The 143694-nt window shown below is 34.7% G+C and overlaps 4 protein-coding genes, 1 long non-coding RNA gene and 8 other non-coding genes across 17 annotated transcripts; 7 read left to right on the top strand and 6 right to left on the bottom strand.

Annotated features, from left to right (window-relative positions):
* Positions 1-14234: 14234 nt before the first annotated feature.
* slc3a2a (solute carrier family 3 member 2a) lies at positions 14235-19543 on the bottom strand. 2 transcript variants are annotated; one of them, XM_030162426.1, is made up of 11 exons: positions 19423-19543; positions 18158-18372; positions 17868-18052; positions 16943-17116; positions 16704-16798; positions 16431-16567; positions 15889-15995; positions 15526-15728; positions 15364-15438; positions 15050-15269; positions 14235-14956 (listed from the first exon to the last, which is right to left on the bottom strand). In XM_030162426.1, exons 2-11 carry the CDS (start codon positions 18352-18354, stop codon positions 14814-14816), a joined length of 1536 nt encoding a protein of 511 aa, XP_030018286.1. In that variant the 5' UTR covers positions 18355-18372; positions 19423-19543; the 3' UTR covers positions 14235-14813. The 2 variants fall into 2 exon arrangements, with proteins under 2 accessions (XP_030018286.1, XP_030018288.1); XM_030162428.1 differs by having other exon boundaries at positions 18158-18378; positions 19429-19535.
* A 24218-nt stretch (positions 19544-43761) lies between these two features.
* Positions 43762-59814, top strand: snx15 (sorting nexin 15). The gene is made up of 7 exons (XM_030162875.1): positions 43762-43991; positions 45736-45892; positions 48534-48649; positions 49744-50023; positions 50104-50271; positions 51411-51608; positions 59246-59814. Exons 1-7 carry the CDS (start codon positions 43893-43895, stop codon positions 59383-59385), a joined length of 1158 nt encoding a protein of 385 aa, XP_030018735.1. The 5' UTR covers positions 43762-43892; the 3' UTR covers positions 59386-59814.
* trnal-aag (transfer RNA leucine (anticodon AAG)) lies at positions 50357-50438 on the top strand. The gene has a single exon. It is a non-coding gene; the product is annotated as a tRNA-Leu (tRNA).
* On the top strand, positions 54908-54989 carry trnal-aag (transfer RNA leucine (anticodon AAG)). Its single transcript has one exon. It is a non-coding gene; the product is annotated as a tRNA-Leu (tRNA).
* Positions 58310-58391, top strand: trnal-aag (transfer RNA leucine (anticodon AAG)). Its single transcript has one exon. It is a non-coding gene; the product is annotated as a tRNA-Leu (tRNA).
* An 18160-nt stretch (positions 59815-77974) lies between the features above and the next one.
* LOC115438749 (uncharacterized) lies at positions 77975-109519 on the top strand. Of its 2 annotated transcripts, XR_003938146.1 has the most exons (4): positions 77975-78011; positions 79811-79816; positions 106743-107894; positions 108936-109519. It is a non-coding gene; the product is annotated as an uncharacterized LOC115438749 (long non-coding RNA). The 2 variants fall into 2 exon arrangements; XR_003938145.1 differs by lacking the exons at positions 77975-78011; positions 79811-79816 and having other exon boundaries at positions 106679-107894.
* prox3 (prospero homeobox 3) lies at positions 81467-103513 on the top strand. Of its 2 annotated transcripts, none has more exons than XM_030162538.1 (7): positions 81467-81818; positions 85911-86005; positions 88049-89949; positions 90031-90144; positions 97631-97743; positions 98077-98182; positions 103042-103513. In XM_030162538.1, the coding sequence occupies exons 3-7, from the start codon at positions 88108-88110 to the stop codon at positions 103213-103215; spliced, it is 2349 nt and encodes a 782-aa protein (XP_030018398.1). In that variant the 5' UTR covers positions 81467-81818; positions 85911-86005; positions 88049-88107; the 3' UTR covers positions 103216-103513. The 2 variants fall into 2 exon arrangements, with proteins under 2 accessions (XP_030018398.1, XP_030018399.1); XM_030162539.1 differs by having other exon boundaries at positions 81469-81818; positions 90037-90144.
* trnai-aau (transfer RNA isoleucine (anticodon AAU)) lies at positions 97372-97445 on the bottom strand. Its single transcript has one exon. It is a non-coding gene; the product is annotated as a tRNA-Ile (tRNA).
* Positions 98776-98849, bottom strand: trnai-aau (transfer RNA isoleucine (anticodon AAU)). Its single transcript has one exon. It is a non-coding gene; the product is annotated as a tRNA-Ile (tRNA).
* trnai-aau (transfer RNA isoleucine (anticodon AAU)) lies at positions 99868-99941 on the bottom strand. The gene has a single exon. It is a non-coding gene; the product is annotated as a tRNA-Ile (tRNA).
* trnai-aau (transfer RNA isoleucine (anticodon AAU)) lies at positions 100962-101035 on the bottom strand. The gene has a single exon. It is a non-coding gene; the product is annotated as a tRNA-Ile (tRNA).
* A 7853-nt stretch (positions 109520-117372) lies between the features above and the next one.
* Positions 117373-142841, top strand: tmem179ba (transmembrane protein 179Ba). Of its 2 annotated transcripts, XR_003938170.1 has the most exons (7): positions 117373-117610; positions 117878-118010; positions 124613-124809; positions 128427-128564; positions 133052-133130; positions 134801-135124; positions 142785-142841. XR_003938170.1 is itself a non-coding variant. In XM_030162757.1 (6 exons), the coding sequence occupies exons 2-6, from the start codon at positions 117912-117914 to the stop codon at positions 134981-134983; spliced, it is 696 nt and encodes a 231-aa protein (XP_030018617.1). In that variant the 5' UTR covers positions 117373-117610; positions 117878-117911; the 3' UTR covers positions 134984-135297. The 2 variants fall into 2 exon arrangements, 1 of the variants encoding a protein (XP_030018617.1); XM_030162757.1 differs by lacking the exon at positions 142785-142841 and having other exon boundaries at positions 134801-135297.
* On the bottom strand, positions 135732-135813 carry trnas-gcu (transfer RNA serine (anticodon GCU)). Its single transcript has one exon. It is a non-coding gene; the product is annotated as a tRNA-Ser (tRNA).
* Positions 142842-143694: the final 853 nt, after the last annotated feature.

Below are 143694 nucleotides of genomic sequence, written 5' to 3'. Positions count from 1 at the left end.
GTTATTGTTTTAGATCCACAATACTAACATTTATGAATAAGAGGAGAATTAGCAATAGTAAGTATATAAGTTTATTACTAATAAAGTACTGGTACTGACCAGAGCATCATGGGTAATGTCACGTCCGTCCACCAACAAAAGTTTTCACATACACGTGCTATTCAAAATCCAATATTTCTGAAAATATAGCTTCCACTGTCAATAATATCAGTAGTCTGTGCCACAAATGTATTAGCATTATTTCAACACAGTTCTATGCATTTCTTACTTTTTTTTTTTTTTTTGACAAAAATGGCCACTCATTTGCCCCCCTAAGTGAATTTTAGCCATTAGCTAATTTAGTTTAGCTTACCTTAGGTTATCTTAATTTAGTTTAGCTCAGTTTAATTTACCTTAGGTTAGGTTAGCTTAACTTAACTTACCTTAGCTTAGGTTAGCTTAATTTAATTTAATTTATCTTAGCTTAGCTTAGTTTAGTCATATTGTTTTACTTAACAGTGGCTATGCATAACTCATCTGTTTAGCCACTGTTAGCTGTAGGCTAACAGGCTAGGAGAGGATACAATAAAACACACTTAGAACAGGACACAATAAAGATAATGAAAAACAGCACATTCTAAAACGCATCATATCAACACGTTACAGACTAATTCATTTACAAAACACAATAAAAACGTCCTTACCCCATAAAGACCTAAACAGCCACCGGGGACCAGAAGCATCTCCTGATCTAAACTGTTGAAAAACTTCTGAACCATTACATTTGAAATAACTGGTGTAAAATGCACAACACACATTGACTCACCAGTAAAACCAGTAGAGTCGGATCAATAACAGTGAATGCATAAAACACTGAGTTTATGTTCAGTTCTTGATATCTTTGCTGAAAAAGTCACTTTTTCTTCAGTTTTCTCTATTTTTTGATATAATAACCCTCAACTTAATCTGAGCTTTTATGAACAGCTACAGATCCAGTGAATTAAATATAGAAAGACACATGATTTTGATTGAAAAAAAAAAAAAAACCCACAAAATACAGAGAATAATATTATGATAAATCATTGAATAAAATCCAAATATAAAGGGGAAAAAAATGAAATGGCCTCAAAAATAGCACTGGGTCTTTATGGGTTCAAATTATTAGAATCAAGCAGCCAGGTAGTGACAGTTTTGGTGTGCTTTTAACCACATTTTCTTTTTAAAGATACTCAGGCTGGAAGAGTCTCTGATGTTCCTCTTCTTTATAGACTCAAGTTTCTGAAGCTCCCAGAGTGCATCAGTCTATGCTTGAATCATGTAAAATGTAGGATATAAACCAAATTTCAGACTTTGCCATCTCATTCCACTGACCTCTCCATCTCATGAAAATAACACTAAAAGAAAACTATTATTAAGAGGGAAAAAACATAACCTCTGGAGTGACATTGAAAATTCTGTTTAAAAAATCACCTTGTCTTAATATATTTAAAAAGTGTTTTAAGCAAAAATTGTTGCTGCTTTATGCTTAGTGTAACCCCATACATATAACCCTGCATGGTTGATCTAAAAACGATATAAACTATTTACTTATGTTAGTAAAGCCCCATGTCTTACTATTAAAATATCTGAGAATATTGGAATATGCTAATTAAAATGGGACGTAGGAAATCGTTATTTTAAAATACGTTTGCGTAGTTATTTAGAACATTCGATGTCTTAAAGATTATAATGTAAAATGTGTTTCTTATTCCATGTTAAGATGTTTTGTGATCAATTGTTGATTTTAATAGCTGTTTGTAATAATTTTGTAATAATTTGTACAATAAAATAAATAAATGTTTAAAGGGAGGGAGTTCCACTTCTCTTTGCTCTGACAGATCGACTGTAACATGTTCTTCTGAAAAGAATCCGGCAGATTCCTCTTGATGACACCCTCTCACAGTCTCTGCAGAGTAACACACACTGTTTCAGAACTGGAGGTACCATGTCATGAATTCATCTGAAGCAGTGAAGCAAAGACAAGAAATAACACTGAATCATTTGTATTTCTGGATTATATTACAATGATGATAGCTCCTGGGTTTTTTGTCAAGAATTTTGAGTGTGTGTTTATAGTGTGTGCAGAGGTTTAAGGGCTGTCACATCTACTTGAGACCGAGTAGTGACGTACACTGTAAAAAATGACTGTAGAATTACCACCAAAAAGTTGTAAAATTGCAACTTAAAAAAAACTGGAAGTGACAATACAATGCAAAGTTGATATTTGAAAAGATTTTTGTGTTAATTAAATCAAATATAGCTGTAGTTCTGACTGGAAGAGTATGTGAACAAAACCAGATTTGTATGTAGAAATGATGTATTTCTATTGTTTTTAGAAAATAAAACTGTAAATTGAAAAACAATGCGGTGCCATTTAAATTGCAAGACCATAATGTTGAAATAACGGCCTATTTGCTTTTTTTTTTTTTTTTTTTAACCCCTTTAGCCCTATCAGCCAGCCACGGCCAAAAAAATTATATTAATATTCATCTACTATAAAAAATATAATAAATCAGGACAATGAATGTTTTTTCAACTTTTGCTCAAAGTTTAGACCCTAATGTTAATAAAGTACATCAAAAGTGTATTTTAGTGCCAACTTTATGTTCAAACATGATTTTTAATCTTTGTGGGGTGAAATATACACCATTAAAAAATCTCCAACGCGAACAATTAATTTATGCGTATCGTCAATCCAGCTGAAAATAAAACAGGCGAGGATAAAAAATTCTAATTTCTCTTTTAGTTTATTACAGTTTACTCAGGCATAGTAATAGATACAATATTTTAGACAATGGGAATAGATTCTGTGAGGTCTCTAAATGTCCATAGACACCAAGAACATCCATATGAACCTTATTAATGTGAAGTAATTCTTCATTTACTTTGGGTATGTCTTTTTAGGCATTTTTCCCCTGAAAATATGGTCAAGGTTTTTAATAAAAAAGTTATAAGAAAGTAAACATTTAACAATTTAAACTTGTAAATTAATGGGTTGGTAGAGTGGCTCGTCCAATAACCAAAAGGTTGGTGGTTTGAATCCTGGCTCTGACTGTCCGTATGTCCATGGAAGACACGGAACCCTAAATTGCTCCCAGTCAGGCCTGGTGGTTTTGGAAAGTGGACGCCATGAAGGTGAATAAAATGCACTAAATGAATGCAGCCCATTTAAATCCAATATTATACATACACATTTTTAAAATATTAAATCTACAAGTTATTCCGTAAATATGCTTACAGTTAGATGTGTTTTTTTTACATTATTCTGGTAACCACAGCTGCCAGTTTTTTTCTGTTTTTTTGCAGTGTAGTAAAATAGATGTGAAAAGAACATTGAATGCATGTGTAAATGCACGTCACATGTTTTTGTTAAGTTAGCATCCAGTATTGGGCCCAGGTACTTAAAATGGTCACCAATTTTGTTTATTTTTACCCTTTAATTACCTCCGCCAAGGAGGTTATGTTTTTGCCAGGGTTTGTTTGTCTGTCTGTCCGTTAGTGTCCAACATAACTCAAAAAGTTATGGACAGATTTTGATGAAATTTTCAGGGTTTGTGGAAATAGGATAAGGAAGAAATTGATTAAATTTTTTTGGTGATCAGGGGTGGGGGGGCCCACGGGGGGGCCCCATTTCCAACAAACCCTGAAAATTTCATCAAAATCTGTCCATACTTTTTGAGTTATGTTGCCATTAACAGACAGACAGACAAACAAACAACCCTGGCCAAAACATAACCTCCTTGGCGTGGGGGGGGGCCCACAGTGGGGGGCCACTGATCAGCCTTGGCGGAGGTCTGCGCTCTCCGAGTGCTTTTCTAGTTAGCCTATTTTACACTTTATTTGCATTCCTGATGGAAAATTGCATGCCAACGTTTTATTTAAGGTTTAAAGCTATACGGTACGGATGAAAGCTAATGACAATTTCTCTTGTTTTGCGTGGATATCATGAAAAATAAAAATGCTAAATCCTGGATTAGTCCTCTGTGTAACAGGCGTAGTACAGAGGCTGACCCAAATGCAAAACCAGTCGACTGACTAGAAGTCAAGAGTGTTTATTAAACACAATCACAAAGTGAAAAATCTGTGAGGACGCGGGTTCTGGGCTAGTCTTCTGGACCATGAGCAGGTCAGCAGGCGGCCAGCGTGGCCGAGCCGGAAGAATCCCAACGGGCAACCCGACTAGGGAAAAACAGAGGGATGTCAAAAACAGACCAGGTCATACACGGGTAAGCTACACGGAAGGCAACAGGACATGAAGAACAGGCTTAACTCACAGTCAGTCATCTAGGCGAAGGGTCGAACACACAGGTAAACGTCGGAGGCTGAGGTAATACTGGGAAAAGGCAGAATCGGAAGTCGGGTAACGAACCAGGTCACAACAGACGAAGCAGGCAGAACAGGAACAGGCAGAATCGGTGGTCGGTAGACAAAACCGGTCACAACGGGCAGACTGACAGACAGGATCCAAGAAACGCTGGTAAGTAAGCACACAAACAGAGCAAACAAACTGGCAAAGAAACAGGGGAAGACACAGGGTTGTTACGCCCCGGCCTAGGGGTTCACCCGGGCGAACATAATAGGCTCAACTTTGTCCCCTCCCAGCTCCCAAGCACACACGTCAGTCAAAACTAAGATTCACAATATTTATTATTACTACTTTTGTTTTAACAACTAAGGAAGGGTTAGGGGAGGGAGCGGCTAACAACAACAACAATATCTTCTTTTACAATTTACTACCTTACCTAACCAAAATAAATGCAGGAAATAAATACGAAAACTTACCTAACTATCTAACCAAAAACAGGAGAAAAATGGGGAAAACAAAAGAGCCGACCTCCCCTACCAGAAAAAGGTTCGATTTAACAAAAACTATTTACAAATACAAACAATCGGAGTTTCCACGAGCACGAAGATGACGGTCACACACACGAACACAGGGTTTGGGAGCTGACAGGAGGCAAGAGCGAGCAAGGATGGAGCTCCAGGCCATCTTTAAAGGGCCGGGCAATCATGCTCCACCAATCAGAAACCTGCAACAAACGGAAACAAAAAGGCACAGCACACCTACAGGACGGGGGAGAACACACACCTAAACAGAAAACACATACATTACATATAAATAGATAAATTATGACCCAGGGTCATAACACAGGGTTTAAATACACAGAGGGCGGGAACACAATTAGACACAGGTGGACACATCAGGGCGGAGACAGGTAATCAGACACAGGTGAAACAATCAAGGAAGGGAAGTAAAGACACCAGACATGACACATGAGGGAAACTTAACAAAATAAAACAGGAAATGACAGACAACATAAAAGACAGACAAGACGGACAAAAATCCAGACAGTCTGGGAACCGACATGACACTCTGCAAGTTTTTTTCGCTCAAAAACTGAAAATGCAGCCCTTGCTTCTTGTAATATAAGATTTAAGAATATAACTTTTATCAGTTTGTGTAGCCAGAAAACACGTGATTAAAAGCGTAAAAAAAAATAAATAAATAAAAAATTTGAGTTTAAATGTTGGCCATATTGCTCTAGTGGGTTGAAATGAACTCAAGTAAAATGTACAGAAGTAAAAACTCCACATTTAGTTGTTTTTTTTTTTTTTAACAAGCTTTAAATATATTAGACACTTTATATTATTCTTCTTTTCAAGTTATGTGGGTTTAATTGAGAAAAAAGACTAAAATTTTGGGTTTAGTTTTAATTTTTATGCATCAAACACATGAAATAAAATGCGCTTCAAGTTTTATTGTTGTATTTTTGTAATTCTTTTTTGTTCCCAGCTTACGAATGCAATTTAGGATTTTAGCTATAATCTGTTATATTTACATCTGCTGTTCTCTCAATACAGATTTTCATTAACCCTTTCATGCATGAATTATGAGAACCTTAATCAAGATTTTTTTCCTGAGTGTTTTTATTCATCTTTAGGCATGAAAAAAACAATGTGACTGAAAATTTTCTCATGAACCAATTTTTTTTTTTTTCTGAGTTCCACTCAGTTGGACACCATGCGTTTAATTTTTGAAGCAAAGAAATATACATTTACTGATATACTGTGTGAAAACTATGAAATAAAAACATTGTTAATGCTGCTAATCTGAGGTTTTCTCACATTTTAACGTACTCTAATACTAGTCAGTACTCACTTCATGGAGATATGTAAAAAAAAAAAAAAACTTTTAGTTTAAAAAAAATATATTAATTGCAGTCTAATAACAATAACAATCAACCAATTTACACTCAAACATGTTAGTGCAGATCAGGTTTATCAAGAACAGCAAAGTTACAGTAACGGTATGAATTGTAGTGTATTATGGGATGGTGCATAAGCGTCCACTGTTTTGGCTGATATGGAACTAAAACAACAAAACCCATGAATATGCAACAGAACAGCTGTAGAATAGCTGTCCACTTTTTTATTATTATTTTTTTAAATAGAAAATAAATAAATAAATAAAAAATAAATAAATAAATAAATAAATAAAATTTAAAAAATTAAATTAAATTAAAAAAAAAAAAAAGGTGTCCACTGCAATGACCACTATGTATGAAAATAATGTACACTGTCCCCGTCAAATAAACTAATAAATATAGAATTAATAAAATCCGATTATACAGTCACTCCCTTTTGACATTTTAAGACGACATCACCCTTTAATCTCAGTCTACAACGTTTTTTTCACTTGAACATTTTAATTTGGTACAAACATGAAGGAAAACTTGTGAAATTTCAAGGCTTAAAGAGGCTTCGATTGGACAAAAACTTGCAACAAGTCATCACCACATTTATGTTAGGATTGTGAACTCATTAAGTGTTTTTTTTTATTGTGCTTTTACCTTAATAACCATCTGATTGAATGTTTTATAATATCTTTTACATTCTTATATCATGTACTTAAATTTTATGTGTATGTGTGTGTGTGTTTAATGTCAAAGTAAATGTTTAAATCCAGAAATAAACTTGACATTGGGATTAAGGTGCAGTATTAATTGACCTGATCAGGATCATGAACTGGATTCTGCATTGTAGCTGTGTTTTATGACTTTGTTCATTCAAAGCTTTGTCATCAAGTTACTTAAAAATAAGCGATTGTTATGTAGAGAGAACAGGATAACGCTTCAGATAGAAAATGTAGAGTATGACATAAAATATGGTGCTAAATGCTACATACCCCCCCCCTTTTACAACAAAATAAGGTCTGATACACAAACCATAAAGACTGTAAGTAAATATAAATTAAACCTGTGTATCCAGTATGTCACATGTATTAGCTTGAGTAACACATGAGACCACAGGTGTCAAACATGCGGCCCGGGGGCCAAATCCGGCCCGCTAAAGGGTCCAATCTGGCCCTTGGGATGAATTTGTGAAATGCAAAAATAGATATTAAGAAATTAACAATTATGTTAGTTCCACATGCAGACCAATTCAATCTCCAGTGGGTCAAACCAGTAAAATTCTATCATAATAATCTATAAATACTCCCAACTCCAAATTTTTCTCTTTGTAAATGTAAATATTCTCATGTATTTACATTAAAACAAAGTATAATTTCACAAAAAATGTGAATAATCTGAACAAATGTGAAGAACCTGAAATGTCTTAAGTGCAATTTTAACAATGTTCTGCCTGATACTAAATGTTTTGTGTATTTGTTGATCCATTGTGATCTGTACATTATAATGTACATGCGTAAATGATAAACTGAGGCAGAATATTGTTAAAATTACACTTTTTCTTTCAGTTTGTTCAAGTTATTCACATTGTTCGAAAGGACAGTTTGTAGATGTAAACATTTTCATTGTTTAATTTGACTTTTTTCACTGTAAAATATAGAGAAAAGTTTGGAGTTGATATTATTTATATATTATTATGTTATTATTTTACTGGTTCGGCCCGCTTCAGATCAAATTTAGCTGAAAGTGGCCCCTGAACTAAAATGAGTTTGACACCCCTGCATTAGACTGTAAAATCCATTATACACAACCTGGCGTACTCTTCAAATGCAAACATTTCGCTGCCTTTAGCATATATTCACTCCAGACTCATTTCACTAAGCTTATGCAATGTTACTGCCGGTATTTTTTGGATGTACAGAAAAAAATTATTAAATCACCTTTATTTTCTTCAATTTCTTGTTAATTTTAATGCCTGGTACAACTAAAGGTACATTTGTTTGGACAAATATAATGATAACAACAAAAATAGCTCAGAGGAGTTTCATTTCAGAGCTGATATCTAGACATTTTCCATGGTTTTCTTGATAATAACCAAAATCACTTCAGTTCTTACATCAATAGCTATGGCATTGTGCTATTCATTGTACTATACGTCACATGAGCCACACAATAGTATAGTTTATCATCATACTAAAGAGTAAATAACAATATAGAATTGTTATTTCTGTATAAAAATGCTTTTTACTAGAAAAACTGTTGATTTAAAAAGTGACGTGTGACATTCTTAATGTATGTATTGGCATAACATAAGCAGGATGGATCAGCACCATACTCCATATTGAACCTGTCAAAATAAAACATGATATGTAGGATAGAATCTTGTAAGAAAAATTGGGGAATCTAAAAGAATAGAATATTTGTTTTTCAGGTAAATTCAGTTCAAATATAACTTGGCCATTTGTGACATGAAAATATAGCATTAATTGTGATGAAATTGGACATTTTTGAGCTGAAAACATAGTTCATATGACCATCAACATGTTGCAACAGAACTGAAATCCTGTAAATTTGCAGAACTTGCATTTACCAACACAAAGTTCCTTTGGGGATTCACTTATATTGATTTCTTATGCACAAAGACAGAAATAAGACCTCTAAACAAAATTTTAGCCGTTTTACAATTCTAGTTTTCGTCATTTCGTGAGTTTTCCTTAACGATAATAACCTTGACTAGAACACAGGGATAAGAGATAGTACAATGCAACATGATGCACTGTAAAGACAAGTCAGAAGCAGAGCTGGGACATTCAGAACAGCTGTGTAGAAACTCTAAATGCCTCAACAGAACTAGTGTCAGTGTGACAGTTGGCAAGGTGTTAATAAAGTGACATATTGGTGATATTATCCTAATCAGTCTGGTTCAACGACATAACACATCTATGAAGAACATGTGGAAAACAAAGCGTTTGTCACTATATTGGATTGTCTCACTTCATTCATATTTGGAGTATCTGTAATCATGGTTTCACTCTGACATTTCAGGTATTTTTGAGTGTTTCCATCCATGCCAAAAGTTCCGTGGATGACACCATACACTGTTAAAAAAAAAAAAAAAACATCCTGTTGTTTTTACGGAAAAAAACTGGCAGCTGTGGTTTCCAGAATAATACTATAGAAAACATCCAACTGTCAACATATTTACGGAGTAACATGTAGATTTAACATTTTTAAACCCCTTTAGCCTGATCAGCCCGCCTGCAGGCTGAAAAAATTATATTAATATTCATCTACTATAACAATATAATAAATCAGGACAATGAATGTTTTTTTCAACTTTTGCTCAAAGTTTAGACCCTAATTTTAATAAAAGTACATCAAAAGTGTATTTTAGTGCAAACTTTAATGTTCAAACATGATTTTTAATCTTTGTGGGGTGAAATATACGCTATTAAAAATCTCTGACACGAACAATTAATTTATGCATATCATCATCAATCGTGCTGAAAAAAAAAAAAAAAACAGGCGAGGATAAAAAATTCCAATTTCTCTTTTAGTTTGTTACAGTTTACTCAGGCATAGTAATAGATACAATATTTTAGACAATGGGAATAGATTCTGTGAGATTTCTAAATGTCCATAGACACCAAGAACATCCATACGAACCTTATTAATGTGAAGTAATTCTTCATTTTCTTTGGGTATGTCTTTTTAGGCGTTTTTCCCCTGAAAATATGGTCAGGGTTAAACAGGTTAAACATGTAGATTTAAATGGTAAATGGACTGCACTTATTTAGCACATTTTCTCCACCTTCATGGTGTCCAAAGCACTTTCCAAAACCACCAGGTCCAACTGGAAACAATTTAGGGTTCAGTGTCTTCCATGGACACTTTGACATATGGACAGTCAGAACCAGGATTCAAACCACCAACCCTTTGGTTATTGGACGAGCCACTCTACCAATGCTACCAACCCATTCATTTACAAATTTAAAATGTTACATTGTTAAATGTTTACTTTTTTATAACTTTTTATAAGCAGGTACACCGTTATTTCAACATTATGGTCTTGCAATTTAAACGGCACCACATTGTATTCAATTACAGTTTATTTTTAAAAACAATAGAAATACATCATTTCTACATACAAATCTGGTTTTGTTCACATACTCTTCCTGTAAAAACTACAGCTATATTTGATTTAATTGTTAACACAAAAATCTTTTTCAATAAACAACTTTGCATTGTAGTGTCACTTACAGTTTTTTTAAGTTGCAATTTTACAACTTTTTGGTGTTAATTCTACAGTCATTTTTTACAGTGTACTATTCCCAAAATGTTATGACATCCTTTCTGGGTCACTGGCAATGTATAAAGTGAATTTGGTATGAATTCAATGAATAGTTTTGCTGCTATGGACATTTGAAATTTCACCCATTATAAGTAAATGGGGGAAAAAAAGCTTTTAAAAATTCATTAAAAATGTAAACTTTGACCTGCTTTTCCCAAAATGTAATGACATCTATTCTGGGTCACTGACAATCTATAAACCAAATTTGGTATGAATTCAACCAATACGTTTGCCGCTAGATCTGTTAACGAACAAACAAAGAAACAAACCAAACCAAAAATAATACCCCTTGCCTCCTCATTGTATTTCAATTTACAGTTTTATTTTCTAAAAACAATAGAAATACATCACTTCTACACACAAATCTGGTTTTGTTAACATACTTACCCTGTAAGAACTACAGCTATATTTGATTTAATCGTAAACACAAAAATCTTTTCAAATAATCAACTTTGCATTGTATTGTCACTTATTTTTTATTTGTTGTAATTTTACAACTCTTTGGTGTTAATTCTACAGTCATTTTTTACAGTGTATTTCAGCGCAGACCATCATACATGTCCCTGCAGTTCTCCAAGAAAGCTAATGAAAGGTCACACAGCCTCATGTCACTGTGATGTCAACGGTGTGTCACACTCAGACTGAGAGTCAGTCATGAGTGTGCACGGCGGTGGGTGAGATGGTGGTTGGGTTTCGTAGCAGCGTGGGGTGAGCACTCAAAGATGCCGAGACGGGCTCTGATTCCCGGTATTGTGAACTTCAAACCTCCCCTGTGATACCGCAGCAACACGACGGCCCCGAATTGTACCAGGACCCTGAAACTCTGCTCAGAAATCAGCTAGTTTCAACTGTTAAAGGGACTGTTTGACATATTTAACCCAAGGGCAAACATCCAGGGGTTTTGCTGACAGATTAAAAAAAAAAAAAAAAGCACTCACACACATTAACTATAGTAAGAAATCAACAAATAAGACTTTTGAGGATGCAGCCATGATTGATTATCAGCTAATGAGCGGTCAGTTTATAATCCACAAACACAGTAAGAAACAGGAAAAGGATTGTAATCTGTAAGTGGGAAAAGTACACCATGACACAGCTGCATGTAATAAAAAAAGATGTATATAATATATATATATATATTTTTTTTTTTTTTTTTTTTTTTTAAATGCTTTAACCTCCTGGGACCCAGGAATATCAGCAAAGTACAAGTTTTTTTTTTTTTTTTTTTTTTTTTTAAATAAGTGTCTATATTGGAAACATCATGATGCAACATTTTTTTTCAGATGTAGTTTTTAAAATTTTTATGGAATGTCCTTTGTGGTGGACAGTTTTCTTTTCTTTTTTTTTCGTATAAAGCTGGGTGTCAGGAGGTTAACAGGAAAATACTCATGATTCTTTTGTGTTTTACTGCTTTAAAATGAGATGATTAAAAGAAATAACGGATACAGAAAACAGCACTGAAAGTAGAAGTGCTATTCGGTAGAAAAAATTTTTAAAAATCTATTTTTAAAAGAATTTTTGAATAAGAAAAACTCAACATAATGCAAATATATAGAGCCCATATTATACACAATTCACTGGATTATTCAAAATTCAACTAATATTATATGTAAATACAGGGTGTCCCATAAGTCTCCATACATAGGAGAGATAATACATATGGTTCTAACATGTATTTCTTTATATTTCTTCTTTATAGTTCTTCAGCAGTGGAGGACATGCATTGAAATGTGTTCCCGACAAAATGACAGTCATATAGAGCATATTATATAAATAAAAATGGTTTATGTCAAGAAATGTTTATTTTTCCTATGTATGGAGACTTATGGGACACCCTGTATAATGACATTTAGGCACACTGTAACAAATTTTACCGTTAAATAACAATAAAATACTGGCTGCTAGAGTTGCCAGCATGCTACTGTTATTCTACAGTATCTCTACTGTAATCTACAACTACAGTGTTTTTTACTGAAAAAAGTAATACAGTACTGGGCTATATAATGTACCTTTTACAGTAAAATACTGTTAGCCACTATTGCTGGATTTTACAGCAACTACCGTATTCCAAGAAACGATATATTACTGTAAAACGTATTTCATGTAATATTTACAGTATAACACAGCAAAAAGCTAGGATTTTAACCTTTCAAATTACATTTTAAAACACAAAATCATGAACATTGCTAGAAAAAGCTCAAACAAGAGATGACCTTATAACATTGAGCTTTTATTAAATTCGCTGTCACTCACATTCTGTGATTTGGCTCAAAGTGCATAGCTTAGTGCATGTGCCGTGAATTCAGTCTCCTTTTTTTTCTTGAACTTTTACAAAAGATCATACATTACATTACATTAATTGAAACTACCACACCAAATACATTCAGCAGGTAATTTTCAGCTAAGGTGCAAAGTTAAACACTCAGATAAAATATAAACACACTAAGAGAATATGTACATTGTATACATTTATATATAAAAATATAATCTGGAGGCATTAACATAGAAGTGTAGCTGTGTAATTAAACTGTATAATGAACTACAGTGTGTTTTGTCATTCATCACTGATTTAAGTGAGTTCCATTAATATAATAATGACGTCAGCAGGTGAATAGATTTAGTGGTGTGAAAACTAAAAAGTCCCTCAGACGTTTATTGGCATGAACTGGAAATACCTGAGTAAATCGGGCACAGTATTACTGAAGTATTGTAGTTACTGTCTACCGGTGACTGAACCAAGATTCTTTAATTCTGACACAGATGATGAAATGCAGATAGTAGACTGGAATTCAAGTCTTTCAGCGTTTAACAGTTTAGTTGATGAAACTTCCCTTTCACGCATAAAATCATGAATAAAACTGCCAGCAACAATGGGTGCATAATCACAAATTAATAATTAAAAAAAAAATAGCAGTAAGTGATTTTATACAAACTACTGATAGTATATGAATACTTTTAAAAAGCCAAATCAATAAGACAGGTAATAAAACGGTGCTAAAGTTTTGTCAGGACTCACTGTGGCTGCAGTATCTTAACCTGTTCCTCTTGCAGCTGCAGTTGTTTCAGTCTGTAGCTCACTAAAGACGCAACATACGGCAAAAAAAGCGACAAATAAAAGCACCTTTATGGAGTTTTTTTCTGTTTTTGGGTGAAGATAAATGAGTGACAATGTACTTTTCCCCTCTCAAACCATTCTCGCTCATTACAGATTTCTTTCAGGAAATTTTACCAACCACAAAATCACTTTAAAAGTCAGAAAGTACATTGACAGAGACCACTGACAAAGAAAGGGCAATTTGTCCTCCTATACAGGCATAGTACACGTTTATAAATGGGGTAAACTAGAATTACAAATAAGGATTTTACGTAGTTTGCCACTGTCTGTATGGATTTTAATTTAAAAAGTATAAGCCTGTATAAGTACTACATTTTAGAGATGAATATAATGTATTTCTAAAGTCTACTGTATCTGCGGATGGTGATCAGAATCAGTCGTGCTTCCTCTGTTAACATCTGTGACACACTTACAACACCTGTACACACTCAAAACAATGAGCGTCTACCGGCGTCAGATATTATCTACAGCATACAAGAAAGAAAACTGCCCGTCTAGTGTCACAACGACTAAACATGAACACATATTAAGGTTTACATACACGCACAGTACACAGGAATCAGTACAGAACTTGTTTATTAATTTCATTTCAATTAAGTAACCAGACGGCGCGTCACTCACAACAGTTGTTCGCTGCACTGAAACACTTCTAAACCACACATGTTCAAAGATAACATGGTTTTCCTGTGATACAGGTTTTTCTCCATTAAAAAAAAAAGCCAATGAAACCCAGTAAAAACGGCAAATAAAATAGAATTTCTTAAAATTCATAGTTTAAAAAAACAAAACGCAACAAATGCCCAGAGAACAAGAATGGAATGTCTTTGTTTTACAATCAACAATAAAAAGTAACATGTAATGAATGGGTGTATGTGAGCAGACTGGATCTTTACCTAGAACAAAATAAAATAAAAAAAAAACCCAAAGTAAGCTAGACAAATTGTTAGCCGTATCAAAAGTACTAAATCCATGTACTAGCCCACATCAAGCATTTTGTAGACTTGTCTTTGACCCAATTCTGTTCTGACTGAATTAACTGAAAAAGTCCTATCGCTTTTTGTGGTAAAAAGTTCTGTCTTATCTTATTCTTATGAATTAGGACTGACTAAAAACCCATCACAATAGTTTGGTGCCATCTCTAGCCCATGTAAGGGAAGTGCAGGAGGACGCCTTGTGCGGGTGCAAGGGTGATTTTATCCAGGTTCACTGTGGCATCCACCTCCAGGTCTGGATCTGTCGACAGCTTCACTTTGGCCGTCTTTGGTAGCTCGCCTACTTCCTCTGCAGGAACAGAGACCAAAGTGTTACAACGCACCTACAGTGTCTTATTATTGCTAGAGTGTGACATCTTGTGGCTCTACGAAGATGACTTACCTGTTTGTGGGAAACGGAAGTTGATGGTGGCAGCCTCTGTGCCCCAGTTTACAACAGTTATGTATCTGTCGCTCTGGTCCCACAGACGCAGGAAAGCCAGCGCTGTACGGGTGGAATCTAAGGGGTAGAAGTCCCCGTGGAGGAGAGAGCGCTCCTTTACTCGCAGGTCGCTGAGGTCCTTGAACCACTTCCTTATTGCAAGACGTGTTTTACGCTCAGCCTGGGAAGAAAAGTAAAAGGGATGTTAAAAAAAAAGAGAAGTTTGGGCAAAAGATCCTTTTCTGGCCCGATGCTGAATATGAACACAGCCTTACCTCCACGGTCTCATTGGCAGTACCTTCTGCAGGTTCCGTCTCTATGTCCCAAACCATTTTTGGAGAGCTTCCACCCTAATGAGAGGGACAAAACAAAGATTACACTCTGTACCAGCAGTAAAAGTACCAACATTTGAGTAAGAGATCCATTTCATTGCTTACCTGCACTGCCTGAAGGCCAATTTCATCTCCATAGGTAAACACTGGGGTCCCAGGCATGGTGAACAGCAGGAGTTGGTAAAGACGGATCAAGTCTGGAGTTTTCACCAGTTTGGAGAGCTGAGACCGCTGAGCTGCACCCATACCCCAACCCAAACTCCTCTGCAGAGACTGGAGCATCTCTATGGCTGGCATTCGATCCACACCTGCAAACATGTCAGAGGGACTGGTAAGGTTTGGTTCTTCATTTTGACTTGGATGCAGAGAAACACCTAGATATTACAGAGCAAGACAATGAGAGAAAATGGGAAAACTGACTAATCCTACTAATCGGGACCAACAAACTGGATAATTCAGTCTGCCTACCTTGTTGGGTGCTAAGCAGGTCAGACAGGAGGAGGTCAACACTTGAGGTATTGACAAGTTGAGCAACCTGTGGAGCTGGAATTCCTTCTGCAACACCCATCAACATCCTGTAAGAAAAAATATTTAGTCAGGCAGAGCAAATTACAGACGCCACACAAGTAGGTTTATATTAAACCACAGTTCCAGCTGATAAAGCAGTGTATCTGGAAATACTAATCCTATTGTAGTCAGTCCTCACACTGTCCACAAGGTGGTGCTATAACACCAGAGTATATTGTTCCTCTATCCTGTTTATGTCCTTCCATGTTGACCTAACTCTTCCTGACCACCACCCACAGTCCCCTGCAGCGCTGGAATGCTTTTAATCAACACAATGCAGTCAGCTGCCTTTTTACTGACTTCTAAAAAACTCACTGTTAGAGTTTCAAAAGAAAAATCGGTCCTTATAAAACTCGGCTCTTTCTCTGAAATCAGGCACAGATTTTTTTAATCCCCATGCAAAGTAAAAAAAAAAAAAAAAAAGAAGCAGAGGCCATATTTACTTCTTCTTTGTGTCATCAGTACGGTTGGCCTTTAAAGCAACCACCAGGTTGGACCACTCCACAGAGGAGGAGACAGTAGTAACATCAGACACCTTGATGCCGTCAACACCCAAATTCGTCCAGTACTCTGCTGCAGCCTGCAGAAAACATAAAGCAGCTTCAGTGTAACAGCAACACAAACAAGTCAACATGTCAATGAAATGGTCTTTATTTTGTATTCATTAAGACTTAAAATAGTTAACTAACTAAAACATATACCACATTTTGTCTTACCTTGACATCCTCGATCACACTACTCGGATCAGCAGAATTAAACCATAAAGAGCTTCCTCTATAGTTTGGAGTCAGGTCAAGCACCACAGAAATGCCTAACAGAAAAAGACAACAAAGTTTGCTCACAATATGTGGTTTTGAGGCACTTGAATTCCTACATAATTGAGCAAACATGTAATAACACTGAAAATGTTTGTTTGACAAGTGAATCAATGCATCGCAGGTGTAGGAGCGCCTACCCTTCTTGTGGGCCTTTTCCAGCAGAGACACAAGGTCCGCCTCACTTCCCTGTGATGCGTCAATCATTTTCAATTTCAGGGCGTTGAGTTGGTCAGTCTGGACAGTGTGAAGAGGGCCAAGAACCAGACCTTTCACCTTCAACTGGTTGATGTTATCTAACTTTTTCTCCACACCTAGAGAAAAAAAAAAAAAAGGTGAATGAAGTAGTGCAAGTGAGAATTCCTCACTGAGGAAAGAGCACAGAATTCATGTGTGAAGGGCAGCAAGGTCAGTAGGTTAAGAAGAGAGAGCAGGAAGGTGGAACAAACTGAAAATTTTCCAAATTTCTCAATTCAACTTCAAGAAAAATGCCTTTTTATTGTTAAGTGTTGACTTAAGGCAGGAGCATGTGAATGCCTCCCTGCACACCCTCTGCTGGCCATGTGAAGTCTGAGTACAAGGAGATCCCTTATGTGAAACAACACCAAGTCACATGTGTTCGCTGGAGCTCAGCCAAGGGCCAGCTGGAAATCTGAGCGCTCCTTAGTAATTCAGCTGAAGAACAGCAGCCAAAGCGGTTCACCCTGAACTGTGCTCATAAAAGAAAGCCTGTTGTTCAAATACTTCATCCTCACTTTGAAAGGTGAGGAATTCAAGTTATGGATTACTCAACCACAACCTCAAATATACAGGAAGATATGAAAGAAATGACACGTGTTCTTTAGACCCTGAGTCACTCTGTGTCAGCCTTGTCAGCAGTTTAGTAGGAGTCAAGCTGAACTAGGCCATGCAGAACTAAAGAAAACCCACACCCTGTCACAAGACGTGACCGTCATAGATTAGTGGGTTACCACAAAAACGACAGAGGACTTTGTGAAAAATAATCCCTAAAGCCTGTTTTTCTGCCATTTTTGGAATACAATACATGACTTAAGGACACTGTACCTGCCAGTCCGTCAGAGAAGGCTTCAACATCAGAGACCTGATACAAGGGTCCTTCGTTCCACCAGTTCATCTCAGGGATTGGTTTGCAGCGAGGGGCCTGGACAATGATTACAATAGCGCCGGCCAGCATGCCAACCCAGCCAAGCCAAAAGAGGACAAGCAGCACCCATCGAGTTCTCACCCATCTGAAAAACACACAAGAAAGATTGTAAGGGAAAAGCCACAATAGTCACCGCTTATCATTTCTTAAAACTGTGTGTTTAATAGTTTTTATGTCGTGTAGCTCTTACCCTGGAGTGCCAGCAACCTTCATGAGCTCATCCTTGGACAGGCCTGTGAATGTCACTTCATCATCAGGAACCTTTAGCTTGACACTACCATTTTTCTCTCCTCCTGCTGCCTGGCCATCACCAGTCATGGGCTGCTTTTCAGGGTCCACCTCATTAAGCTCCACTTCCTTCATATCAATTTCAGTGTCCTTATTCATGGTTCAACGTAGAAATATCTGTAGACAGTGATGGAGGGATGGGATAACAGAGACAGTGAAGAAAAAGTTATGAATTAGTTTAACCTGACTTTTGCACTCAGGACCAAAGTGTGTGGGCTGTTTACACTTGTTCTACTGGAACCCACGCACATGAACAAACATGTGCTTAAAGAGAATAAAAACGAAGTGAGACTTTATTTTGCAAGAATGAATATCTAAGCACTTTTTAGTTACAAGTAATTACACGTTCATTTCATGACGTAGAAACTGGCGGTATGATCATGTTAAACTAGCTAAGCTACTCCTAATACAAAACGTACCGGTAACTTTAGCTTGTCAACGTTAGCTTAGCATAATTTATAGTATCGCAGGAAAATGTTGAAGCTGCTCTTAGTGTACCTTTATAATATTAGCTTTAGCGACTAACATTAAACACTACATATAGTTAATAACATTTCCTGAAAGTCGTATTCAACAGTTGTCTGATGTAATCTTAGCCATCAGTTACACACAATTAACAAACAAGATATAACAACGGAAATACCGTGACCTTCACAATAAGACTGCTTTGTTATATGGATTAAAGAAATACGATGTACAGTAAAATTTGGAGTGGTTCTTTACACTAAACAGACTATTAAAAAGATGTTGCTCAATAAAAAATAAAGCTACACTTCGACTTTTACAACTTTTGGAAACACTCACTAGAAAGACTATATTTTTAATTTGTTACACCGGAAGTTGCTTCCTACTCCATTCGTTCTACCTCATTAAACATTTAAATAAAAATAATAAACTAATAAAAAAAAATAAAAATTACAGTTACCACAGCTATCGGACTCGTGAAAAATAAGAAGTAAATAAAAAATAATCATTGAAAGTTTGCTGTCCTTGATATATATCTTTTTTTTTTTTTCCATAGATGATGAAATTCATCCCATCACTACGTCATTCATGTACAGTAACACGCGGCTCTCAACCTGTTTCTCCAGTCTTCAGCTTGGAATAAAAGTTTTTGACAAGTTTTGATGAGGTAAAGTGAAGTAAACAAAATAATGTGAACAGTACCTGGAATAAAAACAACGTAAAGTCCGACTTGTCGGTAGGTTTATCCACTGGTCGTTTATCCCTTGTTCTCTTCTAATCCGTTTCCACAGACGCCGGTATTTGTAGCTGCTCAGTTTTCCCCGCCCACCGACACCAGGCCCCTCCCCCTCTGTGTTCTCTGTCTCTCCTTGTCCCTCCCTAAACTAAGATGGCCGTTTGGGAACACAGAAAAACATCACCTGGAAAACATGGAGAGTTGTTTTTTTTTATTTTATTATTATTATTTTTTTTAAACAAATACACACTCAGCTTATTTCACAGTGATGAAGGGTGTAGAGAGCTTTTCGGTTTACTATTACAAAATTTTCCACAGTTAAAGTTTACGTTTTTTTTGTTTTTGTTCTTTTTAGTTTTTATTAATTTCTGATATTAATATCTGGTAGGAAAAGTTGTAAATGGGTATTATCATATTAGTGTATATAGATAAAAGGATATGTGATATTGTTATACTATTATTATATTATTATTATTATTATTATTATTATTATTATTATTATTATATAAATAATAATAATTGCTATATAATGATCAGAAGGAATAGTAATTGGGGGTAGGAGTACATAAGTTTTTACTTCTTCCTACTCCTTTTCAAGCATGTATAATTTTCATTTCTTTTGTTTTATTATATTATTATTATATTATTATTATTATTATATTAATTATTATTATTTATTTATGATTATTTATTTATTTTTGTTGTTGTTTACTTATCAATCATTTATGTACCAGTACTTATATTTTGTTGGCTGATTTTTGTTTGATTTTACTGTCTCATGTTCGAAATAAAGATTTATTCATTCATTCATTCTTCATTCATCATTAATGCAACTTCTTCTAAAGTGGGCCTACTGTTTAACCTTTCATGATACTGGTCACTACAGTGGACATTTATTCTACAGCTGTTCTCTTGTTATTTATGGATTTTATTGTTTTAGTTCCATATCAGCCAACACAGTGGACACTTAAATGCATCATCCCTATACACTACAATTCATACCCATGCTGTAACTTTGCTATGTCTTGATAAACAGGATCTGCAGGAACATGTTTGAGTGTCAATCAATTCCTTGTTATTGTTATGAGACTGGAATTAACAGGTTTTTTTTTGTTTTTTTTTTAACAAAAAGTGTTTTTTTTTGCATATCATCTCTATAAAGTGAGTAATAACTAATATTAGAGTATGTTAAAATGTGACAAAACATCAGATTAGCAGCATTTTAAAACATTTTTTTCATAGTTTTCACATAATACGTCAGTAAATACATGTTTATTTGCTTTAAAAAATTAAACGCAAGGTGTCCAGCTGAGTGGATATTTTTGCAATTCCATGAAAAATCGGTACATAAAAAAATTAAATTGCAGTGTTTTTTTCATGCCTTAGGAGGAATAAAAACACTCAGGAAAAAATTCTTGATTTATGCATGGAAGGGTTAATTTTAATTTCTATTCAAGATAAATTGCATGAAAGTTTCAGGAAGCAATGTTTCCAAGCATCAAAATACAGCAACAACAATGATAATAATAATGTAATGTAAATGTAAAATGAGAGTAAGTAAGTAAAATAAGACAAAAAAAAATCTAAATATACAAAATAATATTAATAGATGGAGATTAATCAATTTAGCCAGTCAATCTGTACCATAAATTATCAATATCTGCAGAAATTACCCTCTAGGTGTGGCTGATAACTAGTATCACGCTTTTCCAGTATAATTGCTGACTTAAACGGAACATAATATCTACAAAGGGGATAAAAATCACTCCTAAAATTTTCCACATTTTCAGGTTTATTCATATGAGTCAAAATTTTAAATTCACATCAGTGTTGAATGTTTTAGCTATCATGGTTATATCATTGTCTACTCTCAAACAAACAGCAAGAAAGTAACACATTTTAGTTGTCCCAGACTAATAGGCCTAGCATTTTCAGTCTTCTTAGTGTTTTTATTTATCTAGCCCCTCTCTGATAGCTTCATACATTGTCTTACACTGTTTTTCTTCATAAAACTCTCACCTTTGACCCAGTTTATACAAAAGATAGACAATAGAGACCACTGTTATTTTTGCCTGGGGCTCCAATGTGTCGACCTACATGTGAGGCAGATGTGAGTTTGTGGAATGTACGCTGTATTACTAGGATTAAACTCATGGAGGAAAGTTTAAAGCAACAAAAGTTAACATAATAACTTTGCATTTTACTTTTCTCAGGAAGAAAAGTATCATCAGTTGCAACGATCACTCTGATATCAGCCCATTCAGAGATGATTGGATTGTATCTATGTTTGATGGCAGAGATTCTTCCTCTGTTCTCCACTAATCCAATTTCAATCCTCATTTGTCTCATTTACATACCATCAGCAGTAAACAAACAGTGTAATCTAATCAGTCTGAGGTGGAGCACAGTCATGACTACTACAGTAAACAGAATAGAAAGTGTTGAAAACATTGTGTCCTTTGTTAAAATAAGTTCTATATGTGCCAAAACCAAGTCATTTATTACACTGGTCAACAACAAATTTATTGATTAAGTTTTTTGAGCTGATTTAGGATAATTTTGGTGTGCTGAATCCAAAAATCACATTAATTTTGCTCAATCTGGTCAACTTTCTGAACTATGCTACATATTGGCTTTTTAACATTTTTGCTTACATTTATGGGTAGTTTCACATCATATGATACAAAATTCTTTCATATTTCTTGCAATAAACGAGTTCTGAAGATTTTACTTTTGCCAATTTATGATTAATGTTTTTTTTAATATTACAGGTGAATGAAATGGCTTCGACTAGAAGATCTTGCAAAAATAAGCCTGAGGTATTGTGCTACATCTGCGGTGAATACACCATTTTACCTAACAGGAATCAAGTCACAAGTTTCATAAAGTGTGCTTACCAATCTTATTTTGGTATCAAACTTGGTGACCAAGATAAAGTTTACAAAAATGTAATCAATTTTGTGAGAAGATCAAATTTTTCAAAATCAAATTAGCAAAAAAAAACTGACCTGATTGAGAAAAACAGATGTCATTTTTGGATTTAGCGGTGCAAAATGGTTCTAATTCAGTTGAAAAAACCAAGACAACTTGCAAAAAATATTTTTTTGTTACCCAGTGTTATTATATTAACCTTTCATGCATGAAATTATGAGAACCTTAATCAAGATTTTTTTTACCTGAGTGTTTTCATTTCTCCTTAAACATGAAAAATAAAACAATGTAATTGAAAAATGTCTAATAAAACAATAAATAAATAGATAAAACAAATTTAAAAAACATTAAAAAATAAAAAAGTAACACAATAATAATAATAATAATATAATAATAATAATAATAATATAATATAAGAGAAGAAGAAGAAGAAGAAGAGAAGAAGAAGAAGAAGAAACATGCATTTACTGATAAATTACGTGAAAACTGGGGGGGGGGGGGGGGGGGGGGGGGCTTGTCATTCTGGGGCTTTATGCTCAGGGGAGATCTACACAAGGTTACCAATTCATGTCAGAAAGATATGTAGTGTATTAAAACTTTAATAAAGATATGTGTAAAAAAAAAAAAAAAAAAACCCACAAAAAACAACAAATCCATGAATACTACAAGAGAACAGCTGTAGAATAGCTGTCCACTGTAGTGACCAGTATCCACTGAAAGGGTTAATATGCAGTAAGTCTCTAAAATGTCCTGTTGCTGATAATAGTGCCGTTCATTCGGACTCACAACATTATATATGTTTTTTTGATGTCATTAAGTCAGCGTCACGGTTGTGTTTATACCCCTATAAGGCCCACAGTGGTTCACGTTTGAGTGAAGAGGCTAGTTATTACCTCAGTAATATAATACATGTTTCAGACTGATGACTCCTCTCTCTGCTTGCAACCGTCAGTATTCAGCTGTTGTTGACCTTCACACAGTTACGTACTGGAGCACATAAGGTACTGTGCTATAGTTATTATGGGCTCGCTCTTGTTTATTGCTGCTACTGATAAGCAATAAATGTCGTTTGGTTGAGGCTTGAGGAACCAGCTTTTAGTTAAAATGTGCAAATGTTACTAAAATAATCACATCTGCATATCTGAGTTCCATCCCAGTTTTCAAAGTGTGAATAAACAAACACAGAGTACATTGATTAGATTAGTTGACTGGCTAATAATCACTGATGAAACAGATAAAAAGCCTATATATCCTCCTTGTTTGTTACTTTTAGAAGCTGCCTACATGTACTCACACTCTCACGTGTTAAAGATATTTATGCATTAATTAAAAAACACGCTCCACCACTACATGTGTGCACTTGTTTTGTGCACCTGTGAGTTTGTTTTCAGATTTTATACGAGTTTCAGTGTCGCAAAATGGGGTTACTAGGTTAGTAAAATTATAGGCGTTTCAATATTTGGGTCTGAGATGACGCTTGGAAAATGGGGGTGGTGGTGGTGGTGGGGGGGGGGTTGTGCCAGAATTTCTCTCGTCTCAGTTCAAATCAAAACTAGCAAAGCAAATTTAAATATAGACGAACCTGAACCATCACACAACACTGGAGAAAAAAGAAGAAACGTTTCCAAGTGTCCACATGCTTCTGTAATTTCAGTTGATAATCGCATATTTACCCCCATACCTGCATGAAAACACCTACAATCAACTAAATTTACCTTGTCACGGGTTTACTATGACCTACAAAAAAAGCCAGAGAAGGGATTCAGTGACACCAAAAACCATCAACCATTGCGGCTTTGACCTCATTATGATGCCAGTTTTTAGATAGTGTGTCAATGGAAAATGACCGGCCTCAAGTGGCACATTTCCTTGGCTGCTTTAATAATGATGAGTTTCTAAAGCTTGTGAAGAGTTAAAACATATGTTTTTAACCCTTTCATGCATGAATTATGAGAACCTTAGTCAATATTTTTTTCTTGCGGGATTTTATTCCTCTTTAGGCATGAAAAAAACAATGCAATTAAAAAAATTTATGACCCTATTTGTCATGGAGTTACAAAAACGTCCACTCAGCTGAACACCATGCATTTAAATTTTTGAAGTAAAATAACATGTATTTAACCCTTTCATGCATAGTGGTCACTACAGTGGACAGTTACTCTACAGCTTTACTCTTGTATATTCATGGGTTTTGTTGTTTTAGTTCCATATCAACCAACACAGTTGACACTTATGCATCATCTCATAAACTGCAATTCATACCATTATTGTAACTTTGCTGTTCTTGATTGGTTCTTGAGTGGAAATCAAATGTTAATATTTATTTTTTGCATATTATCTCCATGAAGTGAGTAATAACTAGTATTAGAATATGTTAAAATGTGAGAAAACATCAGATTAGCTGCATTAAACATGGTTTCATTTCATTGTTTTCATATCACTTTATGATATTGGGTTTTAAATACATGTTTCTTTGCTTCAAGAATAAAATTCATGGTGTAGCTGAGTGGACATTTTTATAACTCCATGAAAAATAGGTTGATTTAAAAAAAAAATTCAATCACATTATTTTTTTTTCATGCCTAAAGAGGAATAAAAACACTCAGGAAAAAAAAAATCTTGATTAAGGTTCTCATAATTCGTGCATGAAAGGGTTAAAACCCATCATCAGAAAGTGATATACTGTGTGAAAACTATGAAATAAAAAGATTTTTAATGCTGCTTATGCTCACGTTTTAACATACTTTAGTAGTAGTTGTTACTCAATTCATGGAGATAATATGCAAAAAAAAAAACACTTTTTTTTTTTTTTTTTTAAAGAAAACTGTTAATTACAGTCTAATAACAATTACCAATTGATTTACACTCACACATCTTAGTGCAGATCAGGTTTATCAAGAACAGTAAAGTTACAGTAAATAGTATCCAACTAACACAATGAAACCCATGAATATGTAACTGTTCACTGTAGTGACCACTATGCATGAAAGGGTTAAACCAGCTTTTTAATGCTGAATATGGCTTATTGTTCAGTCCATACTGTTAGCATTATAATAATGATTATCAGACACTGTAAGCCTGGAATTTGTATTTACTAAAATGCTTTAATTACAATGCACTTAAATATTTAAGTTTTATGATGTTACTATAAAATGTTAAGTATATTCTACTAATTTGTAGACGTAGTTGAAAGTACGAAAAAGTTTAAGTTGAATGGATTTACATCACTAAGTTTTAGTCATGACCACAGCTTTTTATCTTCGCTTTGCATTGTGGGTATTGGGCATGTTGTTGAAAATGTGTTATTTTTCTGTGCAGGGGTTCAGCGGGGTTGTGGTGTTAGTGTTAATTTGGATTTAATGTGTGTATGGCAGTGTTTATTGGCCTTTTTGTGTTTGTTTTTGTATTTTTGTAGAGCTGCACCATGAGTCAGAGCCATAGGAAGAACAATCGCTTTCCTGTTTATCTACAAGACAGGTGTCAAACATACGGCCCGGGGGCCAAAACCGGCCCGCCAAAGGGTCCAATCCGGCCCATTGGATGAATTTGTGAAATGCAAAAATTACATTCAAGATATTAAGTCAATTTTTTTACTTTAGGGGTCATATAAAGCCCTACTTCAGTCTTTAGTGGGTCAGATCAGTAAAATACTATCATAAAAACCTACAAATAATGACAATTCCAAATTTTTCTTTCTGTTTTAGTGTAAAAAAGTGAAATTCCATGAAAATGTGGAAATTTACAAACCCGCCTTTCACAAAAAATATGAAAAACTAGAAATGTCCTAAAAGAAGTTGGTGCAATTTTACTAATATTCTGCCATTTACTAAAATATTTTGTGTATTTGCAGATCCATTGTGATCTGTAAATTGTAATACACATTTACGAATTAAAAGCAGAGGCATAATATAGTTAAAACTGTAGTTATTTTTCTTAATAAATTTCAGTTTTTTCATGGTTGCTCATGTTATTCACAATTTTAAAAGGACAGTTTATAGCTAGATGTAAACATTTCCATAATGCAATTTTACTTTTATCACTATGAAACACATTGAAATGTTTGGAGTTGGCATTATTTATATATTTTTATGTTATTAATTTACTGCTCTGGCCCATGTCAGATCATATTGGGAGGATATGGCCCCTGAACTAGAATGAGTTTGACACCCCTGATCTAAGACTTTTACTGAACAATAAAAATTTAATGTCTTGTCATGTTAAAAGCACTGCCTGTACTGGCAAATGACATCAAACTAACTTCCGTTCATGCGACAATATATTAAGTTCAAGAATTTCATGACTGTTTTGGTCAGGAATAGGATTTTGAGTTTGATTATCTTAAAAAAAGTTGTTTAATCAATGATAAATTAATCTGGCTGCAATTGAGAAAATTAGTCAGTGTAACCTAAATGCTGAGTTGAATGGTTGGATAGTGGGGTTGATTTTACAACAGATTTAAAGTACAAATAACTTGTCTTTTAGTGTTTTCTACTTAATAGTTTAAGTTCAATACTTTTAGCATTAAAGTTAAACCAACTGATTAGTCGATCATTACTCAAATCATTGAAGTGCAATCACTTGCCTCAAATTTTTTGAGTAAACTCTACTTATCCAGGTTTACAGTGTACAATGGAAAATACCCTTTTTCCCATAAAGTTGGAATAAAAATGACTTCCTCTTCTCATGAAAAGGATTGTAACAATGAGGTTTATTCTTTATAGATATAGTTTAATTAGGACTCAGTGTGTAATCATTGCACCTGGTCAAAGGTCTTTACCGACGTATTTAAATAGGAATAAAAAGAGGAACTGTAAAACAAAATTATTCCAATTTTATGGACAACAGTAGAAAAGAAGGATATGTGAACTTCAGTTTTACATTGAGGAAGATCATTAGATTATACTGAAGATATTTTAGTTTTTGTAAACTGGTGGAACCTCTTGCTGTTTCTTTTTCGAAACATTTACTTTTCCAGCCTTTTTGTTGCAACCGCTAAACATTTTAGAGACTAATCACTGCCATCAAATTCCAAATTACCTATTTTTCTCTAAAAAATAATGCATTCCCTCCGTTTAAACATGTCCTATGTTGGAATAGAGGTTGTACTAAGTGGGACACACACCATCTGTTTCTGTATTTAACTGCCCGTGACCGTCACACGAGTGATTTTGGCAGCGTCATACTGTAACAGAGCTCTCGAATGCTAATCTTTTTGAAAGCGCTGTGCTGTTAATAGGCACAGAACAACTAAAAATACAGAGAAGAGCGAGGAGAATTAGTAGAGATTATAGACAAATATGAAAAAAAAACAGAAGAGTCAGAAATATGAATGAGGAGGCGTGGCTTTAAAAGAGGAGGAGTCAAAAGAAACGGGGGAAAGGGCAGACGTTGAGAGGAGGAGGCAGGGATGTGTAAACATGTTTATGAGCTGAGGGTGTAAGAAAAAATTGGAACAGGACATAACCAGTGGTATAAATGGAAACAGCAGTGAGACTGTTTATGTGAGATCCTCTTTCCACATATGCTATGTCAGACCAGAGCAATCAACGTCACGTTTTGGACCAGCTATCACCAGAATACGAAGACTACATCAACAAAAAATAGACCCCCCAGTTCTCCTGAAAAGTACAGCCCTTTGTTTCTTGGAAGTAGAGGCGGAGACAAGACCATGAATCTATCTGCAAATCTGTTCCCACACCTACAACAGACTGTACGGAAAGAAGGAAAAACAGCCGAGCTATTGCCTGGAGGGGAAACGGATTGGATAGGTTACAGTAAACACGGGTAATCTGACATGTTTAAGGGAGATTTAAATGAGAGGAGCATATGAGAACATGACTTTTTGGGTTAACTGCAACTTTTACTTCATTCTCATTAATGTTTTCCTCAAGGTAAAGTCATAAAGCAGTTAAATTTTTATACTTGAAACATTACTTTTTATGTTAACTGCACCTTGTACTTCATTCTCATTAACATGTTTTCCTCAAGGTAAAGTCATAAAGCAGTTAAAACTTTTAGACTTTAAACATGACTTTTTAGATTAACCCATAAAGACCCAGTGTGACTTTTGCGGCAGTTCCAGAAAGAATTTTGTTCTCTATTTAACCTTTCTTAAGTGATTTATCACCATTTATTATAATATTATCCTCTGTACTTTGCGTTTGTACAATAAAAATCAGATATCTTTCCATGTTTAATTTAGTGATCATATAGATGTTCATAAAAGCACATATTAAATTAAATTGTCCTAATATCAGAAACGGAGAAAAATGAAGAAAATGTGACTTTTTCAACAAAATCTATCATTAACTGAACATAAACCCAGTGTGTCCATCCACTGTCATTGATCCAACTCCATGGGTTTTACTGGTCAATCAATGTTGTAGAAGATGACAGTGTTTCCATGGTAACTACAGAGCCTCTGAATGTCCAAATGGGTCATATCTGATGACCATGAAAAGATGACAAATTGTATTTTACACCAACTATTTACATATATTGATAGGATTAGAGGATCAGAAGGTATTAAACATTTTATAATGGTAGATGATTTTGGTCGCCAGTGGTTTTTTGGGTCTTTATGGGTTAACTTTTACTTTTAGATTACGATCCATCCACTCATTCTACAAAAAAAAGCAGTAAGGATCATTCATAAGGCAGGTTACACAGATCACACAAATGCATTATTTTTTTTTTTACAGTCAAAGTTACTAAAACTCAAAGACATCATAGAACTACAAACAACACAAATCATATTCAAAGCCAAAAATAATCTACTACCTGGAAACGTACAGAAATTATTCACTGAAAGGGAAGGGAGTTATAATTTAAGGGGTAGATTTAATTTCAAAATTCAGAAGGTGCGCACTACTGGGTCATTCTACCTCAATTCAACAAGTACCTCCTGCTCGACCATCTTAGATTTGCTTGAAATTTTTACCGTATAAAGTTCAACACTAAAAAACACCTCAGCCAAAATTTCAGATTGATATATCAAATATATTTGAAGAAAAAAATTCATGAACAGGGTACCCCTCTTGCCGTTTTTGGTGCATTTCACGATCGTCTTTAAATGTAGCAAATTTTAAAATGCAATATCTCAGTAAGTTTTCTAGCTAAATGCATGAAATTTTCAGTAAAGAATGACTACCACATATAGATTGCATATGTCTATTCTCAATAACATTGTCTTTATTGGGACTGTGGTATGACCTTGTGAAATCTGGAAAATAAACTTGAAATTTTTACGAACCCCTATATTTATTGACCAGTTAAACACAAACCAAATAGGATATATTGCAAATAATTACACATCCTTTTACATAAGTATATAGAGTAATCAGATCAGCATTTATTAATGGGTATGATCCTTTTTTGTTGTTGTTTTTGTCAAAATAAAATCGCAAAATAACATTTTTCATTCATTTTCACTTTCAAATACCACAGGTATGACAAGGAGTACTAACCAAAAGAACTTATTTTCTGAAAGACCATCACATATGCTTACAAAATGTCAAATTTCATGATGGTTCTAGGACTCATGAAAAAAAAAAAAAATTCATGATGGTTCTAGAACTCACAGTGGTTCTAGGTTGGAGTCCTAGAACCATCATGAAATTTGACATTTTGTAAGCATATGTGATGGTCTTTCAGAAAATAAGTTCTTTTGGTTGGTACTCCTTGTCATACCTGTGGTATTTGAAAGTGAAAATGAATGAAAAATGTTATTTTGCGATTTTATTATGACAAAAACAACAACAAAAAGGATCATACCCATTAATAAATGCTGATCTGATTACTCTATATACTTATGTAAAAGGATGTGTAATTATTTGCAATATATCATATTTGGTTTGTGTTTAATTGGTCAATAAATATAGGGGTTCGTAAAAGTTTCAAGTTTATTTTCCAGATTTCACAAGGTCATACCACAGTCCCAATAAAGACAAGGTTATTGAGAATAGACATATGCAATCTATATGTGGTAGTCTTCCTTTACTGAAAATTTCACGCATTTAGCTAGAAAACTTACTGAGATATTGCATTTTAAAGTGTGCTGCATTTTAAGACGATCACAAACTGCACCAAAAACGTCAAGGTGGGGGGGTACCTTCAAGAATTTTTTTCTTTGGATGCATTTGATATATCGGTCTGAAATTTTGGCTGGGCTAGTTTTCATGGTTGAACTTCACATGGTAAAAATTTGAAGCAAATCCAAGATGGTCGAGCAGGAATTTTTTTCTAAACCCGTTGAATTGAGGTGGAATGACCCTACTAGGAAAAGTTTGAGCGTATCTGTGTGCGGTGTTAAAGTCTGGAATAGATTGAGGGAGGAGCACAAGGAATGTTCAAACATAAGACAATTCAAAAACACTTCTAAGAACATGTTTTTCACAAGATATAGGGATGAGGGTTATTAATTGTCACCATATGTTAACTGTTGTTTACGTATATATTTCCTTCCTTGAGTTAGTTATTGTTTGTTTATTTATTTATTCGCTAGCACAACTAAGAAAGGCATTGGTAAAAGATTGTATGTGTGTATATGTATAAACGTATATATGTGTATATGGATGAATGAGTGTGTGTGTGAATAGATATATAAATATAGAAGAGTAATGTAAAAGGAAGAGGGACATATATTATTAATAATATTGTAGGGAGAGGGGGTGGGATTAAATAAGTTATACTTCTTCCCACCCCTTTTCGGGCATGTAAATGGAATTATTGTGCTTTTCTTCTGACTAAGATTGTTATGATTCTTGGTATTTGTATTATTATGTATGTTTTGCAAGTGCATATATGTTAAATTTCATTGCATGTCCGGAATAAATCACTAAATCACCTTTTACTTCATTCTCATTAACATGTTTTCTTCAAGGTGAAGTCATAAAGCGATTAAACTTTTATACTTGAAACATTACTTTTTAGATTAATTGCACCTTTTACTTCATTCTCATTAAGATGTTTTCCTCAAGGTAAAGTCATAAAGCAGTTAAACTTTTATACTTGAATCCTAACATTTGGAAAACTGGACAAAATGTTCTGATACGTCTTATAAGGAGGTACTTGTTTGGGGACATTGTAACTAAAATTGTAATGAAAACCAATGTGTCATAAAGAACAAATTCAATCTGGGAAATCTTGTGTACGTTGTGTGCTACATGTAATGTGTCCTTTGCTTGCAAACCAAGATGAACTGTCTGTGCTTTGTTTCCCACACACTGATAAACTGATCCTTGAGTATTGAGCGAGGAAGATGTGTTGTTGCAAAATGCTGAACAATTCAAGGCTTTTTTTTTTTTTTTTTTTTTTCAGCAATACAGCAGACTTTTTTTTTTTTCCTGCAAAACATGCTTTCATTCCATAATGTTCATGAGACATAAACATGGTTGCTCTAAGCACAACAAATATCAAATGAAGTGAATCTAATTATTTTTATTCACTTTTAACCCACAACAAGTTCAAGTAATACAATTACTGGGAGTTATGTTTATGTTATGTTAGATAATAAATTGTCTTGGACTAAACAGATTGATAATATGACGACCAAGATGGGAAATGCTGTTTCTGTGATAAAAAAAAAAAAGGTGTGTAGCTTTTATGTCACCTAGTTTAACCCTTTCATGCATGAATTATGAGAACCTTAATCAGCATTTATTTCCTGAGTGTTTTTATTCGTCTTTAGGCATGAAAAAAACAATGCAACTGAAAATTTTCTCATGAACCTATCTTTTATGGAGTTGCAAAAATATCAACTTGACACCATGCGTTTAATTTTTGAAGCAAAAAAAAATGGATTTACTGATATATCATGTGAAAACTATGAAATAAAAACCTTTTTAATGCTGCTAATTTGCTGTTTTCTTATATTTTAACATACTCTAATACTAGTCGTTACTCACTTCATGGAGATAATATGCAAAAAAAAAAAAAAAACTTTTATTGTTAATTACTGTCTAATAACAATAACAAGGAATTGATTTACACTCGAACATGTTAGATCAGGTTTATCAAGAACAGCAAAGTTACAATAATGTTATCAATTGCAGTGTATGGGATGGTGCATAAGCGTCCACTGTGTTAGCTGATATGAAACTAAAACAACAAAATCCATGAATATATAAGAGAACAGCTGGAGAATAACTGTCCACTGTAGTGACCACTATGCATGAAAGGGTTAAAAAATAAAGAAATACAAAAAAAAGTAAACTGTGTATGTTAAATGACTGCAAATGAACCATGTGCTGCAAACCAAACTTATAAAAAATGATAAGACATAAAACTAATATGATGATGATGTGTTTGTGAGGATATTAGCCTTGTGTGGCTGTGTCCATCACACACTCCTTTAATCTTCAAAGACAATGCTTAGTTTTCAGATGTTACTAATCCTAAAAGAAACCCAAACAAGGTCTAAAAATTCAACTTATATGCAGTCTTTCAGAGTACACTCTCAAAAATAGAGGTATGAGATCAGAACATTTATGTACCTATAAGTACATTTTTTAAGAATGTTCTCTCAAAAGTACAATATTGGTCTTTAGGAGGCCAGAATTGCACCTTTAGACGATGAAAAAGGGTCCAAAGTTATGTAAAGTCCAAATTTGTACTATAAGGTACCCTGCAGCATTATTAAAAAATGTGTGTAGACCATGAGAATAGGCTATAGGAGAACTGAACAGTAGGCCTAATTATAGTTCAAACATTAGGCTTAGTGCATCATTTATTATATATCATACTGTAATTACTCTATATTATATTCAATAATAATTTGTGTTTTAATTTAATAGCCCAACTAGCTCAATGATAATAGCCTAATAATTTGTTTAGCTTATTAGAACCTCTGATTATTGATTATTGCCATAATCTGTTTTATCAAGTTTTCATTCACACCTCCATTCCATGTCTTGATGTCGTAGCTTGCCTATGCAAATTTTGTTTTGTTTTGTTTTTTTTTCTCAATTAGGCCACCGGTTCAAACTTTAAACATCATGGCATTATCAACTATATGAGACATTTCGGTAACACTTTACTTGAAGGTCTAGTTTATAATGCATTAAGCGCACATTCGTAAGACATTATAATGCATTTATAATGCATTATAAAAGTCATTACGACAGTTTATGATCATGTAAAACAACTTATACCAAGGTTAATAAAGTATTATAAATGTAGGCATAATGTATTATAAATTCAGCTTTCATTATGTTTTATACATCCATATCAAAGTGACAACAGTGTTTGTAGGAAGAATCTCAGGTCCTGGGTTACAGAACACATTATCTTTTTTTTTTTTTTAATGTATGGGCTCAGCTGGCTGATAGGCAGCTGTCTGTACCGATAAGGCAGCAGCCGACACCAACTGTACTCCCAGTCATCATTGCCCATTTTTCTAACACCTTTGTTTGTGTATCCTCTTTTATTTGGACATTTTACCAGGGAGTATCTCACACTACTTTTTTTTTTTTTCCTACTTGTCTTGTCCAGCGTCCTAACAGCAGAATGGTAGTCTGGTTTCTCCCGGTGCTGAACAAATTTGCTTTGCCAAGGGTAACTTCATAAAGTATATGAAGCTCCCTTTGATATTCTACTGTGTTTATTATGAGTTTTGTTGAACCACATTTTGATGCCGGACCTGACATGGGGGGTGGGGGTGGGGGGTAGAAGAAGGGGAGAGATCAAGAGAGAAGAAGGTGGCGAAGACCCTCACAAGAAAGTATCAACAATAAAAACAGCAACAACCATGGAAACAGTTATAATGGTGACAATAACTACAACCAGAACTGAGTAAATTGGGCAGAAGAGAGAGAGAAAAAAACCCAAAACACAACAATGAGATACATAAGACCTATGAAATGAAGAATATAAGAAAGCATGAACAAAACATCGTATACCACATTCGCACAAATAATACCTATAACAAATAATACCAGGAACAAATCCACACAACATCAGTTGTTCACAATCATCTGCTGTGACAGAGTGAACCAGACAAACAGACTGAGGTGAAGAACACACACATGCAACCGCAACCGCACTCCCTCCAAGGATCAGGGACCGACCAAGAGGGCCCCAAGACCTGGCCATCCAGCAGACACCACAGAGAGGGGGGATCCAGCCCACCCCCCTGAGGGGCAACAGTGTGCCCGCCCCAAAGATGGTCGAGGGAGGCCCCCGCCTGGGTTACATAACACATTATCAATTGTATGATATAACACAAGTATGATGACTTATGAGCAGTATCTGCTGGCTCTAAGTAAAGTGTAAGTCAAAAATTATACATCAAAGTGTTCTGAATAACTCTTTATTTTGCAAAAACAAAACATTAAAAGAACAGGGACAGTAAATAGAAGTGTTACATGTTGCTTTATACATTAATAAAAAATAATGTGGCAGCTCTAAATCTTTGTTAATTCAAACGCATACTTTTTTTTTTTTTTTTTTTTTTTTTTAATAAATATGAAATCCCTAAAATAGATGGGTATAGGGACCAGTGACAAAACCTAACAAAAGTTCCCCACCTAAAAAAATAAATTCCTTCACACTGCTTTGGTATGGATGTATAAAACATAATGAAAGCTGAATTTATAACACATTATGCCTACACTTATAATACTTTATTAACCTTGGTATAAGTTGTTGTACATGATCATAAACTGTCGTAATGACTTTTATAATGCATTATAAATCCGTTATAATGTCTTATGAATGTGCGCTTAATGCATTATAAACTAGACCTTCAAGTAAAGTGTTACCGAGATTTCTTTCTATGTAAAGTACTTAAGGTACAAAAATGGGTACAGAAATGTCTCTCAAAAAAGTACACCCCCAGCGACAAGCATTTGTACCCTTTTAAGTACAAGCTGGTACCTCCGTTTTTGAGAATATATGTGTCTTAATATGTTTTTAGTACCAGGTTTGTTCTTATAGTGAACTATCCCCTCTGCGTGCACACATGAATACACACTGAGCTTCGCTATAAATTCCTGTCTGATCCCTCTGTAGGGTTTATTTTGCGAGACAACGTGAGCCCGGGAAAAAAAAAAAAAAAAAAAAAAAAAAAAAGGAAAGGGAGGGGAGAAAAAAAAGCAGAGCTGAGCAAACCTGGACCAGTTCAGACCAGTCTGGCTGAGGTCTCCTGCTTTCATATCATTGTTTCAAGCTCACTTCAATCTGCTGAGTGAACCACTATAGTTTGGGGATCTTCCCAAGGATAAACTAAATATAGAAAGCATTGTGTTAATTTACCGAAAGCACATACACTGGGTCATATTGTGCAACACTTCAATGAGAGCTGAAATAACTACTGCTCTCTGCTCCCTCTCGCTGATATCTCCAGTATATTGCAGCTGTATATTAACTTGCTATCTCTTTGTAGGAATGTCTTGTCTTGCTGACTGAGCCTTTTTATTATTATTTTCTGTCTTTTGTTAACCTCTATCTGATCCCTTTGCAGTTCTGTCTCATATATTCGCTCCTCAATTTCTTTTCTTTCTCTCTAAATGAGAATGTGTGGCCTAATTTTCCTTCATAGACAAAAGGGGGACTGTTGGAAGTGGAACACCCCCCCCCCCCCCCCCCCCTTTTCTGTCTCTAACTCTTTACTGACGTGAATGGACACTAATTAGTGCAACACATCAGTCTAGGAATTATAGTTTTTTCCACTTCATTAGACACAACTAGAAGTTTCACAATGAATCAAAAAATATGAGAGATTTTTATATTTGCCTCACTGTCTTTTTGTTTTTTTTAGGTTTGTGTTGTCTTTTCTACTTCATGTTCATTCTTATAAGTCTACTTCATAAGTTCTTCTCCTGACTTTTCACTCTCTGAACCTTGTTCTCACTCCAACCTCCACATCCACCTCCTTCTGTGAGAAAGAAACAACAGTCACGTGTTACGTAAGAATGCTGTTCTCTGTGAGTGGAATATCAAACATGCTGTATTCCACTTCTGTTGTCCTTTACAGGGTTTTGTAAGAAGTAGAGTGGAGTAGCCTGAGTCCATAACCAGGAGGTGGATGGATTGAAGCCATCTTCTGTTAAAATGTACATATGGAGCAGAATTTTTTTTTTTTTTTTTTTTTTTACTCATGAAAAGAAAAATTATATATGATGCATTTTAGATACAGTGTCTTGAATCTTTTTGTTTTGCTCATCCAAATATACAAGACATTTTACAGACATTTACATATCAGCTAAAATTTGCTTAGAGGTCTTATTTCTGTCTTTGTGCATAAGAAATCAATATAAGTGAATCCCCAAAGGAACTTTGTGTTGGTAAATGCAAGTTATGTAAATTTACAGGATTTCAGTTCTGTTGCAACATGTTGATGGTCATATGAACTATGTTTTCAGCTCAAAAATGTCCAATTTCATCACAATTAATGCTATATTTTCATGTCACAAATGGCCAAGTTATATTTGAACTGAATTTACCTGAAAAAGAAATATTCTATTCTTTTAGATTCCCCAGTTTTTCTTCCAAGATTCTATCCTACATATCGCAGGTTTTATTTTTACAGGTTGCAATATGGAGTATGGTGCTGATCCATCCTGCTTATGTTACGCCAATACATACATTAAGAATATCATACATCACTTTTTAAATCAACAGTTTTCCAATAATAAGCATTATTATAAAGAAATAACAATTCTATATTGTTATTTACTCTTTAGTATGATGATAAACTATACAATAAATAATTCTGATCCTAGTTTTTGCACAGGGATCATTAGTGTAAACGGTGACATGGCTGCCGAGCATCAGTATGATGGGATCTGTAACAACCATGTCACATCCGTCCACTGACACATTTTGTGTTTTTGTGTCAGCTGTTATTGTTTTAGATCCACAATACTAACATTTATGAATAAGAGGAGAATTAGCAATAGTAAGTATATAAGTTTATTACTAATAAAGTACTGGTACTGAGCAGAGCATCATGGGTAATGTCACGTCCGTCCACCAGCAAAAGTTTTCACATACACGTGCTATTCCAAATCCAATATTTCTGAAAATATAGCTTCCACTGTCAAATAATATCAGTAGTCTGTGCACAAATGTATTAGCATTAGTTCAACACAGTTCTATGCATTTCTTACAACTTTTTTTTTTTTTTTTTGACAAAAATGGCCGCTCATTTGACCCCCTAAGTAAATTTTAGCCAATATGTAATCAAACATCCCCATATGGCACACAAAAAAAATGTATATCTGCAGTAGACACTGATTACAATTAATCACAAATGAAACATGAATGACAAAAAAACACATGTATGCAACCACTTCTGAATGCTTTTTGCATTAAAAGCTTAATCATAGGACTCCATCTCTATGTAAATAGCTCTCCCTGAATTCTATGTACATATGGAATTTGCTTTATCGGATAGATTTCCTTCACTTCCTCAATCTAAATGTTATATGTGGGAGGTTCAGGTCTCAACCACTTGATAGTGATGCATTTAATGGCTGTCATTAGTAAAATTCGCAGGAGATATTTTAATTTTTTTTTACCTCTAAACTTTCTGGGATTACACCAAAAATAGCAAACTTTAAATCTTTAGAAAATGTTTTATATTTGAAAACTGTGTTCACAGCGGCAAATATATGTCTTGAATTGTTTTTCTTAGCTTAACCAACCGAATCCCCTCCCTCCCACCCTTTTCACATACATACATACATACAAACTACCACTAAACATGGAACAAAACAAAACAAAACAAAAATAAATAAATAAATAAATAAATAAATAAATAAATAAATAAAGGGGGATGGGCACACAATAATAAAAATCATGATATTTGTAAATTAAACAAGGGCAGAAATCTTAACTGCAACATGAATAAAACTACTGCGTACACACGGAAAACAGCTATTCTTGGATTATACACTGCCTAACCCCAAAGAGTCACACACACAATGTTTGGAATACCTTCAGCTTTGATTATGGGTTGAATTTACTATGGGATTGATGATGCAACACGATGCTTCAAGGTCCGATCAAGCAAAAGTGAACGTCAACATGAAAAAGTACATTTGCACACATCATTCATCAAGTGGACTCAGTTTTTAGCTGAAGATCTGTATTTTATGGAACTGCTATCATTTTTAACCCTTTCATGCACTGTCCACTCCAGTGGACAGTTCTTCTCCAGCTGTTCTCTTGTATATTCATGGGTTTTGTTGTTTTAGTTCCATATCAGCCAACACAGTGGACGCTTATGCACCATCCCATACACTGTAATTCAGATCATTACTGTAACTTTACTGTTCTTGATAAACCTGATCTGTAGTAACATGTTTAAGTGTAAATCAATTGTTATTTGTTAGACAAGAAGTTTTTTTTTTTTGCATATTATCTCCATGAAGTGAGTAATTACTAGCATTGGAATATGTTAAAATGTGAGAAGACATCAGATTAGCTGCATTAAATTGTTTTTATTTCATTGTTTTCATATCACTTTCTGATATTGGGTTTTAAACACATGTTTCTTTACTTCAAAAATTAAATGCATGGATATTTTTGTAACTCCATAGAAAAAAAAAACTCGATCGCATTGTTTTTTTCATGGCTAAACACTGAAGAAAAAAATCTTGACTAAGGTTCTCATAATTTGTGCATGAAAGGGTTAAAATACTACTTGTAGAAAAAAAGTTACAGTTCATTTTATCGATTGTACTTTTTACACCACAGCCATAGCTCGAATTTGACACTAAAATTATTTCTAAAGAACGTGAATATTTATTCAATCTGTTGATTACATAGATGATTAAGTTTCAAGTATTAGATTTTCATTATTTTGTGAATATTTTTGATATTTAAAAGGGCTTAAAATGCCCTGTCCACGTGTTTCCACAAAAATACCACTTTTTAATTTTCAAGTTACTTATAATTCAGATATTTGAGTGAAACTTTCAGAAAGTAATGATCTTTTGATACATTTTGGGTGATGCATACAATGGTAAAGAGTTGTCCACGTGTTACTATGGTAACATGTCCATGTGTTACCACATTCTCATGTCAATAAAACAGAGACTTTTCAATATTTTACTCCCAAATTGATTTCCTGCTTAGCTGAACATAATATCTAAAAGGTTTTCGTCTTACTCGATATGAATTTCTGTTGAGAACCGCATGTTTTGAATGTTTGCGTAAAGCTTAAAAAAAATTGATGTCCGTTTCAAGTCCACGTGTTACCGAGTAGTAATTTGACATTTTTCACCCTAAAAATGTTATCTCCCCAACTGTTGTTCTACATAATGTTAAAGTGCTTCTAAATACCTACTCAAATATGTATAATGCATGCATTTAAGTTACTCTGATTACATGACAGAGACTGTTGAACACCAAATGTGTCCACGTGTTGTCACTTATGCAATGTCACATCTCATAGCATTTATTTCCATTCACAACTACATTAATTTTTCCTCTAAAATCTTGTATTGACGATGGGAGGGTCAGACCACTGTGTCAAATCTCCTATATCATACTCAAAGATTCTCAATGGAGTTCAGGTCTGGACTCTGTGGTGGCTAGTGTTTCATGGTGCTTGAACCACTCTTTCGGGAGGCCTGAAGAATCCCTAATGCTTCCTAGCAAAAATTAATGATTGTTTTAAGAAGTGAGAACTACTCAATACTGCATCAGTTAGAGTTAAAGAACATGTTGCAGTTTAAACCTTGTAATCACAGCAGTAATTATCCAATGGAAGAATGTAAACTATTTGTGTTTTGGCCATTGAGTATAAAATACTAACGTTTTGTATGCACTTTATTTTGCATGCTGTGTAGTATATTGTTTGGTATATTGTTGTTTTAACCCATAAAGACCCAAACCTCAAAAAGCATCTACTTATCTGAAATGTTAAATAACTTCTAAACCACTAATCCTATCAATACATGTAAATAACTGGTGTAAAATACAGTTTATCATTTTTTCATGGTCATCAGATATGACCCATTTGGACGTTCAGAGGCTCCGTAGTGAACGTGGAAACACCGTCATCTTCTACAACATTGATTTACCGGTAAAATCCATGGAGTTTAATCAGTGACAGTGAATGGAAACAGTTGGTTTATGTTCAGTTTATGATATCTTTACTGCAAAAGTCACTTTTTCTTCACTTTTTTCTGTTTTTATATAATAACCTTTGAATTAACTCTGAGTTTTCATGAATATCTAAATCAAATGTAGGAAATTAAATATAGGAAAATACATGATTTACAGTGAAAAATGCAAAATATTGAACATAATATTATAATAAATGGTGATAAATCACTTAAATAGAGATTAAAAAAATAATAATAATCTGGCAACTGCCACAAAAGTAGCACTGGGTCTTTATGGGTTAAATGAACTAATACTTATTATATGATTACAAATTTAATTACATACCTCAAGGAAAACTTAATCAAAACTTAGCAATTGGCTTCTGAAATAACACTGTGCAGTATTTTGATTCTGAGGAGAACATCTGCACTGATTTCACATCTAAAAGATCTTATTTTATCTTTCCTTTTAAATGCATGAAACTGAAGAGATGAAATTAGTGTCAAATTAATTCCCTGTGTCCTTATTTGTGCAGATGTAGCTTGTCAGTTTGTCAAGCCAAGCGAACAGGTTCACCTTACTTAAATATTTACCTCATTTGTGCCTGCTGCTCATTTTCCTTTCCATTTACCAGGCAATTACCTCAGAGTGAAGCAGCTGCAGCGATGATGAACACTGACCTTTGAGCTTAAGCGTGTAATATATAAACTCACTCTGCCTTTCTCATGGTCAGAGGCCTCCACAATGCACTGATCGCATAAAATCACTGGTTATCTTCTGCTCTACAAAGTCTAACTAAATCACTGAGTCATTAAAACATGAAACATGAGTCTTTAGTGCCCTCTAAAGGATTTTGATATTATTGCAGTTCCTCTGAGGTATGTCATTGATTTGTTTTTTATCCATGTAAATTTCTTTGTAAGTGTAACTTCTTATTTAACCAGGTGAAATCCTCAGTGAATTAAAATGTTTTGGCAAGGTGTCACCAGGTCGAGAGCAGCGTAGACAATAATTAATAAAGATAGAATAAAGAACTTTGATCCATTGCAAAAGGATAAATGTGTAGTAATGTATAATTAAGCCAAACTGTCAACAAGTTAAAAAAACAACAACAACAACAACAACAACAAAATAATCATTATATGGTTTTGGAAGCAAAGATTTATTTTCTGAACTGTTGATCTAAGTAATGTTTTTATCTGGTTCTGACTTTTTGGATGAAAATCTATTGTATTTTTTGCCTGCTGATTGTATTACTCTCACATACTGAATGTAGCAGAAGATTTAATGTCTTTCTCAAAGAATCGACAAGGCCACAAGAACTTACAACAATCTTAACATACAAACAAATACATACTAAGGGATTTTTAAACAGTTCACGTTAAAAAGTTCTTCATATACACATAAGACAGTCAGACAGTCAGAGTGCACCACACTTGTTTTTAGGTTGATGTTTTGTTTTTGTTTTTTTAATTATGTTTGATGTTGTTATCTTGTGCTTTTTATTGTCTTTAAGGTGACAATGAGGCCTTTTTGTTTATGGATGATGTTGTATTGATAAATATGCGGTAATTATTGAAGAAAATGGTTGAATTGTTGAGTCTGTTTGTATGACTGTACTGCCATGAACATTTTGTCGTGTATAATTCAGTTACTGCATTATGTATTTGTTATGGTTCGATGCTAAAATTAGGAAAATTGTATTGTTTGATTCTTGTATTAAGTTAGTGATAAAGGTGTAAAAGCACTGAGGGGTAGGATTAAATAAGTTTATACTTCTTCCTACTCCTTTTTGACCATGCAAAATTCAGACTTGTATGTGATTGAAGATAGATTCTGTCAATTTAAATGTTTTATTTTGTTTTATTTTGTTTCTTTACATGTTTTAAATAAATAAATAAATAAATAAATGTGAAGTTGAGTGACTTGAAAGGCGCCACCAAATAAATTGTATTATTACTATTATTATTATTATTATTATTATTATTATTATTATTATTATTATTATTATTATTATAGATTGACAGTTTTATCACGTTTGGGGGAGTCTATAAGCTTAATACTGCATACTGTTCAAATTCAGCCAGGAGTCTGTGTAAACTGGGGATCATTTTCAACACTCTACATTTATGGATATGGAATTTACCAAACAATATTAATAAGTTAACAGTCTTTCTCTGTTCTCTCACACACATTTTATATTCTTATGGCATTTCATGGCCTTCTTGGAATTGATAAATTTCTATACACCTTAAGGCAGGGGTGTCAAACTCATCTTAGTTTAGGGGCCACATTAAGCCAAATTTGATCTGAAGTGGGCCGGACCAGTGAAAAAATAACATAATAATATATAAATAAAGTCAACTCCAAACTTTCCTCTGTGTTTTAGAGCGAAAAAAGTAAAATTATGCAATGAAAAGGTTTACATCTGCCATCTATCCTTTAACACAATGAGAATAATATGAACAAACTGAAATTTCTTAGGAAAACTAAGTGAAATTTTAACAATATTCTGCCTCAGTTTATCATTTACACATGTAAATTACAACACACAGATCACAGTGGATCTACAAACACACAAAACATTTAATAACAGGCAGAACATTGTTAAAATTACACTTCAGGCATTTGAAAATGTTCATATTTGTCCAGGTTATTCATGTATTTGTGAAATGTTAGTTTGTTTTAGTGTAAATACAGTAAAATGACATGAAAATGTTTACATTTACAAAGGGAACAATTTGGAGTTGTGAGTAATTATAGGTTATTCTGATAGTTTTTTACTGATTTGACCCATTGCAGGTTAAATTGGTCTGTTTGTGGAACCTGAACTAAAAGGATTAATATCTTCAGTGTAATTTTTGCATTTCACAAATTCATCCCAGGGGCCGAACTGGACCCTTTGGCGGGCTGGATTTGGCCCCTGGGCCACATGTTTGACACCTGTGCCCTAAGGTGTGGTTAATAATTTAAAAAAAAACAAAAACACATTGTTAGTTCCCAAAAATACTTTTTAAAGTCTTCATTTAAAGGTATCATCAAATAGGGCTTGAAGTTATCGTTTCATTGCTATTAATTAACATTTTTGTCATGATTTTATAGGATGTTGCTTCTAAATGTAAAATGATTCCATTCTGATAAATAAAAAATAAAGTAAATAAGCTTGTAAATAACTAACCAAAAGTTTCAATAAGACAAAAAAAAATTAAATAAGACATGTTTTCTGGAGAAAAAAAAAAAAAAATCAAAGTATCAAAGTACTCGGCGCATATTTTATACGTCAGCATGCATTCCTACGTCACCTACCCGGAAGTGCTGCACCAAGAGGAGGGACCGTGGAACCACAACAGAGCGCCTACACTATCGCCTACACCACTGACAGCTTTGTGTTGTGCTCCTGAACCTCCTGTTTATTTGTCATTTAAATTCTTTGTGACTACCACGTAGGGACATGTCACGGAAACCGAAAGAAGAATACCACCGGTTCTTTACCGTTACCGACCCACGCACCCACGAGAAAGGACACACGGAGTATAAAGTGACAGCCAGGGTTGGTTTACTGTCTGTCTTTGATGTCATGTCAAAAATAGCAAGTGACAGTTTTGTTTCATTTGTTTTGTTAATGCCCTGCCTCCGCATTTGCTCATTTCTGCCCACATTTCTGCTGTCTGTGTTCATGTGTTATTCACTTTATTCACTTGTGCTGTGATTATTTGTATTGCTGCGTTAATAACACAATGAAATGACAATAGAGGATCAGTCAAACACTCAGAGGCCATGCAGTGGGTTTTAGATAAATGGATAAATACACAATGGCTCTTTTATTATGAGGCACTGGGTACTGAAGTGAAACAGAGAGAACTTGTGATTCAGTTCATGAGCTTCAACAGCCTCATGACTGCACTAAAGCTCAGTGGTTCAACCAGGCACGCACAGAATCAAAGCACATCAGAAATTCACGGCCTGATCTTTTTCTTTTTTTGTGGATCTGATTTTTTTTTATGTGACATACACACTTCAACCCAACAACACCAAGATTATGAAAATATGACGACAAATGTAAGACGGCTAAAATTTACTTAGGGGGTCAAATGAGTGGTCATTTTTGTCCAAAAAAAGTTGTAAGAAATGCATAGAACTGTGTTGACATAATGCTAATCCATTTGTGCACAGACTACTGATATTATTTGACAGTGGAAGCTATATTTTCAGAAATATTGGATTTGGAATAGCACGTGTATGTGAAAACTTTTGCTGGTGGGCAGACGTGACATTACCCATGATGCTCTGGTCAGTACCAGTACTTTATTAGTAATAAACTTATATACTTACTATTGCTAATTCTCCTCTTATTCATAAATGTTAGTATTGTGGATCTAAAACAATAACAGCTGACACAAAAACAGAAAATGTGGCAGTGGACGGATGTGACATGGTTGTTACGGATCCCATCATACTGATGCTCGGCAGCCATGTCACCATTTCCACAAATGATCCCTGTGCAAAAACTAGGATCAGAATTATTTATTGTACAGTTTATCATCATACTGAAGAGTAAATAACAATATAGAATTGTTATTTCTTTATAGAAATGCTTATTATTAGAAAACTGTTGATTTAAAAAGTGACGTGTGACATTCTTAATGTATGTATTGGCGTAACATAAGCAGGATGGATCAGCACCATACTCCATATTGCAGCCTGTAAAAATAAAATGTGGTATGTAGTATATAATCTTGTAGGAAAAATTGGGGAATCTAAAAAAAATAGAATATTTGTTTTTCAGGTAAATTCAGTTCAAATATAACTTGGCCATTTGTGACATGAAAATATGGCATTAATTGTGATGAAATTGGATATTTCTGACCTGAAAACATAGTTCACATGACCATCAACATGTTGAACAGAACTGAAATCCTGTAAATTTGCATAACTTGCATTTACCAACACAAAGTTCCTTTGGGGATTCACTTAAATTGATTTCTTATGCACAAAGACAGAAATAAGACCTCTAAGCAAATTTTAGCCAAAGAGAGAATTTAAGAGTTATGAAAAATCTAATTATATTTTTCCAGCAATGTTCTCTCCATATTCTTGAAGAAGTGGTTGACTGTTGAATTCTACAGATATTTACTTTTTCCTCCTCTGAGACAGCAATTCCTAGTTCTTTTTCCCATTTCTGTTTCACGTCCAAAGTGTTACAACCTCTATTTTCTGACTGAATATGCTATTCAACTGAATAATGCCAAATATCTCCTTATTCTATGAAATCCTAAATTCTCTCTGGTTTGTAGTTCGTATCAAAGCGTCATCCAGAAGATGTTAAGGAGGTGGTTGTGTGGAGGAGGTTTTCTGAGTTGAAGAAGCTTCATGGAGAGTTGTCCTACACGCACAGGAACCTGTTCAGAAGACAGGAGGAGTTTCCAGGTTTTCCCCGTGCACAAGTCTTTGGTATGATGTTTGAACAGTGCCATCTGATATGTACATGTTGTCTTCTATAGCTATGAGGTGAATTATTCCATGACATTGTTAGGGGGCTGTATCATATATATATATATATATATATATATATATATATATATATATATATATATATATATATATATATATATATATATATATATATATATATATATATATATGTATGTATCATGTGACAATTATAAAACATGTATTGTTTAATATTATGCTCTGTCATTTATTTCAGCATGTCATGAGGCCCACTCTTTATGGCATCATTGGGAAGATGCTTTTCATTCTTTTACAATACACAGTTGCAGAAAATCTCCACACTTCATTAGAACAGTGTCAGTGGTGGAAATAGAATCAGCAACATCCACTATTATTCTGGAGTGGGAAAAATTCCCTGGACAATTTGGTTATTTTATATTTCTTTAAATAATGGCCACTACTCCTTTGTAGTTCTAAATACAAGATGCAGGTACAGCGCTTTTCAAAACAGTGAGTAAAATGAGCCATAGTATTAAAACAAGTTAAGATGTAAATGTTTGTTAAAGCTTTCCATTTCCAATGTGTAGTTACAGCTCAGAGGTTGTTGTTCTTTCACATAATAAGAGGGACTCTCAAAATTCTGACACACAGATAGCACAGAGGAGGAGAATGTTGACTGAAGTTGTTGCCCAATGAACAGATTATTCTTGCCGTGCATATTCTATGAGTCAGACTGTGACGGTAACACATACCTGGACATTTTACGGCCTGCGGGCCATATCAGGCCCTTTGATCATTCCTGTCCGGCCCATGTAAGGTCAATTGTAAATTAGAAAATAAATAAAAAAGTATTTATACCGTTTATACCAGGTGTGTCCAATCCTGGTCCTTGAGAGCTACTGTCCTGCATGTTTTAGATGTTTCCCTCTTCCAGCACAGCTGACGGTCGTTATCAGGCTTCTACAGAGCTTGATGATAGGCTTATCATTTGAATCAGGTGTGTTGAAAGAGGGATACATCTAAAACATGCAGGATTGTCGCTCTCAAGGACCAGGATTGGACACCCCTGATGCACACTATTCAAATGTGTTGCTTTTATTTTGAGAAGGAGGCATTTATTATTTACATATGGACGCTTATATGTGCAAACCTGCAAGCGCAAACAGCCCTAACATGTTTAGCTTAAAAGCACCTGAAAGTGAGGTTTGCTGGCCAACGCTCAAAATGTCAGCTAATGCCAAAAAAGGAAGGTTGATACAGAATGTCACTTTTTTTTAATAAGGTCTGCTAAATATGTATTTACAGAAAAATTCAGTGCACTTGTTCAAGCCTAAAACAGACTGGATTATTCTCACTAAAAAGTTCGAATGAACTGAAAATGAAAAGGACTTTTTGGATTAAGTTGTTATCTTTAAAATTTTGTAAACATCAACTTTTCATCATTGGTTTGTGAAATTAAAAGGCAAGGTTAAAATTAAATGAAATACCGAAATTAGTGTTTCTATTGTTCATTTCTCCTATTTGAACTACTCCACTATTTCATATCTTTATTGGTATGGAATATTCTTATTATTTTGATTATCAGTTGCAGTGCAAAACTATATAATGTAGTACTTTTTACAATAGGAGAAAATTTATATAGAGTAGAATTATATTTCACTTATTTTTGGCTTGGCCGTCCGACACAACTTGACTTTCTTATATGGCCCCTTGGGAAATTTAAGTGCCCACCCCTGCGTTAACACAAGCAAATCTAGAAGAGGATAAAAGTTGGAAGGTCTACATCGTGTTTTAAAACAGTGTTCTATGTCATGTATAAAAAAGTAAAACAATGGAAACGACGATATATCGTTCTTTTGTGAGTATCTTGTCAAGTTTGTTTGTGTAGTTTAAGAGTAATGATTTCAAAGTGTTTTTAATCATTACAAAATTAGTTTCACTGTAATGGATGTTGAATGACTTCACCAAAATGTCATCAAATCAGGACGCTGTGTGTCATCAGGTAGTGTTGGATTTAGGCTCAAGTCTGCCAAATATCAGTCTGTGTTTTGAGACACAGAACAGTGTGATCAGGCCTTCCAAAACAAATGAGGAGCTTGTACCCAAAGAGGGATGACCTGCCGCATAAACTTTGTACTAATGACTAGTAATCCATTCAGATATGAGAAAGTATGTTAATAAATACATATAAAACCATATAATTCAAAACATAATATATTTCAAGAGGTCATTTTATATTTACGTTTGGCTGAGTTTGAAGAAAAGGATGCTTTATCTTATTTGGATATGAAAGGACTTTTATGTAGATATGAGATTTTGATCATATTAGGGATACTGTCATAAGCTGTAGTGATAATAAGTGAATTAATATTTGGTAGAGTTGTATCTGTTTCAGTCATTGCTACTGAGGATCTTCTTACTCAACTTCACCCAATATTAGAACAGTTTTGTCATCACTGTTTTGACATTTCCCCTCAGCCCTTGCAGCATGGTATTTCTCAAAAAATAACTGCCAAAGCAACCTCCTAAATCCTCCTAAATCTAAAGTAAAACCCCAAATCCATGACAGATCTTGTAAAAACACACCTCTTGAATTTTGGAAAATTCATGCTATGTTTTTTTCTGTTTGTGTTTATTTTAGGCAGGTTTGATGAAGCTGTGATTGAGGAGAGGAGGAAGGCCTCAGAGGCAATGCTACTGTTTTCTACTACCATACCTGCTCTGTACAATAGCCCTCAGCTCAAGGAATTCTTCAGGGTAAGACACAGATATTTATCATATACTATATGCACAGAGGAAGAGAACCAGAATCTAGAGCAGGGCTGTCAAACTCATTTTAGCTCATGAGCCACATTCAGCCCAATATCAAGTGGGCAGGACCAGTAAAATAATAACAGTGAAAAAAGTAAAATTAGATGATGAAAATGTTTACTTCTACAAAAAATGTGACATGTAACATAAATAACCTGAAATTTCTAAAGAAAAATAAGTGCAATTTTAACAATATTCTACCTCAGTTTATCCTTTACACATGTACATTACAATTTACAGATCCCAGTGGATCTACAACTGCACAAAACATTTAGTAACAGGCAGAATATTGGCCAAATTCCATTCACTTCTCTTAAGACATTTCAGGTTGTTCATATTTGTTCAGGTTATTCACATTTTTTGTGAAAGGATAGTTGGCAAATGCAATAATTTTCATGTCATTTTACTTTTTTTTTACACTAAAACAATGAGAAACATTTGAAGTTGTCATTATTCATAGGTTATTATGATAGTATTTTACTGGTTCGATCCACATAAGATCATTTTGGTCTGTATGTGGAACCTGAACTTAAATGATTTTAATATCCTTGGTTGTTGTTTTTTTAATTTTTAGTGATACAGTTAACAAGACAGAGTGGAAAGAAAAAAAAAACGACAACAAATAAACACAAGACAAATCAAGCAAATAAACAAACAAACAAAAAATTATGACAAACAACAACAATGACAACATCATATTACAAAAAATATAATAAACATAAAGAGTAACTGAACAATATAGACTGATTAGGGGCGATAGGGAAGAGGGGAGTGAATGAAGGTGAGAAAGGGGGGATGAGGGGAAAAATAATAATTATTATAATAATGATAATAACAACAACACATCTATGATTGTTAATATCTTCAGTGCAACTTTTGCATTTCACAAATTCATCCCATGGGCCAGACTGGACCCTCCAGCGGGCCAGTTTTAGTCCACAGGCCGTATGTTTGACCCCCCTGATCTAGAAGAAATCTTCCTGTTTGCTCTTCTTACCTTTCTCTCTCTTCCTCATTTCTTTTTCACTACTTCTCCTCAGGGAGGTGAGGTCACACGGCCTTTAGATCCCACTCCACTGTCTGCCTCTGGTCCACTGCCTCCTCCCCTCATCCCCCTCCCCAAGCGGCGGGCCTCAGACTGTGAGCCTGCAGAGGAGGAGGAAGGCTGGGAAGCTCCCACCTTACCCCAGGACCTGGGCACCAACCTGGGCTTAGAAATGGGTGAACCGGAGGTGGCAGCTGAGGCCTACAGCGAGGTGGGAGGCTCTCCAGTGGAGAAAGAAGGGGATGAGTTTAGTGATACAGAACAGGACGACATAGGTAAAAAAATAAAAGATAGAAATGTGTTGCTTCTTGTTACTTGGTTTCTTTTACACTTGTGTCCACAATCTTGCGTCTAGGTTCATGTCCATCTCCAGTCAGAGTCCAACCATCACAAGAATCTCAGGAAGAGTTTGATTCACTGTTCGACTGTGTGGCAGAAGAGAGCATTCCCTCCCTGAAGGAGGACGGTCCACCTCCGCTGTCTGATAATGACTTGGCTGTTTTTGATCCATGCTATAAAAAAGGTGAAAAGAATGTGCCCACCTTGGACAGTAACACTGCATTTTCCTCATATATCCATTTGATTTCATTTCAGTTGTTTTACCATAAGGTAGTGTGGCCGAGCGGTCTAAGGCGCTGGATTAAGGCTCCAGTCTCTTCGGGGGCGTGGGTTCGAATCCCACCACTGCCAGGAAGTGTTTTCACCGGGAGTTAGTCAGGACAAAATCCATACTCAGGGTTCCAGAGGGGTCTTTATAGTCTTGAATTCACAAATCTGCATTTGATACCTTAAAAAAGTCTTTAAAAGGTATTAAATTTGATATGGTAGGTCTTAAATTATGTTGCCATAAATACGTCTAGGAAATGTCCAAGAAAGTTTCATTATTCTACTCAGTTCCACCCGTTCTAACCCAACAATTTAGATTGAAATTAGGAACCAATTATAGCTAACTTTGCAGCCCCGTTGAGGAATGACTTGGAACAGTGGGAATAAAGGCGTTGAAGTAAATAAATACATTTTCCTAAATTCTAGGAGTCACAAATTGTTGCCAGTTTGGCTGTGAAATGGGCATTAAATTCTGTTCTAAGTAGTCTTAAAAAGTCTTAAATTTAACTTGTAGGAACCTGTAGGAACCCTGACACTAATCAATGACCTTTCCAGCTCCATTTCTGTTCTTCAGATTTCTATTTCTGTACATTTACAGAACAGGCTTCTAAAATAGCCCAAATTCCTTAGATTTACCAATCATGTTATGAATTTCCTTACACTTTCTTACATAATTTACAGAAAGACTGATTTAGAAAAAAGTATTTATATAATACACACAAGGAAGTGTATGTTTTTAGGAAATAAGGTCCTAGTGTATCATAATGCAAATATGCACAAGAGATATATACCAAAAAAGAATATATCTAGTATATACAGGAAAGAGTGAATAGATTCAGTATTTAGTGGTGAGTCAGGTTACGTAACCATCATACATATTACATATATGAGGCTTATCTGTAGATTTTTTTTAGTATTATGAGGGACCTAGAGATCACACTATGTAGAGTTGGTTCTGAGTAATAAATTACATATAATTTAAATGTCAAAAAGTCATGACAAACAGATGTATATTGGTCATGTTAGTAATACAGTGTGCTTTACTTTTCATTACAGAGAGGTCCAACTCCTCCAGCGACCACAGTGAACTGTTCTCACTGCCGACAGTTGGTATAGACGGAGGAGATGCTGGTTACTTGGACCAAGCCACTGCTGAACTTAAAGCTGCAATGGAGAAGGAGAAGGAGGGAGAATTTAGTTTGGCTATTGCCAGATACAGGACAGCGGTGGATCTGCTGATTACAGGAGTACAAGGTGAGAAATATATGAAGAGACGGAGGAGGGTGAGAATGGAAGATCATAGGAGTCTGAAATGACCTCTTTTCACTAATCACGAGTGTGTCCAGATGTTTGGTAATTTTTGTGCCTATGATTAACTCTTTTTATTGAAATTAGAACAATGACAACATAAAAAAGTCATATACACTATCCAGTATATGTGATGTCAGAATAAGAACACTACACATGCACTCACATGTACACACACACACACTTAAAAAAAGGGTGGGGTGGGGGCGGAGGTCTGCCTACTTACTTAATATTAAAAGTAATCTGTAAAGGGCTGCCAAAATAGAATAAAATAACTTTATGTTTAGTGAAAATTTGATTTTCTCCAAAAGGTCTTTCAACAGAGCCTGGTGAGTCAGAGGATTTTTGTTCTTCCAGTTTAACAGGATAAGGCTGTGGTCCCCAACCTTTTTTGTCTCGTGACCAATTTTAACATCACTAATTTCAAAACAGAGACATGTTTTCGCTAAAATTAATTTGTTTTTGATCATGTAATAGTTTGTTATACTACCTTGCAAATAAACATTAATTTATTAAACATTTAGTCTATATTATGTATATTATTATGGACAGAGGCAGAAAAGTGAGAATTTTATTTTCCTTGGTCAGGATATGTACAGTCAGTCCAGTTTGTATTTACAAGGCTGACAATTAATACTGAACAAACAATAACTCAAACTATGAATTATGAAAGAGCTGCAGCATCTTAAACCGACCACAATGAACATTTGACAGATTAACAGTACCACAGTGCTTCAGTTTCAGCTTCACAGTTTGTCATGTCTTTTATGGATTGGGATTGTTTCTCTTAACTCACCATATATTTGTTATTTGTAAGTTTTTTTTTGTTTTTTTTTTAATCAATTACTAGAAATTCCAGGCGACCCCATGTGGGGTTCCGACCCCAAGGTTGAAAAACACTGGAATAAGGCATCTGGCCAATAGTGTCATAAACCTCAAAACAACACTCTGTTTAGTACTGAGGTCCACTCCTGTTGGTTCCTCACCGAACATTATTGTTATTGGGTCTGGAGGGAGTGGTCTCATAAAAATCTTAGACCAAGTCTGTAAAGTTTCAGTCCAATAGGTAGTGATGTTGGGGCATGTCCAAAACGTGTGTGACAATGAAGCTGAGCTCTGGCCATAACAATCACAAAGGGGGTTCACTCCAGGGAACATCCTGGACGTCTTCAGTGTAGACAGATGCAACCTGTGCAAGATTTTAAAATGCAGCAGTCCATGTCTGCAGCAGATAGAAGAGATGATTTTGCTTTTTATTTACACTGATAACTCCAGGACTAGTTGTAACTGGTACACGCTACGTCATTGGAATTCATTTCCCAACTAGGGATGTAATGATTACACTGGTCTACAATTTTTTAGAAATGATTTCCTTCAGAGATTAAATGTGCTAAATGTTACGTATTTTAATAAAATTAATTGGAAAATAAATGACAAAAGTGCCGGTTTGCTGATGTTTTCAAGGTATGTGATTAAGTGTTATTACACATATATATTGGTTTATGTACATTTATATAATAGTTTTAGAAATCTTCCACTAAATAGAACTTGTAAAGTGAATGTATTCTAATGTGCAGACAGTGTTTTGAAGTAGATCTTGTAGCTCTGAGACAAATATTCCTTTTGAGTCAAACCCATTCTCTCGTTAATTCTTGAATTTCACATTTTGACCCACGGCTGTATCTTGGAAAGTTCAGCCAACCAGCATTTTTGACTTGATTTTTCTTTATCAGTGACTCTCATGTGGTGAAATTTCATTACTTTTATTCTGGAAGCATTTTCCTTGTAGACCAGTGTTACCGGTATAACGATAAACCGTGATAAAATTGCAGACGGTTAGAATTACTGTTTTAAATTCTAATTATCATGATAACCGTGTTTGATTACCGCACTTTTCTGGAGAAAATGCCTATGTAAAGATCTGCTTTTATGTCAAATATTTGAGTATAGTTTTAATTTATTACAATTTTAATTGTATATACCTAATATTTGGAACCAATATTCACTTTTAAAGTCTTTGAAAAGGTTCCTTAAGCATCTGTGTGTTATTTATGCAATAAATTATATACATTTTTCAAATCGGATTTTATATATTTTGTTTGTTTTTGTCCTTTAGTGTTGATACAGTAGGTTAAAGTGAAAAAAATAATAGACAGATGATATAGATGAAGTTGTGCTGAAAAAAAGACACCAAACATGGGTATAGTAAGCATTTGTTTATGTAGTATATACTGTAAAGGCAAAATCAAAAGGACTGAAAAACAGACAAAATAGGCTCAGACCACTAAGGGTTAATATTTGAATGTTTCTGCCAAGAGAAGGTACATTGTGCCAATTATTTTATTTGGTTTTTTTTGTTTTGTTTTTTTTCAAAATACAACTTGGTTAAATTATTTCAGTGTGTATATTAGTACTTTTTGAACATTTTGAACACAATTTCAACAATACCACGATAATAATGATAACCGTGATAATTTTGGTCACAATAACCGTGATATGAAATTTTCATATCATTACATTCCTATTCCCAACACAGTCAGGATGGTCTGCAAACTCAATTATGGTGGATTATCATGATGAATTTGACCTGAGCACTTTCATTTAAAAAAATTAGAATTTGTCTTAAATGTTTAGAAATGTGAAGCATTATACAAGCCAGTGTTCTTATTGTATGTAGAGTATGTTCCAAAAACATAAATATTAAAGCTGTGTACTATGGAAGAGTTGTTAGTGAAGGATAAACACAGAAAAATGTCAGTAACGGCAATGTTTTGTTGACAGTCTTGTGTGAGACCAGCCGGCCCTGTAATTTTTTCATGATTCATTTTACTGTAGTACCCTCTGTCATGTCCATTTTTATGTGTAGCAGGGGGTTGGTTGCTATAGTGACGGACTATAAAGTCAGTTCATCAAGCTGGATAAAAGAGCGCACCAGCATAAATAACACTGAGCAGCTTATTGATCATATTTACTTTGCACTCCATGTCCTCGTGTTCTATTTCACCAATAAATGCACTGTACATAGCTTCATAGATAACACAAACACACACACACACACAGGTAAATGGACGTGGCATGTCAGCATGTGATCATCATAGAATCAACACTAGTCCTTTGTGCTGCTGTTTGCAGTCCTGTTTGAGCCAGAACAGACTGTGTGTCATTCCGTTACAAATGTGTTGCAAGTGTCTAATGGATTATGTATTAGTTCAGTCTGTTCTTGTGTTATGAGTGTGGTCTTCATGGGTAGTGTGGCCGAGCGGTCTAAGGCGCTGGATTAAGGCTCCAGTCTCTTTGGGGGCGTGGGTTCGAATCCCACCACTGCCACTAGCTTCTTTTCAGCTCGATTTGCGCACTCTGAAGAAGCAGAAGTTCATTTGGTTTAAGAGTTGAAATCCGAAAGGTTCAAGCTCAGTTCTAAATTAACTTTTATGTAGAGTTAATCAATTCTTCCCATTCAAATTCACTGGCTGTAGGGTCCTTAGGCGTCCCACCCATGCCAAGAAAACCCAGTTTATCCTAAAAGCACAGAGCGTTTAGGGAGTTCACAGGTATTAGGACGTTGTTCTGGTATAGGAAGTACATATGTGTTCAAGTGTAACCCAGTCTGTATATGTAGTTAAATATATTGTAATATTTAGTCCACTCATATCTGATTACTGATTAGATACACAGATATAGATATACACAAACAACAACAATATACCCAGTAATCCTCGGAAAAAAACTAGGTGCACTCTAAATACGTCTGTCAACAAATTTAACCCTTTCATGTGCAAATTATGAGAGCCTTAATCCAATTTTTTTCCTGAGTGTTTTTATTCTTCTTTAGGCATGACAAAAACAATGCGATTGAAAATTTTCTACTGAAAAATAAAAAAAATAAATGAAATAAAAATAATTTAAAAATAAGTGGCTGTCCGGAAGATTCCAACAGATATAGTTCTAACCAGTTGGAGGTTATCGCTTTCACCTCACTATTGGCAAGACGCCACCTTCTCCTCCATTGGAAATCCACAAAGAGTCCTTCTAGTACTCAGTGGCTTAAAGATATTATGTCCTTCTTAAAAATTGAAAAGATTGGGTATTCTTTGAAAGCCATCCCTTTTAAGTTCTATAAGAAATGGCAGCCCTTCTTAACTTTTTTTGAATCACTTCCTTCTTTTTCTTGTGATTAATGGACCCCCCCCCCCCCCCCCTTTTTTTTTTTTTTTTGGGGGGGGGTGCGTGTGGGTATGTCTAGCTTTTTGTTTTTGTTTTGTTTGTTTTTTTGTTTTTGAATTCAGAGGGATACATTTTATCGTATTTGTGACAAATGGATCAAGTTTGTATCCTTTAGCCATCCAGAATCTCTGTTATTCCTCTAAAGGTGGCCCTTTTTTTTTGTCTTTTTTTTTTCTTTTTCTTTTTTTTTTTTGTAATCTCCCTGTGTTTTTTTCTTCGTTTTGTGTTTTTCTGCGTGAATATGTGTGATGTTTGAAGAACCCAGAAGTATTGTAATGCTATGATTGTTTTTTTGTTTTTGTTTTTTTCATATGTGAGAAATACTGAAACCGTAAGCACCCATTTATATTTTTTTGGGGTTTTTTTGTTGTTTATTTGTTTTGGAGTTTTTTTTTGTTTTTTGTTTCTGTTTTTTTTTTTTTTTTTTTTCTACACTTTTGTATGTATTACGAAAAAAAAAATTGCATGGCAGCTAAATGTCCACATAGTGGAGAACTACACATTGCTTCTTAAATGTTTTGATAAACTGCTTTGCTGCTGATGTATACAATAAAAAAAAAGTAAAAAATAAATAAATAAATAAATAAATAAATAAATAAAAATAATAATGAAAAAAAAAAATTCTTACGAACCTATTTTCCATGAAGTTGCAAAAATGTCCACTCAGCTGGACACCACACGTTTAATTTTTGATGCACAGAAACATGAATTTACTGATAAATTGTGTGAAAACTATGGGGAGGGCTTGTGATTCTGGGGGTTTATGCTCAGGAGAGATCTACATAATGTTACCAATTCATGTCAGAAAAGATATGTAGTATCTTAAAACTTTAATAAAGATATGCGTAAAAAAAAAACAACCAATAAATAAATAAAAAACTAAAAGAACAACAAAACCCATGAATATACAAGAGAAGAGCTCTAGAATAGCTGTCCACTGTAGTGACCAGTATGCATGAAAGGGTTAATAAAATATGGGATCCTGTTTTACACTATATGAATATGTTACCTGGAACTGTAAATACATTTCAGTTATTTATATTGTGATTGACCTGTTTGTTTATTTGTTTTCTTTCCTTAAATGTACCAGCATGCACTGTCCTGACTGTCTTGTTAGATGTGTTTTGTTTGTATTGCCTTTTTCCCCCCTTTTTTCTACGGATTTTGTTTGTTTCTCATGTCTAGCGTCAATTTTTATATTCTGAACATATCATTAGAAATTATAAGTGTTATATTTATAAAGCTATCTATATAGCTCTATAAATAAAGTTTAAAAAAAAAAAGTCACACAGAAGATGAAGAATAAGAAGAATAGAACATGCTCAGTATATAAAAAAATATATATACAGGGTGGGGAAGCAAAATTTACAATGAACATTTAGTTGTTTTTTCTCAGCAGGCACTACGTCAATTGTTTTGAAACCAAACATATACTGATGTCATAATCATACCTAACACTATTATCCATACCTTTTCAGAAACTTTTGCCCATATGAGTAATCAGGAAAGCAAACGTCAAAGAGTGTGTGATTTGCTGAATGCACTCGTCACACCAAAGGAGATTTCAAAAATAGTTGGAGTGTCCATAAAGACTGTTTATAATGTAAAGAAGAGAATGACTATGAGCAAAACTATTACGAGAAAGTCTGGAAGATACTATTAAAGAAGAATGGGAGAAGTTGTCACCCGAATATTTGAGGAACACTTGCGCAAGTTTTAGGAAGCGTGTGAAGGCAGTTATTGAGAAAGAAGGAGGACACATAGAATAAAAACATTTTCTATTATGGAAATTTTCTTGTGGCAAATAAATTCTCATGACTTTCAATAAACTAATTGGTCATACACTGTCTTTCAATCCCTGCCTCAAAATATTGTAAATTTTGCTTCCTCACCCTGTATATATCTATATCTATATATATATTTATATATATATATATATATATATATATATATATATATATATATATACCCGGTAATCCCATGGGCTTCCTTGAAGTATTGATTTTTTTAATGACACTGCTCTTTGTACTTATTGATCCCTCCTGATTATGCACATTTAAGCAAATTTGCTGAGGATTTTATTCATTTTTTTTGTACATGCTTTTTTATTTTGCCCTCTGGAAGTCAGTGGTCCCAGATGTGTCAGACCTTCTACTTTGAGGTCAAGGGTCAAATTTTGTGGCTCTAGATCTCAACACTATACATGTAGTGTGTAGAGTTTTCTTTAAAATGTGTTAACAGATTTTTTAATAGTTTTAATAGAGCACTTTCCGGACAAATTAATACAGTATTACAGCAATATTGATGTGTTTAAAGGTTAAGGACAACTCTGATTTTTTATTTATGATTTGTCTGTTTGACCTTGTTCTGAAGTAAAGTTGATCCACCATCAGTAATCGATTGTTTATGAGGTTGTATGTTGAGGTAGCGTGGCCGAGCGGTCTAAGGCGCTGGATTAAGGCTCCAGTCTCTTCGGGGGCGTGGGTTCGAATCCCACCGCTGCCACTAATTTATTATACAGGGTGACACAAAAAAAACGGGAACTTTTAACAATCCAATAAAACCAAGAGTGATGGAAGAAAAATATTTGATTCATAGTAATTGAAACCTTAAAACATGCCATTTAAGAAACAATGATGGAATTTTCATTTTTTAAAAATTACTTCCTGTAGATGGCGTCCTCCTGTACGAATGCATTCTTGAAATCTGCTGTTGAGATTCCTCATTGACCGCTGCAACATCTCAGCTGGAATACTGTGAATTTCATCCTGTATTCTCTGTTTTAATTCATCCAGAGTTCTTGGTCGAGTCGTGTACACTTTACTCTTGAGATAGCCCCACAAGAAAAAATCACAAGCGGACAAATCTGGCGATCTAGGGGACCAGGGAACGTTACCAAATCTTGAAATCACACGGTTACCGAACAATTCTCGCACAGCCGCCAATGGTTACTAAAATGGGGGTGTGTTTACTTGCTCAACGTCACTGTCTCGCAGTGCTGCCACTTGCTCATGTCTGCCAATACGCACTTCAAAAATTCCCGTTTTTTTGGGTCACCCTGTAATTTAAAAAAAATGAAAATTCCATCATTGTTTCTTAAATGGCATGTTTTAAGGTTTCAATTACTATGAATCAAATATTTTTCTTCCATCACTCTTGGTTTTATTGGATTGTTAAAAAGTTCCCGTTTTTTTGTGTCACCCTGTATCTTGTATTCCAAAGCCAATCTCTCAAGATGACAAAAAAGGAGCTGTACTACCCAGGAACACAATCTAAAACATATAGCGCATTCCTAATCATTAATACAAAATTAAAAAAAAAAAACATTAAAGTGTTGATTTCTGTGTCTTTCTGTCCAGGAGATCCAGATCCAATTCGCAGGGAATCTGTGATGAGAAGGACAGCCCAGTACCTGAAACATGCTGAGATGTTGGTGGACAAGCACTCATCACCCTCACACACTCATACGCCTACGAACACAAATACACAGGACCCGTAGATGTACAGATTCAGCGTTTATACACAAAGAGACACACGAAGAGCATCTCAGGGTCGGTGGCAAGCACACACATACTCAGATTTAACATTCTGATCCTTACACTGACACGGCAACTGACAGATAGTGACAATAAATGCTTGTTGGGACCTAAGCACCTGTAGAACACATGCTACACGGATCCACACTACACTCCAGACTGTTATTATAGCTGCCTTTGTAAGTCAGTGATTTTTTTATTTAGCGAGGCCAAAATATTAAAAACTGAAGTTGACTGTATTAACATGTAAATTATCCTGATTTTCTGTCTCTCTCTCTTTCTCTGCCTTTTAATTCCTCACTTTACAAAGTCCTGTTGAATAATTATATATGTATATCAGTGATTTTTGCAATTTGCACAAAGCTTTTGTTAATAAATGTGATTTAACTTAAGTCAATAAGGCATGTTTACTCATGGTTTTAAGTACGTTACAAGTTATTTTAAGGCAGCCGGCGGTGTTTGCTCAGTCTCCTTTACTATAGCTGCAACTGTTGGATTACATGACACTGTCAGAGTAAATGTCAGCTGGTCAGGATATTTTAGGAAGTCCAGCCCCATTAATCATAGCCTGAGTCACTAAAAGAACATCCGCAGTAAATGCACATGATTTGTGGTGATAACATAGCTCCAGCTCATGACTCGCGAGAAGATTTGGATTTAACCCTTTCATGCATAGACAGTTATTCTACAGCTGTTCTATTGTATATTCATGGATTTTGGTGTTTTACTTGCATATCAACCAACACAGTGGACACTTATGCAACACCCCATACATTATAATTCATATCATTACTGTTCCTGTTCTTGCTAAACCTGATCTGCAGTAACATATTTGAGTCTAAATCAATTGCTAATTGTTATTAGACTGTAATTTAACCCTTTCATGCATACTGGTCACTCCAGTGGACAGTTATTCTCCAGCTGTTCTCTTGTATATTCATGGGTTTTGTTGTTTTAGTTCCGTATTAGCCAACACAGTGGACACTAATGCATCATCCCATACACTGACACTCAGACCATTACTGTAACTTTGCTGTTCTGGATAAACCTGATCTGCACTAACATGTTTTAGCGTTAATCAATTGTTATTTGTTAGAATTTTTTTTTTTTTTTTCATATGATCGCCATGAAAATAGTAATAACTAGCATTAGAATATGTTAAAATGTGAGAAAACATCAGATTTTATTTTATTTCATTGTTTTCATATCACTTTCTGATATTGGGTTTTAAACATGTATCTTTATTTCAAAAGTTAAATGCATGGAAATTTTTGTAACTCTATGAAAAAACAAGCAAACAAACTTGATTACATTGTTTTTTTTCATGCTTATGTAGGAATAAAAACACTCAAGAAAAAAAAATTAAATAAGGTTCTCATAATTAATGCATGAAAGGGTTAAATTTCTTTTAAAACAAAAAGTTTTTTTTTTTGCATATCATCTGATTGAGTAATAACTAGTATTATAGTATGTTAAAATGTGAGAAAACTTCAGATTTTATTTTATTTCATTGCTTTCATATCACTTTCTGATATTGGGTTTTAAACATGTATCTTTATTTCAAAAGTTAAACGCATGGACAGTTTTGTAGCTCTATGAAAAAAACAAACAAACTTGATCACATTGTTTTTTTTCATACCTATGGAGGAATAAAAACAGTCAAGAAAAAAATCTTAAATAAGGTTCTCATAATTAATGCATGAAAGAGTTCAATTTCTTTTAAAACAAAAAGTTTTTTTTTTTTTTTGTTGCATATTATCTGATTGAGTAATAACTAGTATTATAGTATGTTAAAATGTGAGGAAACATCAGATTCACAGCATTAAAAATGATTTTATTTCCTAGTTTTCACACAGTATGTCAGTAAATACATGTTTCTTTGCTTCAAAAATTAAACGCATGGTGTCCAGCTGAGGGGACGTTTTTGTAACTCCATGAAAAATAGTTTCATAAAGAAATTTCAATCATATTGTTTTTTTCATGCCTATAGAGGAATAAAAACATTCAGGAAAAAAATCTTTATTTCGGTAATCATAATTCATGCATGAAAGGGTTAAAGTGAGAGAAACGTCTGCGTAGAGGACGTAACAGTTGGTTCCTGAAAGACTATTTAGTATCAATGTCTATTTAATAATGCATTTGGAAGTGTTGTTAATAATTTCAGTGACATCTGTGGAGTAATGCAGCTGTAGATAAATCCAGTCCAGTGAGTCTTGAGGGGTTTAATTAGTGTAGTACCAAAGTGTTACCTCTGAGGGGGGCTGTTGGCTAATACTGGATAATATGAATTACTCTCCTACCCACGACTTCATCATCAAATGTGTGAAATTTCGTATGTGTCGTCCTCAGGTGAACACTTTTCAACACAAAACTGCACTTTATCTCAAAGATGCAAGTCTTTTTGGATTTGTTATATGAATTATGTCCCTACTATGTCTTTCAAAGGGTTTCTGATCGTTTTATTCACTGTTTATGAGTTTGTTTGTGTGGCTCTTTAAGCCACTGTTTTCCATTTTTATGCACTTGCAACTAGAAATGTAATGAAGTTTGATAAAGTTCTGGTCAGTTCAGATACATAACTTATATCTGATGTGTTAGAGCAGGGGTGTCCAACTCATTTTGGTTCAGGGGCCACATTTAGCCCAATTTGATCTCAAGCGGGCCAGACAAGTAAAATACTGACTTAATAACCTATAAATAATGACAAATCCAAGTTTTTCTTTTTTTTTTTTTAAGTACAAAAAACCCCAATTAAATTATGAAAATATTTACATTTTACAAACAAGATGTGAATAACATGAAAAAACAGAAATTTCATTTGATAATTTAATGCAATTGTAACAATATTACGCCTTGACTTATTATTTATATATGTACATTACACACAATGTAACATAAACTTTTAATAACAGGCAGAATATTGTTAAAATTTTGGAGTTTGGAACAAAAATTTGAAAAATTTCTACAATATTCCATCTCTTATTATTAACACAACTACAAATCACAGTGGATCCATAAATGCACAAAACATTTAGCAACAGGCAGAATATTGTTAAAATTGTACATTTCAGGTTGTTCATCTTTGTTTTTATTTATGTATTTATTTGCATTTTATTGTGAAAGAATAGTTGTGTAAATGTAAATATTTTCACAGTGTAACGTTATTTTTTTCACTTAAATTTTTTCCACATAATTTTAACAAAGAAAATTTGTCATTGTCATTATTTATGGGTTATTGTGTTGTTATTTTTACCTGAGATCACATTGGTCTGTATGTGGAACCTGAACCAAAATGATTTGGACAACCTGGACTGTTCAGGTTCATTTTTGCACTTTCATCCCGCAGGCCGGAATGGACCCTTCAGTGGGCCAGATCTGGCCCTCGGGCCGCATGTTTGACACCTGTGTGTTAGAGGGTGCCAGATCCTTCTTTATTAGCCCATAAAAATACTGATAAATGCAACATCTCATGCCTTTATATCATAGGAATAGGTCTATATTCTTTTGTTTGTATAAGTTTTTGTTTATTTCTGCATATTTGATCAAAACGTCTGTTCAATCTCTGCAAAAAAACACAGAAGTGGTACTGTTTGAGAGAGAAAAAATGGACAAAGAATGAGTTGAAAGAGGGGGGAAAAAGAGAAAGCAGCAGCAACAGCAGCATGTGCTAAAGCAGAATCCCTTCTCTGGAGAGGAGAGCAGGATGGAGGGAGGCCTGGAAGGACAACCAGATGGAGAAACGACAAAAAAACAAGAGGCCAGCTCGTGGAAAAAAGGCACCCCTTTTCTCTCACCAGATGAGAAAAAGAGGGGTTTCAGGGAGCAAGAGATAACAGAAAGAATGAAGAAGAGGAAAAAAGAGGGATATGATTAGAGGATAAGCAGAGATCATCCCTCCATTGTTGAAGGGATGGAAAAAAAAAAAAAATGACCCTCCCTCTTCCTCTATTTTCATCCCCCTGTACCTTTTTTTTTTTTTCATGCTTTGTTTTGAGCATTGTGGGGAGCTTGAAGAGGATGGAGGGATGATGGTGAAAGCGAGAGATAACATTGCTTCATCCTGTTAGATATCCCTCTTTTCCACTCATCTCTCCATCTCTTTACCTTTCCGTCCGTGGCTCCCTGTGTAGTGCTGCTGCACCTGTGAAATGCAGAGGATGTGAAATAGAGAGGAAGATGGAGAGACAAAGGGAGGGAGGGATGAAATCGGGGCGGGGGGTAGAAGCCTCCGAACATTAGCATGCTGAGAGTGTCAGCACTCTCCTCTCCTCTTTTTTTTTTTTTTTTTTTCTCTCTCTCCCTCTATCCCCCATCCCTCATCCCTCTTTTCTATCCCTCCCTCTGTCTCTTTCTCCTCACTGGTCACTGCAATTATACCATCAAAACACTCCAGCCTGAGAGTATAATAGCTTCCCCCTGTGTGTGTGTGTGTGTGTGTGTGTACAACAGAGTGTGTGTGCTATCATGAGAGATCAAAAGAGAGCGACTTTGTGTGTTTGTGCATAATTTAGTGCCATACATGACTACGTGTGCATGTACGTACAAGGGCGGCGAGTGTGTGTGTGCATGTGTGGGTGCACGGAAGAGTGTGTGTGTGTAAGTGTCTTTGAGTCACAATGGCTAGAAAAACTGCTTCTCCAACCTTTGACCCATCACACTCTTAAACACACGCTAAGAGATCCACTTTGCATTCACACACACACACACACACACACACATATACACATTGGGCCTAACACACTAATGGATGCATGCAGGCATACAGTCACGGCTTTGAGACACAAACCGTTATGACCTACATGCCCAGTGGGTCATCATTAAGCCAAACAGCACACTCTGACACCTTTTGCCATCCACGCATACACACACTCTCACTGTTTTTGTTTTTGTTCCCTCAACTTCCTCTATCCCTCTCCCCTTCCGCCCTCTGTCTCTTCCTTTTTTCTCTAACACACACACACACAAACACACACACACACTATCCCCCCTCTACGAGCTTGTTATCTCTCTGTCCGTTCGTTTTCTCTCTGTCACCTTGCCCTCAGCTATTTGAGTACACTTCTGTCTCTCATACTCCCATCTCTCTCTCACACACACACACACACACATACATATATAAACACACTTGTTCTCTTTTCTGTCTGTGGGTCTGACTCTCATGCTTTGCTTCTCCTCGTTCTGCTTCTGTTTGTCTTATCATACACTAGTCAACATTTGCTAGGGATCAGGACTATAACTTTGCTATATTCGGGGGTGTAATTCTGGAAACTTGACAGTTTATTTTCCCAGTGGAGTACAGCCTGCGGATGCGAATGGTGGCCATACACATTATTGACATCACACCGTATGTGTTTCAGAACATTCTGAGTGGTTTCAGTGGAAACAAAATTGGAAGAGTAATTGTTGTGAACTCTAATTTCTAGGGTTGTATCACCCTTTTGCCTGAAAGTGCAATAAAAATGTATGTTTTTTTACCTTTGGTCCATTTTTCTTTACATGACTAGCCAAAGTACACACATAATATATGAAGTCACCCAAAATATTATACAACATCAATTATTGTGCAAATATAAAACTGATCCCTAGCAAATGTTGACTAGTATACAGAGGTTGGACAAAATAATGGAAACACCTTAAAAAATCAACAAAATATCATTTAATATGGTGTAGGTCCGCCTATTGCGGCAATTACAGCCTCAATTCTCCAAGGTATTGATTCATACAACTTGTGAATTGTTTCCAAAGGAATTTTAAGCCATTCTTCAGTTAGAATACCCTCCAACTCTTTTAGAGACGATGGCGGTGGAAATCGACGTCTTACTTGAATCTCTAAAACTGACCATAAATGCTCAATAATGTTGAGGTCTGGGGACTGTGCCGGCCATACGAGATGCTCAACTTCATTAGAATGTTCCTCATGCCATTCTTTAACAATTCTAGCTGTATGGATTGGGGCATTATCATCTTGAGGTGAAGGTGTTTCCATTATTTTGTCCAACCCCTGTATGTTATCTGTCTCACCGTCCAGGAGACCAGTACCCTACAAATGGAACGCTATACTAAAATCAACACAGAACACCAAGGGGAGAAAAAAAAAAAAAAATGAAGAGACCAGGCTGAATTTCCAGACCTGAACCCCTTTGGAAACCTCTGGAATGTGATCAAGAGCAAGATGGATGGTCACGGGCCATCAAATAAAGCCCAGCTGCTTGTGGTTTTGCGCCAGGAGTGACACAAAGTGCCCACCAGCAAAGTGAAAGGCTGATGGGGAGCTGGCCAAGTTTCTGTATTTTTTCTTTTTTTTATGTTAACCCATAAAGACCCAAACGACGACCATCGACCAAAACCATCTACTGATCTAAACTGTTGATCCACTAATTCTATCAATACATGTAGATAATTGTTGTAAAATACAGTTTGCCATCTTTTCATGGTTATCAGATATGACCTATTTAGACGTTCTGAGGCTCCATAGTTACCATGGAAACACCGTCATCTTCTACAACATTGATTCACCGGTAAAATCCATGGAGTTGGGTCAATGGCAGTGAATGGACATAGTGGGTTTATATTCAGTTAATGATAGATTTGACCGAAAAAGTCACTTTTTCTTCAGTTTTTTTCTGTTTTCATACAATAACTTTTGAGTTTAATCTGAGCTTTTCTGAACATCTACATGATCAGTGAATTAAATAAAGGAAAATAGATGATTTTCACTGGAAAAAAAATAAAAGACAGAGGATAATATCATAATAAATGGTGATAAATCACTTAGAAAAGGTTAAATAGAGAAGAAAATTCATTTGGAAACTGTCACGAAAGTCACACTTGGTCATTATGGGTTAACACGGTAGTACTTTGTTGATTAAAATTAAAGGTGCAGTGTGTAGGATTTAGTGACATCTAGTGGTGAGCAGGGCTGTGTATTGGCTAGGGCTGTGCAATTAATCGAAATTCAATTACGATTACTATACGAAACGATTACAAATATTATGTAATCGAGAAAAAAACGATTATTAATTTTGAGTTGTTTTAATTCACGCGCACGCAAGCTACCATGAGCTGCTCTGCCCCGCCCCCCTCTAAGCTACAGCTGCCAGCTAGCCGGCAGGTCCCACCCCAAGAGGAAAGTTGTACCTAGCGGTCTGGAAAAACGGCAGGAGAATCACAGCAGAAGTGCTTGGTAAACAAAAAAGGCAAGTCAATTTCAATTGTATGGAATCACCTTGGGTTTGATGAAGAAGAGCAAAAACACATCACGTGCAAAAAGTGTTTCGTAGTTGTGTCCGCACCGACCGCTAACACAACAAACCTTTTTAACCATCTAAAGTTTAACCACCTTGACAAAATAAGATATAACCAAAGGAGTATATCTTATTTTGTCAAGGATCCATCTACAGTTTTATGCTGGAGAAATTGTGGTAAAACAGGTGACCATACACACGTATTTTGGGACTGTCCGAGCTTGTTTATATACTGGAAAAATGTCAAAGAAGAAATTGAAAGAATTGTAAAAAGAGAAGTCCCTTCAAATGTTTTGTTCTATTTACTTGGAGTCATACCGATCAATGATTTTAATGCAGAGCAGAGATATATTTTACATATTTTACTTTTGATTGCTAAAAAAAATAGTAACAGTAAATTGGAAGAGTGTCAAATCACCAACGGTAATAGAATGGAAACAAAGACTGAAACAAGTGTACACTATGGAAAGAATGACCGCATCATTACAAATGAAAATGGATCTTTTTAAGCGGAGATGGCACATGGTTGAAGACTATTTGTATAATTAAACATTTTGGGTTGTTAACGAGAATTGCTGTTATAAGCCCGGACATGAGGTGTTTTGTATTTATACAGATGTGTGCAAATGTATACAAATATATGAATGTTTTGATACTTGGCAATCTATAGATGTAGTGTAGTGTCTGCAACAATAATAATACTATGTGGTGTAATTATTTTTTTTAATTTATTTTGTTTATTTGTTTTTTTTTACGTGTGTCTTATCCCAGATGTTTTGTTCTGTTTTGTGTTGTGCAAAAATCTAAATAAAAAGTTCCAAAAAAAAAAAAAAAAAAGTTTAACCACCGCCACCTTTATCATAATCTTATGAAAAACTAAAACACAAAAACAACTTCGTCCGCAATGCAATCTTCAGTCTCTGAATCTCTTTACGCTGCAACTCCCGTATTAACCTAACCCTAACCTGTATAACCCTAACGTGCATATTCTAGATGGCTGATGTATACAGAAGGCCTTAACTGAAACCTCACGGCACGCCACTGAATTTACTATGTTTCATACTACATTGAACATACTTGAATTTATAATTTGCACTTTACGTGAGGTTTTTTTTTATTGCTACAGTTCTATGGCAAGTCTATAGCAGTTTAATTACAGTGCACTATTTGTTTACAAAAGGAAACATACTTGAATTTACAGTACACTTATTTGCATTCAAAGATTTTTTTGTTTCGTACAAAAGTGAACATACAGGGGTTGGACAAAATAATGGAAACACCTAACATTGTGGCATCATAGAAGGTGTTTCCATTATTTTGTCCAACCCCTGTACTTTGTTTTAGCAGTTAAAAGCTTTATTTATGTTTAAGGAGTATATTTTACATTGTTTTGCAAGAAAAAAATAAACAACTTTAAGGTTAACAAATAATCGTTTTTAATAATCGTGATTTCAATTATTGCTAAAATAATCATGATTTTTTTTTTTTTTTTCTATAATCGAGCAGCCCTAGTATAGGCAAGAATCTGGCGATATGATACAAATCACAATACTAGTGCAACGTGGTTAATAGTTCATTCTTGATAAAATGAGACTGCAGGATGGAGACGGATTTCTTCATACAACAGTGCTTTACTGTGCACGTGTCGTGATAGCTCCAACACTTCCTGAAACAAAAAGTCACATGACCGAACCAGCCAATCAGGAACTAACAGTACCTAGACCGGTAAATGTAAATGATTTAGAAAAGGCACATTCAACACATTACTTTAGCTGCTTATATACAACAAATGAAAATAGTTAAATGTGTATATGTGTAAAATAATAATTCTGCAACATAAATGTAAATAGTTATTTGTGTAAACGCTGTCAATATATTTTTTTAACAAATACCTGAGTTAACTTATTCCATGTAATTTACTCCATTGTTAAACCTTACATTCCTTCAACATAAATTATTTTAACTTCTGAGCCTTACACCTAGGATCACGATACGATATATCACGATATCGTTAAAAAGGCAATTTTTTTTGTTTGTTTCTTTTTTAAAAATGATTATTTCCTGGAAGAATTGAATTACACCAGAAATCTGCACAAATACTAAACACATTTTTATTTGATCACAACAGGATCTGATGTTATATCACAAAATGTTCCTGTGTTCAAACTGAAATGATGTTTTACAGACATTATAGTTTAAGATCCTGTTCAAAATGTTCATATTCTACACGTTCAGAATTAAAATCAGAACAGTATTTTTGTGCAACCCCGACAAAGGAACTAACATTTTAATAAAAGAGTGTTAAATAATAATAAACAAAATATGAACAAAAAAGAAAAACAAAAATGAACCTCCACAATATCTACATTTGAATAAATACCTAAAAATATCGATACAGTACTTTTAAATATCAATACAGTATTGCGAAATGAAATATTATATTGCAGAACCGATATTTTCTTACACCCCTAGTGGTGAGGGTTCAGATTGTAACCAAATGAATGCGTTCCCTTCTTTGAAGCAGGTGGGAGTACCTGATAGTTTTGAATAAAGGGAATATTTCTGTCAGTGGTATCAGGATTTTATTATTCCCCTCCAGTCTGATTCTGTGTTTTACTGTTTTCAAAGCTCCTCTTGCTTTGTGACATAAGAACAACCTCCAAGCTGCAACTATAACCTGAAAATGGCAAGTTGTTCTTTTTCAGTGAACTTGTATTTTGTAGGAATTTAGTCCTTTTAACCCAGGGTGTCAAACTCATTTTAGTTCTGGTGCCACATTAAGCCAAATTTGATCTGAAATGGGCCGGACCAGTGAAATAATAACATAATAATATATAAATAATGTCAACTCCAAATTTTCTTCCATGTTTTAGAGCGAAAAAGTAAAATTATGTAATGAAAATGTTTACATCAACTGACTATCCTTTAAAACAATGTGAATAACATGAGCAAACTGAAATTGTTAAGAAAACTAAGTGCAATTTTAACAATATTATGTCTTAGTTTATCATTTACACATGTACATTACAACTTACAGATCACAGTGGATCAAAAAATACATGAAACATTTAATAAAGAGGCAGAATATTGGTAAACTTACATTTCAAATGTTTCAAGTTTTTCATATTTGTTTAGGTTATTCGTGTTTTTTTGTGAAATGATTGTTTGTTTTAGTGTAAATACAGTAAACGGACATAAAAATGTTTACATTTAGAAGAGAAACATTTGGAGTTGTGAGTATTTATAGGTTATTATGATAGTATTTTACTGATCCGACCCACTTGAGATTAAATTGGTCTGAATTTTGAAGTTAAACTAAAATGATTAATATCTTGTGTGTAATTTTTGCATTTTACAAATTAATCCCACGGACCAAACTGGACACTTTGGCGGGCCAGATTTGGCCCCACGGCCGCATGTTTGACACCTGTGTTTTAACCCGTAAAGACGCAAACAGCCACTGGCAACCAAAACCATCAACTGATGTAAGATGTTTAATAACTTCTAAATCACTAAACTTATCAATACTTGGAAATAATTGGTGTAAAATGTAGTTTGTCATCTTTTCATTGTCATCAGATATGACCCATTTGGACGTTCAGAGGCTACGTAGAGAACATGGAAACATCGTCATCTTCTACAACATTGAGTCACCAGTAAAACCCATGGAGTTGACAAATGACAGTGGATGGACACGCTTATTTTTACATTCAGTTGTTGATATTTTTGCTGAAAACGTTACTTTTTCTTCAGTTATCTCTGTTCCTGGTATAATATCCCTCAACTTTAATCTGAGCTTTTATAAACATTCACATTATCTGCAAATTAAATACAGGAAAATACCTAATTTTCATGGAAAAACCTAAAATTCAGAGGATAATATTATAATAAATGGTGATAAATCACTTAAAAAAGGTTAGATATAGAGAAGAATTACATAAAAGTAGCACTGAGTCAATTTGAGCACCCTGTGTTCAACGCTGGCCAACAATTAGTTGGATAATCACAGATCATTTACACTTATTTCAGTACAATAGTTGATGGGAGTCAGATCTGCAGCACTGGTACAGATGTAATGCAAATGCCAGTATCGCTTGGTCTTCGGAGAGTTTCACAGAAATAATGCCTGACTTGTGTTAAGAATGCAAATTTATCCAACTGACACTTTGAATAAGGAACGAAAATACGGGTTAGAATTTGTGTTTGGGGTTTTTTATAGTGTTATGGAGTGAGAATTTAGCAACTGTGGTAGAAATCCTTAATAAGAAGAAGTATGGAAGCAGAGTTTGCTCTGTGCATTTAATAAAAGCGTTCTGTAGAAAGGATCAGAAATGACAACAGAAAACATGGATGATTAGAGACGTTCTGATGCCAAAAAAGAAGGAAGACGCACCATTTGTAGAGTTTCCTGTGAAAAAAGGACTTAAAATTTCAAGGATTTTGCACAAAAGTGATGCTTTCAGGTTGATGGGATGAAAAGGGTGGCATACTTCCCAAAGCCTCTGAAGGTCACATGTGTGTAAAGTAACAAATTTTTATCTCATACACGACCAGAATTTGGACAGTAAAATTGAACCCTTGTATAGTGGTCAGATTTTTGTTATTCAGCCAGTGTTCACGTGTATTTAATTTAATTTCATTTATTAAGATCCCCATTAGCAACTGATGATTCCGTTGCTATTCTTCCTCTACATTACAAAACAATTTTAATTATTTTACATTAATATTAAACCAATTAATGCCCACACACACACACACACACACACACACGCACACACACAAACAGGACATATACAAAAGCCCATTGCAATTAAAATAAATAAACAAACAAAATAAGTACTATACATTCATACTCCTTCACCTACCAATAGCTGTCTGATACAAATAAACAAACAAAATAAGTACTAATCATTCATGGATATGGAGGACCCACTGCATTTGTGGGTTTTTAATTCAACATTATCAAACAATTTTATGTTAAAATACTCAACAGATGTTTACTTCATCCCGATTACAAGCAACATAAAAAGCATATATGTTTAATATTTGCCTTTTGCCTTTGCTAGATCACATTTTGAATTAAAGTACTACTCGTTTTTATTTATTTATTTATTTTAATAAAATGTAATATAATCAAGATATGAGAGGAAAAAATTCATAAAAAAAATGTATTAATCATTATTTTTCTTTTAGTAGGTTAAATAATTCTTCCTGAACTAAAAAATTTTGAACAGAGCTGAGTGGTTTGATCATGGCATGTTTGTTTGTTTTTTTTTAGTTTAGTTTATGTTTAGTTTACCCCAGAGGAAAATTCATTCAGACTTCTATCTGTCTGACTTTTAGTTAGATAGCCAAGGTCTATTTTTATGAAATGTGCCCCAGATCTCAACCCAACTGAAGCGCTCCCCTCTGCCAACACTGGGAATATCCTTTGGAAAATGTGATTTTCACATCCAATAGAGTTCATGTGGATTTGAAGAATCAATACTGAGGTGCACTGAAACTTCTCTGGAGTCATGTTTTAACCCACAGGTGTCAAACATGCGGCCCGGGGGCCAAAACCGGCCCGCCAAAGGTTCCAATCTGGCCCGCGAGATGAATCTGCAAAGTGCAAAATGCAAAAATTAGAAGATATGAACAGTCAAGGGCATCAAATTCAAAAACAACAGCATAATAACCTAGAAATAATGACTCCAAATTGTCTTCTTGGTTTAATGTGAGAAGAATAATACGATATTATTCCTCTAAATAATGTCAACACCAATTTTTTCTCTACGAACATTAAATTCTGATATCCTTTAACAATAAAATGTCAATAACCTGAACAAATATGAACAACCTGGAATGTCTAAAGAAAAATACGTGCAATTTCAACAACATTCTGCCTGTTTTGTGTCTTGGTAGATCTGGTCTGTAATGCACATGTATAAATTGAGGCATAATACTGATAAAATTGTACTTATTTTTCTTCAGAAATTTCAGTTTTTTCCAGTTACTTACATTTTTTTGGTTTTGGATAGAAATAGTTTCATCATTTAATGTTATTTTTTGCACTAAAAAATTTGGAGTTGTCATATTTATAGGTTATTATTCTATTATTTTACTGGTTGGAGATCAAATCGAGTTGAATATGGCCCCTGAAAGAAAATGAGTTTGACACCCCTGTTTTAACCCATTTACACTTTCATTCTTTAACCCTTCCATGCACAAATTATGAGAACCTTAATCAAAATTTTTTCATGAGTGTTTTTATTCCTCTTTAGGCATGAAAAAAACAATGCGACTGAAAATTTTCTTCTGAAAAATAAATACACTGAACAAAAATATAAATGCCACACTTTTGTTTTTGCTCCCATTTTTCATGAGCTGAACTCAAAGATCTAAAACTTTTTCTGTATGCACATAAGGTTTATTTCTCTCAAATATTGTTCACAAATCTGTTTAAATTTGTGTTAGTGAACACTTCTTCTTTGCTGAGATAATCCATCCACCTCACAGGTGTGGCATATCAAGATGCTGATTAGACAGCAGGATTTTTGCACAGGTGTGACTTAGGCTGGCCACAATAAAAGGCCACTATAAAATGTGCAGTTTTATCACACAGCACAATACCACAGATGTCACAAGTTTTGAGGGAATATTCAATTGGCATGCTGACTTCAGGAATCTCCACCAGAGCTTTTGCCTGTGAACTGAATGTTCATTTCTCTGCCATAAACCATCTCCAAAACTGTTTCAGAGAATTCATGAAGAAGACTGTGCGAGGAAAATGGTGGTCACACCAAATACTGACTGGTTTTCTGACCCCCCTGGACCACCCAATACAGTAAAAGTGCACATTTTAGAGTGGCCTTTTATTGTGGCCAGCCTAAGTCACACCTGTGCAATAATCCTGCTGTCTAATTAGCATCTTGATATGCCACACCTGTGAGGTGGATGGATTATCTCAGCAAAGGACAAAGGAGAAGTGCTCACTAACACAGATTTAGACAAATTTATGAACAATATTTGAGAGAAATAGGCCTTTTGTGTACATAGAAAAAGTTTTAGATTGTTGAGTTCAGCTCATTAAAAATGGGAGCAAAAACAAAAGTGTGGCATTTATATTTTTGTTCAGTGTGAAAATAATTAAATAAAATAAAAATAATTGAAAAAAAAAAAAATACATTTAAAAAAAATAATAATGAAAAAAAAAATTCTTATGAACCTATTTTTCATGAAGTTGCAAAAATGTCCACTCAGCTGGACACACGTTTAATTTTTGACGCACAGAAACCTGTATTTACTGATAAATTGTGTGAAAACTATGGGGAGGGCTTGTGATTCGGGGGGTTTATGATCAGGAGAGATCTACATAATGTTACCAATTCATGTCAGAAAAGATATGTAGTGTCTTAAAAGTTTAATAAAGATATGTGTAAAAAAAAAAAAAAAAAGAACAACAAAATCCATGAATATACAAGAGAACAGCTGTAGAATAGCTGTCCACTGTAGTGACCACTATGCATGAAAGGGTTAAATTCATTCCTTTTCACTTTGCGACACACTCATTCCCTATATTGTTGTTTTTTCACCTCGGCACTTCCTCTTTTCCCCCCCCTCCTCTCCCTCCTCCCACCCATACCCCCTCCACCTCCCCCATGGCTCTCTCCCTCTAAGTAAATCAATGAACATACACTTTATGCCATCTATTGATCCTTTCATATCAATCTGTCCTCACCCCCCTGTTCTTGCCCTTTCCATTTTCTCTCAGTTTTCCACACTCCCATTTCCCCAATCCCTTTTGTCTCCCCTTTACATTTATAATCTCTCTGCACCCCCCCCCCCCCCCCCCCCCCCCCCCAACTCGCCTCTTTCTCTATTTCAGTCCTTCTCTTTATATCTGTCGCTTTGGGATGTCTATTTATACGGCTGGCACCTTTATGCTTGTGTGCATCAATGTGTGTGTGAGTGAGAGTGAGTGTTTGATGTTGGTCTAAGTGGTTAACATAATACGAGCCCTTTAGAGGGATGGCGTTCCTGCACTTACACACACACACACACATATATACACACATACACATGCACACAATTTTAGGCTTTTTCCTGGGCTTTATTTGAACAATTTGTGCGTTTTAGTATCCTCCAGCTTGTGCAGCAGATCCATGTATTATCTATCAATTATATTCTCCCACCTGGTCCAAATGCACACACACATATGCACACCTTGGTAGCTCCACCACCTTACTCGAACGACAAAAAACCCAGTATTATCTTTTGTTATTTATTATTGCAGATGGAGCCATCATTTCATGACCTCGTTGTCTCTCGCACTCCTCCCTCTGCATACACTTTTATTTATTCAAGCCTCTCTCACTTTCTCTCCTCCCTGCCCTCTCCTCCTCCATTCTGCGCCGTTATGTTTATTCAGACATCACTCTCTTTCTCTCTCTCTCCCTCTCTCTGTGCCCCCCCCCCCCCCTTCACTCCCTCCGTACCCGTGTGTCCAGCTTTTGTTACCGGCCTCGTTTCCATAACAACTGCGACCTTTCAGTCAGTGCCTACCATTTTTCAATCAGAAGTAGAAAATGACAGGGATGAGACGAGGCATTAAGAGGGAGCGAATTGGAAACGGTGCGGTTACTCGTGTTGTGATCCACTGATTGAATCCAAAATAAAGAATCTAAAAAGTAAAGTAAAAGGTGGAAACAAACAAACCAAGTAATGGAAATAGGGCCCTGGTCTGAAACAGTTAACAAGTGCTATCAAAGGTCATGCATTGATGGATGTTCCTGTGTGATTAAAGCAACAAGGCTGCAGAGAAGACTTTTCTAACAGTTACTACACTTCAGATGTTGTGATAGTGTATAAAGCAGCAACAATGAAGTGAACTGACAACTATTTTTGACAATTGTACATCAGGTTGGATCAGAAGATTCTTAAATATGAGCATTTTCTGGGTTCTTTCTACCTTTGTGGCAGTAAATTTCTAACAGAGCATTTGAGGAGACGTCATTTTGAGCTTTGCAAAACAGTCACAAAAAAATTAATAGACAGCCCTTGTTTTCTTCAATTTCTTGTTCATTTTAATGCCTGGTACAACTACAGGTACATTTGTTTGGACAAATATAATGACAACCACAAAAATAGCTCATCCATCCATCCATCCATCCATTATCCTCCGCTTTATCCGGGGCTGGGTTGCGGGGGTAACAGTCTAAGAAGGGTGCCCAGACTTCCCTCTCCCCAGACACCTCCTCCAGCTCTTCCAGGGGGACCCCGAGGCGTTCCCAGGCCAGCTGAGAGACATAGTCTCTCCAGCGTGTCCTGGGTCTTCCCCGAGGTCTCCTCCCAGTGGGACATGCCTGGAACACCTCCCCAGGGAGGCGTCCAGGAGGCATCCAAAACAGAGGTCCGAGCCACCTCAGCTGGCCCCTCTCGATGTGGAGGAGCAGCGGCTCTACTCCGAGCTCCTCCCTGGTGACTGAGCTCCTCACCCTATCCCTAAGGGTGCGCCCAGCCACCCTACGGAGGAAGCTCATTTCAACCGCTTGTATCCGGGATCTTGTCCAATCGGTCATGACCCAAAGCTCATGACCATAGGTGAGAGTAGGAACGTAGACTGACCGGTAAATCGAGAGCTTCGCCTCTCGGCTCAGCTCCTTCTTCACCACGACAGACCGGTACAGCGACCGCTCATAGCTCATAAGAATTTAATTTCAGAGCTGATATCTATCCGTTTTCCATGTTTTCTTGATAATAACCAAAATCACTTCAGTTCTTACATCAATAGTTATGGCAAAAACAGCGCTTTTAGGCATTCCGTGTTTTCTTTTCTCTCTGTTTTAGTCACATGATACACACAGGAGCTAGTGCTTGATTGCATAACCATTGTTTTTGATGACTTTTGATGGTCTCATTTTTTTCTGACTGTATATCGAATTAATTTGATAAATCAAGGTTTTGCCTTCTGAAAATGGTGAAAACTGGCTACAACACAATAAAAAATTTTCAATCTTGATGAACAATGAACGTGTTTTTCCAGTTGAATATGACACATACATCAATCAGCCATACTGTTATGACCACTGACAGGAAGAGTGTTTATAATATTGATTATATCATTACAATGTCACCTTGCACTGGGTTGGATACATGAGGCAGCAAGTGAACATTTAGTCCTCAAAGTTGATGAGTTGAAGCAGCAAACTGATCAACATAAGGAACTCAGTGACTTAGACCAGGTCCATACCGAAAAGGTGATGACTGAGTCAGAGCATCTCCACAACTGCAGGTCTTGTTGGGTGTTCCTGGTCTGTAGTGGTTGGTACCGACCAAAAATGGACTAAGGAGGAACATTCCGAGCTCAGCACAATTAATCATCGGTGGAAAATGTTGGACAAATAAATCTGATCCATGTAGGTCCATTTCTCTACTTCCAGGACTTCAGGGATCTGCTGCTAATGTCTTGGTCCAGATACCACAGCACACCTTCAGAGGTCGGGTGGAGTCTAGGCCTCGGATCAGATCAGGTTTCGTGGAACAAGGGGAACCTACACAATATTAGCCCCGTAAAGACCCAGTGCTATTTTTGTGGTAGTTCACGAATGATTTTTTTTTCCCTCTATATTTATATTTAGCATTTCTTAAGTGAGTTATCACCATTTGATAAGATAAGATAAGATAAGATAAGATAAGATGAGATGAGATGAGATGAGATGAGATGAGATGAGATGAGATAAGATAAGATAAGATAAAATAAGATAAGATAAGATAAGGTAAGGTAAGATAAGATAAGATAAGATAAGATAAGATAAGATAAGATAAGATAAGATAAGATAAGATAAGATAAGATAAGATAAGATAGTCCTTTAATCGTCCCACAAGGGGAAATTCCAGATTTACAGCAGCAATAGCGGAGCACAAACAAAGCACACAAGAGCAAAAAAGAGCATAAATAATCCTCTGTATTTAGCATTTTTCCAGTGAAAATCACATATTTTCCAATATTTAATGTACTGATCATATAGATGTTCATAAAACCTCAGATTAAACTTGAGGGCTATTATCCCAAAAACCAGAAAAAGCTGAAGAAAAAGTGACTTTTTCAGTAAAATATATCATTAATGAATGCAAAACAGCTGTGTATGACCACTGTTATTTATCAAACTCCATGGGTTTTACTGGTAAATCAATGTTGTAGAAGATGACATTGTTTCCACGGTAACTACGGAGCCTCTGAACATCCAAATGGGTCATATCTGATGACCATGAAAAGATGATAAACTGTATTTTACACCAGTTATTTACATGTATTGATAGGATTAGTGGCTCAACAGGTATTATACATTTTAGATCAGTAGATGGTGGGTGTTTGGGTCTTTATGGGTTAGATAGGTGGTAATAATGTTCTTCTCACACTGATGCTCGATTGGTTGAGATCCACTTGTTGTTGTTTAGATGCTTTTGGTAGTAATAACCACTTTACACTAGGAATGGACAATAAGATCTGCAGATGCTCTGACCCATCATAACTTACCATAATAATGCTCTGACCCATCATAATTTATCCCTTGTCAAAGTTGTTCATATCCTTACTCTTAATTTTGTTGTTTTTAACAAGTCAACGTCAAGGTCTACATGTTCACTTACTGTTTAATATATCCAACTCACTGACAGCTCCTATTGTAATGAGATAATCAACATTAATATCTCATTACCTGCCAGTGGTCATAACAATCAGTAAAGAAAAAATATTTTTAATCATATTTTGGTTTCAGTTCATGTAGCCAGAAAACAATCAAATAAAATCAGAATTCATCCATAACACTGAGAAAAAAAAAAACCTGAGATTAAATTTTCAGCCCTATTGAACACATTTAGCTTTGGGATTAGCATTTTATAGACCAAACAATACATTTCAAATCAAATCAAATCAAATCAAACGAGCTTTATTTGTCACATGCACAATCGTACATTGTACAACACGCAGTGAACTGTGTTGTGTGTCATTTACACACAGATACCAGACAACAAAAGGACGACAGCATAAAGAAAACAAACAGCAAGTACATGATAAACTAAGAAATATATGAATGTTATATGAAATTTAGAATAATCGGTGAAAATAATCACCCTAGACTTACCTTCATTGTAAAATCCTCCAAAGGATTAGACTGCTCCAACATACTGGTCACATCTGTTACATAAAATCAGATTATTTTGAGCCAGGCTATACACAAATCAGTCAAACAGTTATCTGAGATGCAGTTTATGTGCAGAATTCCTGTGCTGAGATAAAACTGTTAATGAATGACCACCTGACCTGTGAACAGATCCTATAGCCTTTATTGAAACCTGTGACTGTGATATATGAGCTATGGAAGGCCTTGAGTAATACTGTTAACCCTTTATCAGGCAAGTGACTATTTTTGGTCATTTCCAAATGCTTTACAACAGAGTGACAGTGAGGCAACAATCTCAGGTCCAATGTGGTCTACAGGGTCTGCAGGGTCCACCTCTGCATGAACAGTGAGTGGACCTGCTTTGTTAGGTACCATGAAGTAATGGTACTAATGTAAGGACTGATGTTCAAAGGCAGAATGTGGATGTGGACAGGGAGCAGCACTGATGTTGGTCTAATGTTCTAAAAGTGATGTTCTAAAAAAGGCTACATGTTCCTTTCACATTACGTGTGTTTTTCTTGGATTTTTACGCTGCCCCCCAAAGAGGAGGCAAGGGGTATTATTTTTGGTTTGGTTTGTTTCTTTGTTTGTTCGTTAACACTCTAGCGGCAAACGTATTGGTTGAATTCATACCAAATTTGGTTTATAGACTGCCAGTGACCCAGAATAGATGTCATTACATTTTGGGAAAAGCAGGTCAAAGTTTACATTTTTAATGAATTTAAAAAAAATTTTTTTCCCCCATTTACTTATAATGGGTGAAATTTCAAATGTCCATAGCAGCAAAACTATTTGTTGAATTCATACCAAATTGACTTTATACATTGCCAGTGACCCAGAAAGGATGTCATAACATTTTGGGAATAGTACACTGTAAAAAGTGACTGTAGAATTAACACCAAAAAGTTGTAAAATTGCAACATAAAAAAAAAAAAAAAACTATAAGTGACAATATAATGCAGAGTTGTTTATTAAAAAAGATTTTTGTGTTAACGATTGAATCAAATATAGCTGTAGTTTTTGCAGGAAGAGAATGTGAACAAAACCAGATTTGTATGTAGAAATGATGTATTTCTATTGTTTTTAGAAAATAAAACTGTAAATTGAAATACAATGTGGTGCTGTTTAAATTGCAAGACCATAATGTTGAAATAACGGCATATTTGCTTTCATTCATATATATATATATATATATATATATATATATATATATATATATATATATATATATATATATATATATATATATATATATATCACACAGTAGAGATTGAAATCCAGTAGGATTCGTAATCCTACTAGGACAGATTGAAATTTTAGTTTGTCCTAGGACAAACTGAAATCCTATCTGTCCTAGGGTTAGGGTTAGGGGGGGTTAGGGGGTTAGGGTTAATCTTCAGATCCTAATTTCTTGTAGGATTTCAGTTTGTCCTAGGAGAAACTAAAATTCCTATCTGTCCTAGTAGGATTACGAATCCTACTGGATTTCAATCTCTACTGTGACATATAGATAGATAGATAGATAGATAGATAGATAGATAGATAGATAGATAGATAGATAGATAGATAGATAGATAGATAGATAGATAGATAGATAGATAGATAGATAGATAGATAGATAGATAGATAGATAGATAGATAGATAGATAGATAGATAGATAGATAGATAGATAAAAGTTATAAAAAAGTGAACATTTAACAATGTAACATTTTAAATTTGTAAATTAATGGGTTGGTAGAGTTGGTAGAGCAGCTCGTCCAATAACCAAAGGGTTGGTGGTTCGAATCCTGGCTCTGACTGTCCATATGTCAAAGTGTCCATGGAAGACACTGAACCCTAAACTGCTCCCAGTTGGACCTGGTGGCTTTGAAAGTGCTTTGGACAACATGAAGGTGGAGAAAATGTGCTAAATAAGTGCAGTCCATTTACCAGTTAAATCTACATGATTAAAATGTTAAATCTACTTGTTACTCCATGATATGTTTACAGTTGGATGTGTTTTTTACAGTATTATTCTGGAAACCACAGCTGCCAGGTTTTTTCGTAAAAACAACAGGAATTTTTTTTTTTACAGTGTAGGTCAAAGTTCACATTTTTTATTCATTTTTAAAATCTTCCCATTTTATTATAATGGGTGAAATATGAGTAAGGGGCGGTGGTTTGTTGCGCCTGGCACTACTTATTTATTTACTTCTTGGATTTTTGCCACTTACGGGTAAGGAACCAAATATGGTAACTTCACTGACCTTCATGACGATAAAAAAAAATTAATAATAATAAAATTTCACGAAATGAAGTATTGTTATGTCCTCCAATAACACACTAAGATTGACATTTTGAATTTCAGAGTATTTCTATAAATGAACTATAAAGGGTTAATGACTCACAAACTGTTGCGTTTGTGAAATGTCCAACAATTGCGTTCATTTGCATCGTTTTTTAGTTTTTTCTTAGTATTTAGGCTGTTGTTCTATGTGTGTGTGTGTGTGTGTGTGTGTGTGTGTGTGTGTGTGTGTGTGTGTGTGTAGTGGGGGTCATGCCAACATGGGAGGGACCGGACCGTCAAGTGGACAGCTCTCGAGCCCTCCCCACGCCTCTCTACACCGGGAGTGAGGATGATGCCAGCCACAGATAGACGGAGCAGTGAGGGAGGGGGGTGAAGAGGAGGAAAAAAAAAAAGAAAAGAAAAAACACAACCCTGCACACAAGAGAAGGCGGTTTGAGAAGTGAGAGTTACGGAACAAGGGCAAGTACAGAGCGGAGCAGGACCGGGAAATATCCGCAGGGGTTGTTTTTTACCGATGTCCGAGCCCCCCCCACCCCACCGTCCGGTACCGGTGCTGGAGACAGGTCTACCGCGGTGGAGAGCGCACAGGAGCGGCCACTGGAGTTGAAAGCCTCGGCGACTACACACCGCTGGAGCCCCCACCACCACCACCACCACCACCACCACCACCACCACCAGCACCAGCCGAAACTGACTGAGAGTGAGTTTATTTCCTATCATAAATGTAGAAGTTGAACAAGCTGTTGGCCAAAGTCACAGTAGTTCACATTATTTTTATTTATTTTTTATTTTTTTTCTTTCATACTGCGACATTAGTCCACAGCTGCCAATTAGTCACAGGACGCACCACGGGGGCGCGCGGACAGAAAGTGACAGCTCGTGCATCACCACATTGGTCAGAACGCATGGTAGGACCGGCAGATGTTGCCACGCGGAAGCTTCAATAATAATAATAATAATAATAATAATAATAATAATAATAATAACAATAATAGATAGATAGATAGATAGATAGATAGATAGATAGATAGATAGATAGATAGATAGATAGATAGATAGATAGATAGTTTTCTGTGTTCATTCTCAATTTTATCCAATAGTAGCTTCTCTTTTTCATGCCTATATAGAAAGTATAGAACATAGAACACATTTAGATAGTTTAGTTTCTGTGTTCATTCCCCTTTTTATGCAATAGCTTCTCTTTTTCATGCCTATGTAGATACATAGATATAGAACGTATAGAACATAGAACACATAGATAGTTTATTTTCTGTGTTCATATACCCTTTTATCAAACAGTAGTTTCTCTTTTTCATGCCTGTGTAGATATATAGATATAGAATGTATAGAACATAGAATGCGTTTAGATAGTTTATTTTCTGTGTTTATTCCCAGTTTTATCCAATAGTAGCTTCTCTTTTTCATGCCTATGTAGATATATAGATATAGAACATATAGAATGTAGAACACATATAGATAGTTTATTTTCTGTGTTCATTCCCCCTTTTATGCAATAACTTCTCTTTTTCATGCTTATGTAGATATATAGATATAGAACGTATAGAACATAGAGCACATATAGATAGTTTATTTTCTGTGTTCATTCCCAATTTTATCCAACAGTAGCCTCTCTTTTTCATGCCTATGTAGATACATAGAACATATAGAACATAGAGCACATATAGATAGTTTTTTTTCTGTTTATTCCCAATTTTATCCAATAGTAGCGTCTCTCTTTCATGCCTGTGTAGATATACAGATATAGAACGTATAGAACATAGAACACATATAACCCCCAGTTTTCACTTTCTGAATCTACATCCTGCCAGACCTATGTAATAGTTGTTTTACCTAGTTTATTTACAGCGTGCATTCTCTCTAATCTAGTGGTTGCTAGCTTTCATTTCCATTGCCAAGTGTTCTATAGACTTCATATATCCCTATAGACCTATGCAGTAGTTTTATTTCGTTTATTTATTCTGTGCACTCCCTCTTCTTCTTTTTTTTCCAATAGTAGCAGTCTAATCTCATGGTTAACAGCTTTCATTTTCGTTGCTCAGTGTCGAATTTTTTTTTTTTTTTTTTTTTTTGCAGCTTTTCACTGGCTTTGAAAAGCTAATCTGTCCCTGATATAAGCGCATTGGCTGGGTTGCCATCTGGGCTGTATAATAGTGGAGTGGAGAGGGCATTTGAATAATTGATATTTAGCTATTTATAGGAGGATTATTCTCTTCATGTTGCACCAGGGGACCAACACACTGATCTATCTATCTATCTATCTATCTATCTATCTATCTATCTATCTATCTATCTATCTATCTATCTATCTATCTATCTATCTATCTATCTATCTATCTATCTATCTATCTATCTATCTATCTATCTTTATTTTCTACCTCTGTGTCTATCCCTACATCTGTCCACTTATCATGCATCCATCTTTCTGTTCGGTGAGTGGTACTGAATCCATCTGAAGTGGATTAGGGGTGTTATCAAAGCTAAGTAGGACCACTGTTCACACAAACACCCTCACATATGCACACAATTGCACACATACATACGTACATGCTGCTCTCACTCCATTTCACTCCCCAAGGACCATTGACCATTGTTAGCCCTCTCTCAAGCCTCTTTTGTTTTCGTGTGAATCTGTATGTGTGTGAGTGTGAGGGTGTGTGTTTGACGGTAAACACTCTGATCAAACAGTGCTTAACAAGCTGCCGAAACTGATAACAGACAGGAGAGGAAGCGAGGAAAGTGGGATGAGAGAGGAAACGAGAGGAAGGAAAAGGGGGGGAAAGGGGTGTCAGCAGGGACAGGAGGTTTTATACTGAACAAAAAGCGACAAAATGAATGTATGTGTTTGATCTAAAATAGCAAAATGTACTGTTAGTGACAGGCAAAATGTTCACTGTTCTATATTTTATAGGTTTTTCCAGGTGTCGAGGTAGTTTTCCAGTAAGTGGCGCAAAACACTGTTTATTTATTTTGCGTCAGACAAAATCTATGCGCAAATACCTCTATCAGCCTCCATTTTGTCACTATCATTTCGTGACGTTTGTGCTTTCTTAGACAGTCCACATTGAGAGCAACAGGAAAAATAGCATAACGAGAGGCGGGTGATGTGACAAAGATCATCAGCCAGATGTTAACCCACACCAGCACATGGCCTGGTGCCCAGCCTTTGGGTTGCACTGACACACTTTCCCTTTGTCTTCCATCAGATTTTTGTCACTCTGGTAGGGTGCCATTCCCCGTCAATGAGTATAATAATTAAGAAATATTAAATCAGTCCTTTATGATCATTAGCTTCTATGTCACAGGTGTCAAACATGCGGTCAAAGGGTCCGATCCAGCCCCTGGAATGAATTTGTGAAATGCAAAAATTACATCGAAGATATTTAGGATATTAAAATATTTTAGGTCAGTTCAATCTAAAGTGGGTCAGACCAGTAAAACACTATCATAATTACTTATAAATAATGAAAACCACAGAATTTCTTCTTTGTTTTAGTGTAAAAAAAGTAAAATTACACAACAATGTTTACATTTATAGACAAAAAATGCGAATAACCTGAAATGTCTTAATAGAAGTATGTGGAATTGTACCAATGTTCTGCCTGTTACTAACTATTTGGAGATCCACTGTAATCTATAAATTGCAATACACATGTATAAATGATAAACTAAGACGTAATATTGTTAAAATTGCACTTATTTCTCTTGTTTGTTTGTTTTCTTTTAGGTTATTGACATCTTTTTTGTTAGGATAGTTTGTAAATGTAAACATGTTCATAATTTTATGTTTTTTTATTGCAATAAAACAGAAAAACTTGGAGTTGTCATTACACTGGGTTACAAAAAAATGTTTTTTGCAAGTTGTCTAGGTTTTTTCAACTGAATTAGGACCATTTTGCACCGCTAAATCCAAAAATGACATCTGGTTTTCTCAATCAGGTCAGGTTTTTTTTGCTAATTTGATTTTGAAAAATTTGATCTTCTCACAAAATTGATTACATTTTTGTGACTTTATCAGTTGATTTTTTTATATAGTTCTCACCCAAAATAGGTTTTAAGAGAAAAAAAAATCATTTTCTAACAGGATTCCTGTTAGGTACAATGGTGTATTCACCGCAGATGTAGCAGAATACGTCAGGCTTATTTTTGCAAGATCTTCTAGTCGAAGCCATTTCATTCACCTGTAATATTGAAAAAAAACATTAATCATAAATTGGCAGAACTCGTTTATTGCAAGAAATATGAAAGAATTTTGTATCATATGATGTGAAAATGCCCATAAATGTAAGCAAAAATGTTAAAAAGCCAATATGTAGCATAGTTGAGAAAGTTGACCTGATTGAGCAAAATTAATGTGATTTTTGGATTCAGCACACCCAAATACCTAAATCAGCTCAAAAAACTTAAACAATAAATTTGTTGTTGACCACTGTTATTTACAGGTTATCATGTAAAACTGATGAACTAAGGTGTAATATTGTTAAAATTGCACTTATTTTTCTTAAGACTTTCCAGGTTGTTCGTATATGTCCATGTTATGTTCAAGTATACTTCGTAGATGTAAACATTTTCATTATGGAATTGTACTTTTTTCACTCAAAAATATAGATAAAACTTTAGAATTTATATTATTTATCAGTTCTTATCTTATTATTTATGTTATTTTACTGATCCGGCCCACTTTAGATTATATTAGGCTGAATGTGGCCACTGAACTAACATGAGTTTGACACCCCTGTTCTATGTTTTAGTAAATTATGCCCACATTTTGCAGGTGTACGCAGACATATTGGAGCTCGGTACATCACAGCAAATCAAGTGGGAGTGTTTGTGTCCAGTAATAGACAGCTGACCTGTTTTTCTGCCCAGGTAAGTGGAAGTCACGACAAGATGTATTTATTCAGTCGTCAACACGCTGGTTTTACAGATACCGTACTGAAACATATGGCATTTTAATGTCATAAAGGCACGTCATGCTTCCTTAAATCCACCTCACGTATCATCATAAACTTTTAGATCATTAAAAAACACATTCTTACCAGCAGCTTTAGTGTTAATAGGAGACAGAAATAACATGCAATGGTGGAAGACACATTTAGATCCTTTTTGTTTGTAAAAGTATCAATGCAGAAAGTACCAGCAGCAAACTAGTTAAAGTATTGAAGTAATAGCCCTGCTTTGGCCTGTCAGGCTGATATATTATTAAATATGACATCATTAGATTATTAATAGTGAAGCATCAGTGTTTGAACAGCATGTTACTGGTGTAGCTGCTGGAGGTGGAGCCACATTGAACTACTTTATATCCAGTTTTATACACATGGACGCAAGGTCAATCTGTGGAAACATCACATGATCAGCTGAAGACGACTAGAAGGAAGTTTTGATACAGAAGTTGCTGGATGTTTCTTTAATCTTTATGATGACAAATTGGATTAACTGAACCTGCATATACATGAAACCAATCTAGTTTAGAGGGAAAACATCAGTTTGAGCTATCAGCCTCTTGTAGACTTATGAAATGTGACTCTGAGTGGACATTGCTTTTTTATGACACCAAAAGACAAAAAACAAAGGGGTTTCATGGTGTCATCCCACCTCTTTCTTTGTCTATATAGTGAAGCATAAATGCCATATATCGTTAGAAATTACAGTTTTAATCTTTTTGTGTTGTATTTTGAAGGTTTGTTTCAAAATCCGTGTGTACAAACTTCATCTTAAATGAGTGATCTGCATGGATTAATAAACTGGAGGAATAAACAAGAAGTCAAATACGTAAAAAATACCAGTCTTATAACACATGCACCTTGTTTTCCTAATCTCACCTGCATATATCCCATATATCCTGTATTCTTATTTGTTGTACATATTTCTCATCTGTAGTAGAGATTTAGTTTTTGTATATTTTGGTACTTTTTGTGGTACTTTAGTAGCATAGTATGACAATTTTAAGTTTCACCAAACCTACACACACACACACACACACACCTGTATATCAGTGGCGGCTGCTTGTCTTTCACAGAGGGGAAGCTCATTGTCGGCTTACATCAAAAAAAAAAAAAAAAAAAAGGCAGGTTATTTAAACATAAATTCGGCCCTCCGTTCCTTTTTAAGAAAATGGTCAGTGACCTTATCGTACCAACTAAACAAGAAAACGCTGAAATTATGTTAAATTGAAACAAGGAAGTACAATGAGTGTGTTTTATTTACAGTGCAAGAAATGAACAAGTAATTTCGTAGTGGTTTCTCTCTTGATTTCTTTCAACTTTCAACTGATCCTCCAATCAGCACGTGGAAGCCCGGCGTCCAGCCCAGCCGAGCTCCGCCCTCAGCTCCATTCACCCCCAGAGACACTGAGCATCCGAGGGCGGGACAACATCGTGGCATTTATCCAATTACCATCCAGTTTTGAGGCAGTGAAAAAAACTGTTCCACTCAGTCCCATTGAAGTGCATGGATGCCGGCCGTCTACGGGCAAATGCACTGAGCAGAGATCGCATGAGAAAACAACGAAAAGTGAACAACATCGAATCAGTTGATTTGTGATAAAGCTGATTCTGAATGAACTTGTCTTTGAGTTGAACGTGTTCTAACACATTTGTAGTCAATAAAATGTCAACACAATCGTACATATTTAACCATTTAATTTTCGTAATTTTAGGGGGAGCCGAGCTTCCCTTGCAGTCTATGAGAAATCGCCACTGTCGTATATGTATATTTAATATTTTAGCCTGTAGCTTTTTGCACATGCCTACATTTTCAGCATTTTGTGAGATATTTATTTAAAGTCTTTGTTGTAAGAAAGAAAAGGTGTTTTTGCTGCTAAACTGATTTTCATTGTTCCTGTGACAGTGACAATAAAGATCTATTCTATTCTGTTCTATTCTATTCTATTCTATTCTTGCTCATTAGGAAAAACAACATAAAGCTATCTGAAGCAACCGTCATCTCCTCTGTTCTTCTATCCAGTGATGGATTCCCCCTCAGATCTTTTTGATGACTCTGCTCCCCAGATACATGGGTTTGCTCCTCCTCCTTGCTCCACAGACATACCTGGACTCCACCCCCAGCCCAGTACAGGTCGCCCCCCTCCAACCTTTAGACCACCTGGCTTCCCTCTAATCCATCACCTCCTCCAGCCCGGTGGAGTCCCCAGAAGGATCGGAGGACAAATCACCACAAACCTGAATGCACAAAGGCATCCTGAAGACCGAACTCTGGAGGAAGATACACTGGATAGAGAAGGCCAAGTGGAGCAAGGGATTGAAGAAGAGGATGAAGGAGTGATGGAAGGAGAGGACAGCATTTTGGGACTTAAAAAGAGGCACAGTGATGCTGCAGAGTGGGGTCAGGATGTCATGCGGATGAAGAGGATGAAGCTGGAGAACAGAGGACGAGATGGAGAAACCGAGGACGGAAGCAGGAGGTGTGAAGGAGGGAGGGTGGGGAAGAGGAGGGAGAGGGAGGAACTGAAGGAACAACTGGAAGAAGCGAGGGAGAGACTTCAGGCTCTGCAGGAGAAAGTATGGAGGGCTTTTGGAGAAAAGCACCGAGCGGAGGAGGAGAGGAAAAGGAGGCGTAGTAGAAATGGAAACAGAGGAGAGGAAGATGTAGGGATGACTGAGGATGAGGATTTACCAGAAGGGGTTTACGATGAAGAAGACATTGACGGTGGAGAGATGGAGAAGGAATCTTTCTCTCTTCTCTCTGCTTCTCCTTTTGACAACTTCCAAAAACAAAGAGAAGAGAGGCTGAAAGACAGGGAGGGGAGGACGGAGAGAGGAAGAGGAGGAGGGCTGCACTTAGAAGGTGTGATGGAGGGAGCGGGGTTATGGTTAGATTGCGGCGGGCTTTTAAGAGGAGACTGGGATGGAGGGATAGAAGACGAAGGGGAAGAAGGAGGGCAGAAGTTTGCGCAGGCTCTGAAGCTGGAGCTGGGCAGCGCCGTGGCACGAGTCATCGACCGAGTGCTCCGCCTTTACACTGAAACCACAGATTTCACTCCCTCTTCTCCACCCGCCGCGATCTCTTTCCTCCCATCGGACGGGGGGAGCGATGGAGGGAGGGAGCGGGAGATGTGGATGGGGCTGCTGACGAGAGGGAGAGGCGAGGAGAGAACAAGGGGTAAGGAGGAGAAGGCAGCAGGACAAGACGGAGAAAGAGAGAAACAGCTGAAAAAGTTAACCAACGGACTGGCTCCAGGACAGCCGCATCACACCGAACCCTCTGATCTAGCCCTGCCATTGGCCATTCAGAGGTCACCTGACATACGCAAGGGCCACCCCCTCCTCGGCCCACCCCTCACCGCCCACATCACCCCCTCTCACCCCAACATCTCCCTGCATCACCCCTCTCTTCCTCGCCCTCCTCTTTCTCACCCTCCGCTCTTGGCTCCGGCGTCACAACCCAAGGACCCCTCATCTTCTTCCTCATTCCACCCGTCGTCCTCCTCCTCTTCCTCTTCTTCATCTTCCTTCCCTGCGCCTCCCCCTCCTCCTCCTCCTCCTCCACCCCCTCCTCCTCCTCTCCCTCTCCCCTTGCTCCACTACTCCATGCAGCAGCTCTTCTCCCGCTCTCTCCACCACCACCCACAGCTTCCACACCTTCCTCCTTCCCGCAAGGACTATTTAAACTCAGACCCCTTCTTGGAGTTTTCATCTCACCCCTCCTTCCCGCCTCTCCCGCTGCTCGGTCATCTGGACCCCTCCCTTTCACGCCACGGGGGGAGAGACCGAGAGAGAGGCATGAGGGGAGATGGGGGAATGAGAAGTGGAGGCTTGGATGGAGGAGAACTTTACCTGTCAGCAGGAGGAATATCCTTTTACCACCTAAAGTTGTAGAAATGAACGTGTGTGTTTGTGTGTCCTATATGTTATCTCCTTAACCATATCCATGTATACGCCCAGGAGGGATTGTCACCTTGCCACCTGAAGAAGGCTAAGCTTATGTTTTTCTACGCACGCTACCCCAGCTCCAATACGCTGAAGACATACTTCCCTGATGTCAAGGTGTGTGTCCAATCCAGGATCCCCTTAACCCTTTTCATGCATAGTGGTCACTACATTGGACATGTATTCTCCAGCTGTTTTCTTGTATGTTCATGGGTTTAGTTGTTTTAGTTCCATATCCTCCTGAAACCCAGCAAATGCATTTTTGTCCTCTGTAGGGGACAAAAGTTGAACAGTTTTACACTGTAAGCCCAGACTTTGTATTTACTAAAATGCTTTAATTACAATGTATTTAAATGATTTAAGTTTTATTCCATTACGATAAAATGTTAAGTATATTCTACTAATTTGTAGACATAGTCGGAAGTATGAAAAAGTTTAAGTTGAATGGATTTGAATCACTAAGTTTTAGTCATGACAACACCTTTTTATCTCCGCGTTGCATTGTGGGTATTGGGCATGTTGTTGAAAATGTGTTCTTTTTCTGTGCAGGGGTTCAGCGGGGTTGTGGTGTTTGTATTAATTTGGACTTAATGTGTGTATGTCAGTGTTTATTGGCCTTTTTGTGTTTGTTTTTGTATTTTTGTAGAGCTGCACCATGAGTCAGAGCCATAGGAAGAACAATGGATTTACTGTTCATCTAGGATAGATTTTGATTAATGAAAATCTTTATGCCTCGCCAAAATAAAAGCACTTCCTGTACTGGTAAATTGCACTGAGCTATTTTCCTGCTTAACTTCCATCTAAGCTGCAATATATTAAGATGAATAATTTCATGAAGCAATTTATACTGCAAAAGATTTTAATTTAAGTCAACTCAGAATGAGTCCAACGCACTGATGATATTAAGTTAGTGATTATCCGAAGCAATTGACATTGCAGCAAATTTTAAGTTAAATTAACTTGGCATTTAGTGTGTTGTACTTAAAATAGCATTTCCATTCAAATCAAGCATTTAAGTTTAATACACTCAAGTTTTCATTACGCATCACTTAAATTTTTTAAGGTAACCAGCTTACTCAAATTTTTTAAGTAAACTCAACTGATCCTGTATTACAGTGTACTAAAAAAATGCTGTTCATTGCAAAGGACATTCCATAAAAAAAAAAAAAATAATAATAATAATTTTAAAAATTTATCAAAAAAAACTGTTGCATCATGCAGTTTCCAATCAAAAAAAAAAAAAAAAAAAAAGCTAAAAATTTTCACTTTACGGGGTCTCAGGAGGATATCAAACAACACAGTGGACACTCATGCATCATCTACACTGACATTCATACCATTACTGTAACTTTACTGTTTTTGATAAACCTGATCTGCACTAACATGTTTGAGTGTAAATCAACTGCTAATTTTCTCAAACAATTTATTTTTTTGTGTGTAGTATCTCCATAATTAGTATTAGAATATGATAAAATGTGTGAAAACATGAGATTAGCTGCGTTAAAAAAAATACATATTTCATAGTTTTCACACAGTATATCACTTTATGATAATGGGTTTTAAATATATGTTTCTTTGCTTCAGAAATTAAATGTATGATGTCCAGCTGAGTGGACATTTTTGTAACTCTGTGAAAAATAGATTCATAAAAACAATTCAATCGCATTGTTTTTTTCATGCCTAAATAGGAATAAAAACACTCAGGAAAAAAATCTTGATTAAGGTTCTTATAATTCATGTGTGAAAGGGTTAGAGAACATTTGGATTCAAACAACATTATGGAAAGGCATAAGTAAATGAGCAACACAATCTAGATAAAAATCATTAAAAAATGACTACTTTAGGGGCCTCATAGCAGATGGAATAAACATTTAATTCAAACAATATTCTACCGTTCACTCCACATAAAAGACCAGCCTTGCATATTTAATGTAGTTAAAAAAACAAAAACAAAAAAAGGACTGGGTTTGCTTTTGCTCTATGTTAAATTTTCACTCGCTACCCAAACTCTAATGAAGATGGTTTCTTCGTCTTTCAATACTGGGTTTTTGACAATAAATGTGACTAAATCGATTCTTAACATTTGCAATAATTTGCAAGTCTTAGCCCATAAGGACCCAAACAGCCACTGGTGACCAAAACCATTTACTGATCTAAACTGTTTAATACCTGTTGATGTACTAATCTTATCAATACATGTAAATAATTGGTGTAAAATACAGTTTGTCATCTTTTCATGGTCATCGGATATGATCCATTTGGACGTTCAGAGGCTCCGTAGTGAAACTAGAAACACCGTCATCTTCTACAACATTGATTCACCAGTAAAACCCAAGGAGTTGGATTCATGACAGTGGATGGACACACTGGGTTTATGTTCAGTTAATGATAGATTTGACTGAAAAAGTCACTTTTGCTTCACTTTTCTCTCACCTTTAATCAACTTTATTCTGAGCTTTAACTAACGTCTACATGATCAGTGAATTACATATGGGAAAATACATCATTTACACTGAAAAAATTCAAACTAAAGATGATCATTTTACAATAAATGGTGATAAATTACTTAAGAAAGGTTTAATATAGAAAAAAAAAAACATTTGGGAACTGCCACAAAAGTACCACTGGGTCTTTATGGGTTAAAGAAAAAAGAAAGCATGTACATAGGGCTATAAAGTCCCATTGTTTGATAAGTGGTTTAAAGAGCGTCCTATTTCCTCTGTGAATAAAAGAGACATTACAGCTGTGCACTAGTGACATTTTAAAGTGTTAATCAGTCTGCAAGTTGCCTGTAATTTCTTTGCTGATGGTCTTTTAATGGTAGAACAGCTTGTTTATAAACCTGTAATGCTGGCGTTACTTGCACCACGTTAACCAACTAACCTAACCACACTGTCGATAATAATTTCCATGGTTTGTAATGAGAAATGCCATGTTTTTCTTCTGGTATGAGAGAAAAGTGATGGTTTGGAAAATAGGTACGAATAAGGATTGAACCTGCAATATTAGTGCTCCACTGTGACCAACTCAGACCTAAAATAGAAGAAAATTCAGTGGTTTCTGCATTATGTGTTCCTCTAATTAGAAACTTTCTCATATGATCAAGTGTTCCCTATGATATAAATATAAGATAAATGCTACTAAAAGGTGAGGTTTTACAACAGCACAGAAAATATGACCACCACTAACTGTGAGCGGACTGTAACTGTAATTATCTTTTAGTACAGATATTGATTCTGCATGAACTATTGAAAAAAAATAAAAATTTCTACTTCTGTTTGTCAAAAATATTTAAAGTATCATTAGCCCTCAAAGAGCTAAACAGCTGCTGGTGACTTAAAGCATCTACTGATATAAAATGTTAAATAACTTTAGAACCACTTTCAGGTAGAATACAATGTCTCAGCATCAGATATGACCTATTTGGATGTTCAGAGGCTCTTTAACCCTTTCATGTATACTTGTCACTACAGTGGACATCTATTCTACAGCTGTTCTCTTGTATATTCGTGGATTATGGTGTTATTTTTTTATTTTTTTTTTAACACATATCTTTATTAAAGTTTTCAGACACTACATATCTTTTCTGACATGAATCAGTAACATTATGTAGATCTCCCCTGAGCACAAACCCCCAGAATCACAAGCCCTCCCCATAGTTTTCACACAATTTATCAGTAAATACATGTTTCTGTGCGTCAAAAATTAAACATGTGGTGTCCAGCTGAGTGGACATTTTTGCAACTTCATGAAAAATAGGTTCATGTGAATTTTTTTTTTCTTTTTTTTAATGTATTTTTATTTATTATTTATTTACTGTTTTTATTTTAGTTATTTTTCAGAAGAAAATTTTCAATCGCATTGTCTTTTTTCATGCCTAAAGAGGAGTAAAAACACTCAGGAAAAATTTTTGATTGAGGTTCTCATAATTTGTGGATGAAAGGGTTAATGAACTTGAAAACACCATCATCTTCTGCAACGTTTATTCACCAATAAAGCCCATATAGTTTGACAAGGATACTTTTGTCTCAGGTTTTTCCGTTTTGATATACAGTCGTGAAAAAAAAATATTAGACCATCCTTGTTTTCTTCAATTTCTTGTTCATTTTAATGCCTGGTACAACTAAAGGTACATTTGTTTGGACGAATATAATGATAACAAAAATAGCTTATAAGAGTTTAATTTCAGAGCTAAAATCCAGCCATTTTCCATGTTTTCTTGATAATAACCAAAATCTGACAAAAACAGTGCTTTTAGGCATTCCACGTTTTCTCTTCTGTCTGTTTTAGTCACATGATACACACAGGAGTTAGTACTTGATTGCATATCCATTGGTTTCAATGATTTTTGACTAATAATTTTTTGTGCGACTGTAATATCCTTTGAATTTGCTTTGAGCTGTTATGAACATGTACATGATTGGTAAATGAAAAACAGGAAAATACTTGTTTTTTGCCAAAATATGTAAAATGTAGAGTATAAGTTTATAGTAAATGTTGATAAATCACTTAAGAAAGGTTAAATATAGAGGAAAAAACTCATTTGGAAGTCACCGCTAAAATAGCTCTTGGTCATTTAGTGTTGATAATGTTTTAGCAAGATCACATTCCCATTGAATCTTTACCAAACCAAGCCTCGTATTCTATAAAACACACTTCTACATCGTTTATCTAATTCCACGTAGATTCAGTTTATTTTTTATGTATAATTTGTATGACAGTCTGTAGGTTTTTGTTCATAAGGACACAATATGAGGCATGCTTGTGCAGTGGTTTAGGTCTGTAAGGGTTAACATAGTGCTTAACACAATTTTAACATTTCGTGATTTACTTATGTGTATAAATTAGAGGTAGACCGATATCGATATATTGGGCCGATATATTGATTTTTTTCAATATCAACCATCTGCCTTAATTTTTTTGTTGAAAGCCCATATTTGATCAGTAGTAAAAAACATTTTAAGATATTTGATCAGGCACCTGTGTGGGCAACACTTGAAGTTCAATAAATGTTAAAAGAGTACTATGTGTGCATGTATTAATACTTTCATTTATATTGCTGCATAAAAATCTTAATTATCTGAGTGTTTCTATTGTATTTTTTGGTCAATGTGCTTTAAAAAAAAAATTGGCCTCATAAATCAGCTGTAGATATCGGCCTTGAAAAAACCCATATCGTTCAGTTTCTAGTATAAATGCATGGGAAAGATTTAACTTTATTGCTGTTTGTGTGAATTTGACTTCATGGTGTTTTGTCACCTCATCATTTTTTGATTGAACGCTCAGTCATTCTGAGTTAGATTTCAGAATCGTCTATGTCAGGGGTGTCAAACTCATTTTAGTTCAGGGGCCACATTCAGCCTAATATGATCTAAAGTGGGCCGGACCAGTAAAATAATATAAATAATAGGTTAAGAACTTATAAATAATGTCAACACCAAAGTTTTCTCTATGTTTTTGAGTGAAAAAAGTCAAATTCCATAATGAAAATGTTGACATCGATGAACTGTACTTGAACACACCATGAAAAAATATGAACAACCTGAAAATTCTGAAGAAAAATAAGTGCAATTTTAACAATATTACGCCTTAGTTTATCATTTATACATGTGCGTCACGACTTACAGATCACAGTGGATTTACAAATAAACAAAATATTTAGTAACAGGCGGAATGTTGGTAAAATTCTGCAAACGTCTCTTGCGTCATTTCATAATGTTCATATTTGTTCGGATTATTCACATTTTTTGTAATAGGATAGTCTGTAAATATAAACATTTTTGTGTAATTTAACTTTTTTTTTTTTTTTTACACTAAAACAAAGACAAAAATTAGCATTTTTCATTATTTACAGGTTGTTATGATTGTATTTTACTGGTCTGACCCACTTCAGATTGAATTGACCTAAAATGATTTTCACATCCTTGATTGTTAATATCTTCATTATAAAGTGGGCCGGATCAGTAAAATGATATAAATAATAAGATAAGAACTGATAAATAATATCGACTCGATAGTTTTATCTATATTTTTGAGTGAAAAAAGTACAGTTCCATAATGAAAATGTTTACATCGATGAACTGTACTTGAACACACCATGAAAAAATATGAACAACCTGAAAATTCTTAAGAAAAATAAGTGCAATTTTAACAATATTACACCTTAGTTCATCATTTATATATAATAACCTGTAAATAATGACAACTCCAAGTTTTTCTGTTTTATTGCAATAAAAAAAACATTAAATTATCAACATATTTACATTTACAAACTATCTTAACAAAAAAGATGTAAAGAACCTAAAAAAAAACAAACAAGACAAATAAGTGCCATTTTAACAATATTACGTCTTAGTTTATCATTTATACATGTGTATCACAGTTTACAGATTACAGTGGATGTCCAAATAGTTAGTAACAGGCAGAATATTGGTACAATTCCACATACTTCTATTAAGACATTTCAGGTTATTCACTTTTTTTTTTTTTTAAATGTAAACATTTTTGTGTAATTTTACTTTTTTTTTTTACACTAAAACAAAGAAGAAATTCTGTGGTTTTCATTATTTATAGGTAATTATGATAGTGTTTTACTGGTCTGACCCACTTTAGATTGAACTGACCTAAAATATTTTAACATCCTTAATATCTTCAGTGTAATTTTTGCATTTCACAAATTCATCACAATGGATCTGTAAATACACAAAACATTTAATAACAGGCAGAATATTAGTAAAAATCGAGTACTGTGAAGACATTTCAGGTTTTTCACATTTTTGGTAAAAGGCTAGTCTGTAAATGTAAACATTTTTGTGTAATTTTAACTTTTCAAAAACTGAAACAAAGAGAAAAAAAATGCAGTTTTCATTATTTATAGGTTATTATAATAGTATTTTACTGGTTCTGACCCACTTTAGATTGAATTGGTATTGGTATTGATATTCTGCTGTTTACATTCTGTTTATCTATTTATTCTTTATTGCACTCATTTATTGCACTCATTTATTTTCAGCTTGTTTTTAAAGTTATATAGACTATATTTTAATTCTGTGAAATCTGGAAGCCAAGCAACGACATTTTGTTGCCAAAATCTCACTGCTGTGTTTCTTTTGTGCAATGACAATAAAGGAAGTCTAAGTCTAATTGACCTAAAGTTATTTCAATATCGTTGATTTTTAATATCTTCAGTGTAATTTCAGTATTTCACAAATTCATCCGAGGGGCTGGATTGGACCCTTTGGCGGGCTGGTTTTGGCACCCAGGCTGCATATTTGACACCTGTGGTCTGTGTGTAGGTATTCATTTAGTATACTTGTAGGTATTTACTGTTGCTCAAAAGTTCTTTGGCCCGTACGGGGATCGAACCCGCGACCTTGGCGTTATTAGCACCACGCTCTAACCAACTGAGCTAACCGGCCATGAGTTTGACATTATATCATAGTTCATGACACTGTGTTTTTTTTCATATTCTGTTTATGATAAACACAGACTATAGGCAGATTTTACAGTTGGTCAAACAATATTATAAACTGTGATACGATGTAATAGGCAAAATACTACACCTGCTCACTTTGTGTCCTGTTTCTACATTCCCACTGTGTAGTTCAACCGCTGTGTGACCTCCCAGATGATTAAATGGTTCAGTAACTTCAGAGAGTTCTTCTACATCCAGATGGAGCGCTTTGCACGACAGGCAGTCCGTGAGGCTCTCACACGGTTGGTTTGGGTTGGCAGCGACTCATGTTTAACTAATTTGCTGTAAAACTTCCACCGTCTGACTGGATTTACTCGGAGCTTAAGGGCACATACGTTACAGGCTACATCAGCTCACACGCCGCTTAATTTATACCGGAAATGTTGATCTGCACATTTGGGTAATTCAGATTACATTTTGACGCTGGCATTCTCATTCGTTTGTTTAGCAATGGCTAACTTAAAGGTGTTTAATAGGAAAAACAAATGTAATGTAAACACTGATAAGCATTGTTCAGCATGCATTTTGCAGGAAGTGGACTAGAAATCATTGTTGTTGTTGGTTTTTTGACCCAGGGATGGTGCACCTCGTGTGGGCAGAGAGAATCAGCTGCGGGTTGGCCGTGACACCGAGCTCTATCGCATCCTAAACATGCACTACAATAAAAGTAACATCTACCAGGTAAGGACTGAATATGGAATAGGAACATAAGTGAGTGTTTCAGAGCCTCACAGCGCTCTTTGTACAATAAAAGAAAGCCTTTTCTTCTTAAGCGACCTTGCTTCTGATTGGCTGAAGGCCTTCTTAACATTACTACTCTTGACATTTATTATAAAAAAGCCCTGTTTTATGTGTGAAACAATTAAGGCTACATGAAGGTTGAGTCAGAACAGGTCAGGACTATAGGGTAAATAGGCTGACCCTGCTCTGTGATGACACGCCCTTGACTACTTCTTTGTAAAATGAGAGATTGTTACTCTCCTCTAGGATATTTAGTTCCAAATTTTTATTTTTCTTATATAATTCTGCTGCAAATGGTCCATATTAGTGCTGTCTGCAGTTCTAAGTAGCCTGTGTACAGTAGTGGAAAACTAATCTATCAGTATGTATTTAATATTTCTCTACAGACCTATAGTTCCTTTTTACTGATTGTTGTCAGAAGTGTCTAGTAGTCTTTTGGGATACAGTTACTAGATGTGGTGGAGTTACTATTGCAATTCAATCACAACTCTTTTTTGTAGGTGTCAACAGGGTGGTATCTGTCAAAACTCACATGGCCCGTACGGGGATCGAACCCGCGACCTTGGCGTTATTAGCACCACGCTCTAACCAACTGAGCTAACCGGCCTGAACTAACAGCTATTCTGAAGAGTTAAAAACTGCCAATCCTAAAGTGCCATTATGCAGAAATTTTGTTTTCTTAGGCTATGTTCAGACTGCACACATATGTGGCCCAAATCCGATTTTTTTTCTCCCATATGTGACCTGTATCTGATCTGTTAAAGACAGTTTGAACGGCACAAATCCGATTTTTTCAAATCCGACCCAAGCCACTTTCATATGTGGTCCTAAATCCGATACGTATCTGATATTTTGCAATGCAACTTCAGTCTGAACAGCCATGTCGCATTTATCCGACCTTTGCGTCATGGAAATGCGACAAACATCACAATTCTGCATCCCAGGAGGAGAAGCAGCGGGACAACCATATTTTTCTCCATAAACACAGTGCATGCCTGCGTGGTCACGTATTACATGAGAAAATGTAAGTCACTTCAGGGTCACATTCAGTTCGTACTCCAAACTGATAGAAGTCGCATTTAATGTGTAATATGAAGGCGCACACAAAAGAAATTGGATTTCACCAAAAAATCTGAATTGTGTATTAAGACCTGCTGTCTGAATGTAGCCTCAGTGTGATTTTTCCCACTCTGTAGCCCATTAAACTAATATTCACTCTGATCTTCTGATAGACTGCTTAAAAAACAACCTAATTATTTACATAGAGGCTTGCATCTATTCTTTACTTTATAAAGTCAACAGTCCAAGTTTAGCTGGTGCATATTTACAAGGCAGAACCAGAGATGTGGAACATTCTAATCAGCATCAAGTGTCTTAAAATCTGTATGGTCTGTATGGGGATTGAGCCCGTGACCTCGGCATTATTAGCACCACACTCTAACCGGATGATTTTTTAGGAAATTTTGGAGGCTTGAAATCCATCAATCACGCAACACCATGATGCAGAATTTTTTATTTATTTTTTTTCATTGTCTGATTTTTTTTCACAGATATGTCAGAGGTACTACTTCAATCACAACTATTTTTTGAAGGTGTAAACAGGACGATGTCTGTCAAAATTTACATGGCCCGTACGGGGATCGAACCCGCGACCTTGGCGTTATTAGCACCACGCTCTAACCAACTGAGCTAACCGGCCTGCTTTGTAGGATTTATAGGAGGGTTGAAATCCACCAATCACGCAGCACCACTGTGCAGAATTTTTTTTTGTCTTTCTTTGATTTTTTTTCCCACTGTTTTGCTAGTCAGTGTAATAACACTAACCTTTATCTTCCAAGTGTACTCTATGGTAGTTTTGTTTGACTTTAGAACAATCTGCACATGACCAGTAGTACTGTCAATCATATTTATGCAGGTATTTAGTTGAGTTTAGTTTAGTTCAGAGACAAATGCAATACATTACATAGGAAAAAAACCCAAAACAAAATGTTTCTATGCCTGATATTTAAGGTTTTGGTGTTGTATATTGAGATCAAACCCACAACCTTAGCATTATTAGCACCAAGCACAAACCAACCAGCCTTTTTAGTAGGAGGGCTGAGTTGGTACTTCAATCACAACTATTTTTTGAAGGTGGACACAGGATGGTATCTGTCAAAATTTACATGGCCCATACGGGTATCGAACCCCCGACGTCAGCTTTATTAGCACCACGCTCTAACCAACTGAGCTAACCAGCCTGCTTTGTAGGATTTTTAGGAGGGTTGAAATCCACCAATCACACAGCACCACTGTACAGAATTTTTTTTGTCTTTCTTTGATTTTTTTTTTCCCACTGTTTTGCTAGTCAGTGTAATAACACTAACCTTTATCTTCCAAGTGTACTCTATGGTAGTTTTGTTAGACTTTAGAACAATCTGTACATGACCAATAGCACTGTCAATCATATTTTTGCAGGTATTTAGTTGAGTTGAGTTGAGTTTAGTTCAGACACAAATGTAATACATAACATAGGAAAAAAAAAAAAACACCAGAAATTACTATACCTGATATTTAAGGTTTCAATGGTGTATACAGGATCAAACCCACAATCTTAGCATTATTAACACCAAGTGCAAACTGGCCTTTTCAGTATGAGTTTCAGGAGGGCTGAGTTCGTACTTGAATCACAACTGTTTTTTGAGGGTGTAAACAGGATGGTATCTGTCAAAAAATCACCTGGCCCGTACGGGGATCGAACCCGCGACCTTGGCGTTATTAGCACCACGCTCTAACCAACTGAGCTAACCGGCCTGTGTTGTACAGTGGAAATCCACCAATCACAGAGTGCCACCATGCAGAATTTCTTTTTTTCTTTCATTTTTTTCCCCACTGTTTTGCTAGTCAGTGTAATAACACTAACCTTTATCTTCCAAATGTACACTATGGTAGTTTTGTTAGACTTTAGAACAATGTGTACACATGACCAATAGTACTGTCAATCATATTTATGCAGGTATTTAGTTGAGTTTAGTTTACTTTTATTTAGTTTAGTTTAATTTAATTTAATTTTAGTCTAATTTAGTTTAGTTTAGTTCAGACACAAATGTAATACAAAACATCGGAAAAAAACAACAATAAAAAAACAACAGAAAACTATTATGCATGGTATTTAAGGTTTCAGTGGTCCATATGGGGATCAAACCCACACTCCTAGCACTGTGCTCTAACCATCTGAGCTAACCAGCCAAAGCTCTTGTTAGCAACTGCTTCAATTCCATTTTCAGAGCTACCCTATGCTATGTCTTTTTCTAGTTCTGTTAAATTAACTTGTATTTGCTTGATTTTAAATTACCGCCAAAGAGGACAAAAAACTCATAATTGGGTTTCAGCAAATAAAATAACAAGGGAGGGTTCCTTCCAAAATCCCATTTCATGGAAGCCCCTTTTTTTTTGCTTTAACATTCAGTTAATACAGTCGACTCCTTCAAAAGGCAGCTGAAAACCTTTTTATTTTAACAAACTTTAAGTCAGAGTGGTGCATAGTTTACTTCTGATCATTTTTCTACTGTTTCATTGGTTTTATGTTACTTGGATATTCTATTGCTGTGTAAAGTTTATTCTTCCAAAGCACTCTGCGGTATTTATTTTATAATTTAACTTTACTTAGTTACTTCAGAAATAAATTCTTGATTGCGTAATGATGTAGAAATGGCAGGAACATTGAGTTATGCACAAAGAAGCTCTAATAGTTTGTAATTTTCACCATGTGGCACCTAGAAAAATAAATGAAGAAAGAATTTTATTGTTTTATTTCTTTTAATGTAGTGAATTAAAGTGAATTACATGCTGGACAACACAGAGAAAAAAAAGACAGTGTATTAATTGTATAGATTTCTTGAGTTTTAGTAGTAGTAGTAGTAGTAGTAATTTATTTTGAGCACATAGAATCATCAGATAACAAAGAATCATACAACATGGTCAAAACAAACAAATAAATACAATTTTTTTGCGCTCAAAAAGGAGTGGGAAGAAGTATAACGTATTGACTCCCACCCCCTTTTTACAAACTAATAATCAAACTAGATCCGCTTCCTTTGCTTTGTTAACACACATTTTCCTCTGTATATTTTTTTTACAATAACACAAAACATCCATACAAACCATTCATATACACTTTTTTTAGTCACCTCATACACAATCAAATTTGCATAATCAACCGTTTTTAATATAAACTATAATATTTATTTATATGAACTTTAAATATTTACTCCAAATACAGTGATCAATAAATATGATAGTATCTTCTTATCAAGATAACCAATTAACTGCAATAATATCTTATTTTATGCGTACTTCTATAATGTTCTGTATTTTGTTATTATAGTGGATTTATACATCCTTTTAAATGCACACATTGAAGAAGACATTTTTAAGTTTCGCTCCAGATTATTCCACAGATGTACCCCTCTAACAGAGATACACTGGCTTTTTATGTTTGTTCTACACTTAATTTTCTTGTCGATTTCAGTTCCCCTTAAGTTATAATGACTTTGCCTGGGCTCAAACATCTCCTGTAGACTGTAGAGGAGCATATGTTCATGGGCTTTATACATAATAATAAGAGTATTAAGGTCAACAAGATCGTGTAGTTTTAGAGCATTTCATTGCTACTTTCAGAGAATTGTACTGTTTTTTGTCCATATATTGAATTAATTCTTAAACCTGTGGAAATCTTGCCAAATATCATTCATGCAAAAGATATTAATGTGTAGAACTGCAGATATTTAAGTTGTAACATCCATATTTTGTGTGTGCAGGTCCCTGAGAGGTTTATCGAAGTGTCAGAGGTGGCTCTGAGGGAGTTTTACTCAGCCATTTGGACTGGGAGAGACAGCGACCCCTGCTGGAAGAAAGGCATTTATAAGATTATCTGTAAGCTTGACAGTCCCGTTCCAGATGCCTTCAGACTGCCTGGTTGTCCCGTGGGCTGATCTCTAACCGCTTTCTTTCTGGCACATGTAAACAAATGTACACATGCATGCACCGACACACAACGGCTGAGCGAAGGGATTTATATAGAAGCATCTGTTAAGGTTGTCATTTGAGAACATGAGGAAAGGTCTTCATCCATAAAAACATTTAGAAACTAAAAGGAGGATTTGACTCGACGTAGGGTGTAAAGACAGAGCACCAGTGTAGGCTCGAGTGGACAGACACACACATACTCTCAGCGCTGTGGTAGAAGTCTTGTGACAGCACTTATCAGAGAACGTGACCATACCATTGAATTAAAACGGCCAGCGCTGGAATTCCCTTTCCAAACATTCTTCACCAGTCAGTTGACTTGTGAAATCACTACGCTGCCTGCAAGAAGTAAAAAAAAAAAAAAAAACTGGAGCAACCATAGTTGGAGTGGACAAAGCAGTGGAAATATGTAGATCTGCTTTGTGTTGTGGCATAGGTTTGACTTCCACCAAACATTAATAATCATTCATTCATTCATTTTCTGAACCCGCTTTATCCTCACTAGGGTCACGGGGGTCGCTTGAAGCCTATCCCAGCTACATAGGGGCAAAGGTGGGGTACACCCTGGACAAGTCGCCAGTTCATCACAGGGCTGAACATATAGAGACAAACAATCACTCTCACATTCACACCTATGGGCAATTTAGATTAACCAATTAAGCTATCAGTGCATGTCTTTGGATGGTGGGAGGAAGCTGGTGTACCCGGAGAGAACCCACGCAAAATTATATTTCATACAAATTCAAGAAATCTAAAAACATAAACATCAAAGACAGAAAAAAACCCAAACAAAAATAGAAATAAAAAAAACAGAAGAACCTGAATAAATGAAGCAGAAAGATTTCAACTCTTTAATACTTAAAAAAATAATCCAATTAACTCATCGGTAAATTTAGTTTTCATCAAAACATTAAATCTGACACATTGAAAAAGAAGAAACATTAAGGAATCTGATTCACAAAACGGATGAAACCCAAACCAGAACCAAACTGGACCAGAACCAGAACCAAACTGGACCAGAGCCGACAAACTACATTAATAATCAGTATAGAAATAAACAGACATTTAATCTGGGCCCATTGTTCTGATAAAGACGCTAAAGATTTCCTGCTTTTTATTCATCTTTTACTTTCACATAACCCACCCATAAATGCTTATTTCTGGAGATAACTTGCTAAAACTGCTAAAATGATAGTTATCTTGCTAGCTAACACTTACTATCATAATATTATTTGCTGGAAAAGCAGGTTTTCATCTTAACCCATAAAGACCTAGTGCTACTTTTGTGGCAGTTCACAAATTCATTCAAAAAAACTATTTCACAAGGAGCTACTGATATTAGACAAACCAGAGATGCTCATGGAGAGAGCATGAACAATAGAAAAAAGACTAAAATCCAGGCACTCCCTTGGCTGGAAAAAGTAATTAATTAATTTTAACCCATACAGACCCAAACAGCCACTGGTGACCTAAAGCATCTGTTCAATACCTGTTGATCTGTAAATCTATGAATACATGTAAATAATTGGTGTAAAATGTAGTTTGTCGTCTTTTCATGGTCATCAGATATGACCCATTTGGACGTTCAGAGGCTCTGTAGTGAACGTGAAAACACTGTTATTTTGTACAACATTGATTCACCAGTAAAACCCATGGGGTTGGATCAATGACAGTGGATGGACACACTTGGATTTATGTTCAGTTACTGATATATTTTACTGGAAATGTCACTTTTTTCTGTTTCTCATATAATAACCTTTGAATTTACTCTGAGCTTTTATGAACATCTACACGATCAGTGAATTAAATATAAGAAAATACATCATTTACACTGAAAAAATTCAAAATAAAGGGCATAATCCTACAATGATAAATCGCTTGAGAAAGGTTGAATATAGAGAAAAATTAAGAAAGACAAAAATCCAGGCATTTATTTGGTTGGAAAAATTAGAAATTGTAAAAAGCCTTTATTTCATGAGAGTCTGTAGATTAATTCTTTGGGGCTGGAGTTAAATGCGTGTTGGTATGAGCCTTCTTCAGGGTGTTACAAAGAAATGAAGTGGGAGTAAGCAGCAGCCACTCTCTTGTAATTAGAGGAAAGAATATGTAGAAATTAGGAAAGAAAAAAAATAATAATAATAATAAACTAACTTAACTCCAGCCACAAATAATTACAGACCCTCATGAAGTAAAGGCTTTTTACAATTTCTAATTTTTCCAACCAAGTGAACGCCTGGATTTTTGTCTTTTTTTAATTTTTTCTCTATATTCAACCTTTCTCAAGTGATTTATCACCATTTATTGTAATATTATCCCCTTTATTTTGAGTTTTTTTCAGTGTAAATCATGTATTTTCTTCTTTTTTTTTCTTTTTATAAAAATAAATAAATAAATAAATTAAAAATAAATAAATAAATTTAAAAAAGAATGTGTTTTCTTATATTTAATTCACTGATCACGTATATCAGGGGTCTCAAACATGCACCCCGGGGGCTAAATGCGGCCCACCAAAGGTTCCAATGCGGCCCATGGGATGAATTTGCAAAGTCAAAAATTCCACAGTCTTGAATTGAATTCAACAACAACAACAAAAATTTGCTTGAGTTAAGGAAAAAATGTTGAATTAAGCCAAAAAAAAATCTTAAATTTAGCAAAACATCTTGAATTAACAACTTCAAAATTTTTTCTTTGTTTTAGTGCAAAAAAAAACATTAAATTATGAAAATATTTACATTTACAAACTAATCTGTAACAATAAAACATCAATAACCCGAACAAATACAAACAACCTGAAATGTCTGAAGAAAATTCAGCACAACTTGAACTCTTTTATGCCTGTTCCTCAGTCTTGTCTTTGTAGATCTGATCCATAATGCACATGTAGAAATGATAAGTTGAGGCAGAATATTGTTAAAATTGCACTGATTTTTCCGAAGAAATTTCAGTTTTTTTCAGGTTATTCACATCTTTTTTTGTTTGGATAGTTTGTAAAAGTCAGTATTTTCATAATTTCATGTGTTTTCTTTTTTTCTTTACCCTAAAACAAAGACAAAAATTTGCAGTTGTCGTTATTTATATGTTATTCTGTTATTATTTTACTGGTCCGACCCACTGCAGATCAAATCGGGCTGAATGTGGCCCCTGAAGGAAAATGAGTTTGAGACCCCTGATGTAGATGTTCATAAAAGCTCAGAGTAACGTCAAAGATTATTATATGAGAAACAGAAAAAAGTGACATTTCCAGTAAAATATATCAGTAACTGAACATAAATCCAAGTGTGTCCATCCACTGTCATTGATCCAACCCCATGGGTTTTACTGGTGAATCAATGTTGTACAAAATAACAGTGTTTTCACGTTCACAACAGAGCCTCTGAACATCCAAATGGGTCATATCTGATGACCATGAAAAGACGACAAACTACATTTTACACCAATTATTTACATGTATTCATAGATTTACAGATCAACAGGTATTAAAGAGATGCTTTAGGTCACCAGTGGCTGTTTGGGTCTGTATGGGTTAAAATTAAGTGGCAATTGACTATCAACTACTTGCACTGTAGGTGGTGAAAAAAAAATCTGCATTCACATTTTCTTATTTGGAGGTATAAAACCTGATGACACAGACAAACGTACTTTCTGTGCGTGATAGCAGAGGAGACTACTTCCTGGATGTTGCTCCAGTTCTATGAATATGCAAGTAGCCATTTTACAGGTGTGAAGACAAGATAATGTAAATGAAACTGCACAAATATTGGTAGGAACATGTCCGTACCGCCCATATACAAATCTACACCCTCCCTATTGTACCTATAATTGAATTTATTTATCTAAAAAATCATTTCAACACATACCGAGCATGCATTGCACAAGCATGCCTCATATTGTATCCTGATGAACTTTGCTATAATAATGATATGTAAGGAAAAAACTGAAAGCATTGAAAATGTGTTTTATAGAATGTGAGGCTCGGTCTGTTAAAGATATTATCAGTCCTTAAAGACCTAGAACTATTTCAAATGAGTTTGTACTCTTCTATAACCTTTCCTAAGTGATTTCTTATAATATTATCCTCCGCATTTTGCATTTTTCAGTGAAATGTACATATTTTCTTATGTTTTATTGACAGACCATGTAGATATTCGTCCAAAAACTGAAAGAAAATTATGAAAGAGTGACCTTTTCAGCCAAAAATCTCATTAGCTGAACATCAAATCAAACATGTACAACCACTCATTTGCCAAACCACGAGTTGCAGAAGATGATAGTGTTCTTTCATTCACTACAGAGCCTCTGAACATCCAAAACAGACACATCTGATACCACTGAAATGCTTAGAAACTGTGATTTACCCAAATTATGTCAAAGTATTGATGGGATTAGTGGATCACAAGTTATTAGAATTTCTAGATCAGTGTTTTTTTTTGGTCGCCAGCAGCTGTTGGAGTCTGTGAAGGTTAATCGCATTGTACAAACTGCACCTTACCTGAAACTGTCATTCACACTCCAACTCCAGGATTTAACAGATACCACTCCTTAAGTTCCTTTAAAATATTTACTATTGTTGTCACGTCTACATCCACCTGGAGTCATTTGTTTTTCATGTAAAAAAAAAAAAAAAAAAAAAATCAAACATGGAATTGTTAACCCTCCGGTATCCTGTCCAGTAAGGCCCTTACTAAGCACCAAGTGTGCCTTTTTGGCACACTTGTGGAATAATATCAATAAAATTTTCATACAGTTTGTTTTTAATTCTTTTACACTTCTATTTCATCAACTTGAGCCGTAAATAAAAATATCAAATACTCAATAATTGTCACATTTTTTAACCCTTTAAATGCCATGTTTGGAAAGTAAACAAACCATTTTTTTGATGCAAAAAACACAAAAAAATGTATTTTTTTCAAAATACTACATAAAAAGTGGATCCCATATTATTTGATTTTTGCATCCTGGCATGTGTCAATGATTAACTCCAACATTGGTTAATTTGCTTTATTATTTTTGGCACAAGGTCAAATGTTCAAAATACTAGCATCTGTCACCAAGTGTGCATAAAATGCACACCTATAAATCAAACTATTAAATATTATATATTGATTTATTTTTCTGCTCTGATTTGATTTTTTTTGTAAATCAAGGTCAGCCCTAATCATCATACATATCAAATAATCATTCATTTTACATTTTTTTTTAACCCTTTAAACGATCTCTTTTCATCATGATGCCATTACATTTTTAATGCAAAAAAGCACAAAAAAAGATTTTTTTTCAAAATACTACAGAAAAATTGGATCACATATTATTAGATGTGTGCAGCCTGGCAGATGTCAATGATTAACAGCAACATTAACGATGTTAATAAATTAATTTAGACCCTCACCTCTCAAATGAAGCCCAGATATCAGTAAAAGCAGGATTTATGCCTTAATGGCTTTCGGATCAAAAACAGTGGTTTTATGGAAGAAATAGTGCGTTTTAGGCACACTTGGGAGACAGATGCTAGTCTTGTAATTTTCTTTTGTTTACAATGTGCAAATTTTAGTTGGTGGCCAGAATTTTAAAGATCATGCAAAAATGAACAACTTTTAAATTCTAACCTTATTTAAATTGTGAAAAATAATATGAAGTTTTTTAACACAAATTGCAAAGTGTGCATAAAAGGCGCAGCCAGATACCGGAGGGTTAAAGACATCTCTCACATGATTAATTGTAAGATTTGACAAATGGCGTCACCCTTGTTTTAGTGAACTATCAGGAAAATGTCTCATCCGTTGATTTATTTTGCTCGTATCCTTCTCTCTGTTTGATATTCAATTTATTCTAAAGCTTTTTTTGTACATGACAGCACATTGTACTCAAAATGTAAGAATATTCTGCTCAAATGGAAAATATATGATGTTTCAAAAAAAAGGATAAGTCATGTTTTGCCGTTTCCATAGTGTACTCTTGCTGTAAAAAATATAGACTTTTCTTTTTTTTTATTCCTTTAATGTGATGCAATTCTTTGTTTGCTAAAGGGAATCTTTGGCTCTGTAACACTTTAACGTGGAAGAAAAGTCATAAAAATGCTGGTTGACTGCTCGAATGTTGCAGTATAAAAGCCAGAGTGAAACTGTAAATTATTTGTGACGTGTTTTTAAGTGCATGTTTTTGGTATTCCCCCCCCCCCCCCATGTTTATTTTATCTTGTACCCCCTCCATCAAACTTTGGTGATTATTTGATGATGTTTAAAGTTATTAGTGAATTAAAAGCCCGTGCTGTGATGTCTGAATACATCCCTGTCACACACACACAACACAAACACACATGCTCCTCCTGGTAGCCAACACTAATGCCATCATAATTTAAGCCTTTAATCTAACAACACACACACACACACACACACACACACGCACTGACTGACACTAATACATGGATGATGGCTTTGTAAGAGGCTCAGCCCAGGACTAAGTCTAACCACCTGAGATAGCAACACACACACACACACACACACACACACACACACACACAGTTATAGTCTGCCAGAATGCATCCTAACAACACGAGTTTTGCAGAAAAGCTGATTTTTCTCACAAACAAGCCTCAGAATGGGTTTAGTTACACCGGACTACAATGCACAGAACTTTAAGAGCCCACATTTCTGTATTCAGGACCTGAATTAGCCAGATTTTTTCACCTGTCAGTCATTCATTATTACCCCGCCCCCTGAAGCAGGAGGAGGTTTGGTTTGTTTCTTTGTTTGTTAACACTCTAGTAGCAAAACTATTGGTCAAATTCATAGCAAATTTGGTTTATAGATTGCCAGTGACCCAGAATAGATGTGATTATATTTTGGGAAAAGTAGGTCAAAGTTAAAGTTTTTTATGAATTTTTTTTTTTTTTTTTTTTCCCATTTACTTATAATGGGCAAAATTTTAAATGTCTGTAGCAGCAAAATTATTGGTTGAATTCACACAAAATTGGGTTTATAGATTGCCAGTGACCTAGAATAGATGTGATTACATTTTGGGAAAAATGGGTCCAAGTTTCAATTTTTTAAGAATTTAAAAATAATTTGTTTTCCCTGTTTACTTATAATGGGCGAAATTTCAAATGTCTGTAGCAGCAAAACTATCGGTCGAATTCATACAAAATTTGGTTTATAGATTTCTAGAGACACAGAATAGATGCCATTACATTTTGGGAACAGTAGGTCAAAGTTCACATTTTTTATGAATTTTAAAATCCCCACCCCCAACCCCACCTTCCATTTACTTATATTGGGCAAAATTTCAAATGTGTGTATCAGCAAAACTATTGGTTGAATTCATACCAAATGTGGTTTACAGATTGCCAGTGACCCAGAAGAGATGTCATTACATTTTGGGAAAAATAGGTAAAACGTTAAATTTTTTATGAATTTTTAAATTATTTTTTTCCCCATTTACTTATAATGGGCAAAATTTAAAATGTCTGTATCAGCAAAACTATTTTTTGAATTCAGACCAAACTGGGTTTATAGACTACCAGTGATGCAGAATAGATGCAATTTCATTTTGGGAAAAATGGGTCAAAGTCTAAATTTTTTAGGAATTTAAAAATAATTTGTTTTCCCCATTTACTTGTAAGGGGTGAAATTTCAAATGTCTGTATCAGCAAAACTATTGGTTGAATTCAGACCAAATGTCGTTTACAGATTGCCAGTGACCCAGAGGAGATGCCATTACATTTTGGGAAAAATAGGTCAGAGGTTAAATTTTTAACGAATTTTTTAATTCTTTTTTTACCCATTTACTTATAATGGGTGAAGATTCACATATCTGTAGCACCAAAAGTATTGGTTGAATTCATACCATACTGGGTTCATAGATTGCCAGTGTCCCAGAATAGATGCCATTACATTTTAGGAAAAATAGGTCAAAGTCTAAATTTTTTAGGATTTTTTTTAAATTCTTTTTTTTCCCCTTTTACTTATAATGGGCAGAAGTTCACATGTCTGTAGCAGCAAAACTATCGGTTGAATTCATACCAAATTGGGGTTATAGATTGCCAGTGACCCAGAAAAGATGCGATTACATTTTGGGAAAATGGGTCAAAGTTTACATTTTTTAGGAATTTAAAAATAATTTGTTTTCCCCATTTACTTGTAAGGGGTGAAATTTCAAATGTCTGTAGCAGCAAAACTATTGGTTGAATTCAGACCAAATTGGGTTTATAGATTGCCGGTGACCCAAAATAGATGCGATTACATTTTGAGAAAAGTAGGTCAAAGTTCACATTTTTTATGAATTTTTGAAAAAAAAATTTTTTTTTTTTTCATTTACTTACTATGGACAAAATTTCAAATGTTTATAAAAACATCATTTTTGTTTCAATGTACTTCAAACTTGGCACAAATATAGAGGCAGTTGACATGCTGACATCAGCACCCTCATAGACATGCTGACATCAGCTGGATCGATGCCAAAATAAGGTACAGTACATCCAAGGGGCGGGGTTTATTGTAAATGACACCACTTGCTCAGTTAGTTTCTTGTAAGATCTGTAAAAGCTTTGTGGCATCAGCTGAATTTGAAAGCCTTCACTGATGCTAAAAGCTTCCAGTGCTTCAGTATGACTGTGCAGCTGTTCATTTGGAAAAACACATAAAAAAGGATTGTTCAGTGTTTTTCACACTTGTCAGTGCTTGAATTTCGCCCCAGTTTATGCAGCTGACCCTCTTATTTCATCTATCCATTCTCTTTTACTTTAGAACCACTAAAACTTACTCTTAATGCATTTTTTTTAATTGTGAAAAACACTATTAAGGGATTTTCCCTGATGCTAACACAAAACAGAGCTAATACACAGACCTGAGTATGCACTGGAACGCAGACATGCTAATTCTCTATAGCAGCAGCAGTATCATTCCACTTGCATTTAACTAATTGGAGAGTTTTATAGAGTTGTCTGTGACGTAACCAACTCATAAAAGGTCTGCACAGCAGAAAGTAGGCTATTCCTGCCTCTGAAGTGAAAACGGGGTTACACATATCAAAATAGTCCCGTCACATGACACAAGTCACAAGGTTTGATTAAAGCATACCAAGGCTGAAGTACCACTTGCAGACATCCACCCAGTACAAATACTGACCTGGACTAATTCCTGGAAGAGCATGAAGTAGTTCAGCCATAAGTCTGAACACCTGATGAACTGAGACAACAACTATACAGAAACCTGAGTAATTTTAAAGTATGTTCTTTAATATAGGCTGACTGTTGGTCCTGAATGGAAAATTAAGAAATGACATGGTTTTATTATACATAAAAGATATAACAAGATGCAGCATCTTTTATTTTTAATATTATGAAAGACATAGGTTTATTTTCCAACAAAATGTGTGTTTAATCAGTGTTTTTAAAGTATTATTTATGCTCAGAACATGTCAAACAATGAACAAACATTCAACACATGCAGCTAGCATGATATTTTTTTTTTTTCATCGTCATACTATGAGTAAAATTAGGTAAAGTTATGCAACATTAGCACATGAACAGTCTTTTAGTTTCAGAAAATAAACCACAAAAGACGACAGAGTGAAAATATGTTCTTTAATATAGGCTGACTGTTGGTCCTGAATGAAAAATTAAGAAATGACATGGTTTTATTATCCATAAAACATGCAACAAGATGCAGCATTGTTTTTTTTATATATATTATGAAAGATATAGGTTTATTTTCCAACAAAATGTGTGTTTAATCAGTGTTTTTAAAGTATTATTTATGCTCAGAACATGTCAAACAATGAACAAACATTCAATACATGCAGCTATCATGATAAATATTTTTTTTCCATCTTCATACTACGATTAAAATTAGCAAAAGTTACGCAACATTAGCACATGAACAGTTTTAGTTTTAGAAAATAAACCATAAAAGACGACAGAGTGAAAATATGTTCTTTAATATAAGCTGACTGTTGGTCCTGAATAGAAAATTAAGAAATGACATGGTTTAATTATCCATAAAAAAATAACAAGATGCTGCTTCTTGTTATTTTTTTAAATATTATGAAAGACATAGGTTTATTTTCCATCAACATGTGTGTTTAATCTGTGTTTTTAAAGTATTATTTTTGGTCAGAACATGTCAAACAATGAACAAACATTCAATACATGCAGCTAGCATGATAAATATTTTTTTTCCCATCTTCATACTATGAGTAAAATTAGGTAAAGTTATGCAACATTAGCACATGAACAGTCTTTTAGTTTCAGAAAATAAACCACAAAAGACGACAGAGTGAAAATATGTTCTTTAATATAGGCTGACTGTTGGTCCTGAATGAAAAATTAAGAAATGACATGGTTTTATTATCCATAAAACATGCAACAAGATGCAGCATTGTTTTTTTTATATATATTATGAAAGATATAGGTTTATTTTCCAACAAAATGTGTGTTTAATCAGTGTTTTTAAAGTATTATTTATGCTCAGAACATGTCAAACAATGAACAAACATTCAATACATGCAGCTATCATGATAAATATTTTTTTTCCATCTTCATACTACGATTAAAATTAGCAAAAGTTACGCAACATTAGCACATGAACAGTTTTAGTTTTAGAAAATAAACCATAAAAGACGACAGAGTGAAAATATGTTCTTTAATATAAGCTGACTGTTGGTCCTGAATAGAAAATTAAGAAATGACATGGTTTAATTATCCATAAAAGATATAACAAGAAGCAGCATCTTGTTATTTTTTTAAATATTATGAAAGACATAGGTTTATTTTCCATCAACATGTGTGTTTAATCTGTGTTTTTAAAGTATTATTTTTGGTCAGAACATGTCAAACAATGAACAAACATTCAATACATGCAGCTAGCATGATAAATATTTTTTTTCCCATCTTCATACTATGAGTAAAATTAGGTAAAGTTATGCAACATTAGCACATGAACAGTCTTTTAGTTTCAGAAAATAAACCACAAAAGACGACAGAGTGAAAATATGTTCTTTAATATAGGCTGACTGTTGGTCCTGAATGAAAAATTAAGAAATGACATGGTTTTATTATCCATAAAACATGCAACAAGATGCAGCATTGTTTTTTTTATATATATTATGAAAGATATAGGTTTATTTTCCAACAAAATGTGTGTTTAATCAGTGTTTTTAAAGTATTATTTATGCTCAGAACATGTCAAACAATGAACAAACATTCAATACATGCAGCTATCATGATAAATATTTTTTTTCCATCTTCATACTACGATTAAAATTAGCAAAAGTTACGCAACATTAGCACATGAACAGTTTTAGTTTTAGAAATAAACCATAAAGACGACAGAGTGAAAATATGTTCTTTAATATAAGCTGACTGTTGGTCCTGAATAGAAAATTAAGAAATGACATGGTTTAATTATCCATAAAAGATATAACAAGAAGCAGCATCTTGTTATTTTTTTAAATATTATGAAAGACATAGGTTTATTTTCCATCAACATGTGTGTTTAATCTGTGTTTTTAAAGTATTATTTTTGGTCAGAACATGTCAAACAATGAACAAACATTCAATACATGCAGCTAGCATGATAAATATTTTTTTTCCCATCTTCATACTATGAGTAAAATTAGGTAAAGTTACGCAACATTAGCACATGAACAGTCTTTTAGTTTTGGAAAACAAACCATAAAAGATGACAGAGTGAAAATATGTTCTTTAATATAAGCTGACTGTTGGTCCTGAATGAAAAATTAAGAAATGACATGTTTTGTTTTTTTATCCATAAAACATGCAACAAGATGCGCCATCTTTTTTTTTTTTTTTTTTAATATTATTAAAGACATAGGTTTACTTTCCAACAAAATGTGTGTTTAATCAGTGTTTTTAAAGTATTATTTATGCTCAGAACATGTCAAACAATGAACAAACATTCAATACATGCAGCTAGCATGATAAATATTTTTCCCATCTTCATACTACGAGTAAAATTAACCCTTTCATGCATAGTGGTCACTATGCATCAGCTATTCAAAGCTATTATCTTATATATTCATGGATTTTATTGTTTTAGTTCCATATCAGCCAATAAAGTGAACATACCATTGCTGTAACTTTGCTGTTCTTGATAAACCTGATCTGCAGTGACATGTTTGAGTGTAAGTCAATTCCTTCTTATTGTTATTAGACTATAATTAACTAAAAAAAAAAAAAAAAGGTTTTTTTTTTGCACGTTATCTCCATAAAGTGAGTAATAACTAATATTAGAGTATGTTAAAATGTGATAAAACATCAGATTAGCAAGATTAAAAGAAATATTTCATAGTTTTCACACAGAATATTAGTAAATGCATGTTTCTTTTCTTCAAAAAAATGTAACTCATGGTGTCCAGATGAGTGGATATTTTTGCATTTCCATGAAAAATCGGTACATAAAAAAAAAACAAACAAACACTGGGTTACAAAAAAATGTTTTTTGCAAGTTGTCTAGGTTTTTTCAACTGAATTAGGACCATTTTGCACCGCTAAATCCAAAAATGACATGTTTTTCTCAATCAGGTCAGGTTTTTTTTTTTTGCTAATTTGATTTGGAAAAATTTGATCTTCTCACAAAATTGATTACATTTTTGTGACTTTATCAGTTGATTTTTTTATATAGTTCTCACCCAAAATAAGTTTTAAGAGAAAAAAAATCATTTGATCACTTGATTCCTGTTAGGTACAATGGTGTATTCACCGCAGATGTAGCAGAATACGTCAGGCTTATTTTTGCAAGATCTTCTAGTCGAAGCCATTTCATTCACCTGTAATATTAAAAAAAAAACATAAATCATAAATTGGCAAAAGTAAAATCTTCAGAACTTGTTTACTGCAAGAAATATGAAAGAATTTTGTATCATATGATGTGAAAATGCCCATAAATGTAAGCAAAAATGTTAAAAAGCCAATTTGTAGCATAGTTCAGAAAGTTGACCTGATTGAGCAAAATTAATGTGATTTTTGGATTCAGCACACCAAAATTATCCTAAATCAGCTCAGAAAACTTCAACAATAAATTTGTTGTTGACCAGTGTAATTAATCACTTAAGGTTAAAAATAAAGAGAAATTCATTTGGGAACTACCACAAAAGTAGCACAAGATCTTTAAGGGTTAATGTGGATTTAAAGAGGATAACACTGGGTTACAAAAAAATGTTTTTTGCAAGTTGTCTAGGTTTTTTCAACTGAATTAGGACCATTTTGCACCGCTAAATCCAAAAATGACATCTGTTTTTCTCAATCAGGTCAGGTTTTTTTGCTAATTTGATTTTGAAAAATTTGATCTTCTCACAAAATTGATTACATTTTTGTGACTTTATCAGTTGATTTTTTATATAGTTCTCACCCAAAATAGGTTTTAAGAGAAAAAAAATCATTTTCTAACAGGATGTATTTATTATTTATTATGTATTCACCGCAGATGTAGCAGAATACGTCAGGCTTATTTTTGCAAGATCTTCTAGTCGAAGCCATTTCATTCACCTGTAATATTAAAAAAAAAACATTAATCATAAATTGGCAAAAGTAAAATCTTCAGAACTCGTTTATTGCAAGAAATATGAAAGAATTTTGTATCATATGATGTGAAAATGCCCATAAATGTAAGCAAAAATGTTAAAAAGCCAATATGTAGCATAGTTGAGAAAGTTGACCTGATTGAGCAAAATTAATGTGATTTTTGGATTCAGAACACGAAAATTATCCTAAATCAGCTCAAAAAACTTAAATTTGTTGTTGACCAGTGTAATAATAATAATAAAAAATAAAAATAAAAAAATAAAAAAATCAATTGCAGTGTTTTTTTCATGCCTAAAGAAGAATAAAAATACTTAAGAAAAAAAAAAAATCTTGATTAAGGTTCTCATAATTCATGCATGAAAGGGTTAAGTAAAGTTACGCAACATTTGCACATTAACTGTTTTACTTGTAGAAAATGAAGCATAAAAGACGACAGAAGACTGTATATTTTGATAAATAATTGCTTTTATATAATGGGTTAGAAACATAAAGCTGCTCTTACTTCCCATAGTTTTGTTTTTTGTTTTTTTAATCTTTCAGGGTTAACAGGTGAAACCACTTCCTGACCCGAAGAAAATCGTTCTGTGCAGAAGTTTAACCAACCCATCAGTGTGACAAATCTAAAATTTTGCGCATTTTTAGAAGCGGATGAGCATATCTGCGCACAGAGAGGCACTAGTTTGTTGAAACCAAAAACAGGAGGGAACTGCAGGAGTTTAGTTTCAGACTGTGAGTGAGAAGCGGTGAAGTGGACGGAAAACTGCTCCAATAACACCGGATATTTCAACATTTCAGCGTCATATTTTACGCATTTTGGCACTTTGGAGGTACGGTCAGTTTTATGTTGTTTTACTGCAAATTATAGATTATAAGACCTTTAAATCTTCTTTTTTCATTTATTTATTCATTGTTATTCATCCATTTAGGCTTTTCTACTTTAATATTTAATTTCCTGTGACGCATCACCCCAGATTTGTCTTCACATCCGCGTGTGCGCTCTTTCCAAACTTCATCCACTTGAGGTTTTATTTTGAAACATGCAACACAGAAACGCGTTTCATCCACTGTGTTGAACTTGACGCACTTTCTTCCAGGTCGGGAAGGAAGGAAGGAACACGGGTTCGGTGGATGATGGCGGTAACGGTGCTGCTGCTGCTGGAGCTGGCTCTGTACGCCAGCTGTTTCGTGTGTGGGATTGTCACCGCCGCATCTGTAACCATAGTCCAGGTAACGCACAAGACAAAAAAAATACCTCTTATATGTTTGCATCCGGGTAGACAGAGTTTTTAGTGCGTGTGCCAAAAGTTTCAAGTTCACTAGAGTCGTAAATTCAACAAAAATAATGTGCGTAAAAGTGTGTTTTGAACTGAACGCGTAAGTATGGATGCTTTTACGCACTAGAAAAGAATTAATAAAGTCTTTTTATTTGCTAATAATAAAGCAAAGACTCTATAAACAGAGCAAGACTTTCACTTTCTTTTGATTTCCTGGTGAAGCTGGGCGTTTTATTTGGCACATGGACGCGCAATTGGGTTACAATTAAACAGCATCAACTCCCACGAGGAAACACTTCTACTTTCTCATCCTACTTTATTTATTTATTTATTTATTTATTTACACAGAGTCATGACATGCAAACTGTACACATCTAACTTTTATTCCTGAGTGTAGAGTCTCTTAAATGCTGCCAAAGTGCGTGAGAGTGCGTAAACGTTGATGCGCACTGGACTCATCATGTGACCATTTGGTCCTCGTGCCCAATTATCCCCCCCCACCACCACCACCACCACCACCACCACCCTCCCCTCCCCCCCATTTGTCTCTGGAAAAGTCCATTTGTAATGTGCATGGATCATTGTCTCATTCCATTTTCTCTCTAATAGTAAAAGTGGATTAAGTTGATGTATTAGATATTTAGGGTTATTCCAAATTCCCAGCATCCTCTTGGTCTTAAGGAAGTATTTTTATGAAAGGAAAGGGGGCGAGGGGGGGGTTGAAGGGGAGACAAGGCTTATCAGACAAGGCTAATTTATTTGTATAGCACATTTCAGCAACAAGGCAATTCAAGGTGCTTCACACAGGACATTCAAATACAATGAAACACGTTTAAAACATGATAAAAGAAACATGTAAAAGGGATTAACCCTGTCATGCATGAATTATGAGAACCTTAGGAAAGGTTTTTCTCTTGAGTGTTTTTATTCCTCCTTAGACATGAAAAAAAAAACAATACGATTGATTTTTTTTTTCATGGAGTTACAAAAATGTCCATGCATTTATTTTTTGAAGTAAAGAAGTGTGTGTTTCAAACCCAATATCAGAAAGTACGGAAGAAGATTAGGGCCACTAGAAAAAAAAAATACATTAAATTAAAATAAAGTCCAATATATGTATATTTTTTAATTATTATTATGAAAAAAAAGTAAGAATTCTGAGGAAAAAAGTCAGAATTCGGAGAAAAAAAGTCAGAATTCTCAGGAAATAAAGTCAGAATTCTGAGTTTAAAGTCAGAATTCTGGGGAAATAAAGTCAGAATTTGGAGAAAAAAGTCAGAATTCTGAGGAAATAAAGTCAGAATTCTGAGTTTAAAGTCAGAATTCTCAGGAAATAAAGTCAGAATTCTGAGTTTAAAGTCAGAATTCTGGGGAAATAAAGTCAGAATTTGGAGAAAAAAGTCAGAATTCTCAGGAAATAAAGTCAGAATTCTCAGGAAATAAAGTCAGAATTCTGAGTTTAAAGTCAGAATTCTCAGGAAATAAAGTCAGAATTCTGAGTTTAAAGTCAGAATTCTCAGGAAATAAAGTCAGAATTCTCAGGAAATAAAGTCAGAATTATGAGTTTAAAGTCAGAATTATGAGGAAATAAAGTCAGAATTCTCAGGAAATAAAGTCAGAATTATGAGTTTAAAGTCAGAATTCTCAGGAAATAAAGTCAGAATTCTCAGGAAATAAAGTCAGAATTATGAGTTTAAAGTCAGAATTCTGAGGAAATAAAGTCAGAATACTGAGTTTAAAGTCAGAATTCTCAGGAAATAAAGTCAGAATACTGAGTTTAAAGTCAGAATTCTCAGGAAATAAAGTCAGAATTCTGAGAATAAAGTCAGAATTCTGAGATTAAAGTCCAGTGCCCCTAATCCTGTTCCATAAGAAAGTAATATGAAAACAATGAAATAAAAACATTTTTAATGCTGCAGATCTGATGTTTTCTCCCATTTGAACATATGCTAATGCTAATTATTACTGACTTCATGGAGATAACATGCAAAAAAAACCTTTGTGTCGAACGAAAAACAAGTGATTTACACTCAGACATGTTATTGCAGATCAGGTTTATCAAGAACAGCAAAGTTACAGTAATAGTCTGAATGTCAGTGTATTATGGGATGGTGCATTAGCGTCCACTGTGTTGGCTGATATGGAACTAAAACAACAAAACCCATGAATGTACAAGTTAACAGCTGGAGAAGAACTGTGCACTGGAGTGACCACTGTGCATGAAAGGGTTAAAAACAGCAAGTAAGAAAACAACACATAAAATCCAAAAATATAAAAACACACACATATTAAAGTAAGAGTTGCAGTGCACAGTTTGGAAAGAGAATAGAAAATTTAAAAAGTCAAAAGCCTTTTTAGTCAAAGGCAGCAGAGAACAGGTGAGTCTTTAACTTCGACTTAAAAGAAGTCAGACTCTCAGCAGACCTGATATTTTCTGGTAGTTTGTTCCAGATATACAGAGCATAGAAACTGAACGCTGATTCTCCATGTTTAGTTCTGACTTTTGGAACACAAAGCAGACCTGCACCAGACCACACGAGTGATCTGGATGGTTCATACTGGACTAGAAGGTCTGTGATGGATTTTGGGCCGAAACCACAGGTGTCAAACATGCGGCCTGGGGACCAAAACCGGCCCGCCAAAGGTTCCAGTCTGGCCCACGGGATGAATTTGCAAAGTGCAAAAATTACACTTAAGATTTTAACAATCAAGGATGTCGAAGTTGTTTTTGTTCAGGTTCCACATACAAACCAATGTAATCTCAACTAAAATAATAGCATAATAACCTATAAATAATGACTCCAAATTTTCTTAGTTTAATGTGAAAAACATAATATTACATGACATCTATAAATAAGTAATGACAACTCCAAATTTTTCTCTTTGTTTTAGTGTAAAAACTTATATTAAATGATGAAAATATTAACATTTACAAACTATCCTTTAACAATAAAATGCAAAAAACCTGAAATTTTAAAACTGAAATTTTAACATTATTACCTCCGCCAAGGAGGTTATGTTTTTGCCAGGGTTTGTTTGTTTGTTTGTCTGTTTGTTTGTTTGTTTGTCTGTTTGTCTGTCCGTTAGTGTGCAACATAACTCAAAAAGTTATGGACAGATTTGGATGAAATTTTCAGGGTTTGTTGGAAATGGGATAAGGAAGAAATGATTAAATTTTGGTGGTGATCGGGGGTGGGGGGGCCCACGGGGGGGGCCACTGATCAGCCTTGGCGGAGGTCTGCGCTCTCCGAGTGCTTCTAGTTCTTCCTGTTATTAAATATTTTGTGCCTTTGTAGATCCAATCTGTAATATGCATGTATAAATGGTAAGTTGAGGTGTAATATTTTTAAAATTGCACTCATTTTTCTCAAGAAATTTCTTTTTCTTTCAGGTTATTCACATCATTTTTGTTTGGATAGTTTGCAAATGTACATATTTTTAGAATTTAATTTTGATTGCACTAAAACAAAGAGGAAAATTTTGGAGTCGTCATTATTTAGAGGTTATTATACTATTGTTTTACTGGTCCGGCCCACTTGAGATCAATTTGGGCTGAATGTGGCCCCTGAACTAAAATGAGTTTGACACCCCTGGCCTAAACCATTCAGTGCTTTAAACGCTAGCAAGAGAATTTCAAAGCAAATCGGTTGCATCAAACAGATACGGCAAGCAGACCTCAATAGATTCATCCATTCATTTGCTCATTTCATTTAGTGATGAGGACTAGAATGTGTTCAGCCAGACCCAGAACTGTCCTGTCATCAGATTAGGACTAGATTAGTATGATTCAGAACTGGAAAACATGGTCTAAAAGTCAAAACCCAATGGGGATGATGTCCCTGTAGATAATACAGGACTTTTATCTTTGCATCAGACTTGTTTCTGTCCTTGATGTGCACCTGATACCGTTATACATGTTTACATTTTGTGCTTTTCTGACCCAATTAAGCACCCATTACTAATGTTTTTATTACCCACCCCCCAAAAAGAGAGGCAAGAGGTATTGTTTTTGGTTCGGTTTGTTTGGTTGTTTGGTTGTTAACGCTCTAGCAGCAAAATTATTGGTTGAATTCATACCATATTGGGTTTACAGATTGCCAGTGACCCAGAATAGATCTGATTATGTTTTGGGAAAAAGTAGGTCAAAGACAGAATTTTTTATAAATTAAAAAAAAAAAAAAAAATTCCCATTTACTTATAATGGGCGAGATTTTAAATGTCTGTAGTAGCAAAAATTTTAATTGAATTCATACCAAATTGGGTTTATAGATTGCCAGTGACCCAGAATAGATCTGATTACATTTTGGGAAAAGTAGGTCAAAGACAGAATTTTTTATAAGTTAAAAAAAAAAAAAAAATTCCCATTTACTTATAATGGGTGAGATTTTAACCCTTTCATGCACGAATTATGAGAACCTTAGTCAAGATTTTTTCTTCAGTGTTTAGCCATGAAAAAAATAATGCAATTGAGTTTTTTTTTTTCTATGGAGTTACAAAAATATCCATGCATTTAATTTTTGAAGTAAAGAAACGTGTTTAAAACCCAATTTCAGAAAGTGATATGAAAACAATGAAATAAAAACATTTTTAATGCTGCTAATCTGATGTCTTCTCACATTTTAACATATTCTAATGCTAGTAATTACTCACTTCATGGAGATAATATGCAAAAAAAAAAAAACTTCTTGTCTAACAAATAACAATTGATTTACACTCAAACATGTTAGTGCAGATCAGGTTTATCAAGAACAGTAAAGTTACAGTAATGATCTGAATTACAGTGTTTGGGATGGTGCATAAGCGTCCACTGTGTTGGCTGATATGGAACTAAAACAACAAAACCCATGAATATACAAGAGAACAGCTGGAGAAGAACTGTCCACTGGAGTGGACAGTGCATGAAAGGGTTAAATGTCTGTAGCAGCAAAAATTTTAATTGAATTCATACCAAATTGGGTTTATAGATTGCCAGTGACCCAGAATAGATGTCATTTTATTTTTGGAAAAGTAGGTCAAAGTTTCAATTTTTCTGAATTTTTAAATCTTTTTTTTTCTCCATTTACTTATAATGGACGAAATTTCAAATGTCTGTAAAAACATCAATTTTGTTTCAATTTACTTCAAACTTGCCACATATATAGAGACAGTTGATATGCTGACATCAGCACATGCATAGACATGTTGACATCAGCTGGATCGATGCCAAAATAAGCTACAATACATGCGAGGGGCGGGGTTTGTTGTGCCCGGCACCACTTGTTTATTTATGTATTCATTTTCCACAAACCAGGTCTTTTGGACAACAGCAGAGTTACACAGGATGAAGTTAAGAGAAAATCCAACATGCCTGAGATATGACGACTACTCATGCCCCCTTATTTGTTAGTTATGATCAATAGATACTTTATTGATTCTTTGATGGATGTTTCTGCCAACAGAAGGTACATTGTGCCTATTATTTTATTTTATTTTTTTTTCCAAAATACAACTTGGTTAAATTATTCCTGTGTGTGTATTAGTACTTTTTGAACATTTTGAGCACAACTTCCAACAATATCGTGATAATAATGATAACCGTGATAATTTTGGTTTCAATAACCGTGATGTGAAATTTTCATATCGTTACATCCCTAATCGTGATATACAGTCTACTCTCGTTAAACCGCCCGCCGTTATACCGCCATTTTCGCTCACCGCCGACCAGAACCATTGCACAAAAATCCCCAATGCATTATTCCATTAGCTACCGCCATTTCCGCCTATCGCCATCCGCCAGCCCGGTTCCATGCACAAACAACACTTATACCATTGATTTCCCGACCGTTATACCGCCAGCGTGATTGCCATCAAGTACACATAAATTTTAACAATGCACTGAAACAAACGCGCCAGACGCTGATCGCGACAAGCTACGAGTAGGTCTACGGAACAGCCACCGTTCTTTTGTCGCAGAACACTCAGTAGGTCAGGATGTCGGGAAGAGGACGTGGGATTAAGCCAAAGCCTCAAGATGATGGGGTGTCATTTCCCGACACGGTATAATAATGCTTAAAATGTTTCCCCACTTTAAATGATCCCTTACAACATAACAGAATCAAGATTTATGTAGAAACGCAACTAGAACGGGTTAACGGAGGCAGCATAGACATCATATAGTAAAGACATGCACATTATGGACGCAACGCGTTGTAACGCCATTTTCGCTATACCGCCAATTTGGCCGTGAACGGAAGTTGGCGGTATAACGAGAGTAGACTGTATCATATTGTGATCCTAGTATTGTGATTTGTATTGTATTACCAGATTCTTGCCAATACACACCCCTAGTAACACCGACACCGATGAAAAGCTGATAAACAGGATGGTGAACCGGTTAGACTTCTACCATGTCAAATAGGGGAAATCTACCAACCTTATTATTACAGTGTTCGTTATGATCATTAGGTGTTGCTTTCTGTCTCCTTTTGCTTAATGATGTGTGAAGTCTATAAAATAACAATGTGGTTGTAAAAGTGGATAAAAATACAAGTGGAACTGGTGCTTTTTGTCTCTTAGGGTAATTTCGGAGGCCTGTGCATGCTCTATGGGCTGGTTAACTACAGTGCAACAACAGGCCTCATTGGAGTCCAGGCGTCCAGCTCCCCGTCTCTATGTTACTTCGTGTCGGCCATATCCGTCCTGGTGGCAGTGGTGTGTTTCTCCCTGTCTCTGTACTGGCTCTACACGTTCTGCATGGAAGGCAACATCAGGAGGTGAGCACAGAAGACTTCAGAGAGCATGCAAATATTCTCATCTCAATGCAACTTATGGTAAAGTGTAACTAAAAATGCTAACATTAACTTTTACGCAGCTTTACACTTTGACTCCGCTGTCTTTCACAAGCAAATATTATACTTTTTTCTCTTGTACATTTTGACTGACGGCTTTAGTTTCTTCTCATGTCACTCTTTTTCATCCACTCGCTGCCCGGTGGAAACCACACTTTTGTAAATCTGCCGATATTGAATGTCAGTCATTATCCCTTTTTACTCAGCACTTCGCCTTTATTCCGGAACGATGTCTGTGTAAACAAAATGGTGGGATCATTTGGCCCCACCTTTATCGCAGCTTTGTAACGCCTGTGGACAAAAATATCGGTTCTGCAATATATCGCGATATTTCATTTCACAATACTGTATCAATATCAAAAAGTACTGTGTCGATATTTGTAGGTATTTATTCAAATGCAGATATGGCGGAGTTTCATTTTTGTTTTTTTGGTTTTCTTTATTGTTTATATCTTATTTTTATTAAGTTATGGTTATTTGAAGCATCCTAAAAGCGCTTTTTACTGTCTGAGAGAGGCAGATGTTAGTTCCTTTGTTGGGATTGCACAAAAATAATGTTCTGATGTTAGTTCTGAAGTAATAGAATATAAAAATTTGAACAGGATCTTAAACTGTAATATCTGTAAAATATAATTGAAGTTTGAACACAGGAAAATTTTTATGATATAGCATCAGATCCTGTTGTAATGAAATAAAAATATGTTTATTATTTGTACATATTTCTGGTGTAATTCAATTCTTTGAAGAAATACTCATTTAAAAAAAGAAACAAACAAAAAATTGCTTTTTAACAGTATCATGATATGTCGTGATAGTATCGTGATTTGTATCGTATCGCCAGATTCTTGCCAATACACAGCCCTATCCATCATGCTTAGTACCTACAGTACAAGCCAGTGGGGTCAGTGTTATGATCTGGGGTTGGTTCATTTGGTCAGCTGACTTCCTGATGACACTGAATGACCAGATCGGAGTTGATTTTTTCTTTGCTGATGACACACATGTATTCAGAGACGACAACACCAGGATTCAACAAATTGTAAAAGAGTAGTTCAGGGAGCAAAAGATGTAATTTTCACACCTGATGTGATGGAGAAGACTTTAGACATCAATTAATACAAGATCTTAGCAGGAAATGAATGCAAAATAAATTCTATGACTTTGCATAAGCATTGTGTAGCAGCAAAATTAATGGTGTTTATAACTAGCTATTGTGTGTGATTTTTTAGTTTTTTAATTTTTAAATTTTTTGGCCAGACTGTCGACAGGATATGAAATAGTTCAGACAAACATGTACAGCTGTAAAATGCAGCATGCACATTAATTCAGCAGTAAGGTAAGGCAAGTTTATTTGTATAGCACTATTCACACACAGGGTAACTCCAAGTGTTTTACAAAGGCATAAAAAAAATCACGACAAAAGCAAAAGCAAGACATTGAAATTACATTAAAATCCAAAAAAAAGGGGAAAAAAAGACTTTAAAATCATCAGAAATAAAATGTGATTTTAACCCTTTCATGCATGAATTATGAGAACCTTAATCAAGATTTTTTTTTTTTCCAGAGGTTTTTTATTTCTCTTCAGGCATGAAAAAACAACAACAATGTGACTGAAATTTTTTTATGAACCTATTTTTCATAGATAGCAAAAATATTCACTCAGCTGGACATCATGCGTTTAATTTTTGAAGCAAAGAAACATGTATTTACTAATATATTGTGTGAAAACTCTGACATAAAACCATGTTTAATGCTGGTAATCTGATGTTTTCTCCCATTTTAACATACTCTAATACTAGTTACTACTTACTTCATGGAGATAATATGCAAGAATAAATAAATAAATAAATAAATAAAAACAGCAATCAGGAATTGATTTACAGTCAAACATGTTATTGCAGATCAGGTTTATCAAGTACAGCAAAGTTACAGTAACGGTATCAATTGCAGTGTATGAAATGATGCATAAGCTGATATGGAACTAAAATAACAATATCCATGAATATACAAGAGAACAGCTGTAGAATAGCTGTCCACTGGAGTGACCACTATGCATGAAAGGGTTAAAATGCATTCACAGGATTTAAAAAAAAGACATTAACCCTTTCATTCATACTGGTCACTACAGTGGACATTAATTCTACAGCTGTTCTCTTGTATATTCATGGATTTTATTGTTTTAGTTCCATATCAGCCAACATAGTGGACGCTTAAATGCATCATCCCATACACTGCAATACATACCATTACTGTAACTTTGCTGTTCTTGATAAACTTGATCTGCAGGAACATGCATTTACATGAGTGTAAATCAATTCCTTGTTATTGTTATGAGACTGTAATTAACAGTTATTTTTTTAAACAAAAAGTTGTTGTTTTTTTTGTGTGCATATTATCTCCATAGAGTGAGTAATAACTTATATTAGAGTATGTTAAAATGTGACAAAACATCAGATTAGCAGGATTTTAAAAATATTTTATTCATACAGGGTGGGGAAGCAAAATTTACAATATTTTGAGGCAGAGATTGAAAGACAGTGTATGACCAATTAGTTTATTGAAAGTCATGAGAATTTATTTGCCACAAGAAAACTGACATAATAGAAAATGTTTTTATTCTATGTGTCCTCCTTCTTTCTCAATAACTGCCTTCACACGCTTCCTGAAACTTGCGCAAGTGTTCCTCAAATATTCGGGTGACAACTTCTCCCATTCTTCTTTAATAGTATCTTCCAGACTTTCTGGTAATAGTTTTGCTCATAGTCATTCTCTTCTTTCCATTATAAACAGTCTTTATGGACACTCCAACTATTTTTGAAATCTCCTTTGGTGTGACGAGTGCATTCAGCAAATCACACACTCTTTGACGTTTGCTTTCCTGATTACTCATATGGGCAAAAGTTTCTGAAAAGGTATGGATAATAGTGTTAGGTATGATTATGACATCAGTATATGTTTGGTTTCAAAACAATTGATGTAGTGCCTGCTGAGAAAAAACAACTAGATGTTCATTGTAAATTTTGCTTCCCCACCCTGTAGTTTTCACACAGTGCATCAGTAAATACATGTTTCTTTGCTTCAAAAATGAAACACATGGTGTCCAGCTGAGTGGATGAAAAATAGGGTCATAAAAAAATTCCATCGCATTTTTTTTTTCATGCCTAAAGAGGAATAAAAACACTCACAAAAAAAAAATCCTGATTTATGCAAGAAAGGGTTATTTATATTAAAATCATACATTCAATTTAACATTAAAATAGAGTAAAGCAAGACATAAAAAAGTGCATTTAAAAGACAAGATTGAAAAGAGTTGACTCATAAGCACATGAAAAGAGGAAGGATTTTAACCTGGATTTAAAAACGGTCACATTTGTGGTTGATTTCAGTTCAGTAAAACATCCAAAACCAACACACTTTTTACTTTGTAGTGGAGTGTTTGCACTAATCTGAATACTACTTCCACTTCCTTAAAGTTTGACATACTTCTGGGTCTTGCGTCTTTAATCTCACTGTTTGACTCCATGCCTTTCATGTGTCCACAGGGAGCCCATGTGGATGAACGTCATCGTAGTTCTGTGCGGCGTCTTCCTGTTTTTCCTCCTCATCACCGGCTGCATGTTGAATATCGGCCGTAACACAATGTGCAACTCCGTCAGGCTAGAAGTTGTTAATATTACCAGGTGACGCAGACTCACACCCACAGACGCTCAGACATGTTCATGCAAAAACAAAGCCGGCACAAACAAAAGACTGAAACTAAAAACCACATCTGAAACCTGTTTTTTACGGGTCTAACCTTCTGATTTCCTCTTGTCTTTTTCACAGTCAGACTAATCTTTTGAAAGTTAAAGTCCAACCATGCTGCCTAAAACCTTTACTCTTTTACATGCAGGACATTTTGTGTGCCTCTAATCTTATTTCGGTGGTCATATGACTATTAATATTTCTTAGTATTTTAATTTCATCTGCACTATATGAGCTATAAATTACTACCGTGGTTTCATCTTTAAAGACTTCAGTTATATGATGTTGTGTTCATTTCCTGGAACTGTTTATTTTCAGTTCTGTTCACCTTAATGTTATTTGTGTTAAATGTGGATGTCATTATTAGGGTTTTATTTATTTATTTATTTATTTTTTATCTTTGGAATTTAAGTATGAAGCTGGCGGAGTGTTGTAAAGTAAATACTTACTTGTGTAAGTAAGGTTAAATTGCTAAATTAATGTAATAAGAGACAGTTACAGTTCTAAAATCTAATTTAGGTACATTTTATAACATTTACTTGTGATGATAAATGTATTTTATTTTTATTTTTTATTTAAAAAGCTTATTTCATCTGCAATATATAAGCCATAGATTACCGCCGTGGTTTCATCTTTAAAGACTTCAGTTATATGATGTTGTTGTGGCAGGTTTAATTTCCTGGAACTGTTTATTTTCAGTTCTGTTCACCTTAATGTTATTTGTGTTAAACGTGGATGTCATTATTAGGGTTTTTTGATTTTTATTTATTTATTTTTTTTATCTTTGGAATTTAAGTATGAAGCTGGTGGAGTGTTGTAAAGTAACTACTTACATGTTAAATTGCTAAATTAATGTAATAAGAGGCAGTTATAGTACTAAAATCTAATTTAGGTACATTTTATAACATTTACTTGTGATGATAAATGTATTTTATTTTTATTTTTTATTTAAAAAGCTTATTTCATCTGCAATATAAAAGCCACAGTGGTTTCATCTTTAAAAACTTCAGTTATATGATGTTGTTGTGGCAGGTTTAATTTCCTGGAACTGTTTATTTTCAGTTCTGTTCACCTTAATGTTATTTGTGTTAAACGTGGATGTCATTATTAGGGGTTTTTTGATTTTTTTTTTTTTTTTTATCTTTGGAATTTAAGTACGAAGCTGACGGATTGTTGTAAAGTAAATATTTACATGTTAAATTGCTGAATTAAAGTAATAAGAGACAGTTACAGTTCTAAAATCTAATTAAGGTACATTTTATAACATTTACTTGTGATTATAAATGTATTTTATATTTATTTTTTATTTAAAAAGCTTATTTCACTGTATTTCACCTCACTGTAAAATACATCCTCTCTGTAAAAAAATACATCCTCACTGTAAAAAATACATCCTCTCTGTAAAAAATACAGCCTCACTGTAAAAATACAGCCTCACTGTAAAATGCATCCACACTGTAAAAAATACATCCTCTCTGTAAAAATACAGCCTCTCTGTAAAAAATGCATCCTCACTGTAAAAAATACAGCCTCAGTGTAAAATACATCCTCACTGTAAAAAATACATCCTCTCTGTAAAAAATACAGCCTCACTGTAAAAATACAGCCTCACTGTAAAATGCATCCACACTGTAAAAAATACATCCTCTCTGTAAAAATACAGCCTCTCTGTAAAAAATGCATCCTCACAGTAAAAAATACAGCCTCACTGTAAAATACATCCTCACTGTAAAAAATACATCCTCTCTGTAAAAAATACAGCCTCACTGTAAAAATACAGCCTCACTGTAAAATGCATCCACACTGTAAAAAATACATCCTCTCTGTAAAAATACAGCCTCTCTGTAAAAAATGCATCCTCACTGTAAAAAATACAGCCTCAGTGTAAAATACATCCTCATTGTAAAAAATACATCCTCTCTGTAAAAATACAGCCTCTCTGTAAAAAATGCATCCTCACTGTAAAAAATACAGCCTCACTGTAAAATACATCCTCGCTGTAAAAAATACATCCTCTCTGTAAAAAATACAGCCTCACTGTAAAAATACAGCCTCACTGTAAAATGCATCCACACTGTAAAAAATACATCCTCTCTGTAAAAATACAGCCTCTCTGTAAAAAATGCATCCTCACTGTAAAAAATACAGCCTCAGTGTAAAATACATCCTCACTGTAAAAAATACATCCTCTCTGTAAAAAATACAGCCTCACTGTAAAAATACAGCCTCTCTGTAAAAAATACAGCCTCACTGTAAAAATACAGCCTCTCTGTAAAAAATGCATCCTCATAGAGATGATGCAAATTCACAAACTCAAACACAAGTCTGAACCAGGTACAAAAAGAGGAACATGGTGCAAAGGAAAAAATGAGCTGCAAGACACAAAACCACATACATAATCATCAAATGCTCTGTAAATGGAGAAATGATGCAAACCAAGAAAATATCTGCAGACAAAAAATGCTTCATCAAGGTTCTAATAGTTTTGGATTTTTCATTATGGTTTAGTTTTATTTAGTTTTGACTTTTTTTTTCTTCCTATAATTCAGTTAGTTTTAATTAGTTTTTAGAGCAGGTTTGCTAGCTTTTATTAGTTTTCATTATATTCCAAATGCTTCGTTTTAGTTTAGTTTTAGTTTCTTTATATTTTTTATCTTCTTCACTGTCGAATTCAAATAAATCCCAGACAGAACTCTGCTGCTTTCTCCCAGTTTTAGTCTCCATGTTTCCAGGTAGAGTAGGGACAAAAAGACGACTGTAAACCACAAGTGACGACAAGTGACGGACCGTTAAATATCATATGGTGCCAGCAGCTAAAATTGCTTGGGGGAAATAAATCCATTTTATATCAATCCAACATTGACAAAGATGAAGTGAATTTTATCCATAATTTTTATACGTTTTAGTTAGTTTTGTAAGCACATGATACAGTTTCAGTTAGTTATCATTGTTTTCTTTTAGTTATAGTTTTTATTTATTTCAGTTAACAAAAATGTTTTTACAATTCTAGTTTTCGTCATTTCGTTGTTTTCGCTACAGAACCGGTCACTACAACGGAAGTGCTCCAAACCTGTAGGGGGCGCTGTCTGCAGAACAGGTCAATGCAGGATGGAGAGAGAGAGAGACGGTGAACAGCTGACTGACAGTGGGAACAAACTGAAGTTACAGCGTAGCGCGGTCATGTGACTTTTATTTGATTCTATTTGACACTAGTCTGTTGTCTATAAACACTGCCCCCTACAGGTTTGGAGTACTTCCGTTGTAGTGACTGGTTCTGCAGCGTTTTTCGTTTGCAGATGTTTTCTTGGTTTGCATCGTTTCTTTATTTGCAGAGCATTTGACGATTATGCATTTGTTTTTGTTTCTTGCGGCACTTTTTTTTTCCTTTGCACCACATTCCTCATGTTGTACCTTGTTTAGACTTGTGTTTGAGTTTGTGAATTTGCATCGAGTCTGTACTTGCAGCTGTTTTCTCTAACTGAGACGCATTGGGCCGTTGTAATGTGTTTGGTCCTTATTGGCCACCGTAGTTTTTGCTTCAAATTATGTTCAGAGTGCTGGAAAACTTCCATGACAGTAGTTAGAGAAGAGTTCAATAAATTACGTTAAAATGATAAAAGGGGGAATGCATGTTAAGATCGTCATACATACATACACTACAAACAAAAAGTTAAGGATATTTTTAATTTTTGGGGCATTTTTTTTCAGTTCAGGGATTCTTGCACAGTGCTTTTTATTTTTTTGTGTGTGAATTGAAACATATTTTTTTAATGACCAGACATAGTTTTATTTACTAATAGCAAAAATGACAAAAAAAAAGAAAAGAAATATCTTTAGCTTTTTGTTTGTAATGTACACGAATAAAAACCACACATACAGTACATATACACAGATACATGCATATACACACTTATGTTCATGTATTGTGCATCCACCAACCAGTAAATTACAGTCACCCTCAACAGTAAACACCTACTTCATCCCTGTTTGATGTGAAATTCATTCCATTGCAACTCATTCTAAAGTGGTTTCTGTTTGGATGTTGCTTTTAAAACTCCACATTCAGTTTGTTTCATAGTTTAACTCCAATGACAGATACACAAACACCTCCCTTGGTTGTTTAAACACAGAATTTTCCCCTTTAATTATAGTTCCTCTATTCAACAATATCATCTGTGTGAAATCAGAAATGTTGTCTAACTTTACTGCACAGTGTGAATGTGTAAATGTGTGCTTTCGGGACTGTAAGTTACATTACTTTGTTTAAGTCATGCCAATAGTTGCATTATTATATTTTTTAAAAAGATAACTAGTCATCTATATCCCACATTTCAAACATAACCTTGTCAACACTGACTCTGAAACACTAAGAGTAGTTGTTTATGACCTATCAGGGCTTTAAATGTTGTGTGTGTCTTTTCAGCTGTGAAGATGCCCAGACCAGACAATGGAGCTCTCCAATTAAAGGAGACAGATTCTACAGCAGTCTACACAAAGCTGAGGTCAGGAGGCATTAACCTGCATTTAAAAAAAAACAAAACAGTATTTTGCACATGATGCAGATGTTTTTATTAACAGAGGCACAAGCTCAACACCAAAAATCTATTTTCATAAACCTGAATTAATCAAAACAACACATAGAAGCACATGCATGGTCAATAAAAAGATATTTATTCACATTATGCATTAGGAAATTGAACGCAACTCATCATCTCATGTATAGAATAGAATAGAATAGAATAGAATAGAATAGAATAGAATAGAATAGAATAGAATAGCCTTTATTGTCATTGTGTGTACAATGAAATCAGTCAGTGCAACAATACTAATAAAACACCAGTGCTTTAGAAAATAAGAATAGAGCGAATGGAAAATTACAAAAACCAAAATAAGATAAGAAAATAGAATATAAATGTTACAGTTTCACAAAGTAACTTAAGAATAGAGCTTAGTAGAATAAAAATAAAACTGGACAAAACATGAATACACACAAATTTACAATATTAACAGTATGTATATCTATCAACAGTATTAAAAGTATGGATTACCTATAAATAACAGTATATATATTTATTAACAGTATATATTACCTATAAATAACAGTATATATATTTATTAACAGTATGTATTACGTATAAATAACAGTATATATATTTATTAACAGTATGTATTACGTATAAATAACAGTATATATATTTATTAACAGTATATATTACCTATAAATAACAGTATATATATTTATTAACAGTATGTATTACCTATAAATAACAGTAAATATATTTATTAACAGTATGTATTACCTATAAATAACAATATATATATTTATTAACAGTATGTATTACGTATAAATAACAGTATATATATTTATTAACGGTATGTATTACGTATAAATAACAGTATATATATTTATTAACGGTATGTATTACGTATAAATAACAGTATATATATTTATTAACAGTATATATTACCTATAAATAACAGTATATATATATATATATATATATATATATATATATATATATATATATATATATATATATATATATAAACAGTATTAACAGTATGTATTACCTATAAATAACAGTATACACATATATATATATATATATATATATATATATATATGTGTGTGTGTGTGTGTGTATATATATGCATATATATATATATATATTAACAGTATTAACAGTATGTATTACCTATAAATAACAGTATATATATTTATTAACAGTATGCATTACCTATAAATAACAGTATACTGTATATATTTATTAACAGTATGTATTGCCTATAAATAACAGTATATATATTTATTAACAGTATTAACAGTATGTATTGCCTATAAATAACAGTATATATATTTATTAACAGTATGTATTGCCTATAAAAACAGACAGATAGTGTTTGAGTGTATATTCTTTAAATAGTCGTATAAACTTTCTCAGTGTCGGACAGAACTTCCTCATACTGCTGCAGCTGCTACACGTCCTAACTTGTGTTTCCATTGGTAACCGTTGAACTGAACAGGTGACAGAGGCTCCTGTCCTGGTGTTCTTCATGTGTGGGCTCTCTCTCTCTCTCTCTCTCTCTCTCTCTCTCTCTCTCTCTCTCTCTCTCTCTCTCTCTCTCTCTCTCTCTCTCTCTCTCTCTCTCTCTCTCTCTCTCTCTCTCTCAGACGGCTGTGTGGGTCAACTTCTTCTTCTGGCTCATCATCGGCGGTCTGGTGTTTATGCAGAGGCGTCACAGCTTGGGGACCAAACTGATCCCAGGAGGCTCGGCCGGGGGGCTTTTCGGAGACCCGGGGGTGACGGCTGCAGAGACAGAGCCCTTTTTCAACCGTCCTGCACGACCGCAGTGAGGAGTGGCCGAGAAAACGACAAAAACACACACAGCAGCGTTGGGTTATCTAGTGGCAGGACATTAGTTCCACATTTTTAACAGAAATCTAAATAAGGTTCAGGCGTTTGCAGTAAGTTCTACATGTTGGTGTAGATCACAGGTGTTAAACATGCGGCCTGTGGGCTAAAACCGACCCGTGGGATGAGTATGTGAAACGCAAAAATTACACTAAAATATTACTGGTGTCAAACTCATTTTAATTCAGGTTCCACATACAGACCAATTCAATCTGAAGTGGGTCAGACCTGTAAAATACTATCATAATTACCTAGAAATAATGAAAACCGCAAATATTCTCTTTATTTTAGTGTAAAAAAACTAAAAATTAAATGAACATTTTTACTTTTACTATGATTTTACAAAAAATGTGAATAACCTGAACAAATATGAACAATCTGTAATGTGCAATTTTACCAATATTCTGCCTGTTACTAAATGTTTTGTGTATTTGTAATTGTAATGTGCATGTGTAAATGATAAACTAAGGCATAATATTGTTAAAATTGCATTATTTTTCTTCAGACATTTCAGGTTGTTCAGGTTTTTCAGATTTTTAAGGAAACTTTGTAGATGTAAACACTTTCATATTTATTATTATCATTATTATTTTACTGGTCTGGCCCGCTTCAGATCATTCTGGGCTGTGTGTGGATGTTGAACTAAAATGAGTTTGACGCTCCTGGTGATTTCATAAATATTTCTCCTACCGACGAGGATGGGATTCGAACCCACGCGTGCAGAGCACAATGGATTAGCAGTCCATCGCCTTAACCACTCGGCCACCTCGTCAGATGGCACTGTGGAGATAAAAATAACATGATGACACTTCAGTACTTCCCCTGTTTCTATGTGCATTTACTGCTTCCCTTTTACAGATAACACCAGATAACACTGCTACCGGGTCACACAGGAATGTGAATTTCTTCATTTACGGCAGGTTTGTTTACATAACCCACAAACTGGAGAGGTTGTTGCCGGCGTTGTACTTCTTTATTGTGCTAATAGTTTTTTCTGTTACTGACCTATTATTAACATCATTGTAAAATGCCAAACTACATGTATCTCAACAGCTTTATTTGGCTTTTTTTTTTTTAATGTAAAATGATTGTGGCCGGACGTAAAACCAGTGATTTTTACAATTTTGAGATTTTTTTACTCTGTCACCAAGTTTTATTTCTACATGTCATCTTTATTTTTTATTTATGATGAATTGTTTTGTTTGATTTTTGAGTAAATTTTCTGTTAAACTTAAAATTCGCCTGTAGATCTCGGACTGTACGTCTAACTACTGTATGTGAACAAAACGTGTGCGTGACAAAACTCCACCACAGCATTAAAAACAGCAGAGGTGACACTCCAGTCACATTCAGGAGGATTTTTACTGTAACTGTGTCGCAGATAGTCACCTCATGTACCGTCTTCTGTCTGATTCTGTATCTGGGTCCTGAACCCTGAAGGTTTTCCCATAAGCCATTTGGACACATTCTGTTACTTTTCCAAACAATAAACCAAAGTGTGGAAACACAAAAATACTAAGGCTGTGTACTTATGTCTGAAAGTTTTTGTTAATCTGATTATATTGGAACAGGAGAAGTTGGATTAATGATCTCTGTCTCCCTCTGCAGGTAGATATTAGATACTGCTTCTCATATTTCAGAAAACACACTGGATACTGTACATCAGGAGTGTCAAACTCATTTAGTTCAGGGGCCACATTCAGGTAAGTTTGACCCCAAGTGGGCCGGACCAGTAAAAAACTAACATAATGCTACATAAATAATGTCAACTCCAAACTTTCCTCTATGTTTGAGAGTGAAAAAGGTAAAAAAAAAAAAAAAACATCATGAAAATGTTTACATCTACAAACTATCCTTTGAAAATGTGAATAACACAAACTAAAATTTCTTCAGAAAAATAGGTGCAATTTTTTTTACAGTGTCATGCTTCAGTTTATCATTTGCACATGTACTTTAGAACTTACAGATCACAGTGGATCTACAACAAACAGACAGAATATTTTAAAATTGCACTTCTTAACACATTTCAGGTTCATATTTCTTCAGGTTATTCATGGTTTTTGAGAAATGATAGTTTGTTTTAGTGTAAATACAGTAAAATTACATGAACATATTTACATTTACTAGGAGAAAGTTTGGAGTTGTCAGTATTTATAGGTTATTATGAAGGTATTTTACTGGTCTGACCCAGCTGAGATTGAATTACCCTGACTGTGGAACCTGAAATAAAATGATTGTTAATATTTTATGGGTAATTTTTGCATTTCACAAATTCATCCCATCGGCCGGACTGGACCCTATGGCGGGCCAGATTTGGCACCTGCATGTTTGACACCCCTGCTTTACATCCTCACAAAAAATATACCTCTCTACCACAAGAAATTTTTACAAATCTCTTTTTTTTTTAAATTATGTTGCATCAATATGGTACATATAAACCATTGTTTTAATTAACACATGAAGGAAAGTATAAATGACAAACACTTTTTTCTGCAGGACATTGACAATGCAAATAGGCATTTTTTTAAAATTCTCATCATTTTGTATTTGTGTTTTATCGGTTTATTTAATAGGGACCATGCATATTTATGAACATTTCATTCAGTCATTCATTTGTTTTGAGCAAAAGAGAAAAAAACAAAACATTTTTAGGTGTACAAGGAACCAATAGCAGAGTAAATACATTAATAAATAAAGGTGATCAAAATGATATAGCAGGGGTGTCAAACTCATTTTAGTTCAGGGGCCACATTCAGCTAAATTTGATCTGAAGTGGGCCGGACCAGTAAAATAATAACATAATGATATATAAATAATGTCAACTCCGAACTTTTCTCTATGTTTAAGAGCGAAAAAAGTAAATTTACATTGTGAAAAGGTTTACATCTACAAACTATCCTTTCAAACAATGTGAATAACATGAACAAACGGAAAAAAATGAATGTAATTTTAACAATATTCTGCCTCAGTTTATCATTTTACATATGTACATTATAACGTACAGATCACAGTGGATCAACAAATACACAAAACATTTAAAATAACAGAATCTTGTTAAAATTGTACTTACTTCTCTTAAGACGTTTCAGGTTGTTCATATTTGTTCCGGTTATTCACATTTTTTGTGAAATTATACTTTGTTTTAGTGGAAATACATGAAAATATTTACATTTATAGAGAGAAAAATGTGGAGTTGTCATTATTTCTATGTTATTATGATTGTAGTTTACTGGTCTGACCCACTTGAGATTGAATTGGTCTGAATGTGGAACCTGAACTAAAATGATGTTAATATCTTCAGTGTAATTTTTGCATTTCACAAATTGATCCCAAGGGCCGGACTGGAACCTTTGGCGGGCCAGATTTGGCCCCCGGGCCGCATGTTTGACACCTGTGCGATATAGCAATTGTCATGTCCACTAGTAATAACAAAATAAATTCAATATGTACTGCTCAAAAAGGAGTGGGAAGAAGAAAACTTATGAAATCCCACCCCCATCTCACATTTATACAACATAACACATTACTTTTGCTTCCTTAACAATAAAGTTCCATCTGTTTAAAGTCTGTAAATAACAGTGTTGTATAAAAAATACACCCTTTTACAGGCGCTTTTAGCAGCCAGCAAGAAATCTATTACAAGAAGGTGGTTAAAGCCAACTCCACCAACATTAAAAGATTGGTACGAGACTGTCTTGCAAATTTAAAAAAAATGGAAAAAATGGACTTACTCTGTCAGAATCCAGAGGGATACATTTTACCATATTTGGGACAAATGGATTAAGTTTGTATCCTCTAGCCACCCAGAATTTGTATCACTCCTCTACGAATTTCTTCTTTATATAACACTGGGTTACAAAAAATTTTTTTTTGCAAGTTGTCTAGGTTTTTTCAACTGAATTAGGACCATTTCGCACCGCTAAATCCAAAAATGACATCTGTTTTTCTCAATCAGGTCAGGTTTTTTTTGCTAATTTGATTTTGAAAAATTTGATCTTCTCACAATCTGCGCCCAAACTTTATCTTTGTCACCAAGTTTAATACCAAAATAAGATTGGTAAACACACTTTATGAAACTTGTGACTTGATTCCTGTTAGGTCCAATGGTGTATTCACCGCAGATGTAGCAGAATACGTCAGGCTTATTTTTTCAAGATCTTCTAGTCGAAGCCATTTCATTTACCTGTAATATTAAAAAAAACATTCATCATAAATTGTCAAAAGTAAAATCTTCAGAACTCGTTTATTGCAAGAAATATGAAAGAATTTTGTATCGTATGATGTGAAAATGCCCATAAATGTAAGCAAAAATATTAAAAAGCCAATATGTAGCATAGTTCAGAAAGTTGACCTGATTAAGCCAAATTAATGTGATTTTTGGATTCAGTACACCATTATTAACCTAAATCAGCTCAAAAAACTTGAACAATAAATTTGTTGTTGACCAGTGTAATCTCCCTGTCTTTACTCTTTGCGAATGTTTTAACTTTTGCGTAAACGTGTGTAATGTTTAAAGAACCCAGAGGTATTGAAAGCTGTGATTGTCTTTTTTTTAAGTGAGAAATTCCAAAACTGTAAACACTCAGTTCATATGTTTTGGTTTTTTTTGTTTGACACTGTTGTATGTATAAAATAAGAAATACAAAAAGGACTCTAATCGATATCATATGTATGAATGTTAATGCTGAGATATCTTGCTCCTTTTCCAATAAAAACAAGATAAAAATAAATAACTAAATAAAAAATACACCCATGTAAATATGCCAGAATTAGTAGAAATAACTACTTTTCATTTGCAGTCTGTAGGCAGGTGACAGAACAAGACTTAAAACATTGATCCAGCACTCATTCACTGTAAATTAATTATTAAAAAAAATGATAATAATACACATAATGATGACATAGACATCAAAATAAACAAAAAACAAATACACATAGGATGACCACATGGGCATTAGCCTATTCATTCACCTCTATACTTGCATCCAGTTTAACAGAGAAAGTGTATGTATGGGTGACAAAATATGTCAGTTAAAAGTGAGGGGATAATGATTTAAGCCTCTTCAAACAAAGACTCTGTGGAAGAAAACCTCACCTCAGACTCCATGTAATGAAACAGAGGGTGCATGCAGTTTTATAAAATGTGTTTCATAAAATTACAAACCATGATCAAAACAGGATCTGAACAGTTTAGATGCGTAGTTTCAACATAACAGACTATCAGTGAATTTAAGTAAATGTAGACAATTTCCCTTAGGGGTCAATATTACAGCAAATGAAAAGAAAGGGTTAATTATTTCCTCCAAATTTTCAAAAAAAGTGTGTTAAATAGAACAAAATCATCTTTGCTATCATTTTTTTTTTTTTTTTTTTTTTAAATCTCACCTTGTTTGTGGGTCTGACCTTAAGACTTAACACACATCAAATGACAGACCAGTGTTTACATTTTTACTAATCATTAATCTGCAAACTGAGTTTAACTTCCTCTACAGATTAATAAAGTTCTCCTGAATGTGCATGTGTTGAAAGTTCATTACGGCATGAAAAACAGTGCAAAGCAGTGAATGAAGCAGTATCATCTGCTCACTTTTGATCATTTTTTAAAACATTTTCAAACCTGAAACTGGATTTTAAATGTTTACAAAACTTAGCACCAGAGATTTTATGCAATTTTTTCATGAGACAAAATAATGGCAGGAATTGCACGTTGAAAGACCCCCATGGGGCAGTTAACTTTCTCTATAAAAGGCTCTCAAATGTGGAACACACTGCAGACAGAAATAAAATTAACCCATAAAGACCCAAACACACACCATCAACCAAAAGCATCTACTGATCTAAAATGTTTAACCCTTTCATGCATGAATTACAAGAACCTTAATCAATTTTTTTTTCTTGAGTGATTTTATTCCTCTTTAGGCATTAAAAAAAACCAATGCAACAATTTTTTTTTTTATTAAGCTATTTTTCATGGAGTTGCAAAAATGTCCACTCAGCTGGACACCATGCGTTTAATTTTTGAAGCAAAAAAGCATGTATTTACTGTGAAAACTATGAAATAAAAACGTTTTAATACTGCTAATCTGATGTTTTCTCACATTTTAACATACTCTAATACTAGTCATTACTCACTTTATTGAGATAGCATGCAAAAAAAAAAGAACTTTTGTCATTAATTACAGTCTAATAACAATAACAAGGAATTGATTTACTCTCAAATATGTTAGATCAAGTTTCTCTAGAACAGCAAAGTTACAGTAATGTTATCAATTGTAGTGTATGGGATGATGCGTAAGTGTCCAATGTGTTGGCTGATATGAAACTAAAACAACAAAATCCATGAATATACAAGAGAACAGCTGTAAAATAGCTGTCCACTGTAGTGACCACTACGCATGAAAGGGTTAATACCTGTTGATCCATTAATCCTATCAATACATGTAAATAATTGGTGTAAAATGCAGTTTGTCATCTTTTCATGGTCATCACATATGACTTATTTAGACGTTCAGAGGCTCCATAGTTAACATCTTCTACAACATTGATTCACTAGTAAAACCCATGGACTTGAACCAATGACAGTGACAGGAGACACTCATTTTATATTTAGTCAATGATATTTTTGCTGAAAAAGCAACTTTTCCCTAATTTTTTTTCTGATTTGATATAATAACCTTTGAATTTTCTCGGAGCTTTAATGAACATCTACATGATCAGTGAATTCAATATAGGAAAATGTATGATTTACACTGAAAAAAAATTCAAATAAAGAGGATAATATTACAATGAATGCTGATCATTCATTTAACCCTTTCATGCATGAATTATGAGAACCCGAATTGAGATTTTTTTTTTTTCCAGTGTTTTTATTCCTCTTTAGGCATGAAAAAAATAATGCGATTGAAACAGTTTTTTATGAACCTATTTTTCATGGAGTTGCAAAAGTGTCTACTCAGGTGGACACCATGTGTTTAATTTTTGAAGCAAAGAAATATGTTTTTATTGATACGCTGTGTGAAAACTATGAAATCATTTTTTAAATGTTGTTTATCTGATGTTTTGTCACATTTTAACAAACTCTAATACTAGTTATTACTCACTTTACAGGGATTATATGCAAAAATAAAAAATAAAAAAATAATAATAATAATGTTAATGACAGTCTAACAACAATAACAAGCACCTGATTTACACTCAAACATGTTAATGCAGATCAGGTTTATCAACAGCAAAGTTACAGTAATGGTATGAATTGCAGTGTATGGGATGATGCTTAAGTGTCCACTGTGTTGGATGATATGGAACTAAAATAATAAAATCCTTGAAAATACGATAAGAGAACAGCTGTAGAATAACTGTCCACTGTAGTGACCACTATGCATGAAAGGGTTAAGAGAGGTTTATATAGAGAAAAATCTATTTGGAAACTGACACAAAACTATCACTGGGTATTTATGGGTTAAGACAAAATATAAAAACTTTTAACAAAAGCGTCAAAGGCTGGCTACAGCAAAATTAGAGATGTGAGCGTTTTTAACGATTCTGAATTCACTGTAATTCTATGTAACCTTGATGTAAATATTTAACATATGCTGTATTCTTATATAGATATACGTTTGTGATTGTAGCATGTCATTTTATGTCATTAAATGTTTTCTTTCTGTCCTTTCCTTCTGTCCATCCGTCCGTCTTTCTTTCCTCTACTAAAAGCCTAACTAGCAATATCTATAATCTATGTCACAGGTATCAAACTTGTGGCCCGGGGGCCAAATCCGGCCCGCCAAAGGGTCCAGTCCGGCCCTTGGGATGAAAATTACACTGAAGATATTAACAATCATTTTAGTTCAGGTTCCACATTCAGACCAATTCAATCTCAAGTGGGTCAGACCAGTAAAATACAATCATAATAACATAGAAATAATGACAACTCCACATTTTTCTCTTTGTAAATGTAAATATTTTCATGTATTTCCACTAAAACAAAGAATAATTTCACAAAAAATGTGAATAACCAGAACAAATATGAACAACCTGAAATGTCTTAAGAGAAGTAAGTACAATTTTAACAAGATTCTGTCTGTTATTTTAAATGTTTTGTGTATTTGTTGATCCTCTGTGATCCGTATGTTATAATGTACATATGTAAAACGATAAACTGAGGCAGCATATTGTTAAAATTACATTCATTTTTTTCCGTTTGTTCATGTTATTCGCATTGTTTGAAAGGACAGTTTGTAAATGTAAACCTTTTCATAATGTAAATTTACTTTGTTCACTCTTAAACATAGAGAAAAGTTCGGAGTTGACATTATTTATATATTATTATGTTATTATTTTACTGGTTCGGTCCACTTCAGATCAAATTTAGCTGAATGTGGCCCCTGAACTAAAATGAGTTTGACACCCCTGATCCATGTCAATCATCAGTTACTACAGCTTGTCTGTAACAGGTGGAAGGCATACTATGTAATTTGCATTGTCCCTATTAAATAAACTTTAGAAATAAAATAGATAAATACTTGCTAAATGCATTAGCTTCAAGTGTTAGTGGTTTCAGAGGTAAAGCTTTAAGCATCCCTCTTCGTGTTTAAACATTCCCAAAAGGCTGTAATACTGTTAGCGTGTGGCAGAAGTCCAAATCCTGGGTCAGCTA

This window comes from Sphaeramia orbicularis, chromosome 18 (assembly GCF_902148855.1).
Source record: "Sphaeramia orbicularis chromosome 18, fSphaOr1.1, whole genome shotgun sequence".
Classification (NCBI taxonomy): domain Eukaryota; kingdom Metazoa; phylum Chordata; class Actinopteri; order Kurtiformes; family Apogonidae; genus Sphaeramia; species Sphaeramia orbicularis.
This window is presented reverse-complemented; position numbering and strand designations above follow the sequence as displayed.

Coding starts and splice junctions, on each gene's coding strand:
- slc3a2a (XM_030162426.1), bottom strand. CDS start 18,354: ATGAATAAGGACACTGAAATTGATATGAAGGAAGTGGAGCTTAATGAG. Junction 16,568..16,703: donor GTGTGATCGAGGATGTCAAG/GTAAGACAAAAT, acceptor TGTTTTCTGCAG/GCTGCAGCAGAGTACTGGAC. Junction 15,270..15,363: donor CTGCCAATGAGACCGTGGAG/GTAAGGCTGTGT, acceptor TTTTCTTCCCAG/GCTGAGCGTAAAACACGTCT.
- snx15 (XM_030162875.1), top strand. CDS start 43,893: ATGTCACGGAAACCGAAAGAAGAATACCACCGGTTCTTTACCGTTACC. Junction 45,893..48,533: donor TCCCCGTGCACAAGTCTTTG/GTATGATGTTTG, acceptor TGTTTATTTTAG/GCAGGTTTGATGAAGCTGTG. Junction 48,650..49,743: donor AGCTCAAGGAATTCTTCAGG/GTAAGACACAGA, acceptor ACTTCTCCTCAG/GGAGGTGAGGTCACACGGCC.
- prox3 (XM_030162538.1), top strand. CDS start 88,108: ATGGATTCCCCCTCAGATCTTTTTGATGACTCTGCTCCCCAGATACAT. Junction 89,950..90,030: donor TTTACCTGTCAGCAGGAGGA/ATATCCTTTTAC, acceptor AACCATATCCAT/GTATACGCCCAGGAGGGATT. Junction 90,145..97,630: donor CATACTTCCCTGATGTCAAG/GTGTGTGTCCAA, acceptor CCCACTGTGTAG/TTCAACCGCTGTGTGACCTC.
- tmem179ba (XM_030162757.1), top strand. CDS start 117,912: ATGATGGCGGTAACGGTGCTGCTGCTGCTGGAGCTGGCTCTGTACGCC. Junction 128,565..133,051: donor GAAGTTGTTAATATTACCAG/GTGACGCAGACT, acceptor GTGTCTTTTCAG/CTGTGAAGATGCCCAGACCA. Junction 133,131..134,800: donor GCAGTCTACACAAAGCTGAG/GTCAGGAGGCAT, acceptor TCTCTCTCTCAG/ACGGCTGTGTGGGTCAACTT.